Source organism: Cololabis saira, chromosome 6 (assembly GCF_033807715.1).
Source record: "Cololabis saira isolate AMF1-May2022 chromosome 6, fColSai1.1, whole genome shotgun sequence".
Classification (NCBI taxonomy): domain Eukaryota; kingdom Metazoa; phylum Chordata; class Actinopteri; order Beloniformes; family Belonidae; genus Cololabis; species Cololabis saira.
Window position 1 is genome coordinate 25,851,573 of NC_084592.1, and position 110,560 is coordinate 25,962,132.

At 40.1% G+C, this 110,560-nt stretch overlaps 5 protein-coding genes across 10 annotated transcripts in view; 4 read left to right on the forward strand and 1 right to left on the reverse strand.

Moving 5' to 3' along the window:
- LOC133446060 (GRIP and coiled-coil domain-containing protein 2) overlaps positions 1-20,730 on the forward strand; it is a 23,868-nt gene extending 3,138 nt beyond the window's left edge. Inside the window, exons 6-24 of one of the 2 annotated variants that reach the window (XM_061723795.1) lie at positions 1-73; positions 213-2,074; positions 2,265-2,328; positions 2,476-2,576; positions 3,385-3,483; positions 4,234-4,353; positions 5,186-5,350; positions 5,595-5,699; positions 6,687-6,849; positions 8,090-8,190; positions 8,407-8,484; positions 8,599-8,736; positions 9,931-10,052; positions 11,322-11,498; positions 11,701-11,909; positions 14,108-14,335; positions 14,593-14,732; positions 18,081-18,282; positions 18,518-20,729. The exon at positions 1-73 is cut by the window's left edge and continues 432 nt beyond it. In XM_061723795.1, coding sequence (XP_061579779.1) covers positions 1-73; positions 213-2,074; positions 2,265-2,328; positions 2,476-2,576; positions 3,385-3,483; positions 4,234-4,353; positions 5,186-5,350; positions 5,595-5,699; positions 6,687-6,849; positions 8,090-8,190; positions 8,407-8,484; positions 8,599-8,736; positions 9,931-10,052; positions 11,322-11,498; positions 11,701-11,909; positions 14,108-14,335; positions 14,593-14,732; positions 18,081-18,282; positions 18,518-18,591 — 4,221 coding nt within the window. In that variant the 3' untranslated portion in view covers positions 18,592-20,729. Of the gene's footprint in view, positions 74-212; positions 2,075-2,264; positions 2,329-2,475; positions 2,577-3,384; positions 3,484-4,233; positions 4,354-5,185; positions 5,351-5,594; positions 5,700-6,686; positions 6,850-8,089; positions 8,191-8,406; positions 8,485-8,598; positions 8,737-9,930; positions 10,053-11,321; positions 11,499-11,700; positions 11,910-14,107; positions 14,336-14,592; positions 14,733-18,080; positions 18,283-18,517 lie in introns of both variants that reach the window. The other variant, XM_061723796.1, reaches the window with a different exon arrangement.
- Positions 15,643-16,679, reverse strand: tmem223 (transmembrane protein 223). The gene has a single exon (XM_061724524.1). It carries the CDS (start codon positions 16,515-16,517, stop codon positions 15,759-15,761), a length of 759 nt encoding a protein of 252 aa, XP_061580508.1. The 5' UTR covers positions 16,518-16,679; the 3' UTR covers positions 15,643-15,758.
- A 3,974-nt stretch (positions 20,731-24,704) lies between the features above and the next one.
- Positions 24,705-70,833, forward strand: LOC133446062 (LIM and senescent cell antigen-like-containing domain protein 1). 5 transcript variants are annotated; one of them, XM_061723808.1, is made up of 11 exons: positions 24,705-24,856; positions 56,533-56,692; positions 58,035-58,101; positions 58,218-58,338; positions 59,109-59,258; positions 59,825-59,975; positions 61,035-61,127; positions 61,877-61,925; positions 62,084-62,159; positions 69,185-69,374; positions 70,368-70,506. In XM_061723808.1, exons 1-10 carry the CDS (start codon positions 24,825-24,827, stop codon positions 69,327-69,329), a joined length of 1,044 nt encoding a protein of 347 aa, XP_061579792.1. In that variant the 5' UTR covers positions 24,705-24,824; the 3' UTR covers positions 69,330-69,374; positions 70,368-70,506. The 5 variants fall into 5 exon arrangements, with proteins under 5 accessions (XP_061579792.1, XP_061579791.1, XP_061579789.1 ...); XM_061723807.1 differs by lacking the exon at positions 24,705-24,856 and adding an exon at positions 37,463-37,973; XM_061723805.1 differs by lacking the exons at positions 24,705-24,856; positions 61,035-61,127 and adding exons at positions 48,820-49,247; positions 60,392-60,484.
- A 5,504-nt stretch (positions 70,834-76,337) lies between these two features.
- Positions 76,338-101,572, forward strand: ranbp2 (RAN binding protein 2). The gene is made up of 30 exons (XM_061722922.1): positions 76,338-76,524; positions 78,931-78,998; positions 79,097-79,208; positions 79,889-80,041; positions 80,230-80,460; positions 80,611-80,753; positions 81,211-81,406; positions 82,215-82,355; positions 82,792-82,951; positions 83,042-83,223; positions 83,485-83,675; positions 84,031-84,154; positions 85,834-85,995; positions 86,105-86,242; positions 87,190-87,321; positions 89,038-89,265; positions 89,379-89,462; positions 89,598-89,739; positions 89,837-89,931; positions 90,020-94,661; positions 95,670-95,747; positions 96,950-97,126; positions 97,310-97,390; positions 97,569-97,744; positions 97,939-98,581; positions 98,878-98,967; positions 99,061-99,215; positions 99,296-99,569; positions 99,707-100,062; positions 100,404-101,572. The coding sequence occupies exons 1-30, from the start codon at positions 76,453-76,455 to the stop codon at positions 100,707-100,709; spliced, it is 9,732 nt and encodes a 3,243-aa protein (XP_061578906.1). The 5' UTR covers positions 76,338-76,452; the 3' UTR covers positions 100,710-101,572.
- Positions 101,573-104,271: 2,699 nt separating this feature from the next.
- On the forward strand, positions 104,272-108,590 carry tpt1 (tumor protein, translationally-controlled 1). Its single transcript, XM_061723809.1, has 6 exons — positions 104,272-104,422; positions 106,336-106,409; positions 107,161-107,345; positions 107,454-107,559; positions 107,948-108,064; positions 108,173-108,590. Exons 1-6 carry the CDS (start codon positions 104,395-104,397, stop codon positions 108,173-108,175), a joined length of 513 nt encoding a protein of 170 aa, XP_061579793.1. The 5' UTR covers positions 104,272-104,394; the 3' UTR covers positions 108,176-108,590.
- Positions 108,591-110,560: the final 1,970 nt, after the last annotated feature.

The window sequence follows — 110,560 nt, forward strand, 5'->3', positions numbered from 1 at the left end:
GAGGACTGTGAGATCGAGAGGGAGCGTCTCCTGATGCTCCACGAGGAGCTGACTGAGCAGCTTGCCCTCAAAGGTACAAATGTTGTTCAGCTAGTGTTTTGTGTTGGTGATTTTACCTGTGTGAGCAGTAGGCCTAATACTGTCTTTATATAATGCTAAGGTATCACTCTTGGATCGAAATAATTCAAGGGTTTTATTAATATTATTTACAGAAAGCTTCCTGCAGGATGTTCAAGAGGAGGATGAGGAACCTGCCCGTGGTTCAGGGATTGCCAAAATGCTGGAGTTGTCTAGAGCCAGTCAAGTTGACTCCAGTAATTGTGAAGGAGAAGAAACGGAGATCAGCAAGCTAACAGCAACACTTGACGATCTTCAAGCCCAGAACACCATGTTGCAGGATGAGCTCACTCTGATCAGTAATGTGAAGGGTGAGCTTGAGGCAGAGCTGGAGAGAGCCAGAGAAGATTTTCAAATGGAAAAAGAGGAGCTGGAGTTCAAAATCAATGAGATGCAAATGGCCAAGGATGGTGCTTCTACTGAAGGTGTAATGGTAATTAATCCTGACCAGCAAGACCAGCATGTAGAGCCATTTACCAGTTCAACCCAAGACCAAAACTCCCAGCACAGCGAGGAGCATCAGAACCTGAACCAGGAGTTGAGAGTCCAGTGTGAGGAACTGATCAGGGAGCGAGACACCGTCATAGCTGAGTGTCACCGCATGGGGGACATACTTCGCAGCGTGGAGACAGAACTGGGTGAGAAGACAAAAGACTTTGTTGTACAGTTTCAAGCCATGAAGGAACAGGGGGATAATAAGGTGCAACACCTTGAGGATGAGATGGAACAGCTCACTCGAGAGAGGGATGAGCTGCTGGCGAGGATGAGTGAGGTTGTTGAGGAGAAAAGCTCTCTGGTGGAGAATGTGCAAGACCTTAAGCAGAAGCTGGAAGGGTCACCTGCTGAGAACCAGAAACTTCTGTCCTCTGTAGAGGAGCAAACAGCTTTAGCCTGTGAGTTGAAACAATCTGTCGAGGATCTGACGAGACAAAATGAAAAGATTGTGTCTGAACTGGAGACAAAGGAGAACATGGTTCAAGATTTGAAAGAAGCGTTAAACACACTAAGTGAAGAGCGGGACAATATACAACACACACTGAAGCTCAAAGAAGATGAAATGCAAAACCTGAACGATGTGAAACAGAAAGAAATTGAGAAGCTCATGGAGGAGAAAAAAGAAGTGTTTTTGCTTAGCGACGAAAATGAAAAGCAGCTGAAGAAATTAAAAATAGAGACAGAGGAGAAACTGAAACATCTAAAGGAAGAGAGACAACATGTAGAAAATGGCCTGAAAGAGAAGCTGGTAATCAGTGAGGAGACGCTTTCCACGCTGAAGCTAACTATCAAAGATCTAACCACAGAAAAGGCTGCCCTCCATCAGAATTTAGAGGATGCTTTATCGCGGCTGTCGAAGTCTCAGGAAGACATGGAAATGTTGAGCTCAAAGATGGCAGCCCTGGAGGCTCAGCTGGCGCAGGCAGCTTCTGAAAAGCAACTCCTAGAAGCAAAGCTGACTTCGCTGACGGAGGAGACAGAGCAGGCCTGCACCTCCAGGCGAGCGCTGGAGGAAAATCAGTCTGAACTGCTCAAAACATCCACTGAAGAGATCGAGGAACTCCGAACACGCGTTGATGAGCTGGAAGAGGAAAAGAGCCTGCTGAAGCGCACCCTCAACGAGGCCCAAGGGGAGAGAGGATCGGAAGAAGTGCAGGACTTGCAGGCTCACATCACAGACCTCGAAATGGAGAGAAATCTGTTAAGAACCAACCTGGAGGAAGGGGTGAAGAACACTGAGCTGATGCAGAAAGACCTCCAAGATATGACATCAGTTAACGAGAAGTTGAGTGAAGAGAACCAGAGACTACAGGCTGAAATCTGTCAGTTATCTGAAAAGGAGAAAGAGAAGATGGAGAAGGGGATTGAGAGCTTGGAAAAAGAGAGCGGACAGCTCAGAGAGCAGCTGACAGAGAAGGAGTCGCTAATCTCACAGCTGCAGAGCGAAATGGCTTCTCTCCAGGTGGGTGGGGCACGATGTCTGTTTACCTTCAGTCCGTCAGAGTTGAGTTTCTCACATCGTCAGTCATGCAGTTTATGAAAAATACCGATTCCTTTTTTATTAATTCATAAACAAATACTGACAACAAAAGGAAATTAAAAATTAATAAATTAAGGGTTTTTTTTTTTTCCTTTTCTCTTTTTTCCTGCAGTCAGTCTCCCAGGCGTCTCTATCCTGTGAGGATAACGCAACCGATGAGATGAAAAAGAGAACAGGTGCCACGATGGCTCATATTTGACTTTTTAATATGTCCATTTATAAAATGTTTTTCATCATGTGTCCCACGGAGTGGAAATATGATCTTGATACATTTAAGTTAAACATGTCACACTCTGTCTTCTGGTAACCTCATCTTCCCTCAGCTCTCCTGGAGAATGAAATCAAGGAAAAGGATGGGAGGATCAACAAAATTAAGGCAGTTGCTGTGAAGGCAAAGAAAGAGCTGGACATCAGTAAGAAAGAGGTAGTGTGGATACATTTAAACTGTTATTTAGTCGACAAAATGAAAACGGCAGCTTAACCAGTTATATTTTCTTATTGCAGTTCAAACTAAACAGGAAGATTGATATTAAAATAAACTCTAAATTACAAACATTTCAAGAGAAACCATTTCCGTTTTAGTTTTTTATAGGGCTGAGATCTCCAGTGTCCTGATGTGCTCACACTTAGCTCTTGCTTCGGCAACGTTTTCAAGAAACTATTCAAGAAGGGTTTCTGTAAATCTCACATTTCAAAAGGACTTTTAAGTCTTTGAACAGTTTATTCACGGAAGAAGCAGGACAGGTCATTTAGGCAGCAACACCAGTGCTGGTGACATAAGGAAACTCAAAAATCAATCAATAAAAGCTTGACCATGTGCTGGACACTGGTCTGGAGCTGATTATGCAAAGAAGAGTCTTGCATTAGTTGCAAACATAACAAACAACACTGCACATTCTCTACACAACTTGGTGATTAAACACAGGAGTGTCTTCAGGCAGAGACACAGGCCGTTACACTAGATTACTCCTGTCCACATCAGTAACCATCTGCAATGAGAAGGACTTTATCAATGAAATATTTTCCACTGCAATAATTTAACTTTCCTTTGGGGATTAATAAAGTCTTATTGAACTGGTAGAAGACTGTTGCTTATCTATTCAAGCAGTATCAGCCTGAAAAGGAGTATGTATTAAATAATATAATTTTCAATGTCAATTATTTGTCTTTCTTTCAATATATAGTTTTATAAAAGGTCATGAAACTGGCTAATTGTTTATTTTCTTTTGCAGGTTCTTGCGCTCAAAGAAGAAGTAGAGTCACTGAAGGCAGAGAGGGAGAAGGTGAACAGCTCTATGAAAGATATCATCCACGGTGCTGAAGGCTATAAGGTAGGTCAAAACTGAATTGGTAGAAGATTTTAGACAGTTTTAAACCAAACATACAGTGATAAATAAGCCTACATGAATCAGTGCTTTAACAAGTTAATAACTATAGTACTATTAATGAAAAAAATGGCTTGTCCACCATTATTCCTTTGATCCCTTTTTGGATGATTTGATATTTCAGATGCATCATATCAGCTCACAAAATGTTGTTTTTTTTATGTTAGTGTTAATTGTAGGCAATGTGTTACATGGTTAATCAAAAGACAAACCCGAACACAACTTATTATTTACTTGTTGTTGTCGTTTTCCTTCTTGGCTCATTGAAGAATCAGAACTGTCAAGAACGTATCCGGATGTAGCAAGTGTTTTTCTCCATAGCAAAATCCCAGTTTAACCTAAGCTGAAATAAATCTGACAGAGCTGATTAAACATTTGACTCGCGTCATGCATTCGTGGTTCAGTATTTTGCTAATTGGCAAGTGGGAATCCTGCCCTCTTTAAAACAGACTTTGCAGGCGGCATCATTCCCAGCGGTCTCCACAAACAGTTCCCAGACTGCACCGTGCTCCGCAGCTGTGTCTCCATTAAAAAATAAAAACCACTCTTTTGTGTCTAATGAGGTTTTTGTCACAAACTGCGATGTAAACTTAGCTGCTATCTGAGACGCATAGTGTTTGCCTTCACGGAGCTGTTCATCCGACCTACGGAGATGAATTTCCAGGATCTGAGAGGGTGCGTTTTGTGTGTGTTTAGAACTTGCAGATAGATTACGACAGGCAAACAGAGCAACTGGATAAGGAGAGAGAGAAGGTGGAGACAGCTGAGAGAGAGATTGCTGAGCTGACCAAACGACTCAGCAGTGCTGTCACACAGGTAACTGCGATAACGCACTCAATCACTTGCACGCACGCACACACAGACCCATTACCACTAACACAACACACAAAATGCTCTCCGCCTCCAGTAAATCTAAACAGCCAGGCTTTGTCCAGTAATATATCTCTGCAATACCTAAATCATAACTCAGTTTTCATATGATTTGCAGAGGGTCATTTGAGCCAGCAACACTTTTCCAAGATAAATCTGACAACCCAACGCCCACAAATAGCCCATCAGATGTGACTGGGTGAGCAAGGGAGAGATTGTTTTTATATATACTCCTTTCCCCCAGGCCCATAACTGTCTCTTTCCAATGAGAGAACAGGCAGGTAAATGGAGCGGGCTGTAGCTTCCATCTGCCGCGTGCGGGTGCGACGCCGCTTTTCTGAGACACAGTTTTATTCTCATATGGTTCTCAGGGGAAGCACACAGACTGAAGCTAGCCAGGGATCTCCAGAGTACACCCCAGCATCTCTCTTTCGCAATCATAATTTCAGGTATTGGCTGACACATTATTGGAGATAGCTGCTGCTGCTGTTGGCGCTGGTTTAGTGTTCCTTGATGAGAAAACCCACAGAGGCTGCTGCTGTCAGATGCGCATGGGTGATCGTCAAAAGCGTTCTCGCAGGTGTCAACCATATCCTTACAAACAAGTAGATTCACGCCATACAAACGATTCATCACCACTGTCCTCAGTTGTCCTTGATTCCTCATGGATAAAACTATGAAAACCCATAGCACAAATCATCAATATTCTTCCATTTATGTTGTCATCATTAGGTTTAATTTCACCCAAAAATAATCTGGGGTATTTCTCCATTTGCAGAAGGAGACACTGAGCAGTGAGAAGGAGGACCTGCTGGCCAGTTTGGAGACTTTGAGGAGCACATTGAGGCAGCTGGAGGCCAAGAACCAGGAGCTGCAGAAACAGACAGCTACTCTGGACAGAGACCTGCTGGCTGAGAGGGTGATGAAAGAGCAAAAGCTGAAGGTAGAAATAAAGAGAAATGGATGCTTTTAACTGGCTCTGGTCAACTGGTTTGAATTGCAGCCTATTGTGGAATATGACAGTGGGTGGATGCCAGCACATTTTTACACAAGACATTTTACTGAAACTTGACTAAACTACAAAACTACCGTTTTGTAAAATAATTAAATATTTTTCAGGCTTTTCTAAATGCTTTCATAATTACACCAAAATCTACACTGACTGACGCTCTTGTGTGCCTTTCCAGGACTTGTCATCTGCCGCGAAGGAGCTGGAAGAGCTGACAGCTCAGCTCCGCAAGCAACAGCAGCAGTCTCAGCAGGCCGCTCAGGAGCTGGAGCAGCTACGCAAGGTACGAACAAACACGTGCATTCACACAAAAGTGCTTTTCAGACGGCAGCGTATCCCAGAGGGCCAATCCAGACCAGCGAGTGAACTGCTGATGGCCGGCCTGAAGCCACAGTGTCACCTCGCAGACAGAGAGAGAGAACAATTGTAGCCCACAGAACAGGAGCTGCTGTGACGTTTCCACTAATGGAGACCGACATAGTGCAACAGTGTACATGAAAGCCACCCAAGGGTCCACTTTGTTAATGCGGCGTAAGGCATACCAAGCTTTTTTTGGGTTGTTTCTGTCGCTGATTTAAAAAAAAAAAAAAAAAGCAGTTGAAGATATTTTTCTGTTCTCTATATCTTTGAAAGATTACAGAAGACTTGAGTAGTTGTAGGTTTCAGAACATTTTCTCAAGGGAATAACCCCCATAATAATTTAAAGTTATTATGGCAAACATTGCTAGAGTTGAAAAGGTACAACAACAATAACAAAGTCTTGATTTTGGAAAGGTAAAATCTAGGCACCCTGCTTGAGTTTACGATGTATCAGAAGATTTCACGTTGTGCCTGTAATTGTGTGTAAGCCATTTGCAGCTGAACAAGAAGCATTTGCAGTCACATTTTTCAGTCATGGATTCACACTTCTACGAGAACAGCACAGTCCCTGTCCATCTGTTTTAATAAGAACATGTGACATCATCTGTGAGGCTACAGATGAAGTCACAGTTCCTTGGAGGATGTTGCCCAGCAACAGGAGTTGAGTTATGCTCTGCCATTAGCCCTTCCCATTGATCACAACAGGAGCCCCAGAATGAGACAATCCTCTAATTTAGTTATACATGTATGTCTTCCTGTGACATCACACCAGACAAGTAGAAAAATGATCTATGTCGAAGGTTAGTGTTGTGAGTTTCTAACAAAATAGTTATTTTAATGGAACAAGAGTCTTTGTTAACACATTTGCTTTGTTTCTGGTGATGATGTACTGTGTTGACTCTGCCTCTAGGAGGCGCAGCAGAGCTCCCTGATGGACATGGAGATGGCCGACTACGAGCGTCTGGTGAAAGACCTCAACGGAAAACTCGCAGAGAAAGACGAGTACGCTGAGGAGTTGAAGGCCCAAATAAACACACTCACACAGAAGCAGGAGACACTCCAGAAGGAAACTGGTATGGAGCATGTGGTCTTAAGTCATTTATTTATGATTGTAAAACCATAAAAAACTATTATTTTTTAACTTTTATGGAAGGGCAAACATACCTGTACCTGTCTTTTTCCACACAGGCAGCAATTAAATGGCATCAGATTTTATGTTGGTCTGTTTAAAAGTTACTTTGCAACATAAAAATATACCAACAGCTGTAATCGTTTTGTTTGAATTCTGCCTCACTGCACTACTTTCAGAAACATTATCTTTGCAATTTAGGTTATTTTTACTTTTATGCAGAAAATAATGAAGTCATGTGAAAGAGACAGTAGAGATAAACCTCAGATAAACAACATATCACACATTACTCTGTGCCATCATTTTTTTTTACCAAAAATTGTGCAAAAATGCAAAAGCCAGAAGCTCTGGACTTTGACCAGAGCGCTGCAACCTCTTGAGTCTTTTCTGTTTTCCATCATTTTTTTGATCTTGGCATCATTGTCTTCTTGCATGATACCTACCAAGCTTCAGCTGTCTGACAGATGGCCTCAGTTTGGACTCTTCATTAAACTTGATATAAAGGGGAGTCTGTTGATGACTCAATGACTGCAAAGGGTACAGAACCCGTGGCTGCAAAACAAGTTCAAATCATCCTCCCTCCACCGCCGTGCTTGAGAGGTGGTATGTGGTGTTTGCACTGATATGCTGTGTTTGGATTTTGCCAAGAGTGGCACTGTGCATTATGACCAAACATCTGCACTGGTATGTCTAGGGGACGGACCTCCAGAAGTTTTTGGTTTATGTAGATGCAGCTTTCCAACCTAAACTGGGTTTTATTTTGTTCTTTTAAAAAGGTTGTCTTCTGGGAATCCTTCCAAGAATGAACACATTTGAAGTCATTTTCTTACAGTAGAGCATATTAACTGAGGTCTGTGGAGTCTGAGATGTAGCTTTTGGATTTTCTTGCCCATTTCTCTGAGCATCACTAGTCTGACCTGTCGATGAAATATCTTGGACATCTGCTCCTGGAAAGATTGGTGACTGCCTTGAAGATTTTCCTATCCTAAATAATCCGTCTCACTGTAGAACTGCTGATCATAAATCAATCGAATGCATTTTATTAACAACACTTAACTTCTACTGGCTTAAATTTCCTGTATGACGATAATGATTTACTTAGTTTTTTGTTTTTAAACTCTACTTTTTTTTTCATGTTGGCTTAGTTTTGTTAGATAAATAATGACACACATGTGTGTCCCCAGAGCTTTTAAAGTCCCAGCTAGACCAAGAGGAGGAGAAGACGTCAAAGATGAAGCAGCTGCTGGTGAAGACCAAGAAGGATTTGGCCGATGCCAAGAAGCAGGTTTGTGTGCGGTTTATTTCTTTAAGGTGTTTCCCAAATGGTGTCTTATTACTGTGAGCAGGATTACTGTCTGGTGAATGTAAATAGTGCTTTGAGGTCACTGTGGGGAAGGCACCGGAGAGGTCAGAAACAGTTCATCTTTTGTGGGTGCTGATCTTATGCAGTGTATGCATTTAATGTTTCACCCTCTCTTTGTGTTGATGTTCATACGTGCAGGAGAGCTCCCTCATGATGCAGCAAGCGTCTCTAACAGGAGAGCTGGAAGCTAACCAACAGCAGCTAGAAAGCTCTAAGGTCCTGGAACTGACACTTCTCTGATATCACTCTTGATAATATGTCCATTTTAACAAGCTGAGAATTTGCTCATATACAGGGTACATATTTAAATGAGTGTGTCTGTGTGTTTAGATTGAGATGTGTGAGCTGACAGCTGAGCGCCATCGTCTGCAGGAGCAGCTGAGGTCTGCACTGGAGCAGCAGCAACGAACCAGCAGCTCCCTGCAGCAACGCATCCACAGTCTGCAGCAGGAAAGAGACACTGCTAAGGTATATAGTTTGAATTTTCCCCTTTTTGTTTGAACAACATCCCCAGTAGCAGCTTTATGAGGCTGACGGGTACTGCTTAATGTTGGTTGAGCAGTAACTTGTGAGGTGCTGTAGCTTTATAAGACTCATTCAACTTGGAAAATTCATTGAAGGCTTCACCAGCACGACGGAGCATAATAAATGGGGCTTTAAATCATTACTTTATTATTGTGAATTCATTCTCAAACCTGTGTAGTATCAGCAGTGCTTTAAGAAGTACTCTTGTGATGTTCTTAGTACCAAAGGTGACAGATGTGTGACCAACACTCCGTAAAACATTTTGTATTTTCCTTCAGACTCTCTTTCTATTTAGATGCATAATCCGGAGTTTACTTCATTTCATTTATTACGTTTTATGTTCCTGATTGGTTCACCTGTAATGAATAGAATTGACCTTCCTAGGATTAACAAGATATTTATGATTTTGATTCGGAACAAGTACAGCTGTCAAACGTTTTTAATGTGCGAATGACTCAAATGTTTTATCACACTACTTTTATTTTATTGATTGGATCTCTAAGACATGTCAGTAAATTTACAGTTTTTCAGTAACTATAAGTGTTACCTACAATCGATCATCTTCAATCAGAACTGTAACAGATAATAGTTTTGAACTTCTTATAAATAAACAGTTGAATGGAAGTGTAAGTGTCAGACATCCTCAAGGAGTGCTGACTGAACTCGTCTCAGAAGCAAGATTTTTCCCCGCGGTTGATCTGTACTGTATCAGCTGAGCTCTTTCCCTACAAAGGTGTCCAGCCAAGTCACAGCCATGAGTCTGCAGGGGTTTTCTTTCTGTTCTCCTTTCAACTGTTCACCCTGCACCATTTATCTCATTTATTCTTCCATTACTTTTCTATATCTTGTAACCACGCACTGTTCCACGGTTCAAACCAGCTGCCTTTGGAGCTTATACTTCAAATTATCAAGAGCTGGGAAAACACATTAAAGGCAGAGATGTGTGACAGAGAATAGAAAGTGAACAGGAATAAAAGAAAAGGTGGTTTCCATTAAGTGAGAATTAACTCTCGTCCTGCAAAAAGTTACTGGACATGCAGAAGTGACAGGGTTTTATGTCAGCTATTCTGCCAAAATCCTTTCTCTTTTAATCTGTGAGTTCATTCATATTGTTCTTAATGTGTGTGTTGATTCCAGACCGAGCTGCTGGCAACAATGAGCGAATTTGAGAGCTATAAGGTGCGAGTCCACAACGTGCTCAAACAGCAGAAGAATAAAACCAGCACTCAGAGTGAAGGAGACTCGGCCAAACTGGAGAGGTGAGAGCAAAACGCAGGCGACTAAAGGCTTTGGAGTCTGAAACACACAGCTTTGGAGGCAGTCTGTTTAAAGACAGAAATATGCAGTTAACAGAGACGTATTTGTGGTGTAGCGTTGACACTGTTTTCCAGCTCATTAGATATTAAATTAAACAGTAAGTGCCCTAAACTGCCTTAAACCTGAAGGTGTTAATACATCGGAGTATTTATAAAAATATCCACATCCTTTTGTAGTGTTGAAGTCTGTACATAAATAGAGCTACTTTTTAGTGTTTTATCATTTGATGTCATTCTCAAACACCTTTAAGGATGCATAATTAATTTTATTGTTGGAATGAGCTATGAAAAATCTCCAAATGTGTACAAGTTTGTATATCCTAATTGGAGTTAGGATTTAAATAATGGCATTACTCGGATAAGATGATAAACATTTAAAAGTTGATACCACTGTTAGAAATCAAAGTAACTTATAAATAGCTTTTAACCATCTTTGAGTTTAACAAGATAACATAAAGATATTTGTGATTTAACAAAATACCTGGTTACCTCACTAAGATACAGATAAATATAGGAAATGTCACTAAAAATAATGAATGGATGGATGGATGGATGGATGAATGAATGTTGTAATAGTACTAATAGTAGTAGTAGTAGTAGTAATAATAATAATAAAGATAATAACAATGACAACCTGTTCGAAAAGGGAGACGCAAATCTTATTCATTCATTAATAATCATCTTTCACTTCCTGCAGGATTTTTACCATGATACATAGTTTCTTTATTAACAATGTATTCAGTAAATACACAGATAAAATTTTATATTTACATATATAAATACACACACTCAGACGTACATACGTATAAGTATATTCATCTTTATGCATAAATATGTACCCTCTATATGGAGTGAACAGCGTTCTTCATCCTTGTATTTAGTGTAAATCATATTATTATTCCACTTTTAAAGCGGTTCATGCTTGGACATCTTTTATTTTTATATTTAATCTATATTTAATTCTATATTTGTTAATTTAATTCACTCCACAAATGGAAAGACAGAAACTGTTTAAAGTTGGAGGATGTTTGAATATTAACTCCCCTTTCAGTTTATTTTTGCTTAAAAAAAAAATAACAGTAGTTTCACTTTGAAGATATTAAATTACAGAAGCATGATACGTTAAATAATTATATGTAGTATCTGCAATGGTTAAAAAAATAATAAAAAAAAACACTGTAAGAGTAAAGTGAATTTGTGTGTTGCTTTCAGGGAGCAGTTGTCCTCTCAGGTGGAGCAGATCAGGAGCAGACTGTCGGAGAGCCAGCAGAGCCTCCAGAGCAGCACGGCAGAGCTGCAGCAGCTTCAGGCTGAGCATGACACGCTTCTGGAGAGACACAACAAAATCCTCCAGGAAACTGTCAGCAAGGAGGCTGAGCTGCGAGAGAGGTGAGCTGTTGTTTTTTTTTTAATCCTATCTTATCTAGAATTCCTTGTACTACCATGTTATCAGCATACCGTATGACTCACATTACTTTCATTATAATTTCATATAATTTTCATTATAAAATGTTGGGACCACCTTATTGCACCTGCCAAATACTCAGAACTGAGCAGTGCCTAACCCCTCTTCTTTTGTTTGCACCTCCAGGCTTTTGTCACTGCAGTCAGAAAACGTGGCCCTGCGGTCCGAGCTGTCCCAGGCTCACACTGACCTGTCCTCCCAGATCGAGACCCAGCGGCAGACCTACAGGGAGCAGCTGAGGAAGCTGCAGGACGACCACCGGGCCACTGTGGAGACCCTGCAGGGACAGCTGACGCGTGTGGAGGAGCAGCTTTTCAACCTGCAGAGCCAGAACAGTAAGAATACAAAGTGGGATCATAATCTTGAGTCATGTAAACAAGCCATCAATAAAAAGAAGCTGAACTACGGACAGGTTAGATAAAAGCTGCATTTCTTATCTTTCTAAGCCCCTAGAGTGGTTCTAAAAGTGACCTCTGCTCAGACAGAAGTTCTCAAGAGGAGAAATATAAAGAGAGCCTTCAAAGCATCAAGTGTTTTTATAGCATTGAATCTTTCTGTCTTGTTTGCCTTTCCCTTCCATGAGAGGTATGATGGGAGGCAGAGAGGGAGCAGAGAGGGGGCATCAGTGTGTTTATTAGTGGAGCAGCACTGAGAGCTCATTCATCACCTCCCACACAGCTGCCCTCTGGAGTCTAACAGCAAATACACTCAGTAATGACTAGGAAAGGCGTGTGCGTGCGTGAGCGCGTGCGTGTGTGTGTGTTAGTGTCTCCTCTGTCACTTCAACATGACCAGGTGTTGGCAAGACTCCTCAGCTCCGTTCCCGCCTCACAGTGTGGCAAACGGCTCACTGTGGCATCTGGAGACACTCGTCATTAGTGTCTCTCACACACGAGTGCCAGGATCAGCTCGACGTCTGCTGCCAGAGCAGGCTTTTATAAAACTAATATCTGAACCAGTTTATCCCCGTATTTAGATTTAACGCAAGCTAAAACGCAGGTGGATTCAGCATCAGTGTGATTTTTCCTGCAGTATTTGGCAGGTGGGTCATAAAACCACTAGGCTCTGGACAGTTTTACTTTTTCAATAAATTAGATACAATAAACAGTGAAATTAATTTACAGCCATGTGGGGGGGGTTCCTTTAAATACTGCAGTTTTATTTCTCGGGAGATAATAAAAAAATCTTAAAAGTCGTTATCATTTTTTTAAATAAAATAAATACAACAGATGAGCAGCAACATATTACACAGTGTCATTATTTACTGAATAAGAATTAAAGTGCAGAAGGAGTGTGGAAAAACCAAGTACACCCCAAGATTCAGTAGTTTGTTCACTCGCCTTTAGCAGAAATAACTTCTGTGTATGATGCCATCAGTCTCAATTTTCAGCCCACTCTCCTTTACAACAATGCTTCAGTTCATCGATGCGAGGTGGTACTTGCACTTTCCATTTCACATGACTGAATAAGGAGTTTGATGTTCTGCCTGAATTATTGCTTTTTTTTTTTTTAAAGTTCATAAACTGCAAATATCAATTCCAGCTTCAGTCCTTAATAACCCAGAAACTGGTGAAGGTAGCAGTTTTATAACTGCTGTCTGGCCTTTTTTAAGACTACTTTTCCAGGACTTGCCTGACTTTTTTATATACTATTAAGTATTTTTTCTTGTAAGTTGAGTTATTATTTTTTTCAGTGGTTTCTTCAACAGCGATGCTTGACAAGATTACGGTAGGTTGAATACGAATACGTGTGCACATTGTCTATCGGCTTGCTGTGTTTATTGTGTGTCGGGAGTAGGGGGAGAAAAGCAGATGTTGGGAACTTTTAAATTGGCTAAATAAGTATTTTGAGTATCAATGAGGCCCTCTTCTGGTCGAGAGCCCCATCATTGATACCACCTCCCATGATATAGCAAGAGTTGCTCCTCTCACTGAGGTCGTGAGGCTTTCAGACTGGAGATGAGTTGATTGCTCAAGTCAGGTTTCCTGGCTCAGTTCTAAAAACATGAATAACAATCCTGAGTTTCTGCCCTGTTTGTAATCAAATGTCTTGTGTGTCCTTCTCATTCTTCTCTTCACATTTGTGACTGTTTATGCCAACAGAACTGAATAAGATCTGAAGTTGTTTGGTGCCCCCTCATGTCATAATGGAGTAGGATACTGTCTCACAACTACTGCAAATTTGTTTTAGGTTCGGGCATGCTATGAACAGGTTAAAAGGCACAGCAAAGGGAAAAAAAGCATAAAAGAATTTAAAATTACCTTTAAGTCATTAAACCTTGCTGCTTTCAAACTTGGAAATAGGCACAGTTTGATAGCAGCAGGACTGCCATAACTTTTGTTCCCCTTTGTTCAGCATTAGTAATTAATTAATTTCCCTTTAGGGATTAATAGAATATTTTTGAATCAAATTTAGCAAAATCACTTTCGTGTTTTCAGGCAACCATAATTTAATTAAGAACATTCTGTTTTGAATTGTTAAATTTTCCGTTTTTAAGCTTGTTTTTGTGTGCAACCTCCTCTGCTGACTTCAGGTTCCGTCTCGGTCCAGTCCAGCCGTAAGCCCCTGACATCGGATCCTCAGCGCAGAAACGGTGATCAGAACCAAGCGGGGTTGGGACTGTTTGCCTTCAGTGAACTCCAGTCTATGGCTCGGGAGGAAGGGGAGGGCATGGAGACCACGGAAACGGAGAGATCTTCCCCAGCTCACACTCCCCTGCCCTCACTGGAGCAGCTACTCACATCTCCAGATCCCAAACAAGGTTCGTTGGAAAGCAGAGATGGATTCAGATCAGTTTGGCTTATAAAAGCAGCATACATTTAAATGTTTACCAATTGATAAAATATTTTGCCCAAAGAATAGATGGTGTACTAGAAAACAGGTTTATTTTTATAGGCTTACCATCATTTGACAGAGGCTTACTTTTGATAATCATCAGTAATACGTTAATAATGAAATACAGTGATCATACAAAAGCGGACGTTTTAGCTTGCGTTTTTTATTTTTTATCTTTTGTAGAGCCGTTTGTGTGGACGGTGGAGCCAACTAAAGAAGAGTTAAGTGAAAAGCTGAGCACAGCCACCCGCAGCATGGAGCATATGAACAGTCTCCTGCATGAAACTGAGGCCACCAATGCTGTCCTCATGGAGCAGATCACGGTATGTGTAAGGGTTAAAAAAAATAATATAAATAATAAAGAAAAATGTTACTTTTCATTGCATTTAAAAACTATGTGCTTTTATAGCTATTTTTGATTTAAAGGGGACCTTTAACGTATATAAACCCTCAGCCTGCCAACTCAGAGAAGGAGGAAAGCAACCAAATTCTGCAGTGTCTGTACAGCCGCCCGGATGAGCCATCCAGTGTGATGTGGCTTCTACGAGCCGTTCAGATTCTACTCCCGTCGTTACGTAACAATGGAGTGATTTACTGTACATAGGTCGGGCTCCGATGCGTGAAACCACACCCACAACTAACTCCACCGGCCGGAGCTTCTGCCATTTTTCCTTGGCGGTGTATCGCGTCATTCAGGCAGCCAATCAGCACAGTGCCTCATTATCATAGCCCCACCCACTCAGAATCCCGCATACAGGACTGTCTCAGAAAATTAGAATATTGTGATTTTCTGTAATGCAATTTAAAAAAAAAATGCCATCCATTCTGGATTCATTACAAATCAACTGAAATATTGCAAGCCTTTTATTATTTTAATATTGCTGATCATGGCTTACAGTTTAAGAAAACTCAATTATCCTATCTCAAAAAATTTGAATATTATGGGAATTCTAATCTTAAAGCAATATTAAAATAATAAAAGGCTTGCAATATTTCAGTTGATTTTGTAATGAATCCAGAATGTATGACATTTGTTTTTTTAAATTGCATTACAGAAAATAAAGAGCTTAATCACAATATTCTAATTTTCTGAGACAGTCCTGACTCCTGTAGAGAAGGAGGTTAGAGAATGGGAAGATAAAGACGTCACATGGCTCAGAGGCTGAATTTCTCATTTATTTAGCAAAAACAATCAAAAGCTTGTTTTTAAGACATTCAAGGCCTGTTTAAAATAGGTATTAGATGCCATAATTTACACAAGTCCAAATTAGATTTCAAATATTTTATTTCCTTTGAACAGAAATGATCCAAAACACACTCAAGTATTACTTTGTAAGTCATCTTCCCTCTTAAACGGGTCTGTATGCACCAACAGTGGTATCAAACAGCCTGGTGTTGTTCACGGTTCCTTCCTTGTCCAGAAGAAAGTAGAACTTGTGTCCTTTGACTCTGAGCGGGATGAATGACGGGGACTCCTGCCTGTGAGCGTGGCACGCCACCTGGGCCAGCGGGACGGTGATGGCCCGGCCCCGGCCCGGTCCCAGCGGGGACTGCGTGCGGACCGTGACGGTCCTGCCGCCCCGGTGCAGCACCACCTGGCTGACGGAGCGCCGGCAGAACAGCGCGGCCAGGCCCACGATGCCCGCCCCCACGGCCAGGCAGCCCACCGTGAAGCCGTACCTCCAGGCGGCCGAGCCCAGGTTCACCTCGAAGCTCCCTATCCCGGCCAGCCCCATGGTGGTGGTGGTGGCGGGCCGGGGAGCGGCTGCCCCGTCCCCCGCGGGTCTGGCTGAGGTGTCCCTGAGGCCGGTGAAGGCGAAGTGAGCCAGGGACGTCCAGAACACCAGCTGCCCTCCGCAGAACAGCGAGAGCAGCCGGAAGAACCGGGTTCTGTCGTGCTCGAACAAAGCCACATCTCTGGGTGGTTGAGTGGAGAAGCCGCGGCCTGGGGGGGTTAGTTTCCCCCTGTAGGGTGCAGAAGCAGCGACCCAGCTGCCCGGGGACACATGAGCCACATCTGCACGTCTCCTCGCTGTCTGATACACTCCTGCCTGAGCCTGCCTGCAGGAATACTGCAGCGCCCCGCGCAGCACGCACTCTAGGCCCATAGCTCCTAGATTTATGCTACTTTCTCCCAAAAGAAACTGGGCATCTCAGGGTGTTTAATGTTGTTCTGCTTCAAATGTCTAACTCCTATGTACCACTGGAGTCCCCGCCGTCCTCCAGGGCGCCGCCATAGTTGTTGTGTGTGACGTAAGACGTTAGGAAGGACGCGTTAAGAGATCTCGCGAGATAAAGGAGCATAGGGTTTATGGACGTACACAAGTTCCCTTTTTGTAAGGCAAGGCAAGTTTATTTACAGGACTGTCTCAGAAAATTTGAATATTGTGATAAAGTTATTTTCTGTAATGCAATTAAAAACACAAACATGTCATACATTCTGGATTCATTACAAATCAACTGAAATATTGCATTGCAATATTGCATATTATTTTAATATTGCTGATTATGGCTTTCAGCTTAAGAAAACTCAAATATCCTATCTCAAAATATTAGAATATTTCCTCGGGCCAAGTTAAAAAAAAAAAGAATATAACAAAAATGTTTGATTTTGTTTTGCTGTTATAATTTTTTTTTTTTTTTAACTTGGTCTGAGGAAATATTCTAATATTTTGAGATAGGATATTTGAGTTTTCTTAAGCTGTAACCCATAATCAGCAATATTAAAATAATAAAAGGCTTGCAATATTTCAGTTGATTTGTAATGAATCCAGAATGTATGACATTTTTGTTTTTTTAAATTGCATTACAGAAAATAAAGAACTTTATCACAATATTCACATTTTCTGAGACAGTCCTGTATATAGCCCAATTCAACACAAGGTAATTCAAAGTGCTTTACATCAACATTAAAAGCAACAACATATAATTAGACAGTAAATAACAAATAAAATGAAATAAAATTATGAGAAAAGGTAAAATAATAAAAAGCACAAGTTGCTGAAAACTAAGGGCAGTAGAGTACAGCAGGTACACATCTCATTCACGGTTTTCAGAAAGTATTTCATTTAAGAGTACGCTTAAATACCAAATAAATGAAATGATAAGAAAAGAGGTAAAATAATAAAAAGTTGTTAAAAGTAAGGGCAGTAGAGTACAGCAGGTAAGTATTTAATTTCTGAGTACGCCTCAGTAAACGGTAATGTAATGTATAAAAATAAATAAATTAGTTTAAAAGTGAAAAAGTTGCATATAATGGATAAGTAAATGTCAATAAAGATTGAATTAAAAAAATCATAACTATTTGAACCTCAGTTCAGGTAGGTCACATGAACCACTGTGAACTGGGTCACAATGAACAGTACGTGCACACTTGCACAATCTGCACACTGCTTTTTTTTACTTCTTTTTTTTTTAATCTCCACTAGGATACAGTCACTGTTTTCTGCTTTTTATTGCATTTAATGAATTCTTTTTTTCTCAGTTTACCCTTGGCATTGCTGGTAAAGTTGCTTAAAAAAACAAAACAATATTCTATACTAATTATATTTTCTTATACAAACTTGTATTTGTGTATTTCATTTCAGTTTATTTATTAGAAAAACTAAATGTGGGGGGAAAAAAACATTAAAACTTTGGTCTTTGTGAAACTTGTCATTTTTCTGTCCCAGCTGTTGAAGAGTGAAGTACGACGACTAGAACGAAACCAGGAGCGGGAGAAAAGTGTGGCCAATCTAGAGTATTTGAAGAACGTCCTACTGCAGTTCATTTTCCTGCGGTCTGGCAGTGAGAGGCAGGCGCTACTGCCCGTCATTCACACCATGCTGCAGCTCAGTCCAGAGGAGAAGAGCAAACTGTCTGCCATTGCACAAGGTATACAGCAGAGAAGCACAGGCTGTGGAGTAGGGCTTGCTATTACGTCAAATCAACTGTGGACACCTGTCCAAGTGACCTAAGTGCTGCTAAACCTGCCCAGCATGCACAGTAACAAAACAGAAATGCAAATTCAGAGAAGTGAAAAATGAGTCAAACATCCTACACTCTAGTTCTTGACTGTTTTTCCTCTAGTTTATTTCTAACCAGGTGTTCTTGGTGCTTCTTCCTGCAGGCGAGGAAGAACGGACCGGGTCTCAGGGCTCAGGTTGGACCTCCTACCTCCACAGTTGGTCTGGGATCAGATAGACATCCTGAAAAACTGGGAGCACACAGCGGTGACATTACTGAGCCTTCTTTCTGTGAATTGCTCCAGAAAATAGTGACAGTACAGTTGCAATAGTCACAAACTGGGGCATTTATAATATCACTTAGATGCAGTAGAGGAGACCAAGGAATGTATTAGAGAAAATAGATATATGGTAGCGATGAAGAAAACCAAAATATTTGAACTTAAAGTGCAATACATTAGTCTAATTACAGTCAACTGACAAATCTCTGTCTTACTCAGTCTTATTACCATTGGGGTATGTTTAATAAATTAACATTGGTACACTTACTGGAAGGGCACAAGGCATTATATAGCACCATCATTAACATATCACACAACTTGCATACTATTCCTTACATTTTAGAAACTACGCTAGGACAACATGTACGAATAGGGATTAATGAAGGAGACAAATGTAGACTGGTGTAATATTACTTGAATGTTATTGGGATGGTGTACTGTGGAATTCAGTATATGTCATAGACTTTTGGTGTATAAGTTCTTTTGTTGCAAATCGCATTTCTGTAAATTGTTCAAGGGCATTTTGAAATATTTTGACTGTTGAGTTTGTTTCTCTGCCTTTTAAAGGCAGCCTTTCCTTTCAGCATTCACATATAATTAGTTCGATTTAAAGATAAATAAAAAGCAACCCTTTTTTCTTTTTTTTAACCAGCTGTTGCCTGGACGGTTAAAATTACCTTAAAAATCTTTTAATGCAGCTCACTTTGGAAAACAACTGGCTTTATTCTTCACTAAAAGTGGCTTACATTAGTAGTTAATAAGTATGTTATGATTTAAACACTAAATCAACAGTGGGGTTTATTTGTTTGTCATTTTTATCAGAAATGTGTTCTAGTTTTCTAAAGTATCTAATATTGAAGGTTTAGCTGGCTATCAAAACCAACAGAATGTTGTCATTTTTGTTGTTTTTTTTCTTCTGACTGGCAGTTTTTCACTGTTGCCTCATATTTTCTCACATTTCATTGCATTTTGATCCATTGTACTCTGTAACAATGTTTGTTTTGTGTCATTTGTTGTTACTGTTAATATTACAATGAGTTATTCTCACGGATGAAGAATGGTGCCCATGACAGCAAGCTCATCTGCCGTGCTGAGGTGCCTTTGAGCAAGACTTCCTGTCCTCATGGAGGAAGTTTTCAGACATCGTCTTCCTATGGATTTGTACTTTGCCGTTGAGCTGGAAAAAGGAGAATAAAAGCACCAATTAAATGCATTTTTTCTCTTCAGAAAAAAACAAGAAAGATTATTTTTCTTTTCTTTAACCCAGTGGTAGCTTTGTGGGATTCATCCATCACAAGTGAATGTATTTTTATCTCACCTTTTATATCCATAGTGGTAACTATCTGCATTAATGTGATTATCAAATCATTCAAAAACCTGCCATGTTTGTCTTCATGTAAAACATTGTGAGTTATACCCAACTGTAAACAAAAATCCAGTGAACAATATCGGGAGTAACCAGTGTTTATTTAGAACTCATAACACATTTTAATTTGCAGCCAATGATCGTGGAATTTAACCAGAATTTTGTCCTCAAGCAAATTACTATTCTACGTGTAACTAATGTGAATAAGCAGTTTGACTTTACAGGTCTTCCTCTTCCAGTTATTGAACACAACAAAGCGAAGGAAGGGTGAACGAATAAATCTTATGAGGGATTTCGGTGCAGTTTGTCTGGGATGTGCACTTTTTTTTCTTTTTCTTTTTTTTGTCCCTTGCTCTGAGAGTCCTCATCCTTTGCGGATGAAAGGGGGCTTTCCTTTTAAGGAAATAAATGTGGTTCGGGTATAATGACGTAAGCAGAGGAGGAAACATAACATAATAGCAGCTGTGTGCTGCAGAAAATGAATGTCAACGTTATTCCTGCCTGAGGAGAAGCGGCAATATCAGTTTGAGCTCTATTAGGTCTAATACTATTGTATTTGACACATTCTCCTCTGTAATCTTTGATGTTGTAAAATGTTACCCGTATTTTATTTTGCTGCATCTTGCAGAGGAGACGATAAATGCAAAATTGTCTGTTTCATCGGTGTCTGCAATAAAACTTGGACATTGCAGAGAAAATTACGCATCAAAAGTGAAGGTCCAGTTTCACCAAGAAACCCAGTCGCCATGATGAACTTCTGAAGAGTTTTTCTGTGTTTTACAAAGAAAAAGTCTAGAGTTTTGATTTATCACGAGCTGAGTAGCAGTTTCATTAAAACAGAATACATCACCGCGGCAAGAATTAGTCCAACAAAAGACGTGTAAATATATGTATAAAATATATAAAAATAAAAAGATAATAAAAAAGTATCACCTAAAATTACTTTTTTGGGTGGGATTTTCTGTTTCCTGACAGTGAAAACTCAAAATTTAATTCAGGAGGATCTCGCAGACTGAATGGGGAACAAACAGAAAAGTGAATCCTTTTTTAGATTTCAAAATAAAAGTTTTTTTCCTCTTTTATTTTTGTATTATTCAGTAGCAGCCAGTGTAGACAATCCAAGTATTTAAAAAACGTTGTATTAATATGGATCAAATGTGTGATACAGATATCCAGATGCAAAGGATCACTGTACTGTAGCCATTAGAAGGCTTCCAAGCTACTGCTAGATTCAGAATTTTATGAGAAATAAAACCAAATGTCTTCATATGTAGCCACTTCATGAAGCACATAACACTGTGAAGAATTGAAAGTATGCTGAAATGTTCACCATCATGTATGCTGTGATCTGAAAAGGTTTTTTTGCAAAAGTGACTTTATGAACTGACGGTGGACATAGTCAATAGCTAGCCGTCATTTTTTTAGCGAATTAGCAGTAAGCAATGTTTGACCTTCTGACCTGCAAATAAAAACCTAACAGAGCGTAAGCACCCATACTGTAGAGAAAATATGTTTTATTGTGTTGTCAACTGTGGAAAACAGTCGTGTACTATGTTCCATTGTCACCATTCTGTAGTGGTGAACAAACATGTAGTGAAAACTGTTAATCACTATAGCGCACTCAATACATGCATCATTAAAAGTATTGTGCAATCGATGGTCACAAGTAAGTGCCAACCATTCAACTTTCAGATTGGGGCTCATGTGGAACTAAAATTCATTGCAGTTCCTCAACTCCCCGCTAGAGGCTGGCTCCAAAAAACAGTTAATATCCACTGATTTATGGTAAAATGTCCAACTTTAGAGCAGAAATAAACATTACAGCCTGATTCAAAAAAACATTTTGGTATCAATTTTTCAATTGCACACCAATGTATATTCTTAGAGGTGAGTATTTTTGTACCACGCCAGGAGAGTTTATATAAAGCAATACATTTATTTTTAATCTGATTGATTGACAGTTGGCTCAACCAATGGCTGGCCATGATCACTTCCTCATCAGCAATCATCATACTACTGTGCTTAGCCATTTGTATTAACCCAGCATTGGCTAAATGCAGTTATTTACAGTTATTTTTGATTTGGCTGTCAAGTCAATGTGTTAAATGTCTGTCTGGACCTCTGCATATATTTCAGCAGTGTTTGGCTGAAGGAGCTGGTACGAAGAAAAACAGGCTTCAAAGTTGCTATTCAGAAACCAAAGGGTCTTGTGACCTAATGCGTCGTCCATTGTTTTCTACAGTCCATGGTCACAAGTCAAGAAATTTATATCATCATGCACTGCACTCAAGCAAGAAGAAAAAAGACGTACACGGATGGAAGTGAGCAATAAATGATCTGTTTATGGAAATATATTTCAGTTTAATTTTCGATTGTATACTGTAGTTGATTTTATTTAGTCAAAATCCTTAATACTTGACATAAAAACTCTGCTGTCATCAAACAAAATATGTATCTAACAGCTATCACTCAGTGTGCAATAACTGTGCAATAACCAAGACAGTGCAATAACTTTGTGCAATATTACACAAAACTTTTTCTATCCATTATAATTATTTTTTATGGCACTGCACTTTTTTTTATTGTTATTTTTATTTTTGTTTTTACCTTTTACTTTTATTTTTAGCTTTATTTTTAATGTTCTTATCTTTTTATCTTTATATGGGTGTTTGGCTTTTGGGGTGTTTGATTTGTAAATGATGTGCTGTGTGTGTGAGATGGAGATGTCAATTTCCCCGAGGGAACCTCCCAAAGGGATTAATAAAGTCGTCTGAATCTGAATCTGAATCTATTAAACCACACGCTGGCACTGAACTTTACTGATTATGTATCAACTAAATTGTGGAATTATTATTATTTTTTTTTTATTTTATTCTTTATTTCATTCATTAAAAGAAAAACAAAACAGTTTAATATAATTACAACAAATATCTTTCCTTGAATGAAAGGGAACAGAAAGAAGACTAAGCTTTTTTAATCTGTCCCTTTTTCCTAAGAAATCAAATTTCAATAAATGTAATAATAAAAAAACAAAAACAAATTAAAGCTGCAAGCAGCGATGAACGGGCCCTCGTGTGTGCAATTTTCACCAATAAAGGTCAAGGACTCAAAACTAAGTCCGATGACACCAGCCATGACTCTTTATGTCAAACCATTCAAAAGTTATGGCAGAAAATAGGAACTATCAAATATCGACCAATCAGATGAAGGGGGGGCGCGCTTTTTGGCGTCTATCGTTGCCGCGGTAACACTTTTGACTGAGAAAAGTAATGCCCATCGTCGCAGGATGGAGACGCACATTTTGATGTATAACACACCTGGGTGCACGTTACGGTTCGGGCGAAGAAACGGTTGAAGAAATGGCATAAATTGCGCCAAAATGACACGATTAATTCAAAATGGCCGACTTCCTGTTCGGTTTCGGCCATGGTGCCAAGAGACTTGTCTTTAAGTTGCGACATGATACAGGTGTGTACCGATTTTCGTGCATGTATGTCAAACCGTATTGTGGGGCTTGAGGCACAAAGTTTTCTAGGGGGCGCTGTTGAGCCATTTTGCCACGCCCATTAATGCAAACCATTAAATATCAAATTTTTCTCCAGGCCTGGCTTGCATGCAAAATTTGGTGCCTTTTGGGGCACATTTAGGGGGGCAAAAAGACCCTCATTTCGTCGGAAAAAAAAAAAGAGAACGAAAATAAAAACGGCAATTCCCACAAATACAATAGGGCCTTCGCACTGTCAGTGCTCGGGCCCTAATATTTTATTTATTTATTTATTTATTTATTTATTTATTTATTTATTTATTAACATACGTTGTTAAAGATGTCGTCTTTAACAACGATAAAAGACGACATCAGTTTGTGTGTGTGTGTGTGTGTGTGTGTGTGTGTGTGTGTGTGTGTGTGTGTGTGTGTGTGTGTGTGTGTGTGTGTGTGTGTGTGTGTGTGTTTGTGTGTTTGTGTGTGTGTAGATAAGGTGATGAAAGTAGATACATAAATTGACAATATTAATTCGAGAGTAAATAAGTTAAACAAATAAATAATTATCATATAGAGTGGTGTAGCACAATATAATATAGAATAATAATATAGTAATATCCTAATATAACATCATTTTTATAAAATATTATAACATATAACCAAATTATATCACCATACTATTATATATATATATATAAACTTTATTACAGGCTCAAATGTCCCACAGGGTATAAAAACAACAACATACACTACATCAAATATAAAAACATGTATAAAAGGTAAGAGAAAAAGGCAAAAAAATAAAAAAAAAAAAAAAAAATAAATAAAAAAATATATATATATATATAACAATATATATATAACAATATAATAATACTATAGTTTAACATCCCATGAGATTTCATAACTTAATATAATAATAAACTATGAAACTATGAGTGCTCTAATAACCTAATAACAAATTATGCAATTAAAAAAAAAACCCTTTCCAATATGTGAATTACACCGTTTCCCCACAGGTTGTGTAATGTGACAGCAGTCTAATGTTTAGAGATTCATTCTAAATTAAGGAAAATACTTATCCAGTTCTTCTTATCCAGTCTGATTTGAACTTTGGGTTCACGTCAAGCATCGTGGTAGAAGTACTGATGTTTCCCCCCGGTCTGAGGAGTTTTAATGTGAAGGTCTGCAGCGGAAGCTGGACGTCTCTGCGGAGCGGAGGACAGACAGAGGCGAGGCCGCCAATCTGCGCCATTCCGCGGAGAGGAAACCCTTCAGTCTGCCACATCTGGACATCTGCAGCGGAGCTCTGAACACACTAGCCTGCTCTGACGGGACGAGGAATGATGCTCGGCATTTCTGAAATGACGAATGGGTAAGGGATACGTGTTGTACTGGTTCTCTCCAAGAGACATTTCCCTGAAAAGTTGAGAAATGAACACTTTTTCGTCTGAAGGCTGATTTATGGTTCCGCGTTACACCAACGCAGACCGTACCGTACGGTGCGCGTCGCCGCGTACCCTACGCCGTACCCTACGGCGTCGATTTAACGCAGACCATAATTCAGGCTTGAGAAGAAAAAAAACCAACCCGCTATAAACTCTTGTCTCTTGATGATTTGGAAAACTTAAATGAAGTCATGACAAACCCTCTTTAAAATGTTACGGTATCTGAACTGTTTTCTGCTAAGACATAGTAATTACGAGGGGAAGTTGCCTTTATTATGGAAAGTTAAAGTGTAGGTATTTTTAATTTCTCCTCTGCTGCTGTCTGAACTTGGTGCTAGCGCCCCCTGCCGGCTGACCGGGGGAAGCGTCGCAGCTGCTGTCAGAGCATTGAAAAGAAAAAAGAACTGAAATAGTTGGGATTTTTCTCAGATGTGCAAGCGTGAAACAATTTACACTGGGAATAAATATATGCAGGGTGGCGTAAGTAAGTGATAATAAGCTTCTTTAAGTCGAGATTTCAAAGTTTGAAATGATTGATTTCCTCTTTAAATGTGTAACTGTTTGGGGCTGTAACACACAGAGGTGGACAGAGTACTCGACCCCAGTACTGGAGTAAGAGTACAAATACTACTGGTCAAAATTTACTCCGTTACAAGTAAAAGTAGCTCAGTCAAAATATTACTCGAGTAAGAGATGAAAAGTACTTGCTTTTAAAGGTACTTAAGTCTCCAAAAGTAAATGCTTTTAAATTTACTTTAAGTAAAAGTAAGAGTAAGAGTAAATTTCTTATTTTCCACATCAGTAAATTACTATTTTTTCTTATTTTAATTTAATTTTAATTTAATTTAATTTTTTAATTTTGTCTGTGGTTTGTCTGTGCCCTCGTTTTTTAGTCGGTCGAACTCAAACATTGAGTTAAGATACGGCCAAGGATTTTGTGAAAGTCCCTGCTCCGAGTCCGGCTCATTATCAGACTCAGACGACTCAGCGGATTGTCTTTCTTCTCCTGACGCAGGCGTAGCCATTGTTGCGGCTCTGTCTTGACTTGTTGCGGCTCTGTCTTGACAAACGCAGGCTACTTTGGCGGTATCGTTTTGAGGAGGCTTGACGTATTTCCGCTTTACGTACATCCCAGTGGAGAGCGTGCACTGTGATAGGTCTCCTCCTTTGACAAAAACAGCTTGTGTCCAATAGGATTTTAGGGAAGAAGAAAAAAGAGCAGACCTGAAAGTAACGAGTACTTTTCAGCCTTCCTAGAAATTTACTCGAGTAAAAGTAAAAATATTTGTCTTGGAAATGTATTCAAGTAAGAGTAATAAGTACCAAAGAAATCTAATACTCAAGTAAAGTACAAATCCTCTGGATATGTACTTAAGTACAGTACTCAAGTAAATTTACTCCGTTACTGTCCACCACTGGTAACACACTAGTGGTCAGCTGAACTAAGATGCATGTCTCTTTATTATTGTTGCTAGTTATTGCATACATTTTTGTAAACGCGGTTGAGGGTTGACCTTTTCCTTTGTTATGCTTGACCTCAATGATGATGTCACCAGCCGTGACCTCATAGATGACATGACATAACTTTGATAAGATGCGTGTGATACATATCAAATGTCATATGGAAATAACAAGTTAAGAACTCTGGCAGCTATATGGACCTGTGTTGCATTGTTGCACTCACAGTTTATAATTTTGCAGTTTAAACATTAATATTAGTGTTTTTTTTGCTGAACAAGACAAAGGAGTTACAGTTTTTAACAGTTCAAATCCTTCTAAGATGTGTGAAATGCATAAAAGACATGTGAGTGAACTGTTTATTTTTATGGACATGGGGTATTTGTGATTATTGCAGTTGTTATTATACAAATTCAGTTCTTTCCAAAAGCACTAGTTATTATTAATGTTTATCTCCAAAGAGAAAGGTGTTGTATTGCATTTACCAGTGCACACATGTTAAACTGGACTGTCTCTGTCTAATAGTGAGAAGACTTTTTTTTTGATAAAAGAGTGAGGATGTTCCTCTTTTCTCCAGATCCATCCCCTCCCTGCCCAGGAATGTCCTCAGTAAGTCACTGGACAGTAGTCACTGGTTTCCAAACCACTTCCTGACTGTCAGTTCCCCAGAGACTGCGACTCAGAGGAGTAATTTTTTCCACCAGTGTGAATGCTAATGTCTGCCCTGAGGAGTTATTCATGGGCTGGGATGGATCTGGCTTTCATGAAGCGCACTGGACAGACAGCACAAGGTTTATGAGCACAAGGGTTTTGTAAGACTCAGGGTTGCTGCATTCATGGGGCATTACATTTTTATCTGATCCCACAGTGTTGATACAACCGGAGCTTAGACAAATGTCTGCCTCCAGTGTAGACTTGTCCTTGTTTGGAAGTTGTGAAGTTGTGAGCTCTAGGATTTAAATGTCTGTGCAATGACTGCTTGTTCATGGTGTGAAGAAGCGCAGTAGCAGCACGTAGGAACGAACCGTAGGAGGATACAAGTTGTTTGATTGGACTTCCCTTTCTCCGACAATCCTTGAGCTCGCTGATTTGCAAAACTTTGCTTTCCATAGTTTTTTTGCAGGATTATAATGCTGCAAGTTTTACTGGCATTTCAGCAGGTGTTTTAAGGGTCCTGCTGTCTTGTGCAACTCCCCTGTCCCACCTCTCAATCATTTGTGCTGTTACATTTAGCTGCCATGGATTGTGGACAAACTTTATCCCTCCTTTCCACTTGTCAGTTCATATGAAATATGGAACATGCCCCCTGGTGTTGAACACGAGGAAGTACCGTTCTTTAGCAGTGGGTTTGCTTGACAACTCTACCAATTTAGACTTTACATTTCACTGCATAATTCAATCAACAGAAAAAAAAAGTTAATTATTCAAAAGCCTGTAAGCGATTCACGTTGTGCTAGCCAACATTGAATACTAGAACAGTGTAAATGTTCACTCTGAAATCCACCACACGAGTTAAAATCTTCTGATGCATGCGATGCATATAACCCCTTGCTTACATGCAGGTGTTATTTTTTGAAAATATAGCGTAACATTACTGTTCATTGACTTTGAAACAGGTGACATCAAGCGTTGCTGAATAGGGGTGGGTATTGGGAAGGACCTCACGATACGATACGCATCACGATACTTGAGCCACGATACGATACACATTGCGATATCCCGATTATGCGATATCCCGATTATTATATTCTACATAGTTCACCGAAAATTTTAAAAATGCATTACACATCTTAAAATCCAAGTTGTATATATGTACATCAGATGATAGTGATGGATCTTAAAATCTGAGTTGCACGTTCATCAGATTATAGTGACAATTCATGGGACAAACTGAGTCAAAACAATGTTTTATTATAACTATACAAGCTGAAGTTACAACATATTTGTATATGTTTTTAATATTATTTACATCATATGAAATTAACATTAAATTTAGTATGAGGTTGCTTTAATTATTTGGCAAATGATAATAAACACAAGAAAGATGGTACTAAAACCAAGGACAGGCACAGTGATCAGTCAGTATAGATATAAATCCATAAATAAATAAACCTCTGTCCATTATTTTTCATTTTTTAAGGACAGGCAATTGTGTTATATCAAAAATAAATTATAAAATGAAATAAAACGTGAAATAAAACCTGAGCTCAGTGCAGGGCCCTCCCAGGGTTGGTAGAGAGTGGCAATGCCCAGGACTGTCACTTAGGTAGGAGCACTGGGTAATATAATGGGAAAAAAATCGGGGATAAAAAAAATAAAAAAAATCGATATTCAAATTTTGAATATTGATATTGAATCAGCTGGAAAAGTATCGCGATATATTGCCATATCGATATTTTTGCCCACCCCTATTGCTGAACTGTATTGTGTGTCGGTGACGTCACGGTGACGTCACGGTGACGTCACGGTGACGTCACGGTGACGTCACGGTGACAGCGTTGCTCCGGCCAAAAGGGAACTATCAACTTTTCACAGTTTGGCGGGAGCTTCAGCCAATAAAATTGCAGCTATGTAGCTGGTGTTAGGTAATGAAGTCATATAGGGGGTGAGATGATTTTATAATTATACGGCTTACTTCTGCAGCAAGCAAGAAGAAATTTGATTGGCCGTTTATGTTTAATGAAGGTAAGATGAAATCCACTGTCAAATGTTGGCGCAGCGCTGCTGTGTGAGCTACTTGTATTTCATTGCTAGACACTTCAGGAGCGTAAGCAGCATTCCCTCTATTGATTCTAAATGGGGTGATGTCAAGCGTTGCTGAACTGAATTGTAGGCCCCTTGTGTTGTGTTAGAAATGTTGCATCGAAGTTGAGAAAAGTTAAAAAATTTTTAGGGGTCAATATAGACATCGGTAAATCAAAATCCAGCTAGTGCTAGCAAATGATAGGGCAGGTCCATACAATATTGATCCATATAAAAGTGAAAGCTGAGCCTGATCGTGTTGCACGTAAGATGCACGCAAAGTCTTCCTCTTCTCCTGCTACTGTATTGTTGTCGTGCTGTGTCTGTTGTTATTCCTGCTTCCGTGGTCCCTTCATTTCCGGCAGGGGGAGTCCCAGGCCAGTCAACCGTGGATTGCGTATACATGTCGGAATAGCTTGATTTAGAGCAGCATTATCTGGCTCGATTTCAAGAATTCCTGTGTGGTTCAACTACAGCCCGACTGAGGTGTATACATGGCTTTTGAAACTTTGATATTAGCTCAGGGTTTCCGCGGGGTTTTAAAAAGTATTAAAAAGTGATAAATGAAAATTGCCAAATTTAAGTCCATTAAAAGTGTTAAATTCACTGTCAGAGGTATTATTTTTTTTTAAATTGGTATTATTTTTTACCTTTTACATTTTAAGCTGTCTATTTTATTGTCATTCACAAAGTGAAATAAATGTGAAACATCTGGTCAACATCAATGAGTCTATAAATCTGTTCTGTATAGTTTTCTATAGTTCAAAATCTGTATTAATGTTAAAAGGTCCGTGATTAACACTTAATGTTGTGACAGTTTTTTAAAAAAATCTGAAGGTAGTGAAAAAGGTATTAAATTGGTATTAAATTTAACATAAGGATTGCTGTATAAACCCTGTAGCTGGACTAATCCAATATTCACACTTTCTCTTTGTGCATGTAAATGTACTGAGAGTCCCTTGGCTTAGCGACATCTAGGATGAACAGTCAGACAATGGAAATGTGTTTTGTGGTAAGATAAATATCAGTGTTCCAGGTTAGAATAGAATAGAATAGAAAGCCTTTATTATCATTGTACATGTACAGTGGAATTGGGCAGCAGCTCCGTCAAAGTGCACACATGCAAAGACTATGTAAACAAGGAAGCATAAATGTATATATATGTACACATACTATAAACAAGAGTGAATGGGAGGATAAAATATGTACATGGATGGGTGGGGGGATATTGCACTTAAATGAATGGAAGGATAATATTGCCCTTGAAAGGATGGGAGTATTGCACATAGGTTATTTCCACGAACAAATTGGTGCCATGTGTCTCCAGACCATCAGGGCAAAAGATAAAAAGCACCATCCAGTTTGTTAACAGCATCAGCTCTGTGATGGTCTGGGGTTGTATGTGTGTCCTTGTTGGATGTAATTTACATTTCTTTGATGGCGGTATTTATTTAGAAAAACAATGCAATAATCTGCCAGTCTGGTTGTCCAATGAAGAATGTGATGACAACAGCGGCATTTAAGTGTTGTGTAAGGAAATGGAAACACTCTAGAAGTGGTAAAAGCTTTACTATCACAAATGATGGATGGATGGATGGATGGATGGATGGATGGATGGATGGATGGATGGATGGATGGATGGATGGATGGATGGATGGATGGATGGATGGATGGATGGATGGATGGATGGATGGATGGATGGATGGATGGATGGATGGATGGATGGATAACCTGCTTCTGTATGTCATTATTACTTTTGTTCCAATCACAGTATAAATCTGGACGGGGACAAAATTGCTGCAGTAAAATGTTTCTGCTCATCTGAGAAGAAGTGCATTTCTTTTCTTTAAATTGAACACCAGGGGGCGTGGTTTGCATATCATATGGAATTAGAGACCAAGCAAACCTATGTGGAAACAGGGTGTAAAGCTTTAGAAAGGTGAAACATTATTGTCAAATGCTTATCAGGTGTATTCAGATTCATTATGATTTCTTCTTCTTCTTCTCAGAGGTTCAGAATTATTTTTTGTGTTGTTTATAAAAGCACTCTCCTGGCTTAGTCATGGCCCAAACACTGTCCAAAACCAAATCTTATTTCATGAAGCATTTGGCCCTGATTGTAGCACCTTCATCAAAATCCAGTGATACCTCTGATGCGTTCTTTCCTACTCTGCTGTTAATCCACCCATCTTTTTTCTACACCTGCTTCATCCCGTTCACAGTTGCAGAGAGGCCGAAGCCTCTCCCAGCTGTCTCTATTGTAAATTGTTTCTCCGATACAGTCACCATCCAAGTCAGTCACATTCATCATCGGCATCATCGTCATTCTCCACTGAACTCCATTTCAGTGTTTCTGCAGAAAGTGGAAAAACTCATTTGAGTTCTTTTTTATTTGCAAACGTGTGCTTTCAATCATCTGATACACAGGGATGGGGGAGGGATGTGAATCGATCGTTTACTTTTGAGCTTTTTCTGATGACTCAGAAAGCGCTGAGTCAACGCTTTCTTCACCACCAGTGTACGCCTCAGCAGTTGCAGCACCGCACAAACTCCATCACAGTCCATTCTCATTGTCCCTATCGCCGTGCATAAGCTCTTTCGGGACTCTTTCTCTTCATTTGCATCCCATATTTTTCCGAAAGAGAAGCATGCTCTTTTATTTACATTTACTGACCTGCCACTCATATTCAAATTGGAGAAAAAATAAGGCACTTAGATAAAGTCTCAGCTTTTATGAAGCCATTTTTTCACAAGCACCAGCACATGTCCTACAGCAGTGGCATCAGAGATTGGAAATGTCCAAGGTGGAATTCTTGCAGAAATCTTTCATCAAGCTCCCCCGAGTGTGGAGTTGGCGCTTCATACGCTTTTCTTTTTAATGTAAAACCACTGTTGTGGATATTTTTGAATGTGATATGAGTTATATATCAACCCACACAAAACAACCACAAAGAGGCTCAACTCTGATCACTTTTTGTCTACGTAAGTGTCACACTCATCCTGCTTTCTAGTCACTTCAGCTTCTTAAAGGTATTGTGACATAATTTTTAACATGCTTTTAACACTATTAAAAGTCTTGGCCAATATCCCTCAAATGTGTCTAAAAAGGTGTAACAAGAAAAACTTCACTCCAGTACTCCATGCCTGGCTTTTTTATGACTGTGTTTTTTGCGCAGTGAAAAACGCATCCTTTTCCCCCTTTCCTGTCAATCATTGCCCCGCTCCCCTCAGATGAACGAAAACGTACAGTTTTTTTCCTCACAGCATCTCACGCTACCATAGCAACACCGAAGGACACAGCAATAGTTTTTATTTATTCCAAAACTTTTTTTTATATATACAATGGCGGCTAATGCGCATTTATTCGACCCCGAATCAGATCCCGAAGTAGATCTTTTACTTCAAGATAGTCCACAACAAGTTTGTCCACGACGCACACAGCAGACAGTGGATCAATGGTATGTGATTTTGTCTTGCCGATCATATGCAAACTGTTTACAGTATACCATATGATAACGTTTTCAACGTTAGCCTCAACAGACGCTATCAAAATAAACAAGGAAGGTAGAGGAGAGGAGACAGGGGGAGGGGAGGAGGGGGCGGAGAGAGGTTAGGTGATGGGCAGGGAGCTGGGTGGAGGGGGCGGTGATTTAGCGGACCTATACTTATAGGTCCGCTAAATCCCCAACCAGATGCGCCGTTTTTGCATAATCATGCGGAAACTCCCAGAAAGCACACAATACACTGAATGTTAAAAGTTCGTTTTTCATTTTTTTTGGGTGTAATTGATGTCAAGACACCCAACAAAACACAAAAAATCAAGAAAAATTTGTTTTTCATGTCACAATCCCTTTAAATGTTGTCTGATTGGTCAGACGTCTGCAAGTATCAGTTTCTTTTTGTTTGGTATTTTGGTTTCGTCATGGTTGGCATCTCCTGTCGAATCCTCATAACCACACAAACAAACGTGTGTTTACATTCTGGAGAGGGTTTTTGATTTAAAAGAGATTTTCCTCAGAAGAGTCACTAAACCTGTTGAATGTAAGGTATTTGAATCTTCTCTAATGTGATAAATTGCCAAACTAAAACAGAAGGAAGTACGCAACAACAGGATGTGCAATGGGCCGCCAGTTATTACAGAGGTTTGTGTGTGTGTGTGTGTGTGTGTGTGTGTGTGTGTGTGTGTGTGTGTGTGTGTGTGTGTGTGTGTGTGTGTGTGTGTGTGTGTGTGTGTGTGTGTGTGTGTGTGTGTGTGTGTGTGTGTGTGTGTGTGTGTGTGTGTTTTTGAACAATGACAACACCAGAACAATGTGTCCATTTAATGGTGGGAAGATTTGGATCAAACATAGAGATACATAGTCCATGGGCCAGAGCCCAAAATTTCAGTGGTCAGCACCACTCAAGGTGACCAAACTTACTTATGATTTTAGAAAAGATCCATGTCTATAGATTATATCTTGGTAAGATAACCCTTCCTGAGTGGCAGCGTTATCATAGTTATCAGCTCATTAAGTTACCACCCCCTTCAGAAAATTACATTTTAGACGCTGGTGCATATCCTGGTTTAGACTCATGTACAGGAAATATGTCAATGTGTCACAATATTGTCTTTGGTATCATTTTAAAGGGGTCCTTTTAAGCATTCATTCAAGCTAAGATGTGAATCTTTCTGACCAACATAGAGTTCACTGCAGCCCTTTAAACTATAAACAACACACATTTTTACACAATTTTCGCCTAAATGATATACTATTTTTTAGCCCTGTGTCATCTAGGAACAACAGAGACACAAAATACAATAACTGGAATACTCACAGGACCATAAGGATTCAGGGAATGTATAATATACCCAATTTAGAATCATCAATTAACCTGAAGGGGGTGGGTGACTTCATGAGCTGATAACTATGATACAGCTGCCACTCCGGAAGGTTATCTTACCAAAATATTATCTATAGACATAGATCTTTTCAAAAATCATAAGTAAGTTTGGTCACTTTGAGTGGGACTGATATCTGGTCTGGCCCATGGACTAACAGTACATGTGCATCTCTCAAGCCCATGTCTTAGTGAGATCATTTACACACACACACACACACACACACACACACACACACACACACACACACACACACACACACACACACACACACACACACGCACAAGGCAACAACAGACAGGATGCTTTGGGAGTTTGACCTCCCGCCCTCTTAGTATAAGCTTTAAAGAAACATTCACAGGTCTGTGAGAATCCCTTTATTGTCCGTTTGCTGTGATCGTTGGTGGCTCCCCTCAGCACCTCACACCTCTGTCTTTCCTCTTCTTCACTCCCTCTGTTCCTCACACCCTGCCTCCGGCCTGACAGACCGTCCTACAATACACACAGATATTTTTGTGATGGGTTTTTGTTGTTGCATCTGTCTCTTAAAGACATGAATCATTGGCACATAGTGGACAGAACATCCTCTTGTCACCGCAAACGGGAAGTAATGTGGCCCTGCAGGCTGAGATAATGGCAGTGGGAGGGGTTACAGTAACAGCAAAATAGACTTTAGAAACACTTAACTTCCTCATCCCTGTTGGACACAACATTGGTAAGATGTGTTTTTTATTTTTTATTTTTATGGTTACATTTTTTTGTTGTTGTAGGAGTTCTAGCAGCGAGGTTTCATCCCTTCATGCATGTATAAGTTGCATTAACGCATTGGTCATCGTGGTTTAGAGGTGAAAGTGACGAAAGTGAAATGGTAAATGCAGAGGTGATAAAAATGCGGCATTGATGTGACAGTGGTACATCAGAAACATCCCACCGTCGATAGTTACTGCAGAAGTCCTGCGTGAGCAGAGTGTAATAGCTAAAATGAACCACAACGTTACTGTAGCAGGTGATCGCCAGTCAAAGACAGCTCTGAAGTTTCACGATAAACCGTCAAAAAAATTCCCCACGGTAAGAATTTGTCATCTCACGGTAAAAACGATAAATTGAGGAAATGAGAAAGAAAGAAAGAAAGAAAGAAAGAAAGAAAGAAAGAAGGAAAGAAAGAAAGAAAGAAAGAAAGAAAGAAAGAAAGAAAGAAAGAAAGAAGAAAGAAATGAGCCAGAAAGAAAGAAAGAAAGAAATGAGTCTGAAAGAAAGAAAGAAAGAAAGAAAGAAAGAAAGAAGAAAGAAATGAGCCAGAAAGAAAGAAAGAAAGAAAGAAAGGAAGAAAGAAAGAAAGAAAGAAAGAAAGAAAGAAAGAACGAAAGAAAGAACGAAAGAAATGAGCCTGAAAGAAAGAAAGAAAGAAATATTCCCGTTGATGACACTTTTTGTATTGGTATTTTTTTTATCGTTATTGGGTTAAATGCCAGAAATTATCGTGATACATTTTTTTGTCCATACCGCCCATCCCTACGGTCATACCATGGTGGCTCATTCGTGCGCTGCTGTTCTCACTTGGAAATTCACAGAACAAACACACAGCTCGTCTTCCCTCTGTTTCACCTCTGTTTCTGCTTCCCAATGAGGAACAGTGGTTTTAAACAGCAGTTTTACACAGAATGAAGTTCATCAAATCCACTAAAAATGTCACCCTTGAGCCCTCTTTTTTTGTAAATGAAACAGATAACCTTAAGTTGTGAAGGTGATTGATGATTGTTACACAGGAAGATGTTAAAACATGGCTCTGTTTTTATATCACTGCTAATCTAACCTAATCATGTTCAACCTGACCAAATCACATTAAGTCAATTTTTCAGTTTGCTCCGTTCCAGCAGCTGTATTCACATGCATTTTCATCACGTCCATTTTTACCATGTTACCTTTGCTACTTTCAACCCTCACACTGACTAGTTTGTGTTCCCATCTGAAAATCTCCCGCTGCCACTCAGCATTTTTATTTATGTTTGTTTGTTGTGTACTATTACAATGTTTGCTGCTGTGTATGCATGTGATTAGTTGTATGACTGTAACGTTTAAAGCTTTTGGAAAATAGAAATGTTGCAGCCGATGGTCAGTAAACAAATACTTAAGTAGATGAAAGCAATAGAAGGTGAATAAACCTCACTGGAGCCACAATCAGAAAAAAGCAGTACGTTGGTGGTTTCAGATGTAGGACAAACAGTAATTACAAAGTGTATATCATGCTATTTTAGACTATTTATTTATGCTTTACTTTTTTTATTGTGGGGTTTTTTTCTAAGGAGATTAAGCATTTCATGACTGCAGTACCAGGGTTACCCACACGGTGGCAATGCAGTCACGATAAAGAGCATGTTGGAAATGTCTTCCCAGTGTCAGTCAGGTGGAGCCGCGACGGTGGAGCTGAGGAGTCACAGCGTCTGCAACTATAACAAGACACCTCTCTCAGCAGTTTTATAATGTCAAAACGTAGCTTCTAAAGTGCACGATCATCTCACCCCTTTTCAGTTCCAAGTGCTGTACAGATGACAGGCTCTAATTTCAGCTTCAATATAAACGTAAAATGTATTTTGAATCTCTTTTTCTTCTGGAAAGAGAGACGATAGATAAAGGACGTTGATTACTCAGAGTGGAAAATAGAAAGAGATTGAGAACCCTTGTTACGACACATTCAGACATGTGAATCGGCACTGCTGTGACCTGCTGCTGCAGGATGTGAGACAGATGTTGGAGCTCAGCTTGGATGTGTGAGTCTGTGTGTGTGGTTGTAAAACTCATGTGGAATCCTGAACAGGTCAAGGCAAGCAGCTGACAGCGCGGCTGTTATTTTGGGCCGCGCAGTCATCCTTCTAAATTATGTGAATACATGGTTCCGGACATTATTCCTCCCACTGACCTTTATCCCTCCGTAATGATGGGTTTACTTGAGGTAGACAAGCCCAGTCAATCACTAGAAACCAAATTAGGACTAGTGAAGTTGTGTGTTCATTTCAAACCTAGTGCCAGTTCTGGCTTTGTGGTGGTGATATGTGAAAATTAAAAAATCTTTAGCTTGTTCTGTTTGGTGTCATGTGAGCGACCTGGACCGCATCACAGCTCCATGTTTTCTGTCTTTCGTGACCGAGTGGCAGCTTTTTAGCTAGATCTGGAAATTGGCTTGTGGTTTTGCTTTGTGTTCTTTCAAAGAGGAGCTCTTGTTCCCACATAATGCCATGTTGAATTATTCATGGAGTGACATTTTATTTTTCAATAGTTTGTTGTTTTTGCTGATTTAAAAAAAAATCAGTAGACAAAAGAGGAGCTGAAATGAAATTGGTCCTTGAACACAGAAAATACTTTCCTATTTTTGTTTTGTTTTGTGTTTGTTTTTTTTTTTTTTAACATAGGTTTAATTATTTCTTTAAACATCAATGATTAGTGCCTCAGTCTCATCTCTTATCACAGAGAACAGTGACCACCCATCCTTGCATATCTCCCCTCGGTCACGCTACAGAGACGGCAGGGACGGCGAGGCCACTGATAACGCTCCCCTCCTCTTTGTTTCTTCCTCCTTCCCTCTACCTGCTGCAGGAAGAGAAGGAGGAGGGGCAACAAGTGGTTGATAGGTGTGAAGACTGTGAGGCCACACCTCTGTATGTGTCTTTCCTGCGGGGTGCGAGCCCTGGAGGTGTGTTTGAGTGAGAGAGAGGGAGAGGGAGAGATCAACACAAGACCTAACATTTTCATTAAGTCAAACATTAACAGCCACGCTTTCCTTCTGGGAAATACTTCTGCCGGACTGAACGCTCTCAGCTGACAAGAAGTAGGAAGGAAGGGAGGGAGAGGGAGAAAGGCGAAGTGGCGATGAACTCGTTGAAGCTGAAAGAGTTGTCAAATTCAGACTTGTATAGACGAAGACAGGAGAGACCAGAGAGCTATGGAAATCTGGCGAGAGACAGTTTCAGGTGAGAGGGATTTTGTGAAGCTTCTACATGTAGGACATCGGTCTGATGAGATCGCATTGGGGAAATGTTGATTCATTTGTATGATGACTGCTTCTTGTACTAACTTGCCGATAATCTTAATAATTGTCAGATTGCATTTTTGACCTAAATGGGCCTCTACTTTGTTTCGTTCTCCATTTTCAGTCTGGGTCGGTGTTTTCAGTTGCTACAAAATTAAACTCCAATGCATAATTCATTGAAATATGAAATCATTTCATTATCTGACAATCGGCTGGTGTGTTTCTTTTATTTTTGTTTTTAAAGCTAAATGATATGTTATAAAGTCCTTCGAATGTACTGATTCTGGGCCTTTTCAATTGATTTTGTTGCCATTAGCTCCTTATCAGCTTTGTTATCAATAACCTCGAGCTGGTTCACACCAGCTCGCGTAACAAATCAGAAACAGTACCAGCATTGCCAGAGAAACACACCACTATCAGGAGATCTCTTAAGATAAGCCCTTACCTGCAAGACGAGCATAGATACTGGGAAATGCTCGGGTAATAAATCGGTAAATACTGCAGGAGATGGTTGAATTCCACTGAGCTGTGCGAGAAGCATCACCAGACTTTTGCAATATTGGTTTCACAATATGATAACATCACTCTCTAATGTTTTCTTTCTTCTTTTGTCAAGCCCTTCTTTTTCACCACAACTCTCACTTTGTCTCCTTTCGTGTGTGTGTGTGTGTGTGTGTGTGTGTGTGTGTGTGTGTGTGTGTGTGTGTGTGTGTGTGTGTGTGTGTGTGTGTGTGTGTGTGTGTGTGTGTGTGTGTGTGTGTGTGTGTGTGTGTGTGTGTGTGTGTGTGTGGTGGGGGGTTCGGGAAGTTGTCAGAGGAATGCAGCAATGTGAGGAATGTGGACAGAAAGGGGGAGCTCTTGCTTCAAGGCAGTCCCCACTTAAGCCACGAGCACCAGGTCCTTGTTCTCACACTGTGGAAAGCAGTTTGTTCATTGTTCATTCAAAGTCGTTTACTCTTAGTTTTGTTCACTGAGACGTGATGATGTGATGTCGGTAGTTATATAAAGAAAAATATTATCGCTAGTGCACGGCAATAAAACCTGAGGAAATGATCAGATTTGACTGAGCATCATCACTGTGTTAAAATAAACCATCATCATTCGGATATGCGTTTTGTCAAATAAAAAGGGTTTAGTTTGTACTCTCTTTTACGTTGAGCAAAGGATGGGAACAATAAAAGTTAGTAAGTATTAGTAAATATTTACTGTGTTTAAGAGAAAATATTTGATTTCTGAACATCAACTATATGAATATAAATGTATAAAACAATACATCACACTATAATTGGGGTCCCCTAAGTCTAAAAATACGTCATTAAACAAGCTGTTCAGATTTGAAGGATTACAGCCTCTTCATCTTTAGACATTTTTAAATGTTTAGCTAAGAAGGTCATCCTACAGGCGTGGAGGTTAAATCACTTTTACGACACTATCCAAGGTTCACTCTTGTTCCAGCGTTTGCTCAGTCATCCTCTGCTTTTCTCTTCTGTCACCACTTTCTCGACTCTTATAGTCGCACTGGGTGAGCTACGTTTCATCATTGTTAATGTGTGACATAGTGCCGTAAAGTGACACACAGCTGATGCGAGACATGACCGACATGGATCAAATCCAAAGTCTGGGTGGTTTCTGCCAGTAGCAGAGACAGAAGACCAGAGAGCTGGAAGATTCCTGAAAGTAATCCAATACTCCTTCAATACAAGTTGAAACTGCTTTCTTCTACATTAGAGCTTGATTTATGTTTCTTCTTAAGATTAACATAGAACGTATAATGTGACCTACTTGTAAATGTCTTAATGTCAAACAGCATGACAGAAAGAAAACAACTGAACAGATCGTTTAGTTGATAGACCGTAATCAATTCACTCACCTCTGAATTCAAGACTCTGCCATGCAAACACATGCAGGATAATGGTTTTGCTTTACCCTCAGTGTTATGTGGGAAAATACAATGTTTACCGGTCAATTTAATCATTGATTTCATATAAATAAATAACAGTGGTGTTAATCTGCAAGAGAAGGCAAAGGTTACAAAGTGCAGGAAAGAGAAAGCACTAACACGTTACTATTATCCTCTGGGCTGTGTGTTTCCTGCCTTGGACAGTGGAGTGGGACTGGACTGTTGATAATGCGGGTCAAAATGTCCCCCGGGACCAAAAGTACAAAACAATAGAAACATTAGTCAAGAACTACATTTGCAAAGTCACTGACTCAGTGTGTGTTTCAGTTTGGTGTGTTTTATGTGCAAATACTTCATGCTTTGGAAAGAAAAAAAAAGACGCAAGCAGCCCTCATCGTGTTGATGTTGCCACGGTTACTGTTGACACAGTGAGACTGGGTGTAAAAGGTTGTGTTTGACTTGTGTCTCTGATTTAGGTGTTTCCTTGCAGCAGCTGAGAGAAATACGGATTTTTGCTTGAGTCTACAAAATGTAAAATTTACAAATAGATTCCTTAAGCCAACACTGACAAAAGTTTTGAAAATAAATATTTTGTAAAATATCAGTCTTTATGCCCTCCACCTTTGCAGAACTACAATATAACATTATAAGTCAGCTTTTATTTGATACTTGATATAGGGTGCTTATGGTCCAAGTCATTTTCCCCCGATACCCTTTTATGGGAATTACATTTTTAATTCTCCGATTTTGTGAAAAAGAATCGGTGCAGAAAATATACAGAACAGTGGATTATTTATATAATCATTCTCGCCTGTGAGAAAAATCAAGGATTCTGGAACAGGATGCCGTACTTCCTACCTCGTTTCCAAGTTCTAGCATGGTTGACCTGACCTATGACCTGTCCACTGACTTTTAAAGGCCCCATAAGGAAGTCTGAATATTCCCATCCTGCAGAGAGGACAGCAGAGGCAGCTCGCTGACAGCTGACAGTTGTTGGAGCCTCTTTTAAACTGAGAATGGACCATGTTAAAGGAGTCATATTATGACTTTCTTTCAACAGCTGACACTATTTCTCGACGTCTTTATGACACGTGTGCCATGCTTTAGTAAAAATAGCAAAGGTATATAATACAGTTTTCAAGGTGTCTTTCAACTATGTTTAAAACTCTTCAATGTGACTCCACCCCTTTGATGTTTGGAGTGTGCACCTTTTGAAATCAGTCTCTATGATTTCTTGTGCAGTTTAGTCAAGCTATGCTATGCAGCTATAGTTTAACTCAACTCCTTTCTTTGTCCCAACGTACATGCAAGTGACCAGGGATCAATTTACCGTCCAAAGAAAACATCATACTTGTCGCTTTTCCATTACTCCTATTTGTGCGAAACCTAAAGGGTGCAGAAAAATTATTTTATTGAAATGGCTAAAATTTGAAATAACTCCCAATTATCGCAAACCCATTTTTATGCTTTCAGGTGGTGATTTTTCAGATGTCTATAATCCAGTTCATCGCACAAGTGTAGTGGAAATGCTTAATGGGCATTTCCACCTTTTCCAACATTGTTCAATGGAAACACCCTGCAGTGGTACCTTTTATCACAAATTCAGAATTTAATTTTTGTTTTTTGAAAAAGTGTAATAGAAATCCACCTTCTGTCATGATGTCACATGAGGTGGCGATAGTCCCTGCTTTCCGCCTGTTCACACTATATGTTTTTGCTTGACCTTTTACACCAGTGCATCAGATAAATCTTTGGTTCAGCTGGTGGCAGAAAATTGGAAAACAGCAATCACTGAACTTGACAGACTTACAGCTTTACAGTACGCTTTGTACACCCTGTACACCTTAGTTTCCCGTTGAGTATTTACATGCAGGGAGGAATTACATTTAATTTCAACTACATTATCTGGGTGTTTGTCTGACTTTGAAAAGTTGGGTTTTGTTCAGTATCCGTCCAACTAAGATGTTGACATGTATTTTAAAACTTCAATTCAGACAGACTTCTGCAATAATGTTATTTTTTTACTACTATTTAAACATGTCACAGCTTTGAGATATTTCTTTAAGAGATACATCAAATGTAGCGTGATGTATAGGTGGGTGGAGGAAAGATGGTGCGGCTGGATAATTCTGCTCTAATCTGTAATGTCATATAGGGCTGTTCGATTTTGCCCAAAAATAAAATCTCGATTTTTTTTCTCTCAAAATCCGATTTTCGATTACGATTATGATTATTTTGTGAATTGACAAAAGGCAAAGAAATTATTTCAAATATGCTGTTTTTTTATTGAACATTTGCCCCAAAATGAATGAATAAAGTGCAAATCTCTGTAAAATAAGTTGAAAAAAAGTTTTAAAAAATATAATAAAATATAAAGTTTTATCTCTGAAAAAAATCAGCAAATCAGCACTTGCAAACATACAGTAAGTTATATTTCCAATTAAAAAAAATAAATAAATAAATAAAAAAAAAAAAGTGAAAAATCGATTTTACGAGTTTCACGTTTTAACATCGTTCTAATTACATAATCGCGATTATGATTTAAAATCGATTAATCGAACAGCCCTAATGCCTTTTTGCATGACTCAGTCAGTGACATTTTCTAGGCCAATTAAACTATTGGCAGTTGGCAAACATTGAAAGTTATGCACTACTGCCACCAAGTGGTTTGGAGTGGTATTTTGCTAAGTCACTGGATCCTGCCAGGTCCGTGACTCGAGACACAACAGCTAAATGGACCAAGGAGTTCAAGTTTTCAAGGCTTGGGCCCCTGCTAATGGATACTAGCCTAATTAATCCCATGCAGAAAACAAAACAATCCGGCTTGGTTTATGTTTAAAACAATCATTTTGAATCTTAACCAAGTTTTCCTGGGATGAAACAGCTACTCTGTTACTTCATAGTACCAAGTGGAGATCAGTTATGACAAGTGAGGCCTAATTTTTAAATCACACTGTTAAAAAGTAAACTTCTACCCATTCTTTAATTCACACCAACAAAACAATTTTGTCATGTCAGAGTGTATTCACTCCCATTTTAGGCAGGAACAGACTGTACAGTAATCAGGAGGAGAGCTTCCTGTTGAGCACCCACCCTCTGACCATTTTACCCCAGTCACTCAACACTGGTCACTAAACCCACCGCCTTTCTCTCAAAAGCATGTGACTTTTATGCAGACAATGTTCTGTTATAAGAAGTCTGCGGAGGCCTTAATAGGCTCCTGGGGATTTGTTTGGATTATTATGTCAGTTCATGTCAGCATCCAGGCGCTCTCTTGATGGAGAGCAAATATGTCTGGCGTTTCAAAGGTAAAAAAAAGTGAGGAGTAACACACTCCTTTTCCAATGTAACTGTCAAATGAAATGTGGGACATTTGGAGGGATCAGATAAAATATTTCAGTAAAAAATTTGAATAAACAAATTTGATGTCGCTCAGGCCCCTAGACGAGCAGGCAGAGTTGGCCCCTCCTGTGTATACAAACCCTTTCAAACACATACACACACACGGACATAAAACAGCAGCTGCCAGCACCTAGTTTGGCGCTGAGGCTCCACTGGATGTCTATTTGTAGAATGGAGTCATGTAGAAGACTGTTATACGGACTCTGAGACATGTTTCAGCTGGACGCACACGCGCAGGTGTAAAACATCATGTTCTTGTCTCTCACATTATCCCTGGATTCCTGCGGGATTCATGATGAAGCTGTTCCGATTTGAGCGTCAAACATGTTTGTCTCACTGGAGTGTATTTCCAGTTCTGGCCTGGTGCTGTTTTGATGTTTTGGGATGTAGTCATTAATTTGAGAAGCCAGTTGAGTGTAACCACATAAAGAGCTATCATTTTCACAGTAGGGAGACAGATTAGCTCTTTAAAAGACTGCCTAATCTTAGACCATTATAGGATTTTGGAGGATTGGCATAATTAGTCACTTTTTATCCAGATAGCTTCAATATTATGTTTTAAATTCATATCGGTTTAATCTCATATCATGTCATCAATAATATTACTCGTTTTTTCATATCCAAAACTAAACAGCGGCTTAAGGTGAGTTGGAAATGGTGAATGTGGAGTGACATTGTGCATTGAGCTTGCAGCCAGGATCAAAGCCAAACATGCCACTTGTCACATGCTGAACTCTATTTTAAATGTCCTGTGTTGTTGGTGCATGCCTAATTCTGAAGTTGAAAAAGAAAGAAACGCTTCTGCTTGTCGATGACGGTGAAACAATAGAGGGGTTTTCAAGTGTGTCATCCGTACATCTGACGCTGAGGTAACACTGTGAACAAGGAAGTAGTGCAGCTATCGGTGGTTCAGTCTCTGGTCTCCGCAGGTCACATGATAAAGTGTCCTTGGGCAAAATGCTTAACCCCATATTGCCCCCCATGATTAGTGTGTGTATATTAGGAATGGGTGACAGAAGAATTTGTCATCTCGCGGTAAAAACGATAAATTGAGGAAATGAGAAAGAAAGAAAGAAAGAAAGAAAGAAAGAAAGAAAGAAAGAAAGAAAGAAAGAAAGAAAGAAAGAAAGAAAGAAAGAAAGAAAGAAAGAAAGAAAGAAAGAAATGAGCCAGAAAGAAAGAAAGAAATGAGCAAGAAAGAAAGAAAAGAAGGAAAGAAGAAAGAAATGAGCCTGAAAGAAAGAAAGAAAGAAAGAAAGAAAGAAAGAAAGAAAGAAAGAAAGAAAGAAAGAAAGAAAGAAAGAAAGAAAGAAATGAGCCTGAAAGAAAGAAAGAAGGAAAGAAGAAAGAAATGAGCCAGAAAGAAAGAAAGAAAGAAATGAGCCAGAAAGAAAGAAAGAAAGAAATGAGCCTGAAAGAAAGAAATGAGCCAGAAAGAAAGAAAGAAAGAAAGAAATGAGCCTGAAAGAAAGAAAGAAGGAAAGAAGAAAGAAATGAGCCAGAAAGAAAGAAAGAAAGAAATGAGCCAGAAAGAAAGAAAGAAAGAAATGAGCCTGAAAGAAAGAAATGAGCCAGAAAGAAAGAAAGAAAGAAATGAGCCTGAAAGAAAGAAATGAGCCAGAAAGAAAGAAAGAAAGAAAGAAAGAAAGAAAGAAAGAAAGAAAGAAAGATTTGGTGAATTGGTATTTTTTCTATCGTCATTTTAATCGTTATCGGGATAAATGCCAGAAATTATCGTGATACATTTTTTAGTCCATACCGCCCATCCCTAGTGTATATGTGTGTGAAAGAGAAAAAAGTACTGCACCGACTAAGTGTAAAGTGCTTTCATTGGACAGCAACATAGAAATGTAATCCATTTATTCACTTCAACTTAAACTGTATATACCCCAGAGGGCAACTGGTTGTGCAGACACAGACAACAGAAGACGTATCTTAAAATTCTTCTCGTAGTGTGTTTATCCAGTGATGTCAAACACATGATGAAACAAACAGTGCTTTTGCATTTGTTTTGTTGTATTCATCTCTGGTTTAAAAAGCTACATTCCCACTTTAAGTCAAACTGAGCTGGAGCCTCTTTGTTGAGTCTCTTAGAAAACACAAGTGATCCAGCTGTTGAATACACACTGATGTTCAGACTGATAGCATCATGGTTTACAAGGAAAAGACTGTAAACAGCCATGTGCAAATATAATTAACCCCTCCTTTAAGCCAATTAAAACACACACACACACACACACACACACACACACACACACACACACACACACACACACACACACACACACACACACACACACACACACATCTGATGGTAGTAAGTCTTAGTTTTATGTAATTAAAACCTAAGATGAAGAACAACATATATATGTACCTGCTGTTAACCATCAACTTTTGACAATCATGATCAGAAGTCCAGAGCTCTATAAAAGGAGATGTTGGGTAATTTGCTGGTCTGGATTATTAAGTTGTTTGTTTACACATTGTCAAGATGGAAAAACAGAAGTGATGGTCGTACAGAAGCCATTGTAGCTGCACGTCCATCTGGAAAGGCTTATAATACCGATTTCAAACAATTTGGAGTTCAGCATTTAGTGGAAAGCAATCAAGAGAAATGCCAGTATTTCCAGGAGTCAATGTTCTAGCAAATTTATCCCAAGGTCATGCAGTACACATACGTACACAAAGCACCCCCAAGAACTACATCTCAGACTTAAAATCCATGACGGCACAATCAGAGCAATATTTAAAAAGTAAGGTTGGATTGGGAGGGCTGCCAGAGGCGAGTTTCCATTTGGAAAGTTCTGAAGTAAAAGCAAGGAGGTTAGAACTGCAACAGGGAAAATATCCTGTTGGGTTCTTGCAGCCCCAGTAGGATCCACAGCCCAAACACATTAGTGGTCTGTATCACTTGTTTTGTGATGCTGTTTGCTAGGGCTGGGCGATATATCGAGATTTTAATATATATCGATATATTTTCAAACACGATATGGTACGAGACAATATTGTTTATATCGATTTAAAAAAAAAAAAAAATTCTTTTTTTTTTTTTATGATTTTGATATAGCTTATTTTGTGACAAATTGACTTGAATGTTTTATTTGAGATTTGCACAAATGTTTTGTTATTTGCACAACTGTAAACCTCAGTGGAAAAGTCTGCCTGTTACTGTCTACATTGTATTAATTGCACAGTGTATTTTAATTTAATTGTTATGCAGGAAAGGGATATTTGTTTTATTTTATTCATGAAGCATTTTTATTCTATATATGCAGGCAGTTTATTTTTATTTCATTTGTTTTATACATTTTGATATTGTGCAGACCTCTGTTAATAAAGGAACCTGTGTGACATTTGGCACGAGGCTTTGTATTAAAACTGACTGTTTTTTTTAAGGCTTTGCCTCAGAAAAAAATGAAGCTAACAGAGATGCTATGCTATAATGCTTTGGGGGAAACCCCAATTAAGGCACAGAAAAAATATCGAGATATATATCGAGTATCGCCATTCAGCTAGAAAATATCGAGATATGACTTTTGGTCCAAATCGCCCAGCCCTACTGTTTGCCAACTCTTAACGTACAAAATATGAAAATAACTGCAGAAAAAGATTACAAGGAAGCCGCAATATAAGATGGTTTCTGCATTTCTGTTTGCTGTGTTTGCATACATGGTGATGGTAGTGATGAATGACAAGAAAAGACTCAAAGAGGACATCGTTAGGGTTGAACAACGTCATCTTCTGCCGACAGCATACTCAGTCAGTTCTGTGTCAAAAACATGCCCCACTCAGTAGGTTTCTGTGCTGCATCGGAGTACCAGAGCTAATGCAGGGACTTGCTTTGGCCATGAAAAATAGGTTTCCATCAGTGGGGATCCAGGGTTAAACCAAGTGTTGGAATTGCAACAGGAATGGTAATTTAGGGTGGAAGTGCACCACTTTCGCCAATTGTCACCTGCTAATAAATTTAAAAAAAACAAAAGCAAAGATGGAAAGAAATGAAAAAACAAACAGGGACAACAAAATCAACATTGTAAGAGCTGAAAAAGTTCCCTCTTTGCTTTACCTGTGTGTCCAAACACTGTGATAGTGGTGATAAATGAGAAGGGACCACTTAAAGGGAACATTGAGATAACTGAACAGCATCATCTCCGTTTCCTCCATACCTTATCAGCACTGAGTCAACACTACTCTGTCACCCAGCTATTTTTCAGGGCGATGCTTAAGTACGGAGCCAAAGGCAGGGCCTTGTTTTGGTTCTGTAGAGGTTCCCAAAAATTCCCTTTACAGTCAGTTCCTAGTAATGGAAAAATCCCCCAGCAGTCAAGTAAAACTACGCTGGACCCCTGTTAATGGTAATCTTGCTATAGAAGCACCTGAAAATTGGTGTTGAGGCACCATTTCTGGTAATGGAGACGCACACCAAAGGCCAAGGGCCCCATAAAACTGTCCTGGAACCCTGAAATTTGAAACCCACCTAATGTGGAAAAGGAATGGGCCGAAATTCTTCTTCAACGATGTAAGAGACAAATAAAGTCATACAAGAAATAACTACTTCCAATTATTAGGTAGATGTAGAGGTAGATGTACAAGCTATTGAATAATGGGGGTGTGTTAACCAAAAACGTAATAACGGCCAATAACGTAATAACTGCCAATAATGTAATAATTTTGGCCATTTCAAATGTAATAGAGCCAATAGTGTAATAATTTGCCAATAATGTAATAAAACTTTTGAGTCAATAATGTAATAACTTTTTGCCGATAATGTAATAATTTTGTAATAATTTTTTAATACCAGGCCAATAACGTAATAACCAGCCAATAATGTGATGCCTTATTACATTATCGGCAAAAAGTTATTACGTTATTGGCTCAAAAGTTTTATTACATTATTGGCACATTATTACACTATTGGCCTTATTACATTTGAAATGGCCAAAATTATTACGTTATTGGCAGTTATTACGTTATTGGCTATTATTACGTTTTTGGTTGTAACAGGGTGCTTAGTATTGCCCACTTGTATTTTTAGTTCTTTTCGGCTTCATAATCCCTTGACAGAAAAAGCTTTCTGTTGTTCGGCTGAAAGAAAAATAAAAGATTAAAAATACTGGTACTAACGTTTCTGAGTGACTCTTTGCGTTTGTTAGGTTTTGAAAATTACCTGTGTGTGTGTGTGTGTGGTTGTGCGTGCATATGTGTGTGTGTGTGTGTGTGTGTGTGTGTGTGTGTGTGTGTGTGCTATATGACACAGTGACCTCTGGCTGGACAGGCATCAGGATGAGCTCTTTAATTCCAGTAACCTGCCCAAGAATAGACAACGACCATGACAGCAGAGGGGGGGGGGGGCTGCAAGAGTGTGTGTGTGTGTGTGTGTGTGTGTGAGGTGTGTGTGAGAGAGAAAGAGAGAAAGAGAGTCTCTGAGCGATAAAGAGCTGATGGGAAATGTGAGAAAGAGGGAGTGGGTCCATGAGAAAAGGGGTGTGTTTGTGTGTGAGAGAGAGGCAGAGAACTCCCAGCTCAGCCTGATCAGTGTTTCGTCCTCCTTGTAATGCGGATTACAGCTCTCACCGCCTTCCTGCCACTGGACACCAGCACTGAAGCATCACAGAGGATTTTCACTGGAGTTTAGGGAGTTTAGGTGGCATTTTCCTCTTGAAGGTTTCACTTGGACTTCTGAATATAATTGGGACGGCTGTAGAAGAGCATGGAGGTTAACGGGCGCGCGCTACCACCCTCAATACCCGAGGATGGTGAAGTCGACCACTTTTATCACGGGGAGATGAATGGTTATCACCAGAGGCTTCAGAGCGGGGATGGGGGCGATGCTGAGCTCCCTGTCTCCAAGTCCCAAAGACGGAAGAGCGATGTGAAAGTCTACAAGGAGTTTTGTGACTTTTATGCTCGCTTGTGAGTAGCGCTGTTTTGTTGTGGAATAAAATTGCCTACCGTTAGTCTAAGAGATAAGAGATAATTGCTCCCTAAACTGAGATATTTTAGTTTTAATCTAACAAAGAGAGGTGTCCCCAGAGAAAGACTCAACAGCATACAATAAACCCTGCATGATCTAACTGTAGCATCTTTGATTTTTTGTTACTGACATGACAATTAAACTGATGCCAGAGCAGAAGAAAATATTTAGTTAGAGTGGGAGTGTGGATTAAGGAATTCGGTGCGCTCATTCGCTGGTATTAGTGTGTTAACTCAGAGCTGACTGCAGCGTTACAGAATGTGAAGAATTCTGATGTGCTAAAAGCTGGGTCTTACCGGCCAGTTTGATCAGCTCAAGCTGCCGTGGGGACTATGTTTGTGCAGGGATCGCTGTTCGGGTGCACCAGCCCGGGCACAGGAAGGGCTATTTTTGTGCCAAGGGGGGGGGTTATTATGCAAAGTAGAATATGCCTGCTGGCATTTGAAGTATGTGTGCTTGAGACAGGAAAGCTAAATATATATACTGTATTTTTGACTAATCTGGGCTCATTGGGAAGTACAGACATGGGGGCACCCACAGGTTCTGGACGGGACGTGTTCAAGAGAAAATTGAGTAGAGGTTTGAGCTCTGAGCTCAGCCATCACCGGATGATGATAAAATTAGAGACACACAGATCTACTTTTGTTTTGTTTTAGTCCCTGTAAAAAAACAGCTGTCTTTCTTTATTATTAGTATTATTGTTTTTTGTTCTTATTGCTTTTATTATGGGTAAAGTTACAAGAGGCTGTAGAAAACCACATAACTTATGAAAAGTAGGACTTTGTAACATTAGAAAAAGTTGTGATATGCAACATTGTAGTCGAAAATCTCAATAACAGTGTTACTTGAGATATATGTTGACCAATATTTTGTTGTATGGTGTTAATGTCTTTCTGCTTTGCAGCTAAAAGTGACCCCTGACAGTAAATTATGCAGACAATTAAGAGCATAATAGTTTTGATATATTGTCAGCTCTATGTGGAAAAAGCCAAAAAAACACAAACATGCTTTAAATTTAAAACTTTAAAACTGGAACTGTACAGGTAGCAGAAACAATCTTTAGCTTTTTAGTTAAACATTTAAATAAAAGAGCAAAAATCGGCGAAAGATGTAGATATCTATGTTGTTTACGCGTCTATCCATTATCTATACCTGCTGCTTCCCGATCAGGGTCAAATGGATCTGTTGGAACTTTTTCCTGGTCTCTACAGGTGGGCTACGGCCAGGACAGGTCAGGTCTAACGCTGATACACACTATCCAATACCCCAAACCAGTTCGGACAACAAGACTTAATACTTGTATTAATGTCCAAATATGTCCATATTGGCCCCAATACTGACACAGCATGGTCAGTCCCATCTCTAGAAAAACAGTAATGATGCAGTAAAGTTGAAATCATATCAGTCATGGAAACTATTTTCACTGATGATTTTGATGGAAATTTCTACTATATAGAATCCTTCTGACTCTATTGATAAAACGCTAAGAAAACTGTTGCAATGATGCACAAGAGAGGAACTACAGACAAGTGGCGACCAGGGAGGGCAGGATGGAGGGAACAGAAGGTATTCATAACACAACCGATGGTCTGCTTCCTTTCCCTTTGCAGACAACCAGACTACTTTTATAGTCAAAAGACGAGCCTTATATAGGTTTTTCTTTTCTAATCTGTGATGCAGCCTTCTCAGCCATTTAGTATTAATCATTCAAAACCACTGATCAATAAAGGGGTTTTCAAAGTCTGTTGTAGCTAAAACGCTGTAGTTTCTCCAGAATCAAATTTTGCATCATGCCTTCTGTATGCTCTGTAATGTCTAGCCAGAGGTGGACAGTAACTGAGTAAATTTACTTGAGTACTGTACTTAAGTACATATCCAGAGGATTTGTACTTTACTTGAGTATTAGATTTCTTTGGTACTTATTACTCTTACTTGAATACATTTCCAAGACAAATATTTTTACTTTTACTCGAGTAAATTTCTAGGAAGGCTGAAAAGTACTCGTTACTTTCAGGCCTGCTCTTTTTTCTTCTTCCCTAAAATCCTATTGGACACAAGCTGTTTTTGTGAAAGGAGGAGACCTATCACAGTGCACGCTCTCCACTGGGATGTACGTAAAGCGGAAATACGTCAAGCCTCCTCAAAACGATACCGCCAAAGTAGCCTGCGTTTGTCAACACAGAGCAGCAACAAGTCAAGACAACAACGGCTACGCCGGCGTCAGGAGAAGAAAGACAATCCGCTGAGTCGTCTGAGTCTGATAATGAGCCGGACTCGGAGCAGGGACTTTCACTAAATCCTTGGCCGTATCTTAACTCAATGTTTGAGTTCGACCGAGTAAAAAACGAGGGCACAGACAAACCACAGACATTTATTTTCAAATGTTTATTGTGTCTGCCGAAGCAGAACTACCTCTCTGCTTTCAACAACTAACAGCTGGTTTCAAAGAGTTAATTCTCAGAAACAAGAGTTAAAAGATCCTTAAATTAATTTAGAAAAAATATAGTAATTTACTGATGTGGAAAATAAGAAATTTACTCTTACTCTTACTTTTACTTAAAGTAAATTTAAAAGCATTTACTTTTGGATACTTAAGTACCTTTAAAAGCAAGTACTTTTCTACTCTTACTCGAGTAATATTTTGACTGAGCTACTTTTACTTGTAACGGAGTAAATTTTGACCAGTAGTATTTGTACTCTTACTCAAGTACTGGGGTCGAGTACTCTGTCCACCTCTGTGTCTAGCCCTGCAGTGCGTACGTAGGTCACATTTAGTCAAATAGTAACTTTTACAGACACTAGTCACTAAGTACCACACATATCAAAAATTATTTAAAAAAAGCTCTGTATGCTCTTCCCAGGTGCCACTCCCAACAGTTTCCTGTAGTGAGAACCAGGCTCTGGGAAAACCCTGGTTGGCTCACATCTGTGAAACGACATGTGTACACGTCCCTATCCAGAGGAATAGAAAGAGCAGGACCAAACTTAAACAAAGCTAAGGAGAACTGGAAATTTGCTTTGGGTTTGTTAAAGAAAACATATTTTGTTTTATTTAATGTATTAAGTGTGCTTGTCTACTAGGGGTTCTAGAGGCAGATAGGAGGGTGGAAATGCCTGAGGGATGTATCACTTCCTCCCATAAATCCTTGGTGCAGGGCAGGGCTCTCACTGTGTTTGATAGCAGGCCAGACAGGGTATATAAAACAATATGCATTTGATAAGCCTGTGATGGCTGGAAACATCTTGCGTCAACGTGGTATTTTTAAAGGATATGCCCTGTGTTCACTCATATGATGTGGCACATGCTACACAATGAAGTAACTCAAAATATGTGAAGAAATGACTGGTGTGTCAGGCTGTTTTTTTGGAATCCGTTTTGTTTACCAAGTTGGTCAAACTAAGCTACAATGAACAGATGGCATCCCTCCGTTAAAAGTTCTCCCTTGTCGTGTTTGTGTAACTGTGTTGCCTAGATACACCGAGGTATTCTGACCTTTATAACAAAGGAAGGAATCCAGGTTTGTCCTTCCATTCTCTTTTCCTTTTTTTTTTTACGTCATCTATCTGTTTCCAACATATTTCCAGCAAGTTAAGAGTTTAAGTACGCTACTAACCACTGTTGTCATAAGTATAAGAAAAATTCCTGGTCTTGATTACGGTTGCAGGTTAAGATTCAGCCTCGGTACAAATCTGTCACGGGAGGAGGGTTGATGATTTGTGCACTAAATGATGATCGGGTAATCGAGAAATCTTCAGACGTGTTACTGAATTTAGATGTTTTTTTAGCTTATCATCATTAGAGAACAAAACAATCAGATGCAGGTGTAGCACCTGGCAATGTGGGTATCAACAGAAGTCCTTTATTAAATTAAAAACGCTGGTAAAGCAGGAGAAGGCTGAGCAATGTGTGGGGAAGTATAATAGGGAGCAGGGCCGCAGCAAGGGGTGTGCGAACCGTGCGACCGCACGGGGCCTCGCGCCCCAGGGGGCCTCGCGCTATGGGCCGTTTTTTTTATTTATTTTTTTTTCAAATTTTTTTTCGTTTTTTCCCTTAGAAATATCAACAGTCACGTTCCATTACAGACCTAAATGTGTACTAGTCTGTGCATATCAATAAATATATGTGCAATGATGTGCTTGCTGATTGATGTCGCTGCGCAGCTGCGCGTGTCTGTTGTTCAATACAACTGATCCGACCAAGCGCAGACACAAGGTGCTCTGATCCAGACGGGTGGAGTTGGAACAAACTGTCACACAATGTCGAGAGAACGAGACAGATTCAGGAAATTTCCATCAGGGGATGAAAAAAGAAAAAAACTAAAGAAAATGGAAGAGTTTAATGCTTCTCTGAAAGGCTCGTTTGATAAATTTGTTACCAAAATCACCGATCCGACCGGGTCTCAAGCAGCCGTGGGGCCCCGCGTCGAGGCAAGCCCAGATGACGATGAGGCAGGGGAAGTTATCCAGTATTTTGCTAATTGGAGAGTTAAAATTGCGCATATAGACACCCGATCCGACCCGAAAAACCCCCAAATTTCGCGGGGGCCCCCCCAGCCATTTCGCACAGGGCCTCGCAAATCTCCCAGGCGGCTCTGATAGGGAGGATGACAAACTGGTGAATGTAATGACAATGGACGGGCAGGGGAAGGAGGAGAGACTGGACATTATATACTCACAAAGGCAGGTGAAACAGTCAGGAAAGACAATGAGAACAGATCTGTTCAGGTTGTGGGATTGTGTCACTTGAAAACGTCCAGCTCTGCCCGTCTCTGCTCCTTGAAGTCTCAGCCTTTCACGGATTGAGCGTTTGTACTGGACCAAAACCATGATTACAGTCAGTCGTTTGAAGTAACATCATTATTTTTTCTTTCATCTCCTTTCAAGCACTAAATCTATCTCAACATTTTTATTAAGATATGATTTAAGTCTGAAATTCAAGAGCGGATGTATATCATCAAATACGACAAAGTTTATCAGAAAAAACATGAAGAATCCATATCGTATCGAGTTCATATTGTCCATATTACTTTAAATGAACTAAGTTTATATGTTTCTTTTAAAACTATGATCTCCAATTAATTTGAACATTTGATATGAGGCAGATGGTTTTACTTAAAGGGCGTAAAGTTGTGTCACTTCTGTTTTACAGTGTGAGAAACTATTCAACCCTGTTCAGCTGTTATTTGTCTTCACACTGTGAGTCTGAAGTGTTAAACATTACTGAATGACTAAAGAAACAGTGGTATCATTTTCATGTTACACCAGGTCCATTTTTCTAGTTTTTTCTTCATCACAGGGTCATACAGTACACTAGCTGAGTGGGGGTTTTGTCTTATTTTTTTGTCTGCATATATATTAATGGTTAATACCATTATATATTAATAAAATAAATATATGTGATATATTTAAAAATATATCATATGTATATTTTATATAAAAAATGCATATATATATATATATATATATATATATATATATTTATATATATATATATATATATATATATATATATATATATATATATATATATATATATATATATGCTTTAGGTTCTTACCAACATGGGTTTTGTCTTAAATTATCTAAAACCACTTCATTTGGTTGGATTAACACAAACTTCAGTCTGCGTTCTGAAAGACAAAATGTTTGTTTCCCACATTAATGATCCCCCACGCCCTGATAAGCAGAGCCAAAATAAACTTGGAACTGAGACTGTTTGTGTGAGTGAGTGTGTGCATGTGTGTCTTTGTTAATAAAATGGCTTGCATCACATTTTCCTACTCTACTATCTCTTACTGTGACTCTTCCAGCTGTTATCAGGACTACAGGCAGTGAGGCAACAGAGTTGAAGATGTTGTTTAAGTGTCTTCTGACATAACACTGGTTATTGTTTTGCACAATACATTTAGCAAGTCTTTAGTTTGGGATTCATGGGTATTAAAGAAATATGAAACTGGTGCTTAGGAAAAAAACGAAATCAGGTACAATATATTTTTTTAAGTTGAAAAGGGCTGGCTACAACACACTCACCTCATGTAAATCACAGTTAGTCATTTTCACTTGGCTGACTTAGCTTATGCTTATTGTTGATTCCTAGTAATATTAATTTACATTAATTCTGATTAAATCTGTCTGAACATCCTCATTTTAAGAGTTGTTACCGAAACAACATCCAAAACAAGTTCTGCCAGAGCTGAAATGAGGACGAGCAGCGCTCCGCTAGGACCTAATCTCACTTGGTCTACAGCGACCGCAGCTGGACCGGTTGTTGTTGGCCGGCCGTACCAGAAACGCTGCTGATGCTTGAAGGATTATGAAATTATTCACTCTTGCTTACGGTTCCTTCTGCTCATCATTTAAGTAAACCTGATGTTTCAACTGTTGTTTCATGGCGAAATCAGAAAAGGGATGATGTGTTTAACTGTCTCTCATTTAGCACCAGTTGTTAAGTCTTTATTCACAGTTCATAAGCTATGTTCAGAAATCGATACAATACTGCGCGCCAAGTAGCAGAAGTGATGATTAGCTATACCAGCCACCGCAACTGTAGACCAAAACCGTGTTTTTGAAACAGGCTGTACTTGTTTATTTCTGCTGCAAAGTTGAACATTTTCACATGGGGCTGAATGGATGTTGGCTCCTTTTTTTTTTTTTTTTAAGAGTTTTTGGCTCTTGCAGTCTTTATTTCAATGTTGCTCAACAGGAATGTTAGGGAAGGTGGGGGGGGATTCAAAGTCTATTGAACCTGGGCTGCTGGGATGAGGACCATAACCTCTAGACATGGTGCACCTGCTCAAGTCAGCCCCCAGTGGTTAGTCCACGAACTACGTTCATTTCTTAATTCCATCAACCCAGAAGTTAGGTTTGTTGGCGTCAATTTGTTGGCACAAACACAGATAGGCTTGTGAAAATTGGGGTTTTGGGGCAGCCTACCCCCCCGCTGCTGGTTTCTATTTTATGGAGCCAGGAACGTGAGTGAAGACGGGATCATCACATTTACTAAGGGGATGCCCAGCCAGCATTGAATAAATATTCATTGAATGTTTTCTGGATTACAAATTGTATAATAATTGTTTACCCTACCGTCAAGCACTGGCTTTGAAGGATCAGAAATTGAATCACTTTGGTAGAAAACGCCTAAAAAAGTGCTCTATTATTCATATTTGGGAGTAAAAAAAAGGAAAACTTCCATACTTATCGTTATTATCTCTTCTTTTTTCCCAGCAACATGGCCAATGCTTTGGCCAATGCCATGTGTGAGCGCTGCAAGAGCGGCTTCGCTCCAGCAGAGAAGATAGTGAACAGTAACGGGGAACTTTACCACGAGCAGTGCTTTGTCTGTGCGCAGTGTTTCCAGCAGTTCCCAGAGGGACTCTTCTACGAGGTAACGTGCTGCATTTCATTAAACCAATAAAACCATAACATGTAGCTCACCAGATTAAGCAACCTTCAGGAAAATTTGTTATTTTCTCTAAAGACACTACACATGACAGCTCCTGTCTTACTGCTCATTTATATTTACATACAAAGGCAAGAATAAGTATGGAATTCACTGGTTTTCTGCATCTATTTACCCTGAAATGAGATCTCATCTTCATGTAAGTCATAATAATAAGCAAACACAATATGCTTATCTGATAGCACACACAAATGTGCATACATTTCTTTTGAATACACCATAAAAACGTACTTAATATAACTAATTACGTTTATTGGAGCCAGTAGTTTGCACAGCTTAATGAAGAAAGCCTTTTAATTCAAAGTGGTCATACTTATTCTTGCCACTCTAGTTACATTTATTATGAATTTTGCGGAGTGTGTGGATAGATCTGTAAATTGCAAAAAATGTTGCGATTCAATTCAAGTCAATTCCATTTAATAAAAGGAGATCAGATATTTCTCCAAAAGGACCTTGTAACCTTAAGGTTTTTCAAGTTCATCAAAGTCAAATATGTGCATTTTTTATTTCATTCCTATTCTACATGATAGTCCCAATATACAATCAGTTAAAGTGGAAATAAAGCTTCACGGTCAAGTTTTGATACTGTGGTGTCTATAAATGTACTTGACTTTGAGCAGCTCTGCTTTGTTAGATAATCAGATATTAAAGCATGAAAGCTACTCAACTCGAGTCTATAATAATGATAATAAAATTGTTGTTCTAAAAGGACATGTTTCATTTTAAAGTTCTGTAAAACATAAAATCAAAAGTTCTCTGTGCATCTTTTAACAAGTCTTACTATTAGTAAGGATCGTCTCCAGGCAGCGTTTGGTGGCTTCTGTTCATGGATGAATAGTTATAGTTATGTATGAGAGAGCTTCCTTAATCCTGGTCTGAACAGCAACAAAGACAGCAAAGTGGCAACAGTCATTAATGGTTTGCCTTGAAACTGCTGGAGTGGAAATAGGAACTGCAATATAAGACAATAGCTTGATTAATGTTATATCTGATTGTACCTTGAATGTCCTGCTAGGGTTGATACTATATTATTACAGCAAGTTGGTCACTTTCCTGTTTAGTCTGTCTGGTTTCACCAGATGGTTGTTGTACTTCCACTACAGCAAACATGTACAGTACACGTCTGTTATCCCGCCAGCTGTCATATGCAGTCTGTTCTCACATGTGCAATAAAAGATGTTCTCTTTACTCTGTACAGTAATTAGTATTGCAATAAAAAAACAAAAGATTTGATTTCTTCAATACACATATTCTGTTGTATTGACAGTTTGAAGGCAGGAAGTACTGTGAACACGACTTCCAGATGCTGTTCGCTCCTTGTTGCCATCAGTGTGGTGAGTACATCCATTTTTCTTATCACACCTCTTCGGGGTCAAATGAGGACAGAAGCTTGGGTTTTTGCTCTTTTAAAGCTTTCTCTCCTCTCTGTGAACTCGTGTTTTTCTCTCAGGTGAGTTCATCATCGGCCGTGTGATCAAGGCGATGAACAACAGCTGGCATCCGGACTGCTTCTGCTGTGACATCTGCCAGGCTGTACTTGCAGACGTTGGATTTGTTAAAAATGCCGGACGGTCAGTGCCACCACAAGCCTATCGCCCTCATTTCGCTGCTGATACTTTGCTAATAAAATACGCTGATTATCGTTGTTCTGTCCCTATTTGTGAGACGATCGGCTCTAGAGCAAACTGGTCATCAGAAACTCTGAATTTCTGAAATTGTCACTGCATTATTTACATCACACATGATAAACCTTAATAATACCATAGATCTGGATGTGGAAGTAAGAATCAGAATCAGAATCAGCTTTATTGGCCAGGTTCGAACATTGTCCAACAAGGAATTTGACTCCGGTAATTTCGCTCTTTGGTAGTAAAATATACAATAAAAAAATGTTGAATTTCTATGATACAGAATAAACAGAATAAACATTTAAGGTGCAGCAGTTTGAGGTAGAGAAAGAAAAGAAAAGAAAAGAAAAGGGACAGTTCTGTATAAAAATAAAATAAAAATAACCTATTTGCAATTTTACAAGACAATTATACAAAAAAATACAAAAAGATTATACAAATTATACAAAGAAATACAAAGTGAGGGATGCAGCAGAGTGAGGCAGACATGGTTATCAAGGAAGGTGCTAGATGTTTTTTTTTTTTTTTTTTTTTTTTTATTGCACGTTATTGGTTACTATGAGACTCTATTAGTCTATTAGACCAGGACAGAGGTGATAAAGTACCTTTAGACACAATATACTGGAAACCTTGTTGATTCCATGAAAAAGGTGAAACATTTACTCAAGTATTTCAACTTGGATTTCTTCTTCTCTCCCCGTCTGTCCCATCAGGCATTTGTGTCGTCCCTGTCACAACAGAGAGAAGGCCCGAGGTCTCGGAAAGTACATCTGTCAGAAGTGTCACGCCATTATTGAGGAGCAGCCTCTCCTGTTCAAGAACGACCCTTACCACCCTGATCACTTCAACTGCAACAACTGCGGGTAAGTAACAGTGACGTTGAACGTGTCAGGCTGGGTGAAAACTCTTCAGTTTTAGATCTACAGATCGTTAAACTCCTTTTCAAAGTAACACTCACCATCATTCTGTCACAGTCTTCACACTTGTATGCTAATGTCAAACAGATGAACTGTAATGGGATTAGTGACGATTATCATGATTGTAGTTTTTATCTTTTTGTGCTTGATTGCCTTTTCTTCTTGTTGTTAAAAAAATCAACTTATTCTTTTTTTCTTCTTCTTCTTCTTTTTATTATAAATAAAAATAAAATCATTGTATTCTTCAAAAAACTAATAAAAACGTTTACTAGTACTCAGTAAAGGACATTTTTCGTCCATAAAATAAAAAAAAACACAAGTTTAATAGTGCCCCCTTGTGGACAGATTATGTAGCAGTGGTTATTGGGTCTGGTAGTCTTGGAATCATATTTTTTTCTGTATTAAATACTGCATTATTTTTCTGCCTTATTGTAAAAAAACTACTTTGCATCTACTTTGCTGTGTATGACACCTCCTCTCTAACGTGGCGTCATTTACCTCGGCCTCTGCAGAAAAGAGCTGACAGCTGATGCCAGGGAGCTGAAGGGGGAGCTATACTGCCTTCCCTGCCATGACAAGATGGGTGTGCCCATCTGCGGCGCCTGCAGGAGACCCATCGAGGGCCGCGTCGTCAATGCCATGGGCAAGCAGTGGCACGTTGAGGTGCGATTTTAAAGTGTGGAGTCACTGAAACCCATACTTGAGTCATACTTACGTTTCAAAAGCTAAAACTATGTGTGCTCATTTATTCATTTTAATTCACGATTGTGTCTAGATCTGTCGGTTTTCAATATTGTTCTAACTGTCATCTCTCTTTCTACCAGCATACAAACAGCTATGAGGTTGCTTTATGTGTAAAATTCTACATAAGCGAAAGTCTGAAATAGCTTTTGATTATAGCCACACTTTTTGTGCATCATTTTCTCTATAATCTGTGCTATTTTCCATCAATTCAGATCTCTACAGTTAAGTTCAGTACCTTCATTCCCCCATGCATACATGCAAAAACCACATCATTTTAATCTTCTGTCTTTTCTCTTTTTAAGTCTGTTTTCCTGTTTTCCCTTCTCCACGTGTAGCATCATGTGTGCACTGTGTGTGAGCGCCCGTTTCAGGGCCACCCATATTATGAGCGAAATGGCCATGCCTATTGCGAGAGGCACTTTGATATGGTGAGGGGACTAAGGACCAGCCTGAATGCTGTGTGCTTCGCTGTCTCCCTGGCGGCCTCCATACAAGGATTACACTAGTGGAAAGGTTTACTGGTTGGTCTATGAAACTAGAAGATTATATCTTGATAACTATGATCCAGATCTCCCAAGATTATTGTTGATGAACCGGATCATATACCAACTAGGATTCCCATATATCGGCTTATAGTTAGTGTTTCTATGGTACCAAAATGAAATTCAGCAATTCCCTCTGTTAAAATCTGCTTTGGATTCTTTTTAAGCTGTCAAACATTGTATGTTTCCCTTCACTCATTTCTCCCATGGCGGTATTTTAGATTAGCACACCCTCTTGAGGTCACTTCTCTGTCAGCCTCTCGTCTCTGTATGGACGCAGTAACAGGACGTCTGGACTGAGCTGATGCGGTTGTGCTCTGACCTGATAACGAGCCAGACTGTGCCGCTGAACTCAGCGCAGTCTCGAGTGTGATGATATACTGACTGGACTGATGGCTGTACTAATCATGTGTGCTTGGCCTGGGTTTGCTTGCAGCATTTTGTGTGTGCTAAGTGTGAGAAACCCTTCCTGGGACACCGTCACTACGAGAGAAAGGGCCTGGCCTACTGCGAAACACACTACAACCAGGTAACACCCACCGGGGGCTGGGGTTGGGGGTTTTTATCTTGGAAATAGACCACAGATAAGAAAAATACAGCTCGGGGGCCAGAAGTGGTCCATGGACCATTAAAATCTGTTCCTCCTTACATGAAAATATGACTTAAAGTATTTCAAAAACACACGTTTTGCTTGTGGTTCCTGGGTTTAATGTAAACAGTGTCTAAAACACATACAACTCCACTAAGCTAAGTCTGAATTTAGTTTGGACCAAAACAATAATATTCCCTTTTTCTCTGATCAGTAGGAAACAGAACGGGAATCCACTTTTCATAAAAGAGAAAATTTGACTCGGATGTTACTATTTTTACAAATGTTTTGTCACATGTCAATGTCAGGATGTTTGATGAGCCAGGGACTTTGTTCAAGAATTAAATCAAGATAACTCATGATAGACTTCTTTTTTGTCTGTTCATGGAGCTGTTTCCCCTTCTGTCCAGACAGCATTGTCAGCTTCGAGCCGGCGATGCTTTCTGGATGAAACGTTGAGTTTAGAGGTCTGAGCTGCTTCTGTTTGGGCTGTACAAATTTTCCAAGGGGTGAAACATTGGTGGCTTAGTGAGAGTGTTTTTGTTTTTTCTCGCATCGATACGGAGTGACCACTGTGTGAAAAGGAGCGTTTGTTTGTTTGCCTTTGTGGTTTTTGATAATCTACGATGAAGTCTGATAAGATTTTCCTCGTTGCTAACTTTCTGTTTCTCTCCCTTCAATGCTGTCAGCTGTTTGGGGATGTTTGCTACCACTGCAATCGTGTTATTGAAGGAGACGGTGAGAAAACTCATTGTTTATAATAATAATAATAATAATAATAATAATAATAATGATAATGATGGTTAAATGAAGGAGCCCTGATGGTGTAAGGACTCATGGAAGCAGTTTTAATCTTTAACACTGCCACTTGTGATGTTTTCCCTGTTTATTTTCAGTGGTTTCTGCTCTCAACAAGGCGTGGTGTGTCAACTGTTTTGCTTGCTCTACCTGCAACACCAAGCTCACTCTCAAGTAAGTTGTAGTATAATGCAAGTTACATATGAACAGTTACTTAAAGGTATTGTGACATCATTTTTAACATGCTTTTAACACTATTAAAAGTCTTGGCCAACATCCCTCAAATGTGTCTAAAAGAGTGTAACAAGAAAAACTTCACTCTAGTACTCTTTTCCTGGCTTTTTATTACAGTGTTTTTTTGCCCCGTGAAAAATGCTTCCTTTCCCCCCTTTCCTGTCAATCATTGCTCCGCTCCTCCTCCGCTCCTCCTCCTCCTCCAGCCATACGCTCACAGCGGCGTCGGAGAGTTATGCCGCGTTCCATTTGTCCTCGGAAGTGGGGGTTTACTAGTTCCCAGTCGGAATTTTCAACTGAAACGCCCCTCGAAGTGGGATTTCCCACTGGGAAAGTGGGAGAAGCTTCACCACCCCCGAGTTACCATTTGATTTGATTTGATTTGATCTTTATTCATCTTGAACAAAACAATAAAATAAACACCATGCATCAACAACAATAATAAAAAACAACCAGTTTTGTTCAAGAAGGGACAGGAAGAAGCAAATGCTTATCTAGTCCGGCCCCTTCTTGCAATATAAGAATATCCAATATATAAAAGAATAAAAATAGCAATAACAATAATAATACTAATAACAACAATAATAATAATAATACGTATATACAGTATATACCCTTCTTGACATATAAAAGTATATCAATATAAAAGTAATTAAAAGACAAGTGAGTCAATAATAAAAGTAGCTAAAAAGAAAGAAAAGCATCATGCACAGAAGAAAAAAAGACAATGAAAAAAAATTAAATAAAAAAATCCTGGTCATTATAACATCAAGTTTTGGTAGTTCAGTATGATAATCTGCTTATAGCAGCGTTTGAATAGCCTGATGTTCTTGCAGACCTTCACACTTTCATCAAGGTTGTTCCAGAGTGTTATACCATACACTGAAATGCACATCTTTTTCAATGTAGTATGAGCCATTGTCTGTTTAAAAGTGTGTTTATTCCGTATATCATGAATACCATCTCTTTTTCTAAATAACATTTGGATGTTTCCAGGTAAACTATTATTCCAGGCTTTAAACATGGTCTGTGCCGTTTTGAATTTCACCAAATCTGGAAACTTGAGCAAATAAGAATTTAAAAACAAATTATTCGTATGATCTAGGTATCCCGCTCCGTTTATTAACCTCACTGCTCGTTTTTGTAAAGTGCAAATCTTTTTTAAAGTGCTTTTATAATTATTACCCCACACTTCTACACAATATGATAAATAAGGTTCAATAAGTGCATAGTACAGAGTGTGCAACGGCTTCTTATCCAGTATATGTCTGGCTTTACCCAGTATCCCTATTGTCCTTGCTAGTTTGGAACACACATGTTTAGTATGGGATTTCCAGCAAAGTCTGTGATCAATTAATACACCCAGAAACTTAACTTCATATACTCTTTCAATCATTACCTGATCTATTTCTACTTTAATTTCTATATCTATTTTGCGATTTCCAAATATGATAAACTTTGTTTTACTCAGATTTAGTGACAGTTTGTTTTTGTCAAACCAATCTTTTAATTTGGATAATTCAATGTTAACCATGTTTATGAGTTGATTTAAATCATCCCCCGAACAAAAAATATTTGTATCATCAGCGAAAACAACCAGTTTTAAAATATTTGATGCCTTAAAAATATCATTAATATATAAGATGAACAATTTGGGTCCTAGTACTGACCCCTGGGGGACACCACAGGTAATATTTAGGCTCAATGATTTATAAGTTCCAATTTGTACAAACTGTTGTCTATTATTCATGTAACTATGCAGCCAGTCTAGTGCTGCCCCTCTAATCCCATACCTCTCCATCTTTTCTAACAACAATCCATGATCAATTGTGTCGAATGCCTTTTTAAGGTCAATAAACACACCCAGTGCATATTTCTTATTGTCCATACAACTTGTAACCTCCTCTACTACCTCCAACAAAGCCATGGAAGTTGATCTTGATGATCTAAACCCATACTGCCCATCATTTAGCAACTTATTGCCGTCTATGAATCTGTCCAATTGAACCACAAATAATTTTTCTAGTATCTTGGAAAACTGGGACAGAAGGGAAACAGGCCTGTAATTGGTAAATAGATGTTTATCACCCGTTTTGTGTACAGGGATAACTTTAGCCAGTTTCATTTGGTCTGGAAATACTCCTGATCTCAATGAAAGATTATAAATATGAGAAAGGGGATCAATGATCCCATCAATGATGTTTTTTATCAATGCCATGTCAATATCATTTCCATCAGTAGATGTTTTATTAGCGCTATTTTTTATAATTTCTATAATTTCCCCTTTGTCCACAGTTTCCAGAGAGATTGAGTTAGAGTTTCTCTCCCCCCAAGCCACCTCCTCAGCAACCTTCCCTGTTCCTTTTATTTCTTTGGCTAGATTTGGACCAACACCTACAAAAAAGTGATTAAACCCATCAACAATATCTTTCATGTTTGTGATCTTCTCATCCCTGTACTCAAAAAGGTCGGGGTATGTGAGCTCAGCTGGCTTATTTCTAATGACACTATTTAATATGTTCCATATTCCTTTAATGTTGTTTTTATTCTTATCTATTAGTCTTGTATAGTAGTCTTTCCTACAAGCCCTCATAATATTTAATAATTTATTTTTATATTTTTTATATTTTAACTCTGCTTCAACTGACTTCTGCTTAATGAATAACCTGTATAATGAATTCTTTTTTTTACACGCGTTTTGTAATCCTTTGGTCATCCAGGGATTATCTACATATTTATTCTTGTTACTATATTGTTTTATGGGGCAATTTTTATTATAAAGTTTGATAAATATATCTAGAAATTTATCATAGGCTATATTAACCTCAGTTTCCTCACAAACCCCTTTCCAGTTGTATTTCAACAGTTCGTGTTTGAATGCAGATAAGGATTCAGAAGATCTGAGTCGCTTATATTTGACTTCATTTAACACACTCTTCTTCTTATAATTACATTCATAAATTGCAAAGACCGGCAGGTGATCACTGATGTCATTTATCAATATACCACTTTTGTTATTATCCACGTTATTAGTAAAAATGTTATCAATTAAGGTTGCACTATGGGTTGTTATCCTGGTAGGTTTAGATATAGTTGGAAACAAACTCATACCATACATGACATCAATGAAATCATCTGTCGTTTTATGTTTTTGGGGATTCAACAAATCAATGTTGAAATCCCCACAGACATAAATTACTCTCTGCTTTAGCGTACCAAATAACATTTCCATATTTGTTATAAATAACTCAATATTAGAACCAGGTTTTCTGTACACACAGCTAACCATTACCTTTTTCCTTCTCTCAGTGTCAATCTCAATCGTGATACACTCCATCACATTGTCCACAACCAATGACATTTTATCAATAACTTTGTAAGATAACCCTTCATCTACAAACAGAGCAACACCACCATACTTTACAGATTCTCTGCTGATGTAGTGAAAGTTGTAACCATTTAAAGCAAAGTCAGCACCCTTCTCATCGTTAATCCAGGTTTCAGAAACAGCAACAATGCTAAAAGCATTTTTAAAAACCTTCAGATACTCTTTTATATCATTAAAATGTGCATAAAGACTCCTACTATTAAAATGAATAATAGATACACCATTTTCATATGTAATATTTGCATTGAACTGACTGTCTGTGTGATATAGACAGTTTTCACTAATGTTCTTAAGAAGATTAAGGTCTGGATCTAAATCCTGTTCAATCTCCATCATGAGTACATGTAAAAAGTACACACATGACTAATATTCATATAACAATAGCATTTCATCCCTAGGAATGGAAACACTACAGATTACTGGTCTCTGTCAAATTTTTCCAGTTGATCAATGCTAGTGATGTATACCCCATTTGAATTTTCTGCTGCACCCAAAGGTTTAATGAAGACTTTGCAACTGACAGTCCAAGTTGACTGAATTTTGCCTTGTTTTCTGAGAGCCCTAGCTTTTCTTGCTATGTCTGCATTTTTTTTGGTAAGATGTTCGTTTAAGTATACATTAGAGCCCTTTAATTTTCTACCCTGTTTCAGCAGATTTACTTTGTGTTTCCTGTTTGCAAATCGAATAATTATGGATGGTATTGCTGGCCTGTCATTCTGCCTCTTGTTTGGCAGTGTGTGACATGCTTCGATACTGTCAATATTAATGTCAATGTTTTTACTACTGAGGAATGATTTTACCTGCTCCTCAGTTGAGCATTCATGCTCCGGGCTGCTCTCTGAGGCAGGGCCTTTCAAAGCCTGGAGAAAGCTCCGTGGTTTAATCTTCAGGCCTGAGATGATCACATCATTCATCCTGGAGTATTGTTCTAGACTGTCCAGGCGGTTTTCCAGACTAATAATTTTCTTCTCTTGTTCAGTATTTTGTCTTTTGAGCTGCTTCACCTCACCCATTAGCTCTGTTATGATAGCCTGTTGTTTCAACATGGTCTCCACATTAGCAGACATCATTTCCACTGACAATTTCAGCTCCTCCATGTCCTTCTGTAGCACTTTCATCGCCATCTCAACTCTTGATCTCCACTAACAATGAGTTAGACAACAGATTAACAGCTTTTTACCTTGTGATTTCGTGTGGATGGAGCTCCTGAAGCCAGGGCCTGGAGCCTGGTGGAGCTGGCTGCTGCTGGTGCTTGGGCCTGGTGGTGGATGGCTGAAGGAGCCTGGGCTCGGCCTGGTGCTTGGAGTTGATGGTAGCTGCCGCTGCTAGCCCGGTGGTGGTAGCCGCCGCTGCTGCTGCTGGGCCGGTGGTGGTAGCCGCCGCTGCTGCTGCTGGGCCGGTGGTGGTAGCCGCCGCTGCTGCTGCTGGGCCGGTGGTGGTAGCCGCCGCTGCTGCTGCTGGGCCGGTGGTGGTAGCTGCCGCTGCTGCTGCTGGGCCGGTGGTGGTAGCCGCCGCTGCTGCTGCTTCTGCTGCTGCTGGGCCGGTGGTGGTAGCCGCCGCTGCTGCTGCTGGGCCGGTGGTGGTAGCCGCCGCTGCTGCTGCTGGGCCGGTGGTGGTGGTAGCCGCCGCCGCTACTGCTGCTGCTGGCCTGGTGGTGGAAGCTACTGCTGGCCCGGTGGTGGTAGCCGCCGCTGCTGCTGCTGCTGCTGCTGCTGCTGCTGCTGCTGCTGCTGCTGCTGCTGCTGCTGCTGCTGCTGCTGCTGCTGCTGCTGCTGCTGCTGCTGCTGCTGCTGCTGCTGCTATTGCTGGGCCGGTGGTGGTGGTAGCCGCCGCTACTGCTGGTGCTGGCCTGGTGGTGGAAGCTACTGCTGGCCTGGTGGTGGTAGCCGCCGCTGCTGCTGCTGTTGCTGGCCCTCTGCTCACACAGGTGCTCTGCTCACCTCTGCTCACACAGGTGCTCTGCTCACACAGGTGCTCTGCTCAGCTCTGCTCCAAATACCATTCAAAGATGGCTGCTATTCCCAGTTCCCAGTTCCGATTTCCGAGGTAAATGGAACGCGGCATTAAGCCGAGAGCGACAGGCGAAGCATGCACGGAAAAGCAGGAGGGCGAACCACAGCAAACAATCATAAAAATAAAGGCATGCAAGCAGCACTGTCCCCTTATCTTAAGTCCAGTCAGTGGCCGCGGGTCTTCTTAGCAGTTTTCCTCCGGTGATTAGAACAAAAGAGGCTCTAAACAGCTCCTTGTTAAGCCTCATTTATGGTTCCGCGTTAAATCGACGCAGAGCCTACGCCGTAGGGTTCAGCGTATGGTGCGCGTCGCCGCGTAACCTTACGCCGTAGGCTCTGCGTCGGGGTAACGCGGAACCATAAATCAGCCTTTAATGCCGCTTTTGCACTAGGACTTACTTGGCCCGACTCGGCTCGGCACGGCTTTACACGGTTCCACTGTGTGTTTTCGCACTGCCAGGTGAGAAGCGGGCAGGTTTGGGTGAAGCTGCTGTGACGTGCTCGATTGCGCAACACCTTTGTTCATGTCAGCGCTGATGAGAAATCAGCTGGAGCCGGAGCGGCTGAGAGTAAAACAGCCCGTCTACATCGCTTTTTAAATTTTTTTTCGACAGCCACCAGGTTTATGAACATCTGCACCTCAGAGTTGGATCACCAAACAGACGTTTTGTGCTTTATAATAAAATCGCCGCGAGCCGCGGGTCGCCTCGCTCTGACTCCCGCTTCCTGATTCAAACGTCTGACGGCCCCGCCCCCCGACCAATCAGAGGCGCGGAGGGTGGTGACGGCCCCGCCCCCCGACCAATCAGTGGCGAGGAGGGTGGTGACCTCAGAAATAGTCCCTTCTCAGCCCGTTAAGAACCTGGCTGAAATGGTTACAGAAAAAAGTACCGACTTGGAGCGGCTTTACCCGTCTCAGCCCTAGTGTGAAAGCGCAAAACGGGGCCATAGCGGGTAGAACCGGGGAGAAGTGAGACTAATGCAAAAGCGCCATATGGTGCGCTGGAGAGGAGCGGAGGCAGGGAGCTGGGTGGAGGGGGCGGTGATTTAGCGGGCCCTGACGTCACGGCCCGCCACCAAACCAGATGAGCCGTTTTTGCACAGTTATGCGGAAAATCCCAGAAAGCACACAATACACTGAATGTTAAAAGTTTGTTGTTTTTTGGGTGTAATTGATGTCAAGACACCCAACAAAACACAAAAAATCAAGAAAAATGTGTTTTTCATGTCACAATCCCTTTAAATACTCTTTTTTTTATGTGGGTACTCATTTGAAATGAATTATATACTCCTTATCTGGGAGCAGGCTCGTCTCTGTGCTCTGTTATGCCTCTAAGACTTTTTCTGCTTTTAACTTTGTTTCTCATACTTACTCCTGACATCTCACCTTTCTCTTCTTTTTGTATTTCTGTGTTTGTTTGTTTTTTGTTTTCCACTTGGTCCTATCCCTTTGCTCCTCAACTCTTATCTCCTCTGCCCTTTTTCTTTTTCTCCAACTACCCTTTCTTTCCTCTTTCCTGTCTCTCTCGCCCGTGGCCACCTCTCCATCCTCCCTGCTTCGTCAGGGAAAAGTTTGTGGAGGTGGATCTGAAGCCGGTGTGTAAACACTGCTATGACCGCTTTCCAGATGACGTAAAGCGCAGACTGACCAAGCGCGAGCGCGACTCGAAAGAGAAGAAGAAGAAGTCACTGATACCCATGTGTCTGTGATCCTTTCTTTCTCCTCTCTCCTCCCTTCATCTGTTCCTTCCTTTGGTCAGTGTCCATCTCCTTTTCTGTTTTTGTTTCATTCAGATAATCCTCAAACATTCAACTTATTCACCCTGCGTTTCAAGTGAACAATGAACGCGGAGATTTAGCAGGCGAACAGAAACCAGCTAAGCACGTCGGAGTGACATTACACTGAAAATGTTTAGACCACCTCTAAGCCGGAAATGGCAACCAGGCTTTAGACTAGTGCTCACTAAGCATACAGGAAAATCAGATCAGTCACATGATGAAGGGAAAGCTTTGTTTCACGGGTCTCCCAGTGTGTCTGGCGTAAAGAGTAAAGCTGTAATCATTTCCGGGAGCTTTCCGGCCTGAGGTGAAGAAATGCCGAGGTTCCCCCAGGTATGACGCGCATACCGATCCTGGCAGCGTTTGCACGCTTTGAGAGGGAATGTTTTTAAGATGCAGCTGAGAGAAAGGGTTTAGAGAAGGAAATGAAGAATTTTAATCTTTATGTAGCGCTTTACCCACCAGTCATAACATTTCTTCAAATTTAAAAGGCTGAGAAATCCACTAATGCGAACCTGAGTCCAGGCTAAGTGATGTTCTGCTGTCTTTTTTAAAAGACTAGATATATAAACGTAAAGGTAAATGTAAACACAAAAATACTGCACATTTGTGTTGCATTTACAGCCAAAAAATAAGAAAGATATAACATGAAAGTTGCCAGTAGTTTCACAGAAAGGCCAGTTATTTATTCATGTTTTACAAAACTTGATACAATGCAAACATCTCATACAATTTGTGATGAAATGACCAAAGTGCACCATCTTCTTTATCCTCCATGGCACATGCATGTTTAAAAATTATGTTATATCCCACTGGGGAGATGATCATTAAGAATATTAGAGGAATGACTAAGTATGCTAGAGTGTAGCCGGCAGCTAGCAAATGCTACCACATGGAGCTTTGACACAGACAACAATCTTGCAGGAGTGTTGAGATCTAGCTTCATATCTGCTCGTTCTTTCATCACAGGAACAAGTTTGTGGAGTTCGACATGAAGCCGGTGTGTAAGAAGTGCTATGAAAAGTTCCCCCTGGAGCTGAAGAAGAGGCTGAAGAAGTTGTCCGAAGCCGTCGCACGGAAGTAAACACCCATAGGAGATGAGACGGGGCAGCGAAGTGACCGTGCTCATGCTCAACCCTGACAGTCATTTAAGACAGAATTGGTGTGTTTTATGTTACATTTACGTTGGTTATTTTAGTGGAACACTTTACTTTTAACACTTACAGTCACAGATGGAAAGTGCTTACCATTGATTTCTTGTTCCTGAAGCTGGCAGATGGCTCAACAGTCAGATTGCTGGTCAGTCAGGAGTTTTTGCTTCAACTTATTAAGTGCCTTGTTGCTCAAATGCTGCACTATATATTTTCATATATTTGCTTATTTCACTGCTAATATATATATATGAATATATATATATATATATGTATATATATATATATATATATATATATATATATATATATATATGAATATATACACATGATAAAGGTCCTGTATTTTATAACAGCATGAGATTTGAAGCAGCACAAAGGACTTTATTTTCATGTTAGAATGTCAGTTTCCTATTCGCCTGAAGGAATATTTTAATACTCCTAGGAGCTGTCATCCTGCTCCTGCAGGCCCGACTATCAGCAACAACCAGCCAAAGTCACTTTAGGCTCCCATCCCAGTTGTTTCTTGCAACAGCTTTATGGTACGATGTCACATGTCAAAACTATGTCAAAACTAGACTGAAACAGCTGTTCAAAAAAAAAGAAAAAAGGATGAAACAGCTCACATTCTTAGTGGAAATTGTGGCATTAAAAGCACAAAAAGACTCGAGAAAATAGTGAGAGAAAGAGAAAGAAATGACTGAACAATAGATGAAACAAAAGTAAATCACGGACAGTGTGGTATAAGTGACCTAACCAACACGCCTAAACAGGGACCTGCAGAGGTAAAAAGAGCAAAAGTTCCTTTGTGCTGCGTTAAAACAAACATTGAAATAATCTGACTCAAAAGCTCTACTGACAGATTGTTCAGTTGTTTTTTCAACTTGTTATGATGCATATAAAATTCTTCCTTTTTCTTCAATGATTGACTAAACTCAAAGGAAGCTGGAAAAATACGGTTATATTAAATGTGTATATTATGTTTTTTATTATTATTATTTCAATGTGTATATTTTTTAGATATAGTCAATGTGTTTTCTTCGCTTTCGCAAATAACTTAAAAAGTTTCACTTTCTTTGTGCATCAATACTTCAATGATATGTTACTGTATGCAACAGTTAAAGACTCAGTCATCAGCTGAACATGTTCCATTGATTTGTTAACAGTGTGTGTATGCTGGACATTTTTAAGATGCGTCTTTATGCTAACTGGCATTTAATGGTGTTTATAATCTTGCCTTTTTCTTATTTAATTCACTCATTTTTACAGTAAATACAGATGATGCGGGCGAAGCAAAAGCCTGTTACACTGCAGTTTAGTTCAACTCTTTAATTGCAGCTTTAAGCATTGTGTTATGTTGGAACAACGCCTACTGCTGTGGTGTCAACAAACACTGTAAGCTTCACAGTCAGGATTTATGGCACGGCAACTGTTAACTCAGTGTTAACGTCATGGCTCCTGACACATGCAGAGGCCGGATGTGGAAGTATTATTGGATGTCAAAACGTTGCTTGTGATGTTTGTAATCCAGAGAAAGTTATCCTCTTAAGGAAACATACTAATTTCTTCGGGGCTCAAACCCACTTTGGAAAGGAAGCCTAGTATGATCTTTCTGGAAAGGCTTCATTTATTCTGAATTTTGCTTTCCATGTGTGCCTTCAATATTAATAATAGTTAAAACACATTCCACATCAGATTGCATTTCACAACTGTTGCCACAGTATTTCTCCTGCCATGCTGAAGCGTCCAATCCAGGGAACTGATTGTTGGGAGGCAGAACTGCAGCGGGACTAAAAATAGTCCAGTACATAGTTTTATTTGATATGTTACTACCTGTGCTAAAGAGATGACACTTCATAAGCAGATACTCCTCTGACTGTATTCTATCTTGACAGTGGTTGTGAAGTCCTAAGTGCATGTTTACTTGACTTAAATGGAATGCAATTTTTCTGTATATAAGTGCAGTGCTCTCAGCTCATCTGAATAAACATGTATGTCAGTACCAGCAGTGTGCTTGTGTTCATGTTTTTGGGTTAAAATGTTTTACTTTGTTGATATTACAAACCGGATTCGGTTGAAGTTGGGAAATTGCGTAAAATGTAAATAAAAACAAAATACAATGATTTGAAAATCCTTCTCAACCTATATTCAATTGAATACACTACAAAGACAACATATTTAATGTTCAAACTGATAAACTTAATGGTTTTTTGCCAAATAATAATTAACTAAGAATTTCATGGCTGCAACACGTCCAGTAGAAGTTGGGAAAGTTGGCAAAAAATACTGAGAAAGCTGAGAAAAGCTCATCAAACACCTATTTGGAACATCCCATGTGATCAGGCTAATTGGGAAGAGGTGGATACCATGATTGGGTGTAAAAGGAGCCTCCCCAAACATGCTCAGTCATTCACAAGCAAGGATGGGGCGAGGGTCACCACTTAGTCCACAACTGCATGAGAAAATAGTTGAACAGTTTAAGAACAACATTTCTCAAAGCAAAATTGCAAGGAATGTAGGGATTTCAACATCTACGGTCCATAATATCATCAAAAGTTTCAGAAAATCTGGTGAAATCACTGCACGTAAGCGCCACGGCCAGAAACCAAGACTGAAGACCGTGACCTTCGATCCCTCAGACGGCACTGCCTTAAAAACCGACATGAGTGTGTAAAGAATATCAACAAATCAGGAAAACTTCAGAAAACCACTGTCAGTAATACAGTATATCACTACATTAGTAAGTGCAGGTTAAAACTCTACCATGCAAAGCAAAAGCCGTTTATGAACAACATCCAGAAACGCCACCGGGTTATCTGGGCCCGAGCTCATGTAAAATGGACTGATGCACAATGGAAAAATGTTTTGTGGTCTGAGTCCACTTTTCAAATTGTTTTTGGAAACACTGGACGTCGTGTTCTCCGGACCAAAGAGGAAGCGGACCATCCGGACTGTTATCAACGCAAAGTTCAAAAGCATCTGTGATGGTTTGGGGGTGCATTAGTTCCCATGGCATGGGTGACTTACATTTCTGTGAAGGCAACATAAATGCTGAAAAGTACATACAGATTTTGGAGCAACATATGCTGCCATCCAAGCCACGTCTTTTTCATGTACGCCGCTGCTTATTTCAGCAAGACAGTGCCAAGCCACATTCTGCACGTGTTACAACTGTGTGGCTTCGAATTAAAAGAGTCCAGGTTCTCCCCTGGCCCGCTTGCAGTCCAGACCTGTCTCCCATTGAAAATGTGTGGCGCATTATGAAGCGTAAAATACGACAGAGAAGACCCCGGACTGTTGAACAACTGAAGCGGTTCATCAAGCAAGAATGGGAAAGAATTCCACATGGGAAGCTAAGAGAATTAGTCTCCTCTCTTCCAAAACGTTTATTGAGTGTTATTAAAAGGAAAGGTGATGTAACGAAGTGGTAAACATGCCCTTTCCCAACTTCTACTGCACGTGTTGCAGCCATGAAATTCTAAGTTAATTATTATTTGGAAAATAAAATAAAGTTTATGAGCATTTGAGCATTAAATATGTTGTCTTTGTAGTGTATTCAATTGAATAAGGGTTGAAAAGGATTTGTCAAATCATTGTATTTTGTTTTTATTTACATTTTACACAATTTCCCAACTTCAACCAAATCCGGTTTGTAATTCAGTATAAGGTTTAAGATTAAAAAGTGGGATTTAGTGACTCAAATTTAACCAACTCTAACTTGACTAGGTATACGCCATACTAGTACCGGGTATGACCCTCTCTTGCCTTCAGAACAGCCTAAATTCTTCATGCCATAGATTAAACAAGGCATTGAAAACCTTCCTCAGAGATTTTGGTCCATATTGACATGATGGCATCACACAGTTACTACAGATTTGTCATCTACACGTCGTGATGGGAATCTATCGTTGCCCACATGTGAAAGGTGCTCTATTAGATTGAGATCTGGGGACTGTGGCAGCCACTGGGGTACAGTGAACTCTGTCATGTTTGACTTGATTTAAGCTTTGTGACATGGTCCATCATCCTACTGGAAGATGGGAATCCTGTGGTCATAAAGGGATGGACATGGGCAGTAAAAATAACTGTTGAAACGATACTCGGCTGTTACCATAAACTAGTAGGTACTAAGGTGCCAAAGTGTGCCAAGAAAATATCCCCCACAACATTACACCACCACTGGTCTGAACTGAACTGTAAGTCTGGATGAGCCTGTGGTTTCATGTGGTTTATGACACATTCTGATCTCACCCTCTCAATGTGGCAGCTGAAATCAAGACTAACAGACCAGACAACATTTTTACAATCTTTAGAGCTCAACTCTGGGGAACCTGTGTGAATTGTAGCCTCAACTTCCTGTTCTCTTAAGAAAAATACAGCTTTAAACAGTTGAAATAAAGGCAATGCAGATGGTTTGAGATAAGCGTTAATAATTGCCATGTTGGAGAGAAAACACTCAGTGATCCGAAGAAAGAGGCTTAACTTATTTCTTGCAGCAAGGGTAGCACACTAGCTGTAAACTACAACTAGCCCATAAACTAGCAGGGTTTATTCATTAGACACAGAAAGATGGTGTAGAATTACAGTTGTACAATCAGAAAAAGGTGTGGTGTGGGTGTGGTGTGGACCACAGCATCGTCACACACATAGTTGTTTAACATTCACAAGATAAAGAAATGTTAAATCAGAATCAGAATCAGAATCATCTTTATTATATAAGTTTGAACATTGTCCGACAAGGAATTTGTCTCCGGTTATTTCGCTCACTGTACTCAGATTTAAAAATAGCAAACAGTAAATAAACAAATGTGGCACTTATTAACATATATACAATTAAAAAACTGAAAGGTGCAGCAGTATGAGGTAGACATGGTAATGACGGCTCTAAATAAAATAAAATAAAATAACATGTGTACAATTTTTTTTTTTAAACTGAAATGTGCAGCAGTATGAGGTAGACATGCTGATGACGGCTCTGAATAAAATAACATATATACAATTTTTAAAAGTGAAAGGTGCAGCAGAATGAGGCAGACATGATTATTGTTGGAAGGTGCATTTTTACAGCATGTGATAGTGTTATTATAATTACTGTTATTATTGTTATTGTTATTGCACGTGATTGGTTTCTCTGAGACTCTATTAATTGTGAGAGTTCATCAGAGCAACAGCTTGGGGGAAGAAACTGAATATAGTTGATTAACAATAACTAAGGACGTCTTGACATAAGCAGGACGTCTTGACATGAGCACATTTTCCTTCTAACAGCCTATATATAAACTTTATTTGCAGACACTGAATCCAGAATACAAAACAAGATACAAAGACAGACATTAAAAACAAAGAGAAAGAGATTCACTTGTGCCATTCAAATTAGTTAAAAACATACAAACATTTCCTTGTGCCATTCAAATTAGTTAAAAACATACAAACATTTCCTCCAGTGTTTCCAGAAACAGGAGGAGAACCTTGTATCTCTCTGTGTCGTCTCTATTAAGGCCATAATTAAAACATTCTTTGGCTCCTTCAGTCTACACATAAATCTAAACATAAAATGTCTATGTCCATATTAACTGGCTTTTAAATTATATACAATGTATTATAATGATATGATAAATGCATTTGTGAAACATTGACGTTCATTCCTTGCTCGAAATGGAGCCCCAGGGTGCCACCCCTCTTTCAAAATACAATGGTCCGCTCTTATTGGCTGGAAGCTTCAATTCAAGCCGCGTCACAGCCCACGTGACCTGCCATTCGACGGTACTGAGTCTGCGCACTACTGTCGTCATGGGGAGTTAACATCACGGAGCTCATATTAAAAAGTCTTTTTTTTGTGAACTCGTGATATTCTATGCATTATAGTCGGACTTTTTTCTTGGAAACACGTTCCGTTTGAAGCCATGCGGCGGAGTAAGACCGAAGTGGACCGCTACGTGTCCTCGGTGCAGAGTTCCTCTCCGTCCCTCAAAGAGGTGAGTTAAGCCGCGGCTAGCGCTAGCGGCGCTGCCGTTATGTCAGTCCATGTGATACCGGGGGGAGAAACAGCCCCGCTGGGACACGGCTAAAGTCGGCGCCGGTTTTTATTCCAAGTGGGAGAAAGTATAGTGAGTTTAATAAGCAGTTGTGGTGTGTGTAGCCGGCGTGGTCCTGCCCGGCTAGCAGCTAGCAGCAGCCGGTGCTGCTCATGTCCTTGTTCACAGAAACTACCACCACGTGAAACTAACACCAAACTAGTTCTGCTGGCTGTACCTCTCATTTGTGCCTAAATAAAAGCGAAACTCTACTTTCCTCTTTATTATTGAAAACACACGTCGCTGGTAACTTCCCTCCAAACTTTAGTGTGACGTTTGGCAAGTTTATTTACAGGACTGTCTCAGAAAATTAGAATATTGTAGGAAATTAAAATGGAAAGTTTGTTCAGTAATTAATGTAACCTCTACTGCCCTTATTTTTAACAATTTGTGCTTATTATTATTTTACCTCTTATCATTTTATCATGGCTTACAGTTTAAGAAAACTCAAATATCCTATCTCAAAAAATTAGAATATTCTGGGAATCTGAATCTTAAACTGTGAACCATAGTCAGCAATATTAAAATAATAAAAGGCTTGCAATATTTCAGTTGATTTGTAATGAATCCAGAATGTATGACATTTTTGTTTTTTAAATTGCATTACAGAAAGAAGAACTTTATAACTAATTCTAATTTTCTGAGACAGTCCCGTATATAGCACAATTCAACACAAGGTGATTCAAAGTGTTTTACATAAACATTAAAAGCAGCAAGACATAATTAGACAGTAAATAACAAATAAAATTGAGAAAAGAAGGTAAAGTAATAAAAAGCACAAGTTGCTGATTTAAGAGTATGCTTAAATAACAAATAAATGAAATAAAATGATAAGAAAAGAGGTAAAATAATAAGCACAAGTTGTTAAAAATAAGGGCAGTAGAGGTTATGTTAATTACTGAACAAACTTTCCTTTTTTTTTTTTTCATTTTCATTTTTGTTTCCTACGGCCATTACTCCAGCACTTTAGAGAACCAACTTGTTGTATATTTTTTTTTCTTTAATATTATTTGTTGTTTTGTATTGCACCAATCACCACAACAAATTCCTTGTGTGTGTTAAACTACTTGGCAATAAACTTCTTTCTGATTTTGATAAACACACTGCAAAAACTCAAAATCTTACCAGGAATATTTGTCTTATTTCTAGTTAAAATGTCTCATTTTTAGTCAAAAAATCTCATTACACTTAAAACAAGAGTCATTGCCAGAAAAGTAACTTGTTATTTGACAATTTTCACCTGTTTCAAGTAAATTTTCACTTGAAATAAGTAGAAAAATCTGCCAGTGGGACAAGATTTATCTTATTACAAGCAAAAAAATCTTGTTCCACTGTCAGATTTTTCTACTTATTTTAAGTGAAAGTCTTCTTGAAACAGGCAAAAATTGTTGTTTTTTCCAGTGACGAGTCTTGTTTTAAGTGTAATGAGATTTTTTTTTAAATAAAAATTAAGACATTTTAACTAGAAATAAGACAAATATTCTTGTTAAGATTTTGAGTTTTTGCAGTGCATACCCAGTTTGGTTATTGACATCGCTAAAATAAGGATTTTCAGTCCCACTGCTTTACACATTTCCATGGATGTAAAAATATGTGAGTCTTTGTAGTCCTGGTAACAACGTAGACCTTGCTTGCCATTGAAATGTAAATATTCAAATTGTTGTCATTGCAGAGCTGTGTAGTACTAATCCTATCAGGAAAAAAGATATAACAGCATAAGTGTCTGTCAACTGGCCTTCACTTCATTCCCGTAGACTGATCCATTGGTATCACTTCATCTACAAAACCATCACTGGAAGCAACCCTGCATATCTTTGCTCACTACTTAATATCAACATCAGTAATCGGAACCTACGTTCAAGCAGTTACATTAACCTTTCATTCTAAAAGCCTGCACCTCCTTTGGTCATAATTCATTTCAGTTCGCTGCTGCTAGTGATTTGAATCATCTGCAGCAAACACTTAAACTTCACACATTCATCCCATTCGCCTCTTTCAAAAATACACTCCCAACATTCATCTGTGATCATTGCATATGTAACTCTTCCGCACCAGCTCTAACATTTTTTTTATTCATATTTTTTATGTGTTGTGTGTTTTTTTTTTATATATCGTGTTTGATTGTTTGTTTCACTGTGATTGTATGTGTTTGACTCTTTGTGCTGCCTCTTGCCCAAGTCGTCATTGTAAATGAGAAACTGTTCTCAATTGACTGACCTGGTTAAATAAATAAAATAACAAATAAAATAGTGCTTATTTTCTTGTGTGTGATAACACTCCCCTATGTATTTTTGTTTTTCCCTACAGAAGCCAGTCAAAGGATTTTTATTTGCGAAATTGTATTTTGAAGCAAAAGAGTATGAACTTGCGAAAAGGTAAGAAAGTGTGGCTCTCTGTTGTTTAACCAAGCGTTTTATTGCATTTCTTTTACATTATATTAACTGTAAGCTTGTACATCTCATGCTCTTTCTAGGCATGTATCGGAGTATCTCAAAGTGCAGGAGAGGGATCCCAAAGCACACAAATTTCTTGGGCAGCTTTACGAACGAGAGGGAGACATCAACAAGGCAGTGGGATGTTACAAGGTAGAGGAAATATGTTTTTTGGAAGATTTATAGGAGAGAAGGAGGGAAGACAAATATCTCCCTGAAATACACGAGACGGTTTGCTTCAATTATTTGAAATGGAAGATGGTGTTGATTCATAAAATCTGCCACACGTCTTTTTTCACCTGTTTTGATTTTTATTATAATGTTATGAACCGTTCTCCATTGTTCTGTGGCATGGCTGTAATTTTTCATTACCAGATGTAAGTGTAAACTTCTCGGTTTTAAAATGTGACTATGGTTGGAGAGTGATGCTAATATTTCCTACCATTAGATGATCCATGGATTTATTAATCTCTAAATAGATCCTCTAATAGATAATGTTATTTATATTGGATAGGATTTCTTGTAGCCAGCAGCCTCGCAAATTCTGGTAGCGGCACTCTTGACAACATTTATTTGGATTAGAGACACCATCACAAAAATACATTTATAATAAAACCCAGCCATCAAATCTGTTTTTTTTTTTAAGGTCTTTGAAATGGTTGTTGCCTGTGTATAAAATCAGCATTTTTTTAAAACTCAGCTAAGATTTTATACATTTGTGCTGGCTTTTTTTTTTTATAGTACATGACTGAGTTGGGCCATTGTCTGTTTTCTGTAACAAAGCTGACATTTCCTTGTTTGGCTAATACTTTTTAACTCTTGTGTCCATACAGCGATCAGTGGACTTGAACCCAGCACAGAAAGACTTGGTACTTAAGGTAGCTGAGTTACTAGTCGGTAAGGCAGAATGTGACAGCAGAGCAGAATTTTGGGTGGAGAAAGCTGCAAAGCTTTTGCCTGGCAACCCAGCAGTCTTTAACCTGAAGGTAAGTGTGCTCTTCACTTACACTCTTAGTCTCACTTCTCTCCACGCTCTTGATCAACTTAAAAACTGTTCAGTTTAATGCGTACTTCGATTACGTCATTTTGCTATGTCCAGTTCAAGAAGGAAGTACGTAGTAATTTAAAGTGGATATCACACTGACTCCTGGTGTATGTGTTCCTCTCCATACAGGAGCAAATGTTGAGTCGTCAGGGCCAGCAGGGCTGGAACCAGTTGTTCGACCTCCTCCACGTGGAGCTTACAGCACGGCCGTCTGATGCCCATGTGAATGTGAAGTTGGTTCAGCTGTTCTGCCAGGACGGGCGTCTAGAAGAGGCTGTTAAGCATTGCCTGGCTGCAGAAAAAAGGGGCTTGCTACGACACAGCCTGGACTGGTACACTGTGGTGGTGCGGACACTGCAGGTAATGATTGATTTTCATTTAATAAGACAGCCGTTTATAACATATTTTATTAAGTATCTGTATACTTCTGTCATGTTTGATCATATTTCTCATCATTTATTGTAATCTGACTACAAAACAGTTCTTCAGAATGGATGATCTTTGTTTCAGGAGTATCTTGCTCAGCCCAGCGTCTCAAGCAATGAGAAGATGTCCAGACGTCTCCAGAGAGAAGTGCTGTTGGCACACTGCAACCTACTAAGAATCACACTCCGTGAGAGCATTGTTCAACCAAGCCTCGACGCATTCAGAGGGTTAGTCAGGTTTACACAGTTGGGTTTACTATCGTATGTTAGAAATTAAGAAAATTCATGTTTAAAATAAAATCTATCTATACCTGTTTATCCTCTTCTTTTTTTTTTTTTTTTTTTTGTATGTGAATTAAGCACATCATAATTCAGTTTTTCCTCATGTTTAAAATTTTGTTAACCGTATTGCTGAGGTCAAATTCACCTTAATTGAAAATGTATAACAGTAAAGTCTTTGTCCTTCACATATGAATAATTATATGTATAGGACATATTATACAGTTGTTAAATGTTTAACTACATTTCAGCAGCTGCAGGTAGTTGTTTGAATTGTCCACAGAAGGCAAAACTGAATTAAGAGTTTTCTGAGACAACAAGTTGGTTCTCTAAAGTTTTTTTTTTTAGTGGCTGTCAGTAGAACCCCCCTTTTTTTTTTTTTTAACTTTCTGTTTTTTTTGTTCAGTTTTGACCAAGCTATGCAGACACTGAGCAGCACTGCCAGTCGCCATGCAGACGATCTTTGTGAGGTGTTTGTGGAGATGAAAGGACACCTCTACCTCCATGCTGCCACACTGCTGTTGAAGTTTGCTCAGGATCGGCAACAGACCTGGAGGGCAGTCGTCGACCTGGCTGCTCTGTGCTACCTAATCGCATACCAGGTACTCACACCAGCTGACTTTGTCAAGGCATCTTTAACTCCAGTCCTTGGGGGTTGTGGTCCTGCATGTTTCTCTTGCATCAAAACACCCGATTTAAATTATTGGATTAGGTTGTCACGAAATTCTGCAACAAGTAACAGTCATTTGTGTTGGGGTGTGTTTGGGGTGATGCAAGGAGATGTCTAAAACATGCAGGACAACCGCTCTCGAGCACTGGAATTCGAGACCCATGCTCTTAAGAGATTCAGTTCTGAACTCAATGACATAGTTGTTTGAGTAGAATAAAAATATGTGTTGCCTGGTTAATTGGTAAAGCTCCAAACACCTGAACGCTGTTTTATTTACTATTTAAAAAAAAAAAAAAAAAAAAAAAAAAAAAAATCGCAGATGTCCTCCGTATTTATTACAAATTATTTCAGGTCCCCGAAATGAGGCATACATGCCAGTTATTTTTCTCTAATTTAATATCTTGTGTACATTTCAAAGCAATTGTGTATCTAAGAGTTACTACATTTTCTTATTTTTAATTTGTGTTTTTATTTATTTGAAAAGTTGCCATTTTCATTTTACTAAACTGCCTTTTTTATACAACAATTTTGTTTTGGCCAGTCTTCTCCATACTGTGCATTAGTTTTAACAACTTAGGTCCTAATGGTTCTGTGGTCTTTTTCACTTTAAAACTCTTAAAATCTTACCTGAACAAGTTGTTCAGTCCTCACTTATTCTGTGTTTTAATGTTTCTTCGGAAGAAAGAAAAGTAACTTGGATTTGTTCTGGGTTTTTTTTTTTTTGTTTGTTCTTCCACCAGGTTCCCAGACCAAAGGCAAAAATGACCAAAAGAGACCAATCAGCCCCACACCTTCTAGAGTTATTAGCCAATGACCGACAGAGTCAGGCTGGGCACATGTTGCTCAATCTGAGTTCAGATCCATCCGCTTTAATCAGAGAGGTTAGTACTTGTGTTCAGTTTAAGTTCAATGAAAACATGACATTGACACTGACATTCGCTCTGACGTGTCAAAAGTTATAAATTCAGTAACTTTTGACGGAATGAACACACCCTCCACTACACATGGGACCCACAATTCAGTTTGACAACATTGGACAAAGTGAACAGACGACAATGGTCTGTGTGCTTTTGTTAGATACATCATATTTGTGCACATAAGATTGCATCACATTTTATATGATTAGAAGGCTGTGTGAACATTGAGTCAGTCAAACACTCCTGTTGCACTTGGTCTGTAGTGAAAAAAATAAACATGTAAAGGGGAGATTGTTGGAAGCAACCACACTTTATCATAACTATTTCATAAACATTATTGATAAATTGATGTTTTCTTTAGATTGGTAGAAACTGACCCTTTTTTTTTGTGTGTGTGTAGGTGGTGGAGGCATTTGGCAATCGTAGTGGTCAGGACTCTCTGTTTGAGCTTCTCTGGGGTCCACAGGCCTCTACTGTGTCCTCCTTTATAGCAAACGATGACATTCGCTCTGTGAGCGCTATGGCTCCGGCGCTCTCTCAGCTGGCCAAATGTGACACCGGTACAAAACTAATACTTTTTCTGAAGTAATAAAGAAGCCGGAAGTAGTATCTGTCCGCTGCGATAGTAACGTTGCTGCATCCTTTTGTAGGGTCGATCCTGTTGCACATGGGTGATTTGCAACATCTGAGTTGGTTGGGGCTACAGTGGACTCTTCTGAGTCAAAGGCCTCCTTTGCGTGACTGGCTGAAACAGCTATTTCCTAGGCTTACACTGGAAACCTCAAAGGTGGACACCAATGCACCAGAGTCGATCTGCCTGCTGGATCTGGAGGTAAGATAGAATCATGGAAACTGATTTGACAGGCCTTTCTTATAAATTTACAACTACTAAAATTCCCAAGGTGATTCAAAAACAGGAGCTGTACTAATGTCTGTTAAATGACAATCAGCCAAGTCATGATGGGTGAAGGTGTCCTTAAACTGTATTCAGTAGACCTCCACCAGCACTTATTATTCTTACACTTATTCGTGTATCTAATTTGATGTTTCTCTTGTTGATAAAACATTCTGTTATGTTTGGTTTTGTGTCCAGGTGTTTTTATATGGTGTGGTGTTCTGCAGCAACTGTCAGCTTCAGGAAAGAGCGAAGATCAGCGGCCTCATGAACCAGCAGCAGCTCTTTGAGCCTCGCTGCCTCCCTCTTCCTCTGCTGCTCCTCTTGAGCACTGACCGACAGAGGGAGTGGTGGGATGCCATCTACAGCCTCATTCACAAACGAGCAGTGTGAGTATCTAAACTGCCCAGGTCCTTGTAAAATACAGTACGTTATAAATGAAAAACTTTACAATGCCACTTGCATTATTCTTAATCCCCAATCAAAGTTATTGAAAAGCCATAATCTGCTAGCTGTTCTCCAGTTTCCATACTTGTTACCAGGGAACTAAACCTGCACCTGCATAAATCGTGACACTTTTCCAGAAATAACTAAGAAAATTGTAAGAATAAACTTAGGGTCTTCAGTTTCCACCCAGTTTTACTTAATCATTCCCACATCATTAATTTACTTTCACAAAACAGAAAAAAATGTGTTTGTTTTACTGTAATTAATATTCAAATGTGTCCGTTTGTCCTCTTGCAGTCCAGGCACGTCAGCAAAGCTGCGTATGATTGTGCAGCACGGACTGAACACCCTGAGGGCCAGAGAGAAACATGGGCTTCAACCAGCGCTGGCCATCCACTGGGCTCAGTGTCTCAGTCAAACGGTACACACACACACACACACACACACACACACACACACACACACACACACGCTGCCACCTACACTGTTAACTCAAGCTTAATGAGTTTCCATGAATGGCAGACAAAACAATTCTCAACCATTTGCTTGACTCTTGTCCTGATCACTATTTCTGACGGGGATAAAAAGTTGAATTTTCATAACTAAGTTCGGCTTCTTTTTGAGAATCTTTCAGAACACTACTGCTCAAGCCACATGAAGGGAACGCCACACATAATTCAGACAGACTAGTTCTTTTTCCCTCAGGGGAAAGGTTGTGCTTCTTTCATGTTTGTGCATGAAATTGTTATTTCTGAACAATCTGACATTTTAACTGCACCATCTTGAAATTGAAAATGTCAGCGGATTGGTGTCACAGTCAGTGAGGGTTGATGTTGGTCCTAAACCCTGACCAGTTGAAAACCACTGCTTTAAAGTGTCTTGTGTTTGGAGGTTGTCGTGACAAAAAATGGTCTCACAGTTGTGACACAAATGAGCGCCACAAGCCATAAGAGCTCTCATTCAGAAATGCAAAAAATTCAGAAAAAGAGATGTCAGAAAACTGCAATGATAAAATCCTGGAGCTGCTGCAAAGGACAAAGTTGATGCAACAAAAGAGACATGGCATTAATAATCATGCTGACGCAGCAGTAGGGGAGAGCTCCATGTGGGGCAACCGCAGACTGAATCAAACCAAAAAACATGGTGGACATTTCTAATTTTTAGTGAATAAAATCAATATTTTGAGTTAGTTTCTGCATAAAAATGCATTTTGATTACATTTCTAGCGAGAATTATATATTTTACTTTCATAATATTCACTCAGTGAATGTACATAATCACTTGCTTGCCCGTTGTTGTGAAGATCTCTCCAGAATAAAGGCTGATTTATGGTTCCGCGTTACACGCGTCCGTGTCGATTTAACGCGGAACCATAAATCAGCTCCCGAGCCGGCAGGCTGTTCTCATCCCGAAAACATCAGAGAAAATTTCTTAACAGGCGTTATTTGGATAAACTGAGCCCAGGTTGGGGATCTTAACGGTTACTTTTACGCCTGGAAAAAACATTAAAACTTAATAAAGTGGTATATTAACAGCGCTACAGCGGAAATTAAAACCGCTTTTAGTTCTCGGCTTCCTGATTATGGTGTGACGTATGTGCAAACCTAACTATGCAGTCGCTTACGTACCCAAACGTAAACCACGCAGTGACGTAGCAAGTGGTGTCCCAATCCCTAGGGAAGATTACAAGGGCCCTACTCATTTTTAGGGCTAGTGGTAGAAAGTAGGGGGTGTATTGGGATTGGCCCAAAAATGGGATTTGTGTCTGTATCTATATCATTTATAAAGCTACCACTCAGTTAATCTCAGACACGGTGCACAACCAGCTTGAAAAGTATGCAGCTACATCGGTATACACTGTGCAGACACTTGTGCTTTCACAGCTGTTCCTTGTTGTCGTGCAGCTGCTGAACAGAAGTAACTGTAATATGTCCAAACGGCCATCTGTTGCCTCCTTCACCATGTGTTATTTTGTGGTAGGACTTGTAACAACTGAATAAATGGCTTGTGTTTTGCAAGTACTGCAGATCATTCCTGCATTAAGCTAATGTGAAAGGCTCATCTTCTCTCTGACATCTGCGGGTGTTTGTTAAACAACAGGGAGACGGTGTGAACTCGTACTATGACCAGAAGGAGTACATCGGCCGCAGTGTCCATTTCTGGAGAGTTGTTCTCCCTCTGTTGGAGAAAATCAGAAACAGACGCAGTATACCAGAACCCCTCGATCCCCTCTTCATGCACTTTCCTTCCAAGGATATTCAGGTTGATGTTGTTCTTAAATTTCCATTCTGAACTAAAAATGTTGAGAAATCTCAAGTGCTGTCTTAATTCTTACTAAGTGTGTTTATGTGCATTTTGTGTTCTTTTCCAGATTTCTTCTGTGAAAGGTTATGAAGAGGAAGCTAAAATAGTGTATGCTGTTCTCCTTGACATTGAAGGCAAAACAGAGGAGGCAATCGCCACCTTGGAAAGCATCAATAACATGTCGTCCAGCTGGCATTTAGCACAGGTAAATACTTACTGACACACGACTGTTAATAGAAACTGGAATTACTTCCTGTTTGTTCTGGCTTTTATTGAAACACTGTAAGGACTCTTGGTGTGTTAGGCAGGACTGTCTTTGTTTTGGTTCTTCACTGTATCTGACTGTAGCAATTACAAACTCAAATTTTCATCAGTTACTTTTAGACCAGAGGAGGTTAAAATAAAGGTATTTATTGTCCAGGTTCTACAAAGTACTTGTGCTCTTTTTCTATAGTATGACATATATGATTATGGTCTATATATATATTTATTAGGGCTGGGCGATATGGACCAAAAGTCATATCTCGATATTTTCTAGCTAAATGGCGATACTCTATATATATCTCGATATTTTTTTCTGTGCCTTAATTGGGGTTTCCCCCAAAGCATTATAGCATAGCATCTCTGTTGGCTTCATTTTTTTCTGAGGCAAACCCTTAAAAAAACAGTCAGTTTTAATACAAAGCCTCGTGCCAAATGTCACACAGGTACCTTTGTTAACAGAGGTCTGCACAATATCAAAATGTATAAAACAAATGAAATAAAAATAAACTGCCTGCATTTATAGAATAAAAAGGCTTCTTGAATAAAATAAAACAAATATCCCTTTCCTGCATAACAATTAAAGTAAAATACACTGTGCAATTAATACAATGTAGGTTTTTTTTTAAATCGATATAAACGATATTGTCTCGTACCATATCGTGTTTAAAAATATATCGATATATCGCCCAGCCCTAATAAATATATATATATATATATATATATATATATATATGGAAGTCCTATATTTTGCTGGCTCACAAAGATGACAGTTTTTAATAGAAATAATATTCACGATTAACTTTCACCTGGACCACCCTCTGCATCTCTGTTTTTTTTTCTTATTTGTTTTCCCCATGTTTAATACAACGTATGGTGATTCTGTTGCAGATCTATCAGCGGCTGTCAGAGGAGGCCAGCAATGGGGTTGAGGAGACCCAAGACAGGTGTATCACATTTTTGAGGAAGTTCAGGACCTATCTGTTAAAGATCTACAATGCCAATGCCGAAGACATTGATAAGGTAAGTCCCAATTTTAAACCTTCACATGACCGAAATAAACATTTCTAAATATTTTCAATTGAAGTTGGATTTTTTTTTTTTTTTTTTTTTTCCCCCTCCCCCAATTGAAGTTGGATTAATGGCACATTGTGGGAAGTTCAATTCAATTCAATTCAATTTTATTTATATAGCGTCTAATACAACAGAGTTGTCTCTAGACGCTTTACAGAGACCCATACCCAGAACATGACCCCCGAGCAGATATTACATAAACAATGGCAGGTAAAAAAACTCCCCTAGTGGGAGAAAAACCTTAAGCCAAACAGTGGCAAGGAAAAACTCCCCTTTAGGAGGGAAGAAACCTTGAGCAGGACCAGGCTCATCAGGGGGGACCCTCCTGCCGAGGGCCAGACTGGTGGGTCAGGGACGGCAACAGCACAGCAGGCAGGTGGAAGCAGCAACGGGATGACCGGGGGTGGGGACCGCAGGCCAGCACACAGCTCCCGAAGCTCCGGCCCAATCAGCAAGTCCCAAGTTGGGGTGCAGGGTCAGGAAAAGACTTGTGCTCCGTAATGCAAGCTACAAGCCACCCACGGCCACCTGCAGGACAAAAGAGAGAAAAGGGAGGAGAAGGGGGGGCCAGCAACGGGATGACCAGGGGTGGGGACCGCAGGCCAGCACACAGCTCCCGAAGCTCCGGCCCAATCAGCAAGTCCCAGGTTGGGGTGCAGGGTCAGGGAAAGACTTGTGCTCCGTAATGCAAGCTACAAGCCACCCACGACCACCTGCAGGTTCCGGTGTCCGGCAAAGGATGCTGCAACATGGACAAAAGAGAGAAAAGGGAGGAGAAGGGGGGGCCAGCACAAGAAACTACAGGAGCGACTCTGACACACTAAAGTTTACACTACCTAGAGATTTACCAACACCAGCTAGAGGTTTACTAAACACTAACTATAGGCTTTACTAAACAGAAAGGTTTTAAGTTTAGTTTTAAAGGTGGAGGTGGTGTCAGCCTCCTTAACCCAGATTGGAAGTTGGTTCCAAAGTAATGGTGCCTGATAGCAGAACGCCCGCCCTCCAAATCTACATTTAGATACTCTAGGAACTACGAGTAAACCTGCACTCTGAGAACGGAGAGCTCTGACAGGAACATAAGGCACTATCAGGTCTTGCAAATAATGCGGAGCTAAGCCGTTTTGGGCTTTATATGCAAGTAATAGAATTTTAAACTGGATTCTGAATTTTACGGGTAACCAATGGAGCGACGCTAACACTGGAGAGACGTGGTCTCTCCTGCTAATTCCTGTCAGTACTCGTGCTGCTGCATTTTGGATCAGCTGGAGCCTATTCAGCAAATTACTTGGACATCCTGCTAACAACACATTACAGTAATCTAGTCTAGAAGATACAAACGCATGAACTAGTTTTTCTGCATCACTCTGTGAGAGGATTTTCCTAATCTTTGCAATATTACGGAGATGGAAAAAGGCTATTTTACAAACCTGATTGACATATGGTTTAAACGACAAATCCTGATCGAAAATAACACCAAGATTTCTCACAGTTGCACTGGAAGCCATCGCAACACCATCTAATCCCTTCCTAAGATGCTCTGGACCAAGAATGATAACCTCTGTTTTATCTGAATTTAGAAGCAGGAAATTTCTGGAGTGTCTCCTCTCCTCTCTGTTTGAACTCTGGTGCTTTTATACCCATTTTCTTCTTTTGGTTTCCCAGCTACCAGTGCCCATGGAGGAAATTGTGGATCTCCTGAATGACGTAAACCAGCAGCTGGGGGAGAATGTGCAAGACATGGATGAGGAGGACGACAATGAGGTGGACCATCCAAGAGGTCTGGCTCACTCCAGCCCCGCTCTCCCCACAGTGACCAGTCCAGCCTTATCACACATTAAGTTTTCTACTCCCTCTCCCAACAAGAGCATCGTCTCTCCTTCTAAAAGACTGGCAAGTGCAAATTATTGGTTATTGTCAATAAGAAATGTAAGCTTTTTTTGTGTTTATCATATTGTTAATTGTGTTCATCACAGATTGAATAATTCTTTCCACCTGTTTTTCAGATTTCTCCAAAGACACCACCTCACTGGGTTGAGGACCAAAAAAGCCTCCTCCAGATGTTGTGTCAGCAAGTTGAAGCCCTCAAGGTTAGTTTGTGTTCAATCATCTTAGAAAAAAGTTTTTTGTTTTTTTTGTGCAACTTTCTCAATTCACCATTATGTTTGACACAGAGTGTCTTTAAGAAACTGTTTCCTTATTTATTCATTGAACCTAATCTGCAGAATGAGGTTCATGATCTGAAACACAACGCCTCAGCGAATGCAGGCTCTCCTCATCATAGGATGTTTGGGGAAAGCTTCAGGCCAGAGGGTCTGCAGGAACCTTTTACCCCGGTTCAGCCCTACCAGGGAGCCCCCCTAACGGGTAAATGTGCCATACAGATCTAACCCTCATGAAATGCATTTTTATTCCCCCATTATTGGTATTTATTAATGAAAATTGTTTTTTCTTCTTTCTGAAGTAGCTACCACAGGTCCCTCTCTGTACTACAACCAGTCTCCAGCTTATAACTCTCAGTATCTCCTGCGTCCTGCAGCAAATGTAACCCCCACCAAGGTGATTGTCATTTTAATTTTGGTTTACAGTTGAATACTTGCACAGACTATGTGGAGTAATATTTGCTTTTCATTCTTTGTTCACACAGGGCCCAATGTATGGCGTGAACCGTATGCCGCCCCAGCCACATGTGTATTCTTACCAGCAGCCCACTCACACCCCTCCACTGCAGACAGCCCCACCCTGTATCTACCCTCCTCAAGAACAAGGATTCGGTGCCCCTCTTCGCTTTGAGTCCCCCGCTACTAGTCTCCTTTCACCATACAGTGAAGAGTATTATGGCCAGAGTGTTCCTCAACAGACCACCAACCCCCCCCTGCCTGAACCAGGCTACTTCACCAAGCCATCTGTAGTTCCTGTCCAACCTCCAAAGAGCATTGAGGGAAAGCCTGTGGACTTTGGGAAGCTGTCCTTCAGCCAGCAGGCTCCTGCTGAAGTCCCCAGAGTACCGAGTTTTGGTGCTGGGGCGGTTGCCCAATCAACACCTTCAAATGCTTTTAAATTTAACTCCAACTTTAAATCCAATGACGGAGACTTTACTTTCTCAGCTTCCCAATCCAAGCACGGTGAAAGTTTGCTTAGTCTACTCACAGCAGACATTCCTCCCAAAGCAGACAGTGTTTCAGAGAAGCCCCCGGCCCAGGAGCAACCCCCCAGCCAACCAGGCATCTTTACCTTTGGCAATAAAAATATTACGAGCTTCTCGTTTGTTGATCCTGCACCGAACTCAACCAGTGAAAGTCTTTTTGGGAAGGTGGAGCAACCCTTTAAATTTGGCGACGATACCAAGTTTGGTGCTGCCATATCCACAGCCGAGGATGGAAGAGCAATGGAGAGTGACAATGATAGCACACATGCAGAAGAGGATGAAGATGGGCCTCACTTTGAGCCCATTGTACCTCTTCCTGATAAAGTGGATGTGAAAACGGGTGAGGAAGAAGAGGAGGAAATGTTTTGCAACAGGGCAAAGTTGTATAGGTTTGACACGGAGGCAAAAGAGTGGAAAGAACGTGGAATTGGCAATGTTAAAATCCTTAAACACAACGCTAAAGGGAAGGTCCGCCTCCTGATGAGAAGGGAACAAGTTCTAAAGATCTGTGCAAACCACTACATAACTGCTGAAATGCTCCTCAAACCAAATGCAGGTTCTGACAAATCCTGGGTGTGGAACGCCGTTGACTATGCAGATGAAGAACCTAAGACAGAGCAACTAGCCATCCGCTTCAAAACGGTGGATGAGGCTTCTCTTTTTAAAGCCAAGTTTGAAGAAGCCCAAAAGATATCACTCAAGTTCCCAGAAAAGCAAAATCCACAAGAGAAGAAAGAGGAAAGCTCAAAAGATTCATCATCACTGGCAGCCAAATTTGCACTTAAAGAAGGGGAATGGGAGTGCAGCATGTGCTGTGTACGAAATAAGCCCACGGATGTGCGGTGTGCAGCCTGTCAACAGCCCAATCCCCAGTCTGCATCAAAACCAGAAATTCAGGCTGTTGGTGAAACCAAAGCCAGTCCCTTTTCTTTCAAATTTGGTACAGATTCATCAAAATCAAGTAGTTCTGGCTCTACATTTACTGGATTTGGTGGTTTTGGAGCCACAATCCCCTCTTCATTTACATTTGGCACCAGTTCCTCTACACCCGCTGACACAGGAGCTAGTTCATTTAGTTTTGGCTTTGGATCTCAGGTTGCCAAAAAGCCAGACCCAGAGCAGTGGGACTGTAACAAGTGCTCTGCAAAGAACGAGGCTTCTGCGGACAGTTGTGTTTCTTGCAAAGCTTTAAAAACTGCAGCCAAAACTGTCGCAGCACAACCCACGCTAACAGCAGATGTGCCAGCATCAGCGCCCTCTGTCTCTGGCATTGGCTCTTTAAGTGCACAGTTTGGAAAGAAACCAGGACAGTGGGACTGTGGTGTATGTGAAGTGAGAAATGAATCCTCTGCTGATAAATGTGCAGCTTGTAACAGCCCAAACCCAACTACAAAACCAAAAGTTGGGGATTCAGTCGCATCACATTTACCAGCTGCATCAGGATTTGGGGCCAGGTTTGCCAAGAAAGATGGCCAGTGGGACTGTGGTGTATGTGAAGTGAGGAATGAGTCCTCTGCTGATAAATGTGCAGCTTGTAACAGCCCAAACCCAACTACAAAACCAAAAGGTGGGGATCCAGTTGCATCTAATTTACCATTCGGGGCCAGGTTTGCCAAGAAAGATGGCCAGTGGGACTGCAATGCATGCTTGGTGAGAAATGATGCGTCAGCAGCCAAATGCGTTTCCTGCTCTACCCCCAACGATAATCCTTCTTTAGCAGCTATGTTTGGCAAGAAGGAGGGACAATGGGATTGTGATGTTTGTCTGGTGAGAAATGATCCATCTTCCAATAAATGTGTATCATGTCAGACTCCCAATCCGAACGCTAAAAACACAAGCAGCTCTTCTTCCTCAGCCTCGACCTTCAGTTTTAGCTTTGGAGCTAAAGGTTCTTCAGACCAGCCTGCCGGAACTGGATTCACTATACCATTTGGAAGTGGCAGCCCGTTCCAGTTTGGTCAAAGCAAGGATAAAACCACAGCTGACTCTTTCAAGTTTGAAACTCCTAAGTCTGTATCTACTAGTACTAGTACAAGTACTACTACTAGTTCTTCAGGGTTCTCTTTTTCAATGCCCATTCCAGCTGGCGGCTTTAAGTTTGGCATTCAAGAGCCCGCGAAGGATTTGGCCTCATCTGACAGCCAAACACCATCAGGGCCAGCTTCCAGTTTTCTTAAAAACATAGCTGACAAACACAAGGAGAAGGAAAATGTGTCTAACCCTTCAGACGGCCAAATAGAACAAGAACAAAATCCATTATTTGATGGGAAAGACATGTTCAGTTTTGCCGACTTGGCAAATACATCTGGAGAAGACTTCCAGTTTGGTCAGAAAAATCCTGACTTCAAAGGTTTCTCTCGGGCTGGTGAACAGGTGTTCTCATCCCTCCAGACACCCACCAAGACACAAGCCTCAAAGGAACAAGAGGATGACGGCATGTATAAAACAGAGGAAAATGATGATATCCAGTTTGAACCGGTTATCCAGATGCCTGACAAGGTGGACGTTGTAACAGGGGAGGAGGATGAACAGGTTCTGTATTCTCAGCGTGCCAAACTGTACAGGTTTGACCCCAGCACCAGTCAGTGGAAAGAGCGTGGTGTGGGAATGCTCAAATTCCTCAAAAACAGTGCCAACGGTCGGCTAAGGGTGCTCATGAGAAGAGAGCAGGTCCTGAAGGTTTGTGCTAACCACTGGATCACCACCACCATGAACCTTAAGCCACTGGCAGGCTCAGACAAAGCATGGATGTGGATGGCCAATGATTTCTCTGAAGGAGATGCTAAACTGGAGCAGTTGGCTGTCAAATTTAAAACCACAGAGCTTGCTGAAGAGTTCAAGGAGAAGTTTGAAGCATGCCAGAGACTTCTCTTAGATATCCCCTTACAAACCCCCCACAAGCTGGTCGATACAGGGAGAACAGCACACCTCATTCAGAAAGCAGAGGAAATGAAGTCTGGTTTGAAAGACCTGAAATCCTTTTTGACAGATGAGAAAACAAAGATCAAAGATGATGAGCCCCAGGCAGACAGTACAACTCCTGGTGATATTTCAAGCTTTGTAATCAAGCCTCACGGGGAAACCACCGGCCCTACCTTGGAGTGGGATAACTACGACCTGAGAGAAGAAGCTTTAGATGATACAGTTGACTCATCTGTCTATGCTTCGCCACTCGCCAGCAGCCCCCTGAGGAAGAACCTCTTCCGCTTTGGGGAGTCCACTGGTGGATTCAACTTCAGCTTCCAGCCTGGAATCAGTCCCTCCAAGTCTCCTGCTAAGCTCAACCAAAGCAGAGCCTCAGTCGGCACCGATGACGAGCAGGACACAACTCAGGATGAGGAGAGGGATGGCCAGTACTTTGAGCCTGTTGTTCCATTGCCTGATTTGGTGGATATTTCTACAGGAGAGGAAAATGAACAGGTGGTCTTCAGTCACAGAGCCAAACTGTACCGCTACGACAGGGACTTGGGACAGTGGAAGGAGAGGGGTATTGGAGACCTCAAGATCTTGCAGAATTATGACACCAAACGAGTAAGGCTGATAATGAGGAGAGACCAGGTACTTAAGATCTGTGCCAACCACTGTATCACTGCAGCCATGAGCCTGGAACCTATGAAGGGTGCAGAGAAGGCTTGGGTCTGGAGTGCTATGGACTTTGCTGAAGATGGAGAGGGAAAGATTGAGCAGCTGGCTGTAAGATTCAAGCTGCAGGACACTGCAAATGCATTTAAACAGGCCTTTGAAGATGCCAAGACTACACAAGAAAAACAAGAGCTTATGACTCCGGTGACACCTCGACTTGCTACATCACAGGATGGTGGAGCATCTGGAGCTGCAAGTTCTCCAGCCCCCGTCTGCGGCATAGCAGCTATTGCTGTTCTGGAAGAAACGACAAGGGAACGTACCGAGCCTTCTCCTGAGAGCAGGCCATGTGCAGCTGAATCTCAGAGTCCAGTCAATCCCACCAAGACTGTGATGTCTCCCCCCAAGTTTGTCTTTGGGACAGATGCGCTTCAAAAGATTTTTGGCTCGCCTAAATCGCAGTCAGAAACTCTGACAACTGCATCTGATTTGAAGGCCAAAGATTCTGGATCTGCTCCCAAGGCGTCACCTGCCACTCCTGCATTCAATATGCACACAGGTAAAAACAAAAGGTCCTTTTGTGAAATATACTGTTCAGATTATGTCTTGTTCTATCTCCATCTCATTTTTCCTTGTCTACACCGGCATCAATCCATCGCTTTTTTTAATACGACAAACTGTTATTAGCTCTCCCTGTTTTTGGCTTCTTTTTTTTTTTTTTTTTTTTTTTTCATATATGTGCATCTAACTACAAAAAAGTATATAGAATATTCTGAATTTAATATCTTGCACTTAACTTGTACACCCAGCGTATTTACTCAAACTGTTTTTAATTTAAAGGGGACCTATTATGGCATCTAATAACTATTTTAAACAGCTCTTGAATGTCTTAAAAACAAGCTTATGATTTATTTTTTTTGCTAAATAAATTAGAAATTCAGCCTCTGAGCCATGTCTTTATCATCCCAGTCTCTAACCTCATTATCTATGAGGGATTCTGAGTGGGCGGGGCTATGATAATGAGGCTCTGTGCTGATTGGCTGCCTGAATGATGTGTAGCAGGGGAGGGCACAAAGCATCGCACTGAGCACAGAGGAAAAGTGGCGACCACATCTGAAGAGCATGTCTAGCTCAAACAGAGGCCATCACGATACACCGCTACGAAAAGATGGCGGAGCTCCGGCCGGCGGAGTTAGTTGTGGGCGTGGTTTCACGCATCGGAGGACAACCTATGTAAATCGCTCCCGTCGTTACGTAACGAAAGGGAGCAGAATCTGAACGGCTCGTAGAAGCCACATCACACTGGATGGCTCATCCGGGCGGCTGTACAGACACTGCAGAATTTGGTTGCTTTCCTCCTTTTCTGAGTTGGCAGGCTGAGGGGAGACCACTTTAGATATGTTAAAGCAAGAGAACGTGTTTTTCATAATAGGTCTCCTTTAATGAAATCCTATAATTCATCACACAGTTATAGGATTTTCACATTTAAATTTTTTGGTATTTGTTTTTCTAATAACACCACCCTCACAATTAGTTTCTCTTCGCCCAACAACCCATTATCCTTCAGGGCTGGACTTTAGGCTTTTCAAAGATAACCCAATGGCTTTTTGGACCAGCACACCCACCACCCAATTTGAACCCCCAGGTACTCTGATTACTGCAGTGTGTGTTAACACCTCTCAGCTGTCACCTGGCTGACCCCTACTACTACTAGAAAACCTATAACCCGGATGCACGGAGTGGAAAAGCAGCAGAGCTAATGTCTTGCATGTGTAGTGTTTTAAAGTTCCGTTTTTATTGTTAGAAGTGTAGTGATAATAAACCTGCACTTGTGTCATACGACTTGAGTAACTTGCACACAAATATGCTCACAAAATTACTAAAGATTTTTTATTATGTCGCTGCAAAATTCGTCAGGGTCAATAGGGAAAGGTGTGTAATGCATTCACTTAGTTTCATCTGTGGACTTATAAAAAGCTGTTTTTGAAAACGGTTATGAATCAGTATTACATTTGTCAAGTTTTTCACTTGGTATTTTCATGGTGCACTTTTCAGTTACCACATATAAACAAATGGACCTGTCAGGTGGATTTTGCCTGAAGACTAATACTAGTTAAGTGTACGTCTTCTATCCCTGCCTAACGGCAGACCTCTGTTAAGTAGACTCCTGACAGTTTCTGGCACAACTTGACCCACTTGTCTGGTGCAGTGGGGATTGGAAAACTCTTCTTTTAAGTTGATCTAACGCTATACTCCATGCACACGTTTTTTTTTTGCCTTATGATGCATAGGGGGGGGGGACATGAATCCTGAGGGGGAATGATTATGCTGGAAATTGATATTTTTTGTCATCCTAGCCAGTTCATGACTGAAACTAGAGTTTTGAAATGAACCAAGCACTTCATTACAAGTAGCTGTCTTCTGTGAGGTGTGGAGAGAGCAGAGGTTGTTCCTTCTAACTGGACTACAAATGTCACATGTGCCATTTTTAGTGCAGGGTGTTAAGCAACAGAATGAAATGTAATGCTGCCTGTTTCGACTTCTCTGCATATCAGCAAAAGGCTAATTCGAGGTGACGCTTGGGTATTATTTTACACCACTTAGTGTTGGGAATATAGCACTGCAATATGAAAGAGGTCACAAAAAGAGAGACTATGAAGAATGTTGGCGTCAAATTGCATGCATACCATTCATTGTGCCATGCATGATGTTTTCCTCGTGTGGGTGTACCTAACACTTGTTTGCTGAAGTAATAATAATTAAAATCAACTTGATTCATCCCCTCTAAACGGCCCCTCTCCAGCATGACCTGATATTGTTTACTACTTCTGCATATTTCTGTCATAGGGTCACCTCAAGCAGCAGGAGGTGATTCAGGGTGTGATGACGACTCTGAGGTGGAGATTGTGTATATCAGAGAGCCTACTGCTGAACAAGCTGCTTTAGCCAAGAGACTCCTGCTGCCGCTCACTTTCTTCTGCTACAAAAATGAACCAGGATACGTGAGCGACGATGAAACTGATGGTGAGAGCAAAGGACGGATGTACCGCTGCTTCTGTGGAAATTAGATTTTTGTTGTATTGCAGATATTCAGTCTGTGCCCCTCAAAACTTAGGAATAAATATTTTAAGTCTTATTGCATATTTGCCCTTTTCTTTTTTTCTAATATATGGGGAAATAATCAATTAATTTATTTTGAATTTTCAGACGAGGATTACGAGTCAGCTGTGAAAGCCTTGAATGGAAAGCTTTACCCCGATCCTCCTGAAGCTGCAGCCTGTGGTGATGGTAAGTTTTTCAAACCCTGTATCTGTTTATATTAATAGTCTTTTGATGAGATTTGCTCTGATCATGTTACACATTTTCATCCCGAGTTGGTCCACAGTAGAAATTGGACTACATTAATCAGCAATGCAGCTTTGCATGTGAGTCAGCGTCTCACAGTAAAATGTTGTGCTGCGTTCAGAGCCAGACTGCCAGGTGGTGTGGGAGAAGAAGGCAACGCCGGAAGAAGAGGAAAAGGCAAAGAGCCTCCAGCTTCCGCCTACATTCTTCTGCGGCTTGAGCACCACAGACAGCGACCCGGACCACGACAAGCCGGAAGACTTTGAGACAGAAGTCCGCAAAGTTCAGCATGACTTGGTAATGGATACGGCTCTAACAAATGTCGCTGAATTTGTACATTTAAAATCATGTAAAAAGACTATCTAGTAACAGGCAGCATCTTCATGTTTATTTGAAACATTTCATCTTGCAGACCTGTTGTCACTTGTACCAGTATATGACTATTACTGGTATGAGTGTGGTACGGATCAATAAAATGACTTTAATTTCAGGTTGCCCAGTTAAACAGAGCTGAGGAGGACTTGAGTACTCCAGCAGAGATGCCAGAAGACACAGCCGCAGGTCCATCCAGCATTGCAGAGGCCGTATCCAGCAGTGCAGGGCCCGTATCCAGCGGTGCAGGGCCCGTTTCCAGCGGTGCAGAAGCCGTTTCCAGCGGTGCAGAAGCCGTTTCCAGCAGTGCAGGGGTTGTATCCAGCAGTGCAGGGGTTGTATCCAGCAGTGCAGAGGCAGTTTCCAGCGGTGCAGGGGCCGATTCCAGCAGTGCAGAAGCTGTTTCCAGCAGTTCAGGTGTCGTATCCAGCAGTGCAGAGGAAGTTTCCAGCGGTGCAGAAGCTGTTTCCAGCGGTGCAGTGACCGTATCCAGTGGTGCAGAGGTCGTATCCAGTGGTGCAGAGGTCGTATCCAGTGGTGCAGTGGTCGTTTCCAGCAGTGCAGTGGTCGTATCCAGCGGTGTAGAGGTCGTATCCAGCACGTCTACAGCGGATACTCAGACTTCAGATCATCCGACAGAGACTCGGAGTGAAACTCCCAGCATCAGTGCTCCTATTGACCTGTCAACCAAGAAGAGCCCGGAGCCTGTGACCAGCACAGCGGCTGATGCTGAAGAGTCGACTACTGCAAAAGCTGCCCAGGGTAATAAACTTCATCAGCCTCTTCTTCACTACAGAAATATAACATTGTATTTTGGCAGCACACCTGGATTGTTTTTTTTTTTTTTTCCCCCCGCCTGAGCTTTTAACTTTTTTATACAAGTTAATCATTGTTGATCACCTAAACTTCCCGATTGACAGTCAATTTTGGGATTATTGTATCCTACTTTTTTAAAGTTGTGGGAGGGAAAGGCAGAGAATAATTGATGGATTATTACACATCATGACGTTAAAGATGTAGAGAGAAAACTGCATTTAATAATTTGCCTCTTCCTCTAGACTTATCGTCTTTTGGATTTAAGTCGGTCGGAGACTTTTCTTTTGCTGACTTGGCCAAGAACACAGACGAATATGCATTTGGAAAACAAGGTTGGCTTTAACATTCCCGTTTTCAATCAGTTCTTAATGTTTTGTGTTTACATGTTTTCAAACACAATTTCCTCGTATTTTTCTTTCACACAGACTCCAATTTCTCATGGGCAAATGCTGGAGCCATGGTGTTTGGGGGTGCTGTGTCCTCTGAACCCAAAAGCAACGCGGAGGAGGAGCGAAGTGATGAAGAGGACAATCTTAACAATGTGGACATTCACTTTGAACCCATAGTGTCGCTGCCTGAGGTAACCGGATTACATTTTTGCCATTCAGTCATTAAAAATAAAGACCTGCACTTCATCCTCAGATGTTGTGTGGCTCTTAGGTGGAAACAAAGTCTGGCGAGGAGGATGAGGAAATCCTGTTTAAGGAGCGTACCAAGCTCTACCGCTGGGACCGGGACCTGGGCCAGTGGAAGGAGCGAGGCATCGGAGACATTAAGATCCTCTTCCACCCAAACAAACATTTCTACCGAATCCTGATGAGGAGGGAGCAGGTGCTGAGGGTTTGTGCCAACCACACTATCACACAGTTAATGGATCTCAAACCCATGAATTCCTCGGCTAACGCGCTGGTCTGGACTGCCACGGACTACTCAGGTACTAACACTGACTCAGTCGGCTCACAATCACAACCGAGCTGCTTTGACTGAATGTATAACTGATCCAGCTGACTTCTGTCTTGGATTAACAAATTAAACTGAACATACTGTATATTTTGGGGGATTTTCTTCCAGATGGTGACGGAGAAGTGGAACAGCTGGCGGCGAGGTTCAAAACCGCTGAGATAGCAGAATCCTTCAAGAAGATTTTCTGCGAGTGTCAGAGTCGCAGTGGCCTAAGTAGCGACGACCCTTTGTGCGTCTTATCGCCACAGATGTCCAGAGTCCAGGAACACTCCAGGGAGACCAACCCACGGGTGTTCCTCCACATTTCTGCTGATGGCCAGCCTCTGGGCACCGTCACCATAGAGCTTTTCTCCCACATTGTTCCCAAGACTGCAGAGAACTTCAGGGCTCTCTGCACCGGTGAGAGAGGCTTTGGGCTGAAGAACTCCATCTTCCACAGGGTCATACCAGACTTCATGTGTCAGGTGAGGAAATTATTAGTGATGCACCGGAATGAAAATTTGTGGCGGAAACCGAAAATAATGATAAACACTTGGCCGAGTATGCTTATTTATGTAGAAAAAACAATCAAAAGCTTGTTTTTAAGACATTCAAGGCCTGTTTAAAATAGGTATTAGATGCCATAATAGGTCCCCTTTAAATAATGTTTTGAAATGCAGATAAAACAACTGTGCAATCAGTGCAAGTCATGCCAAAGTATTGTTTGAATTTTGCTTTTTTTATATCTGTTTAGTATCTGGTAGAAGGGAAGACATGTTGATGATATCCATGCAGTATGCTTACATGTATCCCTTTGGCGTTTCAGGGTGGTGACATCACCAAGAGCGATGGCTCAGGTGGAAAGTCCATCTACGGCAACATGTTTGAGGATGAGAACTTTGACGTTCGGCACACAGGCCCGGGGATCCTGTCGATGGCTAACCGGGGGCGTGACACCAACAATTCTCAGTTCTTCATTACCCTGAAGAAAGCTGAGCACCTGGACTTCAAACACGTGGCTTTTGGTTGGATTCGGGATGGCATGGACGTTGTGCTGCAGATGGGAGAGCTGGGCACAAAAGGAGGCGCTCCCGCAAAGAAGCTGCTTGTCACGGACTGTGGACAGTTGTAGCTTTTTGATTTAATTGATGTTAAGGTCAACAAAGACTGTGGATAGCTGTTTTTCCCTGTGCAGTGCACACGCTCCTCCTAAAACTGAACCCTTCATCACAAGGCTCAGATTAGAGGACTTCAGGCCCACTGACACTTCTCCCCAGTAGGGTGGAATTGGAAACCATTTTAGTGTCCTACTAAGTAGTTGCATTTGGGAATACAGTTTAGTTATTAAAAGTAAGAGGTCTTTAGAGCAAATGCTATGTATCTTTGCTCTTTTGCACTTGCTTCTTAATCATCCGTCATTTTCTCATGTTTATTTTGTGTGTATAAATTGTACATGGACTTATTTTTAACGTTTGTTGTTTTGTCATGCTTGTTCCTACTTTGAATGTACCAATCCTCTTCAGTCCCATTCTGTCTTTCTCTTTGTGAGGGAGTCTTAAATGTAGTTTAAAGGCTAGCTTGTTATCTGAATGCACCTGCTGGTTCGTAACGATGGCCTTCGTGTTTTCTCTGGTTACTTTTTACTGGAGCGCACTCCTTTTCTTTCCTGGTTCAGGTTATCGGACATCAAACTTGTCCACGTGAACTGAAGTCTTCTCACTGTGTTGCCCTTTGGCTGGAGACTGGCCAGATGACACATCTGGCTAGAATTTTACAAAGGAGATGCATTACATGTATAGATTATCACATTGAAATTCAAATGGTGCTTAATGTACCAGAATATGCCGGTAATTAAGAAATAAAGTTGATTTACAAGTAATGTGGTGTTTTTGGATTTTAAGATACTTGTCATATGTGAGAAAATGTATGGAAACATCTGTCCTAGGCCTTATTCATATTAAATATGGTGACAGTGGCTAAGTCATTCATAATCTGGTTCATTGTGGTTTTTGCTTTTATTTACGTTTTTAAGCAAATGTCTTAAATACCTATTAACTTAAAAGAGAACAAAGATGGAACTCGCCAAGCGCTATCTTTAAAACCAGAAATCAAAGTGCATTATATATCATTAAAATACAGGTACTGTTTAAACTATCAATATATAATCATTTTATAATAAGTAGCAGGAATCTGAAAACTATAATGAGCCTACATGAAAACAGGGGAATTAAAGCACATTTATCTATTTTAAATAGTTTTATATACACATTGTCTTCCAGTGAAACATTTACATTTTCTTTGTCATTTTACTCATCGTTCTTCCCCCGTCAGACACTAAAAACATCGCAGCTACACATCTTACAGAACACGTAACTAACATCCTGGTCGTCTTTGGGAAAGTACATTCATTATCCCATTTTTAGATACACGAAGTCTTGGGCAGAAATGCCTTCTCTCTCGTTACATCCATCCATCTCTTGTTCCGAGTCTGTTCCCGTTGTCGCCACTAACCTCGCGAGAACTGCCACCCAGGCTAAAGCAGGGGGGAGTTCTCGCAAGGTTAGTGACAATTCAGTTAGGAGAGGCGCGGGAATGCTTTTTAAAAAATTATAACACGGGAAATTTATGGGAAAATACTAAAGCGAGAGGTTCTTCATATTATTAAAATGGCTCAGTTCAAATAGTTGTGTTTTAACATGTATGTGTGTATTTTATATATATATATATATATATATATATATATATATATATATGCAAAAATGTATGAGTTGTATGAGTACTGAGTATACAAAAACAGTATGTGAGATTTTTTTACGTACTCAATAGTATGCCCTATCCATACTCATTCCAGAGAAATGTATTAGTATGGATTAATGGACACTAGCTAAGCAGAAACTTCCCACAATGCAATGCAGTGGTGCTGGGTTGCTAAGTGCTGCGCAGATACGTATATGTCATAAGTATAATATAATATGTCATCTTGTTTCGGCCAAGATAAACGGGAAAGAGCGGAGCAGTGCCCTGCTACTGCTGCTGTGACAGGAGTTGTTACCATGGTAACAACTCCCCCTCCCAACGGCAGGAAGTGACGTGTGCGCTCTGAGTAGTACGTCAGAATGAATTCATGCTACTGATATTTACTGGAAAGTGTGCCGACCTTAGGTATACTTTTTGAGTATATTGTTTAGTATGGCATTTGGGACGCACCGATTGTGTGTCTATAAAATAGCCTACCTATCATACTCACATGCCAGAATATATTCTATTACTGTTAAGCCTACTATGAATATTAAAATACGCCGAATCATGTGTCCGGTATCATGCCTAGATGTATGACGTTTGCAGAAAAAAACCTCCCGTGAAAATCAGTTTAGTATTCTGCGAGTTATGACCAGTGTTGGGACTAACGCTTTATTTAGTAACGCGTTACAGTAACGCTGTTAGTTTTGGCGGTAACTAATACTCTAACGCATTACTTTTTAAATTTAGTAACTCAATTACCGTTACCAAACGGTGTGTTACTCGTTATTTCTGGCTACAGTGAAGAATTTTTCCCCACACGCGGAGACCAGAGCAAACGTAGTGGGCGTGTGTGTGTGCAGTCAAATACATGACCGGTCATGGCGAGCCAAGAGAAGGCGAGTTTCGCAACGTGGAGATATTACAGTCATTACAGTAATCCCTCATTTTTCTCAGGGGTTACGTTCCAAAAAGAACCTGTGATAAGTGAAATGCGCGAAGATATTCCTGCCCTTGTTCTCGACCACAGCTCCTTCCCACTCGCTTTCATGGTCTTGTGGACAATGCTCTCGTGTACATTTCAGGTAGAGGTTGACCAGTAGTGGATTTTTCCTTTAACATTTAATGCCAAAAGTCAAAATTTAGGGGATATCAATGGCCGATTAATCAGATGATAGTCACAAAAAAAAAGTCCACCTAAATCACCATGCTCATTAATTATTATAAGTTTTTATATTATTAACCAATCTACCTCTAATTTCAGGATTTGTTGTGCGACGGATTTTAAAGAAGCTGTAATGTAATAATGTAATTATATATATATATATATATATATATATATATATATATATATATATATATATATATATATATATATATATATATATATATATATATATATATATACATATACATATACATATATATATACAAAAATATATAAACATGTTAATGTCATATAAATACATGTTATAATGTAATAATATATGTACATGTTATAGGGTAATAATATATATATGTATATATGTTATAATGTAAATATAAATATTACTAAGAATACTATAGAAATATTGATTTAATAAATACCATGTCATAGCTATCTGTTTCTTGTTATTTTCATATAAAAGTACGTTTGTCAATGTTTATAATTATTCACAAGTATGCAGTGTCATAACTACATCTCTGACGTTCATAACAAACCAACCTGTTTGAAAATCTGTTGAAAATTGAGCAAGTTAAGGTTGTTTAAGCAGTACATGCTCCATTAAACACAATGTTATGAGTGAGCGAGCTCCCCCGAGGCAAGATGGCCGCCGTGTGACGACGTCGCTCTGCATTGGCAGCAGCGCGGGCGAGTCTGCTCCATGGTCTGCTCCTCCACTTCCAGCAGGGTGCAGTACCGCCTCCCGCCGCCGTGCTGAAGGTGGCAGCACTGCCCGGCGCGGGGCGCGCCGCCGTGACGTCAGGAGGATGTAAATGGGCCGCCCCGTGGCCTGCTCGCTCTTTTCCTTCCCTCGCGGTTCTGGGCGGTCGGCCTGCTCTCTGTCTCCCGAACATCCAACTCCCCGGCGGACAAAATGATCATCTATAAGTGCATCATCAGCGGTAGGTGTCCAGGGCTGTGGTCTTTCCCCTGGTGTGATCCCCGGGGCGTTTCTGCGGATCTTTGTCCCTTTAATCAGTAACTCATGGCGGGACTAGCTCCAGCTGCTACACACTACCGGAAAGTTTCTATAAAACTAACTGAACTGCACCCAGGCAGGCCGGAGCTTTGTTCTGGGGGCTTCTCCCTCGACTCAGACCCGGGATGTTAAGGCTGGTCCGGTTTTATTTCTGTCGGGTAGATTTATTCAGCATAGTTGGCCCGGCCTGCAGCTAATCTCAACACGAACTGTGTTATTTATACACTTTAAAGCCTCTAAAGGGCTGGTACCGGTACAAAACCAGTCAACACAGGCAAATGTTCATAAGGCAGTGTTTTCCAGACCGATTTACACTTTTTTTTCCTCAAACCCCAGAGGCAGGAGATAAATAACCCAGTGTATTTAAACTAAGATGTGTGTACGTGGACCAGCGCCATAAATGTCACACCTAAATCTGTTTATTACTTCACTTAAGATGTCAACCAGATAACTATAGACTCATTAGATTCTGTTTTCTTCATTGCCAAGAACCACTTAATTCATCACTCCTTGCATTTTATAGTATGTTTTTTGTTTTCATCTGTTTTTTTGTCTTAGATTCTTGTCTAGATACCTCTGTTACTTCAAATATATCCATTATTTTTCAACGTTTGAACCCAAATTATTTTTGTTTTGTATAAAAGGGTAGGCATAATAAGCCTTGGCTTCAGCCTATACTTTTTCGGTGCCATTTAATATATTGGACCTTTTTTATGTTGTATCCAAATGGACCGAAATAAAAAAAACTCAAAATCAATTGTCTTCACCCAAAGAGGATAAAATATCTGAACTATTTTAACAGACTAGACAGACAGACCCAGTGCCATAAATGTCACACCTATCTCTGTTTATTGCTTCCACTTGAGATGTCAACCCAGATAACTGATACACTCATTAGTTTCTGTTTTCTTCATTGTTTTTAAGGATTCATTAAACTTAAAGATGTTGAGTTACAGACTATTAGTTATGTTCAAGGTAAAAGGCAGAATATTGCCTGAAAATATACGTTTTTTTGCGTTTAATTCAAAAAATAAGGACCCTAGGAGGAAATTTGATTTTAAACATCCGTTTGCACGAACTACTTTAAAACCAATGTGTATTTCAGTATGGGGTGTAAAATTATGGAACTCCTTAACAATTGATTTAAAGGATTGTAAAAATATTCACCAGTTCAAGAAATTGTATAAAGACAACATAATCAGAAAATAATTTAACGAGTAAAATATCTTTTGTTTTTTGTGTTGTTGGTGAGTTATTGTGTATGTTCTTATTTTTTTGTTTTTTCATTTTTTTTTTTTGTATTATATAAGCAGTGATTGAGCTACCATTTCCATGATACGGAATAAATAAAATTGAAATGAAATGAAAATGAAATTGTCTTCACCCAAAGGGGACAAAATATCTGAACTATTTTAACAGACTAATCCTAAAACAATAGGCGACCCTGCACATAGAGGAAAACCACCAGTGTAGAAACTTATAAAAAAAAAACCTTTAAACTATTTTAATTTCACTGGGGGAGTGGTAGTTAGTGGTTAGAGGTGGACATGGGTCTGGATCCAGGTTCAAGCCCCGGAAATGGCAACCAAAAGAATTGCTCCCCGGGCGCCAGAATAAAGGCAGCCCACTGCTACTAGTGTAACTAGTGATGGGTTAAAAGCAGAGGACACATTTCACTGTGTTTCCATGTATACTGACTAATAAAGTGGTTATTAAAATCCTAACACCGTAACTCCCAAAGTGGTTTGTGTCTTGTACTTCACCAGGGACCCAGTTGTTGGGTCCGAAAGTGTTTTGTGTTGGATCTTCTTTTAATATATTTTCCCCCATCTACAGGTGATGAGATGTTCTCAGATATCTACAAAGTAAAGGAATCTGAGAATGGCATCTTTTACATCGTTGAAGGAAAGGTGAGTCGGCGAGGAAAGAAATGTGTTGTCTGACATCAGTCGCAGCCATGAATCACACAAAGTTACACAACTTGAGCACGAAACTGCTTCTTTGGTTTGTGAAGATAATGCCCTAACACAAATTCTTAGAAAAATAATTTATTCCCAAAATCGGATACTAAATCGGCTCACCAGACTCACTTGTGTAGTCCAGTCTAACCTGAGTGATGTAGGTGTTTTACTTGACCAGTTGATAGTCGTTCCAAGTTCCTACTCCAAGACTACCATTTTGTTTTTCTTAGCTGGTTGTAATGGGTGTAGCCCCATCACCTGCCAGAGGCTCCTGTGTGGGACACAGCACCAGATTGCCCTTGTAGCCCTCGCTGATGATGCTGCCAGACTCAGATAAATGAAAAGGCTTGTGTCAGGGATCCACTGAAAACCATATACCAGAACAATGTATGGAGCACCACGATCTGTTTTTATAAAGTAGCTTCTTCACTAAAAATCCCCAGCTGTGTATGTATTAAATGTTCCCTCATTGCTGTTAATGCCAAAAAGAATCTGATTGTACAATAAGATGTAGTAAGACTTAGCTGGAACCAGAAGGAGATTCCTCTGAAATCAAAGTTGGCTGATTCTGGAAAAGCAGTTTAGAAAAAACATCTTCAGTTGTCCCATATATGAACCGTATTTTATCATAACCACAACTGTGCAACATATCTTTAAACCTGTTTTTCTCCAACTTCATGTCTCTGCTTTATGATCCTAGACTATCAGCAGGACGGAGGGGTTCGACGACGCTTTAATTTCGGCCAACGCGTCTGCTGAAGAGGCATGCGAGGGCAACGACTCGGCCACCGTCTCCGGCGTAGACATCGTCCTGAACCACAAACTGCAGGAGACTGGTTTCGATAAGAAAGGTTACATGTCTTACATTAAGGACTACCTGAAAGTGTGAGTAAATCGGGAGAAGACGTTCACTGTTTAGATCGTGTCGACTTGCGTTTAGCCACTATGTCCCACCTTCTCCTGTAACCTAAGAATATTTCTTTGTACTTCCAGTGTCAAGGCCAAACTGCAAGAGACGAATCCCGAGAGAGTCGATAAATTCATGGCTGACGTCACGACAGAAGTGAAGAAGGTCGTCGGAAACATCAAGAACTACCAGGTACCTATGGAGCAGAGTGTGCTTGTTTTAAAGTGAGAAGAGCTGGAGTTCAGTGATTGAAATAATAAACCTAGTACATCTTGTGTGGTGCTTCCTAATGCTGTACTGTGACTTAATAGGTTGGTTGGTTGGTTTTTTTTTTTTGTAGGAACAGTACTTTTTAAATTGTCTTCATCTCTACAGCAAATAACTTCACAGAAGACGATGCTTGTCTAAGATTTACATATTATGTTACTGCAATCAAACTAATTAAAGTGCCACAGTGGTTCTTTTTCAAATTTAAACTGAGGTTTTCAGTTTTGCCACAGAGATTTGCCTTTTCACTTTTCATCTCCATGTCTGTTGTGATTTAGTGAAACTGATATTCTAACATGGAATATCTCTTCAGTTTTTCACAGGAGAGGCCATGAACCCAGAGGGCATGGTGGGCCTGCTTGACTATCGCGAGGATGGTGTCACACCCTTCATGCTTTTCTTCAAAGATGGTTTAGAGCTTGAGAAATGCGTAAGTACTCAGATTCTAATACATCTTTAGCATAAAACGGGAATGTGGCATGACTACTGAGCACATATGTTGGATTTCTTTCTTAACACTTGTTCCTCTTTGTTACAGTAACTGCCTGGAATAACATCTGCTGTTCGGTTAACTGCTGCTTCCCAAAAGCGAACTGAAGGAGCACTGCACTCTGCATCATGTCTGAACGGATACTTTCCTGTCACACCACGGCCCACAGTACCAACCAGACACAATTTGGTCACTGAATACAGATTTTAAAACTTTTTTTTTTTTAATTTTTTTTCAGTTCTGCGCCGCTTTTCTTTTTAATGGAAATAAGTCACAGAACATTTAAAAGATGCTCCAACTTTGAGATTTTTTTTGTATTTTTTTTCCCCCTCTTGTCTGTTTACCGTTTTAGCAATTATCCAGTTTGGCAGCCTCAGGCCTCTTTGTATTTGGGTTTGTGGTTGCATAAAATAAGTCCATCTGCAATGCAAAGATGAGCATAATAAAATAAAGGGTCACTACCTTTTCTGTGCCTGTGTTCTATCATTTGAGGAAAAAAAAAATACCTATAGCATTTATTACACATACCTCTAGCTGTAAACATTGAAGGTAAATGTGTTTTCTTGAAAATTTTGCTTGTGGTTTTTAATCTTGAAGCAGCATTTCAGGTTTGCTTGAAATGATGCAGTACTTCAGGAAGAAGATGGGACTAAAGTCACGCTGGCTGCAGAGAAACGGATATGCCATAATTCATAAACTCATAACTCCATCATGCTAAGTGACACGATTTTCTACAGTCTGCCAGCTTACAAAAAGTAAACTAAATAATTTCAACAACTCAGAAGTTATTGCTTGACAAACTCTTGTCGGAGTAAGGTGGGTATTGCTGGGGCTACGTGGTCAGGGTTTTCTCTGCATCCCAATTCCATCAAGATTACTTTACGGTTTGTCTGCACCACACTAGAGACACGGGTTCATAATGCGGCAACTTACTCGCTGGCATGTTTGTGCATCATTCATATCCACGATAGCAGTTATTGGACCAGTATAAACAAATACAACCATCACACGTAGACAGGCAGGACCTTTGCATATTCGGATTCAGAAAACTTTATTCATCCCCGAGGGGCAATTGCAGGACAATTGAGCAGCAAGACGTTGAAAATCTCAAATAGAACAAGAGTGAAGTAGAATTTAAAAAAAAATGAACACGGCATGTCTATGTACAAAAAAAAATTATGCAAATGTCAGGAAAAAATATACAAATGTCAGAAAAATCTACAGCAGAGTGAATAGTGGTATGATATAAAGTGTCAGTGCAAAGCGATATTTACTTAAAAAAAACTTAATGCAGGCATTGGGATGTTTGTAGCATTTAATATAACCAGCCGTCCTGATTCTTTTACTTTTTGGCACAAGGAACTATTCTGGTTTGATCTTTGATTTTTAGGAGGAACTGCCAACACAGGAGAAATAGAGAAACAAAGATGTGACCCAGAGCTGTTTTATTTTGGGCTTTGTGCGGTCTGTGCAAATGCATTACACCAGAGACATTTAGCTACGACTACAGTTGCAGTTAGAGTGCCTGGGGAAAAAACGATGGCTGGACCGACGGGTCGGTTTGTCTTGGCATTTTACACCAATATAGAGGTCCGGTGGTGTTTTTCTTTTAATATCAATCTCGACGACCGCGGTGTATATTTTAAAACAAAATGCAAGTAGCATTGTCCACGTTTTTCTTCTCTTTAGTCTCCTGCTGCATTCTTCTTCGTCTCGTTTAATGCTGCTGGCGGTTTGGAAACAGCAAAAAACTCCCATTACCGCCACCTTGCGGTGAGCGGTGCTATTTTCAGTTCCAGGTTCTTGTGTGGCGCTACGTGTAAAGCCTGATTTATGGTTCTGCGTTAAATCGACGCAGACCCTACGCCGTAGGTTACGGCGTAGGCTCTGCGTTGATGTAACGCGGAACCATAAATCAGCCTTAATGGAGACCATCGCCCTGTTGGAGATTCCTGTCCGGCAGATTTACTGAACTCTTGCAAGTGGAAACGCGCCTTTAAATAGCAGCTAACCCCTGTGTTGTCCTGGGGTCATTCTGAGCTTAAATTAAATCTTGTTTTAACTCAAAAACAGGGTGTTTTTATGTAAGCAAAGTCTAAAAGCCCTGTATTTAAAAATGAAGGGATTGATTCATAGTAATATGTGGATTGAAGTAAGACAAAAGGTGTGACACAGTATTGATTAACAATTCATATATGTTTTAAATTTTGGTCGAGCATTTCAAATTAAATATATTGCAAGCTTCTTCCGGGTCTAAGTGCTCCTGAGTCTGTTTTTTTTAAATTAATTTCACAGTTAAACTTCTCCCACAGGCTACCTGTGTGATGGACAGTGTTAATAGCAACTTGTAGGCCAGTCCAATCACATGGTAGGCATCAGTTAACAGATTGTACTGAGAGAGGATGAGATGAACACACGACAGTTTTTACAGGAGGA

Coding starts and splice junctions, on each gene's coding strand:
- ranbp2 (XM_061722922.1), top strand. CDS start 76,453: ATGCGGCGGAGTAAGACCGAAGTGGACCGCTACGTGTCCTCGGTGCAG. Junction 82,952..83,041: donor GCTGGCCAAATGTGACACCG/GTACAAAACTAA, acceptor ATCCTTTTGTAG/GGTCGATCCTGTTGCACATG. Junction 89,932..90,019: donor CAAATGTAACCCCCACCAAG/GTGATTGTCATT, acceptor TTGTTCACACAG/GGCCCAATGTATGGCGTGAA.
- tmem223 (XM_061724524.1), bottom strand. CDS start 16,517: ATGGGCCTAGAGTGCGTGCTGCGCGGGGCGCTGCAGTATTCCTGCAGG.
- LOC133446062 (XM_061723805.1), top strand. CDS start 49,045: ATGGAGGTTAACGGGCGCGCGCTACCACCCTCAATACCCGAGGATGGT. Junction 49,248..56,532: donor TGTGACTTTTATGCTCGCTT/GTGAGTAGCGCT, acceptor CTTTTTTCCCAG/CAACATGGCCAATGCTTTGG. Junction 61,926..62,083: donor TCGTGTTATTGAAGGAGACG/GTGAGAAAACTC, acceptor GTTTATTTTCAG/TGGTTTCTGCTCTCAACAAG.
- tpt1 (XM_061723809.1), top strand. CDS start 104,395: ATGATCATCTATAAGTGCATCATCAGCG. Junction 107,346..107,453: donor ATTAAGGACTACCTGAAAGT/GTGAGTAAATCG, acceptor TTGTACTTCCAG/TGTCAAGGCCAAACTGCAAG. Junction 107,560..107,947: donor GAAACATCAAGAACTACCAG/GTACCTATGGAG, acceptor ATATCTCTTCAG/TTTTTCACAGGAGAGGCCAT.